Source organism: Cricetulus griseus, chromosome 8, assembly GCF_003668045.3.
Source record: "Cricetulus griseus strain 17A/GY chromosome 8, alternate assembly CriGri-PICRH-1.0, whole genome shotgun sequence".
Lineage (NCBI taxonomy): Eukaryota > Metazoa > Chordata > Mammalia > Rodentia > Cricetidae > Cricetulus > Cricetulus griseus.
In genome coordinates this window covers 58,139,774-58,264,420 of record NC_048601.1, presented here as the reverse complement: position 1 = coordinate 58,264,420, position 124,647 = coordinate 58,139,774, and the positions used below count along the sequence as shown (strand labels likewise).

General features: G+C 43.5%; 3 protein-coding genes, 1 long non-coding RNA gene and 1 other non-coding gene across 22 annotated transcripts; 2 read left to right on the top strand and 3 right to left on the bottom strand.

Moving 5' to 3' along the window:
* Positions 1–28,431: 28,431 nt before the first annotated feature.
* Positions 28,432–64,811, bottom strand: C8H2orf42 (chromosome 8 C2orf42 homolog). Of its 9 annotated transcripts, XM_027428601.2 has the most exons (12): positions 64,667–64,796; positions 59,991–60,170; positions 57,935–58,189; positions 56,614–56,737; positions 55,885–56,502; positions 54,874–54,984; positions 52,243–52,347; positions 47,135–47,239; positions 42,434–42,541; positions 37,420–37,520; positions 33,289–33,451; positions 28,432–29,088 (listed from the first exon to the last, which is right to left on the bottom strand). In XM_027428601.2, the coding sequence occupies exons 4-12, from the start codon at positions 56,705–56,707 to the stop codon at positions 28,880–28,882; spliced, it is 1,614 nt and encodes a 537-aa protein (XP_027284402.1). In that variant the 5' UTR covers positions 56,708–56,737; positions 57,935–58,189; positions 59,991–60,170; positions 64,667–64,796; the 3' UTR covers positions 28,432–28,879. The 9 variants fall into 9 exon arrangements, with proteins under 9 accessions (XP_027284402.1, XP_027284396.1, XP_027284399.1 ...); XM_027428595.2 differs by having other exon boundaries at positions 55,885–56,737; positions 64,678–64,811; XM_027428598.2 differs by having other exon boundaries at positions 55,885–56,737; positions 57,941–58,189.
* Positions 64,812–64,856: 45 nt separating this feature from the next.
* Positions 64,857–68,109, top strand: LOC118239259. The gene is made up of 2 exons (XR_004771053.1): positions 64,857–64,946; positions 67,872–68,109. It is a non-coding gene; the product is annotated as an uncharacterized LOC118239259 (long non-coding RNA).
* A 4,069-nt stretch (positions 68,110–72,178) lies between these two features.
* On the bottom strand, positions 72,179–104,606 carry Tia1 (TIA1 cytotoxic granule associated RNA binding protein). 9 transcript variants are annotated; one of them, XM_027428586.2, is made up of 14 exons: positions 104,331–104,600; positions 91,852–91,954; positions 89,799–89,897; positions 87,630–87,684; positions 87,429–87,461; positions 86,125–86,212; positions 82,076–82,151; positions 81,272–81,380; positions 80,803–80,898; positions 80,601–80,685; positions 79,267–79,390; positions 78,248–78,396; positions 74,567–74,739; positions 72,179–73,919 (listed from the first exon to the last, which is right to left on the bottom strand). In XM_027428586.2, exons 1-13 carry the CDS (start codon positions 104,354–104,356, stop codon positions 74,613–74,615), a joined length of 1,170 nt encoding a protein of 389 aa, XP_027284387.1. In that variant the 5' UTR covers positions 104,357–104,600; the 3' UTR covers positions 72,179–73,919; positions 74,567–74,612. The 9 variants fall into 9 exon arrangements, 7 of the variants coding, with proteins under 7 accessions (XP_027284387.1, XP_027284389.1, XP_027284386.1 ...); XM_027428588.2 differs by having other exon boundaries at positions 72,179–73,141; XM_027428585.2 differs by having other exon boundaries at positions 72,179–74,739.
* A 260-nt stretch (positions 104,607–104,866) lies between these two features.
* Trnag-ccc lies at positions 104,867–104,937 on the bottom strand. Its single transcript has one exon. It is a non-coding gene; the product is annotated as a tRNA-Gly (tRNA).
* A 7,347-nt stretch (positions 104,938–112,284) lies between these two features.
* On the top strand, positions 112,285–122,670 carry Pcyox1 (prenylcysteine oxidase 1). Of its 2 annotated transcripts, none has more exons than XM_027428583.2 (6): positions 112,285–112,445; positions 113,274–113,480; positions 114,844–115,018; positions 117,092–117,303; positions 117,777–117,929; positions 119,711–122,670. In XM_027428583.2, the coding sequence occupies exons 1-6, from the start codon at positions 112,334–112,336 to the stop codon at positions 120,367–120,369; spliced, it is 1,518 nt and encodes a 505-aa protein (XP_027284384.1). In that variant the 5' UTR covers positions 112,285–112,333; the 3' UTR covers positions 120,370–122,670. The 2 variants fall into 2 exon arrangements, with proteins under 2 accessions (XP_027284384.1, XP_027284385.1); XM_027428584.2 differs by lacking the exon at positions 112,285–112,445 and adding an exon at positions 112,824–113,095.
* Positions 122,671–124,647: the final 1,977 nt, after the last annotated feature.

Here is a 124,647-nt window from a genome sequence, read left to right as displayed (position 1 = left end):
GAGCTTCTGGGGGATCCTATCTCTGCTTCCTTCTCAAGTAGGAGTGCTAGGGTAACAGAGGTCTAGAACCACAACTGACATTTTATATAGGTACCAGAGATTTGGACTCAGGTCCTCAGGCTTTCGTGACTAGTACCTTCACCTGACTACCTATCTTACCTGCCTCTGGTTTTTGTTGTTGTATTTTGTTGAGGGAGGGTCTCTGGTGGCCCAAGCTAGCCTCCAATTTGCCATGTCTCTAAGCGTGGGCTTGAACTCCTAACCCTCCTGCTTGATCCTCCCAAGTGCTAAGATAACAGGCATAGGCTGAGCTACCATTAACTCTGGGTCACACTGTCCCAACCTCCTGAGTGTAGGGATTACAGATATGAAACTCCATGTCTGGCTGTTTTTTGAAAAGGTCTCCCTCAGTAGCACTGGCTGGCCTGGAACTCGTCATGTAGCTCAAACTGGACATGAACTCTCAGCAGTCCTCCTGCCTCTGCCTCCCAAATGCTGAGATTACAGGTTAGTGCCATCAAGACCTTGAGCGTGGTAGAAGTCGCTGAATGGAAGGATCCTTTGAAAGGTCCTAAAAGGGCTGTAGTCCATCAATAACTGTAAGTTTGTGGTTAGCAAGAACATCCTGTTATACTGTCAACTTCTTTCTTTTTTTAAGACCATCTCTCCTCTAAAGAAATAGGTCATAAGGGTTAGCCTCTCTGTAACAAAGCCTCAACCTCTTAGGTTCCCGAATCCCTTGCTGAAATTTTGAGTGTAAGCTGGTTTCACCCCAGTTTACACAGAGAGACCGTGTCCAGCTGGGCTCTGCTTTGTTGGCCAAAGCCAGGAGACTCATTCAGTGAGCCAAGTCTCCAGCCTTCTGGTGAGGGGTGAGACCACTTCACACTCCCATCACACACTAACACCAAACACCACTTTTGTCTCCTTGTTCAGAATGAGCTCCTGGTTTCTCCCCAAGGACATGAGAGGACTCACCAAAAGTTATCTGTGTAATCCAGGTGTGGAGGGACAGATCTGTAAACCCAGCATTCAGGAGGCAGAGGCAGGAGGATGGCAGAAAAGTCAAGGTAACACACAATGGCCAGCACAATGAGTTGCAGGCTGTTGGAACTACTGAATGAGATCCTGTTTCATAAAACAATCATACACCCACAGAAGTCATCTTCAAAGATGGGTGTGGTGCGGTGCAGGCCTGTAATCCCAGTGCTCAGAGATGGAGGCTGCAAGGCAAGACCCTGCTTCAGAAAAACAACAACAACAACAACAAAAATAACAACAACAAAATCTCCTGAAGCTAGGCATGTTAGTGCACATTTTGAGCCCAGCACTCTGGTTAAGAAGGATAAAATCCTGTTTTTGTTGTTGTTGTTTTAGATTTAATTTATGTGTGTGAGTATTCTGTCTGCATGTATACCTGTATTCCAGAAAGAGGCATCAGACTCCATTATAGATAGTCGTGAGCCACCAGGAGGTTGCTGGGAATTGAACTCAGATCCTCTGGAAGAGCAGTCAGTGCTCTTAAACGCTGAGTCATCTCTCCAGCCCTAGGCTATCCTAAGAAACCTCATAGGATCTTGCTCAAGGGAAAATACAAAGGACCATGAAACCTCAATGGCAGGGCACATGCTGGACATGTGGAAGGCCCTGGGTTCAATCCCCAGTCATTTTCATTACAACTCAAAGGTGATTTCACTTTTAATTATGGAGTAGCCAAAGAAGCCCTGGCGCTGTCAGCCATGCCTATAATCCCAGCACTCAGGGACAGAGAGAGGATGTCCTCAGCTACATAGCAAGTCAGAGGCCAGCTTGGCTTTCAGATATCCTGTGTCCAAAGTGAATAAATAAATGTTCCAAGTGCCTTTAATCCCAGCACTTGGGAGACAGATCTCTGTGAGTTCCAGGTCAACCTGGTCTACATAGAGAGACCCTGTCTCAAAACAAACAACAAAAAGTTGGACAAAGAAGCAAACAAACACAGGGTGGGCACCCTACTTTGTGGTGCCACACTAACACCTAACACCTTGAGGCCCCAGCACCAACTACCTACAGAAAAGATAAAAATCAGAAAAAAAGAAACAGCCCAAACAATGCAAAGGAGGCCCAGTGTGTGGTAAGGGATTTTAATCCTAGCTCTTGGGAGGCAGAAGCAGGAGGATCTTTCTAAGTTTTAGGCAAGCTTTTTTAAATTTTGAAACAGGGCTTGCTAAATCGTCCAGTTCAGTCTTGAACTCGTGGTGTGGGTCAAAAACATGAGACAAGGCCAGTCCAGGGATGGTGGTCTTGGGCTGTGGACCTAGCAGGTGTATCTTCCCAGCATCAGGGAAGACATCAACCTTTCCAGAAAACTGGTGGTGTCACCTCCCTCAGTTCATCACAATCCTCTCCCCTCCCCTAAACGCCTGTCAGGTTTTCCTAGGAGGGAGGAGCAGGTGAAAGGTCAGTGGTCATTGAGAAGGACTTGTGCTTGGTAAAGGGAGTTAAAAAACCCATGATTCAAAAAACAAAAACAAACAAACAAAAGAAACCCCATGATTCAGGCAGGAGTGTGTAACCCTCTCTCCCAGAGGACCTGAGTTTGGGGTGATAGCTCACAGCCACCTGTAATTCCACCTCTAGGGCCTCCAACAGCTTCTCCATTAAGGAGGGTTTACCTCAGCCTCCTGACAGCTGGAATTGCAAGCATGTCCTACCATGCCAGCCTTGTCATGGGCTCCTTATTGATGTTTGCTGTTGTAGAGGAGAGACATCTCACTATGTAGCCCTGGCTGGCCAGGAACTCAGGGAGACCTGGCTGGTTCTCCCTCCTTCAATGGAGATTAAAGACATGTGCCACCATGCCCAGCTCTTTCTTTTCTTTTTAACTTTATTTTTTAAATTTGTATGTGTGAGCTGGGTGGTAGAACCCCTTTAATCCCAGTAATCCCAGTACTTGGGAGGCAGAGGCAGCTAGATCTTTGTGAGTTTGGGCCAACCTTGTCTACAGAGTGAGTTCAAGGACTGCCAGGGTTGTTATACAGAGAAACCCTGTCTCAAATAAGAAAAAGGAAAAAGAAAAAAAAAAATTGTATGTGTGGAGTGATTGCCTGGTGTGTATATGCACCATGTGAATACCTGGTATCTAAGGAGGCCGGTGGAGGGCATGGGATTACCTGGAAGTGGAATTAAAGATAGCTGTGAATGGCCCGGCCGTGGTTGTACATGCCTTTAGTCCCAGCACTCAGGAGGCAGAGGCAGGTGGATCTCTGTGAGTTCAAGACCAGCCTGGTCTACAAGAGCTAGTTCCAGGACAACCTCCAAATTCACAGAGAAACCCTGTCTCAAAACACACACACACACACACACACACACACACACACACACACACACACACACACACACACAAGATAGCTGTGAATGCTATGCACATGCTGGGAGCCAAACCCAACTCCTCTGCAAGAACAAGTGTTCTTAATTGCTGAAATATCTCTCCAGCCCCATGGGCTATTTCTTTTCTTTGCCTTTCTTTCTTCCTTCTTTCATTTCCTTCCTTCCTTCTTTCTTTTTCTTTTGAGACAGGGTTTCTCTGTGTAGCTTTGGCTGTTCTGGAACTCACTCTGTAGACCAGGCTGGCCTTGAACTCACAGAGATCCTGCCTCTGCCTCTGCTTCCTGAGTGCATGACCATGCCCGACTCCTATGGGGTATTTCTAACTTGGTGCCTTTTCAAAAATACAAGTACTTGAGGAGCATTCAGTCCCACTTTCCTGTTCCCTTGAAGTGTTCTTGTTTATAAACACACACACACACACACACACACACACACACACACACACACACACCCTCTCAGTGAAAGAGCAAGAGACTGTGGATAGCACAGTCTCTAGACTTGGTCTCCCTTTCACACAACAGAGCTCCGACCTCAGGAGATTCTTGCAGTTTGGGCACTACAGGATTTGGATGGAATTGATGCAGGAACTGACCCTGCAGGAGAGAAGGATGAGCTTCTTTGTCAATGCAGAGCATTGGCTGCTAGCTGGGATGAAGACCTAAGCCTGGGGGTGGGGGGCAGAACTTTCCATCCTCTCCTCTCAGTGGATCATCCGATCTCCTTCCCCCTTCCTCTCCTCACACAAGCCAGCCTAGGCAATCAGATCTTGAGGAACTTTGATCTCTTTATCTGGAAGGCAGGAAGATAAGGCCTGTGAAGCTCTGGAGGGGTGTGAATTCATGCTCAGGAATACTTCACATTTTTCTAGCAGTTTCATTCCTGCCATGTTTTCTCAGTGGGACCTTCCCCACATGAAGGCTGCAGGGGAAACTGCAAGAGCATGAACAGGAGGAGGGAGGAGTCTTTGGAAGGGACTAGAAGACAGTTTGGAAACATCCACTCTAGAAAAGGGCTGGAATGGACCAGGCACTTACCCCTTACTGTGTGAGTGAAAAAGGACCCCTAGGGCTGCGAATACAGCTAATTAGAAGCCTGGGTTCATCCTCAGACTTGCAATCCCAGCACTGAGGAGCTAGAGGCAGGAGGATCAGAAACTCAAGGTCACTCTTGATTACAGAGTTCATGGATAGCTGGAGATATATGAGACTAACAAAAACCAAACTTTTTGTTTGTTTGTTTTTTGAAGCAGGGTTTCTCTGTGTAACAGCCTGGCTGTCCTGGAACTCACTCTGGAGAGCAGGCTGGGCTTGAACTCACAGAGATCTGCCTGCCTCTGCCTCCCCAATGCTGGGGCTAAAGGCATGCGCCACCACTGCCTGGTCCAAATTTTTTTCAGTGTGTATGGGTGTTTTGTTGTCATATATGTGTGCTCCCAGAAGAGCTATAGAACTGGAGTTATAAACTGCTGTGAACAGCCATGTGGGTGCCGAGAATTGAACCAAAGTTTTCTAGAAAAGCAATAAATGTCTCTCTCTCTCTCTCTCTCTCTCTCTCTCTCTCTCTCTCTCTCTCTCTCTCTCTCCTTGTTTTTTTGAGACAGGGTTTCTCTGTGTAGCCCTGGTTGTCCTGGAACTCCTCTGTAGACCAGGCTGGCCTCGAACTTAGAGTTCCACTGACTCATGCCAGAACTAAAGGTGTGTACCACCCTGTAGTCCTGCAACAAGTGTTCTTAAACACTTATTGAGGCCTCTCCAGCCCTCAATAAATCTCTGATGGGGCCTGAGGGTACGCTCAATGGGAGAGTATTTGTCTAGCAATAAGGCCATGGGTTCTGCCCCTAGCACTGAATTCATACATGCTTTAATTAATTAATTAAGTAATTAATCAGGGATGGTGGTGTAGGCCTTTAATCCCTGCACTCAGGAGGCAGAGGCAGGAGGTATCTATGAATTTGAGGCCAGTCTGGTCTACAAAGTAAGACCCCCCCCAAAAAAAAAAACTAAACAAAACAAACAAAAAAGGAAAAAGCTAAGAAGCCCAGCATGGTGGCTCATGCTCGTTATCCCAACATGCTAGAGGCCGAGGCAGGAGGATTGGCATGTGTTTCAGGCCAGCCTGGGCTACATAGTGAGTTGTAGCCTAGAATACAGTGAAACCTGGAGTAACATTGGCAATATCTTAAGTTCCATCCCTAGCACAGCCAAAAATTAAACCAAAACCAAATAAAAAATCACCAAAAGAGCCGAGCGTTGGTGGCACACGACTTTAATCCCAGCACTCGGGAGGCAGAGGCAGGCGGATCTCTGTGAGTTTGAGGCCAGTCTGGTCTCCAGAGCGAGTGTCAGGATAGGCTCCAAAGCTACACAGAGAAACCCTGTCTCTAAAAACCAAAAAAAAAAAAAAAAACCACCAAAAGACAAGGAACACAAATCAACTTCATAGTGGGTCATGCCTATGTTAAAGTTGAGGAAATTAAGACTTCATGGTGGAGTTTTTCTAAACTTATACAGTTAGCTAGCAGTTGAAAACAATGATTTAAAACTTCTTTGATTCCTGCCATGAAGGTGCACCCTGGTAACCCCAGCACAGCATCCAGGAGTTGAGTTCAAGGCCAGCCTCAGCCTCATAGGGAGTTCTTAGCTTGGCCTACATGAGACCCTGTATTTAAAAAATAAATAAAATATGCTATGTGGTGGTAATTTTCAGTACTCTGGAGGCAGATATCTGTGAGTTCACAGACAGCATGGTCTACAGAGTGAGTGCCAGGACAGCCAACGTCTCGAGACAGGGTTTCGAGAAACCAAAAAACAAACCAAAACAAAAAAACCCAAGGGGCCACGCCTGGAATCCCAGTCTGTGGGAGGTGGAAGCAGGGGGGCCAGGAATCAAAGTCGTCTTTGGCTACATAGTTCAGACCCAGCCTGGGCTACATGAGTCCCTGTCAGAAAGAGAGAGAGAGGGGAGAGTGAGTGCCCTCCGGAGAGGGGATGCTGCCTGAAAGATCTGCACTCACGACCCCGGGGCCAGCCTGGGGTACAAAGCCAGACTCTGAGTCAAAAAACAAAACTAAAATCAAGCCATGGAAAGCACTGCTTTGGGTATGAGAAGAGTTAAAACAAAACCAGAAGCCCGAAGTTCCTTCTTCCTCCACGCCACGCCTCCCAGGCGCATTCGGAGTGGTTTCACCTGGTTAGCTTTGTTTGGGGCTTGGTGTTTTGTTTAATTTTCAGGGTTGGGGAGCGATTCTGCCCACCAAGAGCAAGTGCAACGTATTGGAAGGACATTGGGGTGGCACAGAGGACGGAAGGAAGAGCTAGTGCGGCAGACAGGCAGGATCCAGGGCAGCCCAGACCTTTACAAAACACCATGGCTCCGACGCTGCTGCTGCGCTGGCCGCCAGGCCCAGTCAGGTTTCAAAGTCCCAAGAGAATCTGAGTTGTCCGCCTGGATCAAGTGTCTGCAACCCTGTCTCTCCAGTTCCCCCTCCCCCCTCCCTCCCTCCCTCCCTCCCCCTCCCTCCTCTCCTCTCTCTCTCTCTCTCTCTCTCTCTCTCTCTCTCTCTCTCTCTCTCTCTCTCTCTCTCTCTCTCTCTCTCCTTCCCTCTCCCCTCTCCCTTTCTCTCTCTCTTCCTCCCTCCCTCCCTCTTGCCATTCTAACTTACGAACTTGCGATCCTCCTACGGCTACCTGCCTGGAGCTGAGGTGGCAGACATGCCCCACTAAGCACAGTTTCTGTGTAACTAAGCAAGCCAGGCCGGCCGGGCAAGCACTGTACCACTGAGCTGCACCCCCAGCCCAGATCTCTGTTCCCCTGAGACTTTGAAGGGAAGTCCTTTGTGGGCAAGACAGTCCCCCAGTACGATAGATATTTTCCGGCGGAAGGAAGGAAGGAAAAGTCATCAGGAGTGCCCTGTCACTCAGGAGCATGGAAGTGCCATAGCTATAAATTCAGCCTGGCATTCAGGATGTTCCATCACAGTCAGCAGTTACAAACCGCAGGCCAATCTGCAGTGCCTATCACAGAGTGTCCCTACTGGTCCAGTGGCAAGGCTAGCTTCAGGGTTGCGCTGCACCACTTGTGTGCTCGGAACGCCCAGGGAATCAATGAGATAGCTTAGGGAGTAAAGGTGCTTGCCAAAAACCTGAGGGGCCTCAGAGGCATCCCTGGGACTCAGGCGTGGACTAGAACCAACTCTTGTAATTTAGTCCTCTGCTCTACCCTCCATTTCCCATACACACAAATTAATGAATGCAATTCAAAACAAAAAAACCATTTGTCAAAACAGCAAAAACCATCGCATTGTAATGTATGGGGACAGTCCTAATGAGCGAAAAGCAGAGGTGCTGGCAGATGCTCAGAAACCTATTTTTATTCTGTTTTATTTTACTTTTGGTTTTGGTTTTTTCAAGACGGGGTTTCTCTGGAGCCTGTCCTGGAACTCACTTTGTAGCCCAGGCTGGCTTCGCCTGCCTCTGCCTTCCAAAAGCTAAGGCTAAAGTCATGCACCACCACTGCCTGGCCTTTTTTTTTTTTTTGGAAGCTCCTTTAAGACTCTTAGATTTTTTGGGGGGTGGTGAGGAGGATAAGGGGATTTTTGTTTTGTTTTGTCTTGAAGCAGGGTCTCATGTATCCCAAGGTGGCCTTGAACTTGCTATGTAGCAGAAGATGACAGGTTTATGTGGTGCTGAGGATGTAAGCACTCTGCCAACTGAGTGACAGTCCCCCCACCCAATTCAGATAGACCCCAATCCTAGCCTCATGGGTCTTATAAGCTCTGTGTAATGTGCTTGTTTGTTGGGAGAGTTTGCTGTTGTTTTTATTCTTGACACCAGGTTTTATATAACCCAGTCTGACCTTGGGCTTGACAGACAGACCAGGTAGGTAGCCAAGGTGACTCCTGCTTGTGAGTTCTGGGACTACAAGTGTTTGCCTCCACACCTGTTTTATTCCTCATCTCTTTTTATTTTATTTTAAATTATTTGCATGTATGTATGTATGTATGTATGTATGTATGTATGTATGTATGTATATGAACATGAGTCAAGTTGCCCTCAGATGCCAGAGGAGTGGAGTGTTTCTTCTGGAGCTGGAGTTACAGAGGGTTGTGAGCTACCTGACAGGGGTGCTGAATTCGGGTTCTCTGGTAGAGCAATAAACAAACATTCCTAACCCCTCAGTGCTCTCTCCAGCCCCAGTCATCATTTCTTGACTTCCTTTGTCATTATGTTCAGTTAGGGAAGAAAGTCACCTGAGGAGACTCCAGTCTCAGGCTGCAGCCACCTCCACCCAGCCTGAATGTAGCTCCAAGGAATGTATCAGATTAGTTTCTCTGGTCAGGGAAATAATGTCCCCTTTGATTGAGCTCAGATTGCAAGAATAGCCAAGCTGGCCCATAAGGAGTAGTGCACTTTTTTTTTTTTTTTGTCATTTAATTGTTCAGCATTCTATTTGTTTTTTTTCCCATTCATTTATTTAGTTCATAAATAAAGTCAGAAGAGCCATCAACTAGTAAGGCTTTCAGTAGTGCACTTCTTTAATCTCAACACTCAGGAAGCAGAAGCAGGCAGATCTCTGTGAGTTTGAAGCCAAAAAGAAAAAAAAAAAAAAAAAAGAATAGCCAAGCTGGCTGGAATCATTTCTGGTAAAGGTCTGTGGTCAAGTCCCAGCTAACCTAGGTCTGGGAGCAAGGACCCCCTACCTCTGTCCCTGCTCCTTGCATGGAATCTCAGGATTGAAACCATAGTTTGGGCTCTGGTCTGCTAGCTGTCAGTCAAAGTTTAGTTCAGCCAGAGTGTCCGTGTTCCTCTACAAATCTGAGCTCTTCCAACCTCTCCATTATCTTTTTACCTTGGGAAAGTCCTGGAAAAAAAAAGAATATAGGAAGCAGGAAGATTTCAAGAGAAGAATCCACTCTTTTTTTCTTTCTTTTTTTTTTTTTTTTTTTTTTTTCCCTCTGAGGTAGGGTTTCTCTATAGCTTTGGAGCCTGTCCTGGAACTCTCTCTGTAGTCTGACCAGGCTGGCCTCGAACTCACAGAGATCTCCCTGCCTCTGCCTCCCACAATCCTTTAAGTGCTGGGATTAAAGGATTCAGCGGAATCTGCCTCTTTACAGAGCTGGTGTATGTGTGCCCTTGTGTAGTGTGTGTATGTGTGTGCAGACTCTGGCTCTAAGCCAAAGTTTTTTTATATGGATTGTTAAATCTGTTGTTGACTGGGTCAAGACCCACACTTGGTTTGGGTTTTGCTTGTATGTTTTGTATCTTAGTTTGGTTTCTGCTGTTGCGATAACCACCATGACCAAGGAAAGCTCACTCACCACCTGTTCTTTCAGAGGACCCTGGTTTGATTCCCAGAACCCATGTGGTGGCTCACAACTGTCTGTAACTCCAGTTCCAAAGAATCTGATGCCCCCTTCTGGCTTCTGTGGGCACTGCATACACATGATACACAGACATACAAGCAAAACACCCACACACATTATATATATGGTTTTGATTTTTGAGACAGGGTCTCACTGTGTAGTCTAACTGTCCTGAAATTCTGTGAACCAAGCTGGCCTCAGATTCTGAGATCTGTCTACCTCTTCCTCCCAAGTGCTGAGATTAAAATCATGTGACATTACTACCTGACAGAATTTTTGTTGTTGTTTGTTACGATAAATCTTTCTGCCACCCGCTTGAGTTCTATTTGATGTGTTAGGGCCCTGAATAATAGACAAAGACTTCTATTAGGTACAAATGCTGCTTGGCCAATAACTAGGATTTCTCATCTGCTAGCTCAGTCTTAATTATCATTAAATATCATCTATATATTTTATAAGACTTATCTTATCGGACGCCTTCCGATGGCGTCCTCATCCCCGGGACCACATGATGGCTCAGAGCAGAGAGCAGGAAGAAGAGTGAAGGGGAAAGGAACCACTTCCTGCTTGTCCTTGCTTAAATGTGTCTCTCCCTGCTATGACACTTCCTGCCTGGATCACCACTTCTTTATTACATTTCCTAGAATCCTCCTTGACTCCTACTCCCATCTAACTTGTTTCCTCATTGGCCAAACAGTACTTTATTCAACGATCAATAAAATGAACATACACAGAAGTACATTCCCCATCAGTTGTAAATTTGTTTTTTTGTTTGTTTGTTTGTTTGTTTTCGAGACAGGTTTCTCTGGCTTTGGAGGCTGTCCTAGAACTAGCTCTTGTAGACCAGGCTTGTCTCAGGCTCACAGAGATCCACCTGCCTCTACCTCCCAAGTGCTAGGACTAAAGGTATGTGCCACCAATGCCAGGCTCAGAATTTTTTATTTAAATAAATAAATAATAGAAGATCTGGGCCATGGTGGCACATACCTTTAATCCCAGCACTCGGGAGACAGGGGCGGGCAAATCTTTGTGAGTTGGAGGCCAGCCTGGTCTACAGAGCAAATTCCAGGATAGCCAAAGGTACAGAGAAACTGTCTTGAAAAACCAAAATAGATAGATAGATAGATAGATAGATAGATAGATAGATGAGAGATAGATGATAGTAGATAGATGGATAGATAGATGATAGATAGATAAAGAGACATACCTGTAAGAAAAGCATCACAGGACACAGAATATGGGAATGAGCCTAGGAGAAGTCTGCAGGGTTACTGAGGGTTGCTGAGGAAGGCCCCTCTATGCAATCCAAATTATACAGAGACCTGAAGGAAAGAAGAGAAGAAATCTAAAATCTGGCAAGGGGCAAGATTACTGCTCATGCCTGTAGTCCCTGCACTCTGGCAGGAGGATTGCTCCAAGTTGGAGGACAGCTTGGGCTATATAGTGTGTTCCAAATCATCTGAGACATCAGAATGAGACCCTATCTCAGAAAACCAAGGGGTGGGGGAGGGAACAGGAAGAGAACTAGAAGGGAAGGGGAAGGAGAAAAGAGAAGGAGCAGGGAGGAAGAAGGAAAAAGGAAGGGGTGGGACGGGCCGAAGAGTCACAGAGTGGGGAGGGAATCGAGGATGAAGGACCAGCAGATGCAAAGGTCCTGAAGCAGTGACATGCATTGGCGAACCCAGCTCTCCAGTGCTGAGGTACAGATTTGCCATCATTCCTGGTGTATGCTAGGCTGAGGGTGACTCCAGGGTTTCTTGCTCTCTCTGTACCCACTGAGTTCCAGCCCCAGTCCCCATTCACCACCTTTCTTGGAGTTTCCACAGGATATCCTGATGTGTAGCCAGGCTGCAGATGGGGAGGCCAAAGGACACCCTCATCCTGTTGATCTTTTGCTTTGTTTTGAGACAGGGTTTCTGTATGTTCTCTTCCAGAACTCACTCTGCAGGCTGGCCTTGAACTCACAGAGATCTTCCTGCCTCTGCCGCCCGAGTGCTGGGATTAAAGGCGTCTGTCACCGCCTGACTCCAAAGCCTCTTCTTACCAAAAGTTGATTTCCTTTCCTGTTTCTCACCACCTCCTCTGCCCGGTTTTCCTCTGGGTAGAGCTGCTGAATGGAGCATTCTGGGATTTCTGGAAAGGCTTTTTCTCTGAACTCCAGTGTCAGCCCTGGAATGCTAGAATTGAAGGTATGGACCACCACAACCAACTCCTCGGTTTTCTTTTTCACACTCCATCCAGGAGGGGTTTTGTTTTGCCTCAGTGCTGGTGATCAAAATCAGGGCTACTTTGTCACTGGACTACACGCTGTGCCTAGCCCTGAGTAGAAGTTTTAATAAGGGAACGCAGAGGAAGCAGAGCTGCCTCACAGGTTAAGAGTACAGAGGATCCAAATTCAGTTGCCAGCACCCAGGCCAAACAACCCTGACTGCCTAGGCTCCTGCTCCAGAGAATCCAATGCCTGTGGCCTCTCTGGACACTGAACTCATGCACACATACCCACACATCCACATAGCTAAAAATAATAAAAATTAAAATAAAGCGGGGCAGTGGTGGAGTAGACGTTTAATCCCAGCGCTTGGGAGGCAGAGGCAGGCAGATCTCTGTGAGTTCCAGGCCAGCCTGGTCTACAGAGCAAGTTCCAGGATAGGCTCCAAAGCTACAGAGAAACCTTGTCTCAAGAAACAAATAAGCAAAACAAACAAAAAAATTAAAATAAAAATAGTAAGCTTGACTTTAAAAGAAATTGCAAGGAAAGGCAGGGCTGCAGACGCAGCTTTCTGGGGAAAACCCTGACCTAGGGTGTCTGAAGCCCTGTATAAACTGGATGTGGTGGCCTGTGACTTAAATCCCAGCACTCAGGAGCTGGAAACTGGAAGATCAGAGTCACTCTTAGTGACTTAACGATTGGAACCAGCCTGGATCAAACAAGATCCTGTCAAAATAAAGTTGAGAAAGAAAGAAAAGGCCAGACATGCATCTTTAGTCCCCAGCTCTTAGGACAGAGGCAGGTGGATGGATCCCAGCTGAGCTCCAGGCCAGCAGGACCACACAGTGAGACCTTGCCTCCCCATAAGCAGTAGGACTTGGACTGTAGTTTAGTAGTAGACTGTGTGAGGCCCTGAGTTCAATACTTGGTATTGTGGAGAAAACCAGGAAAGTCTGTCTTGCTTTTCACCTTTCCCCCAACTTAAATAACAACAAAATCTGTCTAAAGAGCAGGATGTTTTCCCACAATTTAGTTCCAGCACTCAGGAGGCAGAGGCCAGCATGAACTGCATAGCTAGTTTTTTTTTTTAATTATTTATTTATTTTATGTATATGAGTATGTTGCCTACATGTATATCTGTGCATGCCTGGCATTCAATGAGGCCAGAAGAGATCATTGGATAACCCCAGAACTAGAGTTACAGATGGTTATAAGCTACCACGTGGGTGCTAGGAATCAAACCCAGGACCTCTGCAAGAATGGCCATTGCTCTGTCACTGCTGAGTTATCTCTCCAGTCCCAAGTAGTATATTTTGTTTGCTATTTTGCTTTTATGAGGTATCACTATGTAGCCCTGGACTAAAGGTGTTACTGGGGATGGACTTTAAGATTTCAAAAGTCCGGGGGGCTGGAGAGATGGCTCAGAGATTAAGAGCACTGACTGCTCTTCCAGAGGTCCTGAGTTCAATTCCCAGCAACCACATGGTGGCTCACAACCATCCGTTATGAGATCTGGTACCCTCTTCTGGTGTGCAGATATACATGGAAGCAAAATGTTGTATACATAATAAATAAATAAAATCTTTAAAAAAAAAAGATTTCAAAAGCCCAAGCCAGGTCTAGTCATTCTTTCTTCTTCTGCCTCCAACTTGCAGATAACATGTAAGCTCTCAGCTACACTGCTCCAAAGCCATGCCTGCCTGTCTGCTGCCATGATCCCCACATAATAGTCATGGACTCCCCTTTGAAACTATAAACAAGGCCACAATTTAATGCTTTCTTGTATAAGACTTTCATTGATCATGATGTCTCTTCACAGCAATAGAACAGTAAGACACAGAGAGTCGTAGGAACAAGGCATTCAGGTGGTGCTCATACACAGATGTAGCTATTTTCTATTTTGGTTTTTGCTAAAGGGTTTCTCTGTGTAACCTTGGCTGTCCTGGAACTCACTCTGTAAACTAGGCTGGTCTCGAACTCATAGAGATCCAAGTGCTGGGATTAGAAGTGTGAGCCACCATAGCCAAGCCAAATATTCAAGACTTTTTTTTTAAAAAAGTCTTGAATATTTTTTTTTAAGTCAAGGTTTCCTCTGTGTAGCTTTGGAGCCTATCCTGGCACTTGCTCTGGAGACCAGGCTGTCCTCGACTCACAGAGATCCACCTGCCTCTGCCTCCTGAGTGCTGGGATTAAAGGCGTGTGCCACCAACGCTAAATTAATTTTTTATTTAAATTAAAAACCAATCTTATTTTACATACCAATCCCAGTTCCCTCTCCCTCCCAGCCTTCCATTCGCCCACACCATCTCCCCAACCCACCCCTCATCCACTCCACCCAGAGGGTGAGGCCTCCCATGGGGAATCATCAAAGTCTGTCACAACATCTGGAGCAGGACTGAGGCCCTCCCCCCTGTATCTAGGCTGAGAGAGTGTCCCTCCATAGAGAATGGGCTCCAAAAGCTGGATCATGCACTAGGGATAAATACTGGTTCCACTGCCAGAGGGCCCAACAGACTGCCCAAGCCCCCCAACTGACACCCATGTTCAGGGGGCCTGGTTCGGTCTTTTGCAGGTTCCCCAGCTGTCAGACTGGGGTCAATGAGCTCCCACTTGCTCAGGTCAGCTGCTTCTGTGGGTTTCCCCAGCATGGTCATGACCCCTTTGCTCATCACTCCTCCCTCTCTACAGCTGGAGTCCAGGAGTTTGGCTCAGTGCTTAGCTGTGAATCTCTGCTTCCATCAGCTACTGGGTGAAGGCTCTAGGATGGCATTTAAGGTAGTCATCAATCTCATTATAGTGAAAGGGTATTTAAGGCAGCCTCTCCACTATTGCTTAGATTCATCCTAGGACCCCGACTAAGGGGAAAGGGACAAGATCTCCTGAGTAAATTGGGAGCATGGGAGAAGGGGGGAGGTAGGTAGGAGAAAAAGGAGGGGAGAAGGGGAAGGAGAAGGAGAACATGAGGGATCAGGAAGGTCGAGTTGGGGGAAGAACAGAGAAGGAGAGCAAGGAAGGAGACACCTTAATAGAGGGGGCCATTATGGACTTAATGAGAAACCTGGCACTAGGGAAACATCTTGAATCTTAAGAGAGAAAGAAGACAGGTGGTGGTGCTTTTAATGCCAGCACTCAGGAGGCAGAGGCAGAGGCAGAGGCAGGTGGATGTCTGTGAGTTGAGGCCAGCCTAGTCTACAGAGTAAGTTCAGGACAGCCAAGGCTACACGGAGAAACCCTGACTAGAAAAACAAAAGAACAAGTAAACAACAACAACAACAAACAACAAAACACAGAAGGATGGAAAAATGGAAACAAAACAAAATAGAAAACCCAGAAACAGCCGGGCGGTGCTGGCACATGTCTTTAGTCCCAGCACTGTGGATCTCTGTGAGTTTGAGACCAGCCTGGTCTACAAGAGCTAGTTCCAGGTCAGTCTCCAAAGCCACAGAGAAACCCTGTCTCAAAAAAAAAAAAACAAAAACAAAAACAAAAAACAAAACAAACAAACAAAAACTGTTTCGAGAAAAACCAGAAACAAACTGTGGGGCAAGGTCCAGATCTTGTCCCAGGGCTCCAGTCCCCTAGGTCAGAGTAATAGACCAAGTCCATCTTCTGGAATCCAGGGGCCCCTCCCTGGAATGCTGTTTGCTATTTGAAGACTAGCTCAAAAAACACTGGTGTGATAAGGGGTAGGTAGGATCTTGTGAGGGGCAGTCAGAATGCTGCTGTGACCTGACAAGTTAGCAAGTGAGCCTCAAAGGCAAGGTGGCTTGGTGGCAGAGCCTGCAGAGGACAGCCAGAGGGAGTAGGTGTCTCTAAGAAGCTGTAGTTACAGTCAAGCAAGCTGTAGCTCTTCTGCTGCTGTCCCTGGGGAGGGAAGCCGGTTGTTAGCAAACAGGACTCCTGGCTATCCCTTTATATGGGCACACAGTAACCAAGCAATTACAAAGGACTGTCAGACTGTGCAGCAGATGGAAGAGATGCCCAGGGAGCCTTCTCTCTTTACAGCGTCAGGGAAGCGTTCAGTTAATCAAGGTCCTGCAGGAACTGGGGTTAGAGCCCCAGCAGGTCAGCAAGTGGTCCAGGTTGGAGCTCAGGTAAGGAGAACGAGGCCAGAGCTTGCCAGGAAGCCTGTCTGGCCAAGCAGCACTACGGGGTACTGGCGGGTTGGAGGCAGGCATCTTGCAGACCTGTGATGCAAGACCAGGAAACAAAGGGATTGGGACACCAGGGGCCTCCTGTGCTCACCAGGGTTGCTTGGTAAGAGCTTAGAGCAGAAGGCAGGGGGCAGAGTGCCCGCCTGAGAGTGCAACTAAAGCATAACACCATGTGTTTGTGATGTGTGTGGTGCATGAGACTGGGTGGTGTGTTAGCTGTATGTGTGTGTTGTGTGGTTAGCGTCTGTACACGCTGTTTCTGTGTGTCTTCTGTCGTGTGGCCGCGTGGAGGTCGCGCAGACACTGCGTGTTTGCTGTGAGGCCCTTTGCGTGCTCACAGCGGGACGGTGGAGGCTGAGGAAGAGCCCGTGGGATCCTCAACGCTCCTGGAGTAAACTGGGTGGTACAGAGCCAGACCTGCAGGATGGGTGTAGCACGGGACGCAGAAACTCAGCCTGTGTGCACACAAAGACGCTTGCGCCTGCGCTGTGCCCTTCCGGTCCCGCCCGGAGCCCTGAGCCCCTCCTCTCCTCGGCAGCATTTGTTGCCCACTTCCTTGCTCTTGCGTTTACCATTAGGAATTTGCCCTGCCTACATAGCATGAGTGCATGGGAGCTTGCAATACTTGCTCTTGTTCAGGCTCATCTTACTTAGTCCAATGTTTCATCTATGTTTTTCGAGGTAGGGTTTCTCTGCGGTTTTGGAGGCTCGGGTTGTTGTAACATTTGACAAGACAATTCCTTAAAAAATATACTGTGGCGCTGGGCAATGGTGGCACACGCCTTTAAACCTAGCACTCGGGAGGCAGAGTCAGGCGGATCTCTGTGAGTTCGAGACCAGCCTTGTCTACAACGGTGCCAGGACAGCCAGGACTACACCGAGAAACCCTGTCTCGAAAAACAAACAAAAAAGAAAGGTGGCTTTGTCCAATTTAATGAAGCCTTTGTGGTTCTAGTACTGAGGTAAACTGTCAGCACATGCTTAGCCTCTCATGGTTTGAGCGGTCTTGGCAGGAGCGGGAACTCTGGCCAAAATTCTGTGGGTGACTTTTCCCCTATTTCTATTTCTCCCTCTTGTTTTTGATTTTTCAAGATAGGATTTCTCTGTGTAACAGGCTGGCTGTCCTGGAACTCACTCTGTAGACTAGGCTGGCATCAAACTCAGAGATCCATCTACCTCTGTGTCCCGAGTGCTGGGATTAAAGGCGTGTGCCACCACTGCCTTTGTGAGCACATGCTTTGATCACAGTACACAAGAGGCAGGCAGATGTCTGTGTGTTTGAGGCAAGCATGGTCTACACGGTAAGTTCCAGGACAGCCAGGGTTAAACAGTGAGACAATGACTCAAAACATCAACAAAAAAAAACCTTTCTTGACCAGGCTTTTAATCCCAGCACTTGGAAGGAAGGCATAAACAGGTGGATCTCTGTGAGTTCAAGGCCAGCCTGGTTTACAAAATGGAGAACCAGGACAGCCAGGGATGTTACACAGAGAAACTGTCTAAAAAAAAAAAAAAAAGAAAGAAAACAAAACAAGTCTTTCCCATAGCTGTTTTTGAAATAATACATTTGTTATCTGTGATCACATAACTTGCCCCTGCATACACAACTTTCCCTTGTACAATCACTCCCAAATTAAAGACTCCCAAATTCAAAGGGGAGGTATATACTAATTTGCTTGTTGTTTCATACAAACATTTGAAAGCAAAATTAGAGCAATCTTTTGTTTTGTTTAGACACACATCTTAGGGTGCCCTATGTCCCTTTTTATGCAGCCCTTGGTGGTTTCCAACTTCCTGCTGCTCTTAGCAGGACCGTTTCATTTCTGGACAGCCAGCACTTTTTCCCTGACTTGGGAAACCCCAGAGCAGTTGAGCTGGGAAGCCTTTCTGAAGTTGATGGTCAACAGTCCTCTGCTTGCCCTTTACTCTCCTTTTCCAGAAAAACCTGGAGAGCTCTATGTTTTCCTCTCTCCTCTGCTGGTGTCATCTTCCTGCAAGGCCATCCAACCTCTCTGCCACTCTGCTGCTGATCATTGTCTCTAAAAAAACCAAAACGACACAAAAATCTCCCACATTTTCACAGAATCTACAAACCTCATATTTGTCCAACTCCTGGCCTAGAGTAGAGTGTCCCCTGTGGACAATTAAGCAGGATAAATCAGTTTTAAGACACAGTTCTTTGGTTTCCTTTTGCCGACTCAATCAACTGGGAATGCCGATCCTCATAAAATATCTGGCACAGTGGAGAGTCCCCTGGGGCAGGTCAGTTTGTGTGAGAGTCTAGCCTCCTAGAGGGCCCCAGTAAATTTCCATTCAGTATTTCAGAGACTGGATCCACATGGGATATGCATTTACAGCTGTCTGAGGCCGGGAGTTGGGGACAGAAACTTGAGACTCAATTCCTGCTCTGAGAGCTCTGTGAGGATTGTTCTGATGCCTTCAGTTGACTATTATTTGTCTGGAGTACTTTGCTAAGAAAAATAAAATAAAAATCCATTTTCTTTTTCTTTTTTGGGGGGGTGGTTCGAGACATAGTTTCTCTGTGTAGCTTTGGAGACTGTCCTGGGACTTGCTCTGGAGACCAGGCTGGCCTCGAACTCACAGAGATCCAACTGCCTCTGCCTCCCGAGTGCTGGGATTAAAGGTGTGCGCCACCGCCACCACCACCAGGCTCCACTATTTCTTTCTAAGACCAGGTGTCACTATGTAGTCCCAGCTGTCTGGAACTCACTGTGTAGGTAGGGCTGTCCTAGAACTCACAGAAATCTGCCTACCTCTGCTTCTTTGCACCTCTTCTTAGTGTTTTGGGGGAAATAGCTTTCATACCGCAAAGATCACAGATAGCTGAAGTATAAACTCTAAGTCACACAATCTTTGGTAACTCATTAAACCTCTCCAGTGTTAATTTAGCCCTGACAGGCATAGCTTGTGGCTTTTAGTTTTCCTTAGCTACAATTCTTGTTAATAATGCATGTGACCTGAGACCTCTACCAGGTGTGCTCCATGTGGTCTGTCTGAAAACAAGTTGCTTTCACAGATGCTAAGTGTTGCCAGACCTCAGACATTTACAACAGCCCTTGGACTCCTGAGAGGATGTGCCCCAGTGCTTCCTTCCCTCGAGTGCTGTTAGAGTGCTGAGGACAAAGAGCAGAGGACCCTGGAGGCTCCCCAGCACATGTGCAGGGCCTAGCAAAGCCAAGGCACTTCCAAGGAAGTGACTTGCACTCACCCACACAAAACTCATGGACAGGAAGAAAGAACCTGGTGTTACTCAGGTTTCCTGTCAGGACATCCTGGCTTGAGACACTGAAAAAGTTAACTCAAAGATGTCAGAGGTGGCCTTGTGGAGACACACCGAATCTTTCAAGTTTACAAAATAGAGTTCAACAGCAGGTATTAACCCTTAGTCCCATCCCAGTCCCTTCTAGCTTGATATGGTGCCCAATGCTGGTAATTCTAGGACTGGGGAGGATGAGGCAGGAGGACCCTGAGTTCTGGGCCAGCCTGGGCTACACATTGAGACCCTATTTACAAGCCAACCAACCCAAAATCAATCAAATAAAAACTAAGCTAAACAAAGCCATCTGGTAAGGACTGTTTTTCTTTCATGATGGCATAATCTAGACTCAGGAGCCTGGTTGAAGGATGTGTGTGGATTTTGAGTTGATCTGACTGTGTTAGAGTCATGGACCACATTTGTCCTGAGGATGTGGAAAACCTGGGTCCAAGCCTCCCTGAACGTGTGGTGACTTTCCACACCTGTGGGGCCTGCATGCCACACATGGTAAAGAGCAGTGTTTGGTTGTTCACTATGCAGGATGAGTAAAGGGCCTGGGGTGCTGGGACCAAGGGTGATCGATCCACTTTGGGCTTGTCAGGCAAGTGCAGGCAAACAGACAGGGCTCACCTACTCATTTCCCCGGTCACAAATCACAACTTCAGCAAATATCACAAACACGCCTAGGCTTTGAGCACTGTGGGAATCACAAAGGTGAGTGAGCAAAGTTCACTGTCTTCTCTTTTTGGGGGGAGGGGGGACAGGGTTTCTCTGTGCAGCCTTGGCTGTCCTGGAACTCATTCTGTATGTAGATCAGGCTAGCCTTGAACTCACAGAGATCCTCCTGCCTCTGCCTGCTGAGTGCTGGGGATGAGATCCAGGGCTTCATGGATGCTAGGAAAGTAAATTGTGCCCCTGCTCCACTGAAGGGTGTAAGCAAGGGAACAGCATGAACTTGAAACAAGGATCTCAGTGGAATGTTTGTCTTAAAGACAAGGCCATGGGTTCAAATCCTAACACCCCAAATTTACAAAACAGACAGTTATGGTAAGGGAGGAGTGGATACAGGAAGACCAGCTAAGCAACAGTCCAGAGAAAGGATGCAGCTGCTGAATTAAAGCAGTGCTAGTAGGAAGAAGTGGCTTACAGTAGTCATCAGGTCAGCAGTGTGTTATCGAGAGACAGCTTCCACTTTAGGCAAGTATGGCTGCTTTGGTGGTCTCTCCGAGTGCTACCCAGACATGTGTTTAAAGCACTCTGGTTACCCTGCACATGTGCTCTGGTCCTCAGGCTTCGTGTTTCTGTGGTGTGGGAAACCACAGAAACAGGTTCCTACACATGTTCTTGGGTGATTTTCAGGCAGTTCTCTGTGCAGTGGAAGCAAGCAGGGACAATCCTGTTTATGTAAGGGTACCATTAACTAACTTACTAAAGTGGTCAGCAAGATGGGAAGGGAAGGGCCCAGCAGCATCTCTTTACACAATGTCTCAGCCTGAAGGACCAAGAGAGATGAGTCTAAGCCTTATGCGCAGAGGAAACCAGAACTTCATGGCAGAAGAGCTAGAAAAAGGCAGAGGGAGAGCTCAGTTGAGTCGGCTAGGATCCCATCTTCCAGCTCCCCTTCTGATAGGAGGCCAGGATATTTCTTCCAATCTTCAGCTAGGTAAGTTACTAGGTAGAGCTCAGCAGACAGTCCTCCACATGCTGTGCAGACTCATGCTCATTCCCTAACCACTCGGCTTCAAAGAGAGCATCTGGGACCACAGTTCAGCAGTCCTACAGGTTAGTGTAGATAACCTGATGCTGGGCTGGGCACCTCTTGGCTTTGTAGCAGGATCTGTTGACACTAGGATTTACATTATCCCATATTTGATCTTTTGTGCTTTGTCCACAAACCTTTACTTCCTTGACTGTGTAAAGGTGATAAAATGTCTGTGGAATGGCACCGGTGTTCATATTGGAATGACAGACATTACAGTTTGGAAGACAGCATCAGAAGAGGCAGGTAAGGTGAGATGGCCTTCCTGGCACAGGCTGCCGAGAACCTGTCAAGGAAGTACATGGGTTCCCTGGGCCCCACAGCCACACTGTCTCAGTGCTGACCTCCTCCCTCCATGTTCCCAGCCCCATACCCTGGGCAGGAACATGCTTCCTCAGCTCTTGTCCTGCTCACCCCTGCCACAGCCCACAAGGTGACACTCATTCTCACAGAACTTGTGTTCACACAGAGTGAAATTTCCTTTTCCTGTCACTATACCTAGCTTTCAGGGAATGTGCTCCAGTTGGAGATCTTGACTTATTTTTTCCTCAGTGAGTCATCCTTATAAATTTATCTCTAGAGATAACATGGTCAGCTCCCCACCCATCTCATAAAGGCCATGGGGCTTCTTTATTTCTATATTTATTCACACAAAATTCATGTAAAATTTGAAATAAAACCACAGGAGCCAAGTGTGTGCTCAGCATCCTCTGTCCTGCGCACAGCCTGCAGCTGTGGGGCTGCCTAAGGTATATGGGAGCTGGTCTGCCCCAGTGGATGCTCATGCCTCTGACTTCCTGAGGCTGCAGTCAGGTGTGCAGAGTACCTTTGAAAATCTGCAAGAAATTGTGACCTGGTCATCATGCCCACCCATACTGAGTTGCAGAACCAGGAGCTTGGAGCTGTGGTTGTGTGGTGTATGTACAAGCTCCCTATCCTGGGCTGAGTGTGGAGCATGAACAGAGCATGCACAAGGCCCTGGGTTCATTCTCTAGCATTGCAGAGAGAGGCAGAGGTTCCCAGCTGGCTAGAAGGTCCCTATTTCAAAGGAACAGGGTTACAAGCACTGATGAATGTGCTTTGAGCTAGCCTTGAGCTAATTACACTGTTGATGTCCTTGCACTTCTGATCCTTCTGGTTCTACCTTCTCAGCATGGGGATCACAGGTGTGTGCCACTGGGTACAGTTTACGGGGTGCTGAGAGTCTAACCCAGGGCTTTGTGCATGCTAAGCAAACACTCTTACCAATCCTGGGCTACAATCCTTTGTCCTCTACCTTGTTGCCTAGGCTGATCTCAAACTTAGTGGTTGTGCCCCAGCCTCCAGAGCACTGAGATCAGTCAAGAGCTGTCATACCCAGCTTACTTTGAAATCACGGTGGCTGAGAAGTGGGTAATCAAACATATCTCCGATCACAGCTACCTGGACAAGAAAGAGACTGAGGGCTTCCCCATGCTGCCTTTTGTGTCCTGCCCACCAATAAGGCCCACATCCTGCTTTAAAAACAACAGAGAGGGAACCGACTCTATACTTCCTCCTGCTCCCTACATTGTTTGACTTTCTCAAGAACATTGTCCCTGTCTGACACATGAATCTCATTCTCATATTCAATCCTCAAAGGACAGAAACATTTTGGGAACAGAGCTTTCTAACCAAAGCCCAGCCCAGTGCCTGCCAGTTAATAATGGCTGCACAAATGGCTCGATGAGGACCATGTCTCCTCTCGCTCTGGAACTGGCACTTCCCTTTCCCGCTACAGCCATGTCTTTCCATGCACTTAGCAGCTGAGAGCTCAGATGACCACAGGTCTGTATCAGTTCCAGTGGCAGCTTTCCCAGTGTGGCCGTAACAGTTCCTTTCCACCTCCGGATACTGTGTCCATCTGCATCTCCTCCCCCAGCCAGCTCCCCTCCCTGACCCAGAGGAGCCAGCCTGTGCCTTCATCTAGAATTTCCTACTCTGCCTTGTACTGATATCACTTTCCTTAAAGTGTCTGCAAGAGGCAGACAGTAGACACTGTTTAGCTTGCCCTGGGAGGCTTCCTGCTTCCCTTCTCTGCCCTTTCCCTCATCTCCCCAGCCACTGCTGATTTGAAGGGCTCAGATGTGGCCCTGATCCTTTCATGCTGGTCCAAGGTAAGAAAGCAAGTTCACAGAATGGAGGGTGTGTAAACTAAACACTGGCTGCTGCTGACTACTGAGGACAGTGGGTTGGAGCTCCTCTTTCTTGCCACAGGAGCCACCAGGCCAAGAAAATTATTTCATTCAAGTTCCTGTGGTAGAGACCTGGCTAGGTAACGTCAGCACGGGCCCTGGCAGCACTTCCTGCTATTCTTCTTAGGAATCCCCCCCCCTTAGTTCTTCATGGTTCCTTTTTCCTTGAAAAGAGTATTTTATGTGTACGAGTGTTTTGCTTGTATTTATATCTGTGCACCACATGTGTGCCTAGAGCCCATGAAGGTCAGGAGAGGGAGTCAGGCTCCTGGAACTGAGATGCAGATGGTTGAGTCATCATATGGACTCTGGGAACTGCATTCAAGTCCTCTGCAAGAGCAGCCAGTGTTCTTAACTGCCCAGTCATCTCTCCTGCCCTTTTTATTTTTCTGTAGCAGGGTTACCTATAGCCCAAACTGGCTCTGAAATGTCTAAATAGCTGGGGCAGACCTTCAAGAGTCTAATCCTCCTGCCTCGATCTCCTGAATGTTGGGATTACAAGCATGGGCACCACACTAAGGGGCCAGTTGAGCTACATCCCCAGCTCTCCAGTTTCTGACACAAACGAATACTCAGGTACATACTGCTGCTCAAACCCTAGCTAGTCTGTTGCTGAGGGCCTGTGCCTGTAGGTCTCATGATGGCCAATTCAGGAAAGGAATTGCTGCTTTCCCAGCAAAGGCAAAAGATAGAACCCATCTACACAGGTTCTATCAACCAGGCTCAGAAAGCCTCTGGACATGACAAGGAGCCACTGCTTTTAAAGCTTGGGACCACTACAAAGAACCACTACAAAACACATACCCCATTCACTGTCAGCCTTATCCTTGGGTGTTCTCTGCCACACTTCTACCAAGTTCTCCATGAGGGGGAAGTCAGGAAACTGCATACCTGCAACCCCAGCACTAGGAAGGCTCAGACAGGACCCTGAGGCTGAGGCTAGCTTGGACTATATAGTGAGACCCTGCCTCAAAAACCAGACATTGGGGGGGGAATTTGAGTGTGTGAACCTAACATTCTGCCTGTAGTTTTCTTTTATCTCCAGCAAGACCTATGTACAGGCTGCTGTTCTCAGAGCATGGAGCAGAGTCCCTCTCACAGGCACTGTGGGTTTCTAAGAGTAGCAGGTGCAAAAAGGGTGACTCCTGCTAGATCCCGATAAAAAAGGACTCTGACAGTGGGCTCTTCCATTCCCCGCTGAAGGCCACAAGCAGTGGGGGTTGCTTCCCCTCTTTTTTTTTAACCTCAAAAGCTGTCTTTCATCGGAAACCCAAAGTACTAACAAACATGACAAAAGTGGTCAAAAGAGAACACGAGGTGAAGGTCACAGCTAACTCACACCCCCAGGAGGTCCTGGGAGAAGTCCCCAAGACCACAGCTCAATTATGTTCCTGCTGAGAGGAAGGAATTCACTTTTCCAAGCTAAGAGGATGGTCACCAGACCTCAGCGTCTCACTTTCTGACTTTCTAAAGTCAGGGAATGTGGGGAAAGTTGCCTTATAACACCTTCCAAGAGACAATCCTGTGTGACCCTGTCTGCTGGACCTTGCTCAAGCTACCTAGGTCTGGCTTGTCCTTGGGGGACAGGACATTCTCTCACGAATGCCTTGGCACTGTCATAGAAGGTGGGCACTCTGGGAGGGCAGGAAGGGTGTCTCAAGACCACTTGTGTGTGCTGTGGTCCCCAGGGACAAGGAATTAGGCTGGTGTTAGAGTAAACTCTGCTACCCACTTTGAGTTCTGAGCAGGTTCCACGTTGTAACTTCTTTGCCACCGGGACTTGGGGCTTACAGGAATGGGAGAAGGTTCTGCTAACAGCCATAGTTAGCACAGAACACAAAGCTTCGAAGGAAGCTTCGTTTGGTTGGGGCTGGGGAATGACAGAAAACACTGGACTACCAAGTCTGTGGGGTACCCATGCAAAGGAAAGCCAGGTCTCAGGTGCCCATTGTCCTGCTCAAGGCCACTAACACCTGATGGCCAGAACCTAAACCATGCCTTGGTCCTGAGATGGTCCTCCGGAGCCCAGAAGTGGCTGCGCTGTCTTAAAGTCCACTGCAAGAAGAGGCCACTGACCCACCTTGGAGGCCTCAGGACTGAGCCTGTGGAGTAAGAGGTGGGTACAGGACTTGTCTCCCATTCTCGTTCTCAGAGCCTCCACTTGCACCCCGCCCCTTCTCCTCGCCCCTTCATCACCCTCCTCCTCTTAGCCTTTTATCCCCTCCCCCAACTCTTCCGTCCTCCCTCCCCCTCACTTCCACGCTTCCTTCCTTCCCCCACTCCCTCCTATCCCTCCCCCTGTCTCGAGCCCCTCTCCTCACCCCCCTCCCCTCTGTCTGACCACTTACAGGCTCCCCTTTCCCCCACGGACCTTCCCACTCCCTTACGCCCGTCTTCCTTACCCATCCCCCCCTCCTCACTTGTCTCCTCCCCTCAGCTCCGAGATCGCGGGCGCCACGTCCCCAGCCCCGCCCGCACGAGCTTCGCGGGGGAACCCCGGTGACGTCACCGCCCGCAGCGCCTTCCTTCCCGCGCTCTCCAGAAAGGACGCGAAGGTGGTGACGTGTCCGGAGCGCCGGCGCGGCTGCGCACAAGGAGGCGAGTGATAAACTTGCGGCGCCGCCTGGCGGGAGGACAGCGGCGGCCGGGCTGGAGGCGACGCGTGTCGGCAGCGCCGTGGCGTCATCTCGCGGGGCCGCGGGACCGCGTGCTGCGCCGGCCTCCCTGCGTCAGTGCGGGCGGAAGCGTGGCTTCATGGCGGTTCCCTTGGTCTTCTGAGACTGCTTGGCCGCTTCGCGCTGCGAGTCATGGGGAGTTCCGAGGACCAGGACACATGAAGACAGGGCTGTGTTGTCATGCTCAGCCGTTGTCATCCCCTGAAATCCGGTCTCAGGAAGGAACAGAAAGTACCGTCTCTGGCAATACGAGCGGTTTCCTCTGTGATGCTGTTTCTTTATGCAGACCAGTAATTGGGACTCAGAGCGTTGGTTTCTCACTAGTCCATTTGTAGAGTTGTTGATAGGAACACAGGCCAGGCTGCAGCCATAGCTGCTTGACCCCACCTCCAAGTCGGAGCAGGGAAGGCAGGAGAGAGGTCTTACATCCACCCCGTCAGGAACCGACCTTGTCTTTTGAAATGTAGTCTTCCGCACAATACTTCATGCAATGTCTGGGTGCCTCCTAGAAATGCGGGTCTTGGACCTTTCCCCTGGAGCTTAGAATTCAGACATACTTTCGCTTTTTAAGGCAGGGTCTCACCTCAGCTGGCCTGGTACTTACCATGTAGACTAAGCTGCCCCCCTCCCCCAAGGTGTCAGAATATGCGTTTCAGCTAAGATCCCTGAGTGAGTCCTATAAACACTGACGTTTGATAGTCTATTGTGCAGCAAGTTGTAATGCTAGAACCACTGGTCTGCCTGCCCCAAGTTAAGGTTAAATACAGACAGCCTGACAAACCTGGCTTTGGCCACATCCCACAGTCAAAAGGTGTATTGTGCAGCCTATCTCCATATAAACAGTTGCTTTTTTTTTTTTTTTTTTTCCTAAGCAGGTTGGAGCTGGGTTTCTGTTATTTATATTTGGAAGAGAGCTACATTTGGTTTCCAGCTGTTCAAAGACATGAACTGTAATGCATTCATTATCAAGGGGCTGGATTCCACAGTTAAGAATATTGGCTACTCTAGCCGGGCGTTGGTAGCGCACGCCTTTAATCCCAGCACTCAGGTGGCAGAGGCAGGCAGATAGATCTCTGTGAGTTTGAGGCCAGCCTGGTCTTACAGATCGAGTGCCAGGATAGGCTCCAAAACTACACAGAGAAACCCTGTCTCGAAAAACCGAAAGAAACAAACAAAACAACAACAACAAAAAGAATATTGGCTACTCTTCAGAGGATCAGGGTTTTCAGAACCTACACGATGGCTCACAACTTTGGCTATTCCACTTGCAGGTGCTTCAACAACCTCTTTTGATTAACCAGGGCACCCATACACACATGTAGGCAAAATATGAGAAAAAAAAAAAAACCTTCATAACCAATGACCTTTCAAGTAGGAAGTATACATAGAAGTAAACAGGGACTGGAGATATGGCTCAGTGGACAAGAGCACTGGCTTCTTCCAAAGGACTCAGGTTCAATTCCAGGCACCTACATGGCAGCTCACAACTGTCTATAACTCCAAGATCTGACACTCTCACAGAGATAGATATACATGCAAGAAAAGTGCCAATATACATAAAGCAAAAATAAATAAATTAAAAAAGAAGTAAACTAAACATAATTTTAGTAGTGTGTAGAGCCTGATCTATAGCTTCAGTGAGGCTGTTTAGCTTTGCAGGAAGGAGTAATGCCTATACTCCAGGGAAAAATGAAGACTCAAAGAGAATGACTGGAGTATCAGAAGTGTAAAAGTCATGGCAGCTGTGTAGGAAATATTTCCTCCTCTCCTCCTAGAAAGGAAGTCCCCACTTCATCCACCATCTGCATTCTGTGATGAGTGAACCCAGAACTAGCTTTTGAATTTTTATTAGATGCTCTTTTTTGTTTGTATTTTCGAAACAGGGTTTCTCTCTAGCCTGTCCTGGAACTCACTCTGTAGACCAGGCTGGCCTCCAATTCACAGAGATCTGTCTGTCTCTGCCTCCTGAGTGCTGGGATTAAGGGCGTTTGTCACAACCTGGCTGGCTCTTGTTTTTTTTCAAATAGGTTCTCACTATGTAGCTCTGGCTGTACTGGGACTCATGATGTAGACCAGATTGGCCTACCTCTGCCTCTTGAGTGCTCAGCTGCTCAAGATTTTGAAGGAAAAAAAGTGAATTACGTATTGCTGATCTCTTAGCACTAGCTGCTTTCCCCTGTGTGACTACAAAGTAAATTCACCCAACCGTTTCTTTTTTGGGGGGAGGGTTTTTGAGACAGGGTTTCTCTGTGGGGCTTTGGAGGTTGTCCTGGAACTAGCTCTTGTAGATCAGGTTGGTCTCAAACTCACAGAGATCCGCCTGCCTCTGCCTCCCGAGTGCTGGGATTAAAGGCATGAGCCACCACTGCTCGGCTACCCAAAGGTTTCTAATTGTAAAATAACAACTGCAATGGTAGTATTTGGAAAAACTAGGGACACTGTACTTTATTTACCCTCAGGATAGAGTACTGGAGCTGTCAGGCAGATCCTTTGCATTCTGCTCTGCCCAGGGCACCATTAACTTTTTCACACTGTTGGCTAAAGTCCAATGCTGCTGACTTCTTAGAGAGTTACAGAAAAATGAGCTGCAGGTGAGTGAATCCAGGAGAACACTGATGACCCAGACTGTTGTTTAAAACTCTGGTCAGAAATAAGTGCTCCGTTTATAATGAAGACTGTACACAGCAGTGCCAACAGGGTATGCACAAGAGTATCTTCTGCAGAACCCACATGGATGGGTTCTCAGCAGCTGCATCTTAGCTAAGTGCAGTTCATTAGCAGGGGCCCAATTAAGTGCTACTAGATTTACAGTGGTCAGGGGTGGGGATGTGCAAACTCCGCAAAAAAAACTCTTGATTTGCCTCAAGGGAAAGTGATAGTGGTCAGAGGGGCCAGCTCCAAAGGCTGGTCCAGAGGTGGTCTCGGGTCTTGGTAGTCAGCCACATGTCCATTCCGGTGGTGGCCATACTCAAACTTGATTCGAAGCTCACCAATCTTGGATTGCGGAAGGATGTCAGGGATCCACTCAATGATAAAGGGTGTTGGCTCCTTTTGATCAGGGGATGTGTTACCTACAGAGGGGAAAAAAGGAAGTTAATTTCATAAGACTTTCATAAAGACTATTCCTTTGTTTTTTGGTTTATTTTTGAGACAGGGTCTTACTGGAGCCCAGGATGTCCTCATACTGTGCAGTATATAATAATTCTTAGGTCTAGACTGGCTGACTATAGTATATAACAACTCTTGGGTCTAGACTGTCGAGATGCTTCAGTGTAAAGGCACTTGGGGCACAGGCCTGGAAACCTGAATTCAATCCCCTGAACCTACACAAAGTTGAATGGAAAGAACCAGCTCAACAAAGCTGTCCTCTGAGCACTATATACAAGCTTTGGCACACACAAAACTTCTCCGCTGTCATGACATACAGAGAGACACACTGTAACAAGAAAATTAAGACTATTTAGGTTTTATTGGTGTTGAAGGCTAGACTGACAGCGGGATATGAGATGAAATGACTTCCTTTTGTCAGATAAAGATGGAGAGTTTAGCTGGGCACTGCATATGCCAGCAACCCCAGTTCTTGTGAGGCTGAGGCATGTGGATTCCAATTCAAGTCCACTATGCAGAAGGCAAACAAAACAGGAAGTCTCTCAGGAGAAAAAGTAGAAAGTTGTTAAAAAAAAAAAAACAAAACAAAACTTTAAATAGGGGCAGGAGAGGTGGTTCTGTGATTAGCAATGCTTGCTGCGTTTGCATAGGACCTGTTTCCAAGTAGCCACAGTGGTTGGCTCTCAATCACCTTATAACTTCACCTCCAAGGGAACTTCTGATGGCAAATGAACACATAAACAAACAAACCTTTAAACATTTGTAAATGTAAAAAGAGAAAGACAAAAGACCCTAGCAGTAATGCACATAGGTATACTTTTTTCTCTCAGCATTCTGCCCCCATAAGCTAACATTTTATGGACTTCACTCTTCATTTTATCCCAATATAGTTAGCCTTTCTGAGCCCAATCCCTTCACTGGGTCGGCTATCTCTTCTCACAATGGCCAGGAAAGAGCCACTCCCATGAGGATTCTGAGGCTTGTGACATGGGGTTGCAAAGCTCTATGCCTCAGGTACCATCTGCTATGACTTCACTTAAATGCCAGTTAAGTAGAAATGCTGAAAGTTTGCCAGGAAGACTACAAGTTGACTGGTAGCATCTGGGGGTTAGTATATAACAGGTGGCATTGAATGGTAGGTGGAGGACACCCCACTGGGCTCTGTTATCAACACTCTTATTCACTAATGGTGGCTGTGTGGGAAGGCAGGAAGAAACCCTATCCCTCCCATTTGTGTCCAGGTGGAACTTGTGCCAACCAGAGAATAAGCAGCCCCAATCTCTGCCCTTTTTAAAGTCACATACACACCTGTACCCACCCATGTACCGACTGGAAAACCATGGTTAAAGCTGACTAGCAATGGCAAAACATTCAGGAAAGGGCAGTCTGCATGAGGAAAGCAATATGGACGCAGTAAAAATAAGAACCTGGGAATCCATGTGCTGGGAGTCTGAGTTTTGTTACACCTTTTTTTTTTTTTTTTTTTTTTCTTCAAGACAGGGGTTCTCTATAGCTTTAGAGTCTGTCCTGGCACTCTCGCTCTGTAGACCAGGCTGGCCTTGAGCTCAGAGATCCTCCAGCCTCTACCTCCTGAGTGCTGGGATTAAAGGTGTGTGCCACTACTGCCCCCAGTGATGTTTTCAAACTTCTACTGCAGAAGTAGTTTATTCTATTCAGCTTTAAATAAGAAACTGGACTGGCCGGGCAATTTGAGGCAGCTTGGTCTACAAGATATAGTTCCAGGGTTCCAGGATAGTTAGGGCTGTTAACAGAAAAACCCTGTCTTGAAAAACAAAAAACAAAAGACAAAAAAAAAAAAAAAAAAAAAAAAAAAAAAAAAAAAAAAAAAAAAAAAAAGGAACTGACTGGGTTTAGTGGCCCACAACTTTAATCCCAGCATTCTCTGGAGGGAGAGACAGATGATGGATCTCTGTGAGCAAGAGGATAACCTGGCCTACATAAGCAAGTTACAGGTTACATAGTGAGACCCTGTCACAAGCAGTACTGCAAAAGAAACAGCACAGGGCCAACAAGGTGCCTTAGTGATTAAGGGCACTTTTCAGGAAGCCTGATGACCTGAGTTCAATCACCCAGGACCCACATGGTGGAAGGAGGGATCTAACTCTTGCAAGTTTTATGTTCAGTAGTGCTCTCTACTCCAGCCTCAATATATTAAATGTAAAGAAAGTAACACAAAACAAAGACAAACAAATGAAAAAACCCCACAGGGCTAAAGAAAAAGGAAGAGAGAAAAAGAGCTAGAGGAATCAAAGGAAGAGAGACCAGTGCTACTGTAACTACTCAAAAACTCTCAAGGGCCAGTGAGGTAGCCAGAGGGTAAAGATGCTTCCCAACAAGCCTGATGACCTGAGTTCAAGTTCTGGCACCCTCATAATGGAAGGAGAGAATCAACTCCCACAGTTTGTCTTCTGACCTCTCTGTTTATGCTCACTGTGAGATGCACACTCCTCTCCCCAATAAGTAAATAACCCTGTAGCACACGGATGGTGCCCACCCCCCCAGGTACACAAAAGAAATTTAAAAAATCGACTGCAGGCTTTATGACATAAAGCAGTGACAGCAGAGCCAGACTGAGAAGAGAAACCAGCAAGAGAGGGCCAAGTTCAAAGACACAATTAAGGCTGTATCGGTTCACCACATAGTCTAAACTGCCACCATGCCGAAGACTGTAGTATTGCATAAGTGTCTACAGAAACCAAGGGCATTTTCCATCAGTAACAAAAACACAAGGAAGTATGTTTTATTTTTGAGACAGGGTCTGTGTAACCTTGGCTGGCCTGGAACTCACAGATCTGCCTCCTCTGCCATCTGAATGCCAGGATTAAAAGCAAGCACCATCACACCTGGCTTAGTCAAAGTTTCCTTCTTTTTTTGGGGGGTGGGATGAGTGGGTGGGTGGTTTTGAGACAGGATTTCCCTGTGTAGCCCTTGCTGTCCTTCTGGATCTGGAGACCAGGTTGGCCTTGAACTCATAGAGATCCATCTGCCCCTGCCTCTTGAGTGCTGGGATTAAAGGCGTGTGCCACCACTGCATGGAGTAAAAGTTTCTTATATTAAATATTGGCCATCAATATTTAATATATTACAAAACATTTTTTTGGAAGGGCCATCAAGATGACTCAGCAGGTAAAGGTACTTTCCACTAAGCCAGATGCCTCGGAGTTCAATGCTCAGAACCTACTGGAGTAAACTGATTCTTCTAGTCTCCACATGCATGTGCACACATGTACATAAACACACACATAAAGAAAAAACTGAAAACTAATATTGAATGTATATTTGGAGAGTGGTGTAGGATCAAGGGGAAAAGCAGTTAAGGTCCATGTTTCAGAAACTTCTGATGTAAAGAATAGTCTAGTCAGACATGGTACGACACACCTTTAATCTGAGAACTGGGAGGCAGAGTCAGGCAGTGTGTTCTGAGTTCAAAGCCAACCTGGTCTATATTAGGTCTCAAACATGGGAAAAATGGCTGAGGTGCCTATTTAACATATCAAATAGGACCTGGCTTTCAGGTTCTCCCAGCATCTCTCAGTTGCTACCTATTACAGGGTATGACTGGCATACCCACCCCCCTACCCTAAACTTCTCCAGCCTAGGGGCTAGACTGCTCTTCCCTCAGTTGCCCTTCCCTATATAATCCAGCCATTTTAATTACCCAGCCCTTTCTCTACCCTTTACTCTCCTGGCTCCCCAGACATCGCCTAGCTTAGGGCCATGTTCACTCTGGACTCTGTCCCTGCCTCTGGCTATGCTCTCCCTTTTATCTATAATAAACCTTCTCCACCATACATAGGGACAATCATGTCCTTCCCTTTTTCTTCGTTTCATTCAGTCTACATGCTGAGTTTCAGACCAGCGAGGATTACACAGTGAGACCCTGGGGGGGAGATTACTGAAAAAACTGATGCTGCCTCAGGGAGGGAGGGCTGCAGGGAGTTTACTGCTTCTTTCATGATCTGTCCATGGTTCGAGTGCTCCAGCTGCTGTTCAGAAAGCACCAGCTCAAAAGAGACGAAAGCCTTTTCTCAGGTTCTTACAAAATGAGCGCATGTGCTTTGATTAAGGAGGAGATCCAGAACTTCTGAGAGCACCGAGAACAGGTGACCCTCAAGGGAGAGATGATTCTGAGAGTCACTTACCAACTTTGAGGAAGGTTTTCAGCTCCAAAGGTCTCAGCACTGGCTGCTTCTCTATTCGACCGTAGGTTTCTGCTATGCTCTCTACTTCCACTTTAGGGCATTTAAACAGCTCGTAAGTCCCATCCCGGTTCTGGATAAAGCTACGAGTGATTTCCAGGGGCATCTGGACATAGAGACAGATAAGAAAGGAGGAAATAGAAAACTTGACATATGTGCTTCTTGGGTGCCACTAGGTCTCATGATTTTTTTATGTTAAAAATATCAATGTTGGGCTGGAGAGATGGCTCAGAGGTTAAGAGCACCAACTGCTCTTCCAGAGGTCCTGAGTTCAATTCCCAGCAACCACATGGTGGTTCACAACCATCTGTTATAAGATCTGGTGCCCTCTTCTGGTGTGCAGATATACATGGAAGCAGAATGTTGTATACATAATAAATAAATAAAATCTTTAAAAAAATATCAATGTTATTATTTCTGTGGTATATATGTGTGAATGAAAATGAGGACATGACTTGGGTATGGCTGAGAAGGGCTTTATTGTACATATGAGGGAGAGAACAGCCAGAAATATCTGTAAGAGTCCAGACTGAACCAGGCCATGGAAAGAGGAGTTGGGGAACAAGATAAGAGAAGAGGGGAGTGGGGTGAAAGAATACCAAAAGAACACATGGTAATTAAGAGAACCAAGAGCAGAACCAAGATAGTGTGTAGCCAAAAATGGCTGAGTTATATAGGAAAGAGAAGCTGGGAGACGGGAGCCCAGCCCCTGGGCTGGAGTTTACCATAGGGGGTGGGGTGAGAAGTGGTAGGAGGAGCCACTGGTACTGAGTTAGACTTGTCCCAGGTTTGATTGAGATCTGACAGTATGTATGTATGCTTCCCATGTGTGTGGGTACCCGAAGAAGCCAGAAGAAAGATTGTTGGATTGATCGTCTGGAGCTGGAGTTAGTTATAGTTACATGGCGGTTGTTAGTGGCCATGTGGGTGCTGAGAGCTGAATCTGGGTCTTCTGGAAGCACAGCCAGTGCTTTTAACATCTGAGCCATCTCTCCAACCCATGATACTCTTTTTAAGTGCAGGCAAATCAATAAACTTTCATTTGTACATTCTTTTACAAATCTTATTTTGTATTCCATGTATGCATGTGTTGAACATGTGAGTATGTGTACAGATACATGGTGCCTATATGTGCACACATAGAGTGACCAAAGGAAGAAGGGTTCTATTCTATCACTCTGTACCTCAAGACAGTCTCTCACTGAACCTGAAGCTGGGCTGGAGGCCATCATACCCCCAAAAATCTGTCTCTACGTCCCACAATGCTGGGGTTATAGGCCTGTGTGACCATTCCCAGATTTTCTTTCTTTCTCTCCTTCCTTCCTTCCTCTCTCTCTCTCTCTTTCCTTTTTTGGTTTTTCAAAATAGAGTTTCTCTGTGGCTTTGGAGGCTGTCTTGGAACTAGCTCTTGTAGACCAGGCTGGTCTCAAACTCACAGAAATCCGCCTGCCTCTGCCTCCCCAGTGTTAGGATTAAAGGCTTGTGCCACCACCGCCCAGCACTTTTCTTTTTTTTTAAACATGGGTGCTGAGGATTTGAACTTGGGTCCTTGTGCCTGCAGAGTTAGTGATCTCATGTACTGAACCACCATACCCTCTCCTCTTTGGTATTTAGGTTAGTCCTGCCAGTACACCTGTGTCTTTCCTCACATCAACTGCAGTTTTCTCTCATTTGAATCCCAGGCAAACCCATCATATCCACGCTCAGTGACTGCTGGCACAGGCCCTCTATTCCCCTCACAGGAAGCACTCTACTCACAATACTCTGTGGGCACCTGCAATTCATCTCATCCTGGTACTTCACTATCTTTGGGATTCAGCCACCCAACTAAAGAATGACCCTCAGCAAATCAGTAACTTCTTTGGGGAAAAAAACACAGTAAATATCAGTGTCATGTGGATGGAGGATGGGCCAGACAGCAAAGGACACTCAGAAACAGGTTCCCAGGCAGCAGAGCTCTTGCCCTTCAGGTGGCCTCAGGGTCTTTGGTGCCTCCCTAATGCCACTGCCAAATGTCTTCAGTGATATTCACACATAAACTGTGCAGCCATCAAAACCTTACTTCTGAACACAATGATGCTTTGTTGTTAATCTAATCTTTTTGTGTTTGGTTTTTCAGACAGTCTCACTATGTAGCCCTAGAACTATAGATTTCTGCTCTTGCCTCCCAAGTACTGGAATTGTAAGTATGAGCTACTAAGCCTGGCTAAATTAACCTTCATCTTTCATAGTCACACAATGTTGAATTTTCAGATCTGCTTCAACAAACTACTTTAAAATGTACAGTGTAAGCTGGACAGTGATGGTGCACGCCTTTATTCCCAGCATTTGGGGGGCAGAGGCAGATGGATCTCTGTGAGTTCGAGACCAGCCTGGCCTACAAGAGCTAGTTCCAGGACAGCCTCCAAAGCCACAGAGAAACCCTGTCTCGAAAAACAAAAACAAAAAAAAGAAGGTACAGTATAGGGGCTGTGCAATGGCTGAGTTGGTAATGGTGCCTCGTAAGGCTGACAACCCGAATTCAACCCTCAGAACCCACCAAGGAGAAGGAGGGGAGTGACTCCTACAAACTGTTACCTCTACATGTACATACACACTCTAAACAAACAAATAAATTAATCAGCAAGTAAGTGTAGTAAAATATTCTAGTGTGTCCCTAGGTAGAGGTCAAATTACAGTTTGGGGAGGAGAGCTTAATTACACTGGACACAGTGAGTTTACAAATAGAGTGTCACCTAATATTATTGATATCTGTTCCAGTGCCAACCAGTGAAGTCTAGGGTCTTAATAGATATCAAGATATCATGAATTAGGCCGGGCATTGGTGGCACACGCCTTTAATCCCAGCACTCGGGAGGCAGAGGCAGGCAGATCTCTGCGAGCTCCAGGCCAGCCTGGTTTCCAGAGCAAGTGCCAGGATAGGCTCCAAAGCTACACAGAGAAACCCTGTCTCGAAAAACAAAAACAAACAAACAAAAAGATATCATGAATTAATTCATAAGGAAAATCCTGCCCCTCCTCTTTCTTTTTTTGAGGCAGGGTCTTACTTGGTAGCTTGGGCTGGTCTAGAACTTATCATGTAGACCAGGCTTGCCTCTGACTCCTGAGTACTACTTGGATTAAAGGCATACACCACCAAATCCTGCTTTCTGACCCCAAAGCTGGTAGTGTTCTTTTTCATATGGTCTCATATAGCTGAGGCTGGCCTCTAACTTGATATGCAGCTGAGGATGCCTTTGAATTTTTGACTTTCCTGCTTCCAATCTTAGTGCTGGGACTGAAAGTGTTACCACCATCCCATTTTATATGGTGTTGGGGATCATAGTTGAAGGTCAAACTCACTGGTCCTTTAAGTTACTTTCTAAAGCATGAATACCTACCAAATTGGACTCAGAACTATACAGACAATGTCTAAATAATCCCTTAAAATGAAAAAAGGAACTTTAAGAGCTGGGAAGATGCTCAGTCAGTGAAGCATTTGGCATGCAAGCAGAAGGATCTGAGTTTTGAGTCTGTCTATAGAAAGCCAGGTGTGGTGGGACTTGTTGTAATTTCAGTGCTGGAAACATAGAGACACATGGAACCTGGGAGCTCAAAGGCCAGCCAGCCTAACCTACTTGGCGAGTTCAAGGCCAAAGAGACTTAAATTCAAACTCCAGATGGGGCAGGAGACAGGTGAATCCTTGGGGCTTGCTGGACAGTTTGTCTGACTGCATTGGTTGAGCTTCAAGGCAATGAAAGACCATGTCTCTTGCCAGGTGGTAGTGGCGCACAACTTTAATCCCAGCACAGGGAAACCCAATCTTGAAAAACCAATAAAAAAAAAAAAAAAAAAAAGGAAGAAAAAGAAAAGAAAGAAAAGAAAAGACACCTAACGTCCCAGGACAGCCAGGGCTACACAAGAAACCCTGTCTTGGGGGTGGGGGAGAAAGACACCTAACATGAACCTTTAGCCTCCACATCCACAAATGTGCATGTGAACCTACACACACACACACACACACACACACACACACACACACACACACACACACACACACACACGCACGCGGCTCCTGAGGAAAAAACTCTTACCTCTGGGGTGTCTAAAATTTGTTTAACTTGCAGAATATTAGTGATATGCCAGGTGTACTTGGAAAAGGTTCCCAGTGGCAAGGCATCTTTGCGAACAAAAGCTGAAGTGAAAAGGAAGGGACAAACTTCAATACCAGACAGTAACATCCTCTCAGTGTACTTACTACTCAGTGTCTCTCCTCCTCACAGATCTGAAATTCTACTTGTTCTGCAAGTGTGTAACAGTTTGGCAGATACTGACCAACCAATGATAAGGACCTCTACTACAGAAGTCTCTGAGGCTTCTTCAACAGCTCACTTTTAGACCTCAGAAACTGGTTTACAGCCAGGTGGTAGTAGCGCAAGCCCTTAATCCCAGCACTCGGGAGGTAGAGGCAGGCGCAGGCGGATCTCTGTGAGTTTGAGACCAGCCTGGTCTACAAGAGCTAGTTCCAGGACAGCCTCCAAAGCCACAGAGAAACCCTGTCTCTGGAGGAAGTGAGGAGGAAGAAACTGGTTTACTCATTTCTTTTCTGTACAGCTAGGATGAACCCAGGCCGTTGCACTACTGCTCCTGTATCTAGTACAGCTATGTGTATGGGACTCTATTCTGAAAATCTCTTACAGATATAATGGGTCAAATCACAGTCCTTTAAAGAATCACACATGACTGCCTACCCACCACCTGCATGCGGGATTAAAGCAGCTCCATCAGAGGGCCCACAGCACAGCTGAGGGATTAACACGCCTGGATGTGAGTCCTCTAGTTTGAGGACATTAAAGTCAGACAGATAAGCTATGAAGATGAAGGTCTTTGGGCCTCAACATATCATGAATTCACAGTTTGCACTATTCAAAATGGACTCACTGAATAACAACTTGCTTTCTAATTGTAATCACTTTTGGCTATTGGCACCTGGTGGTTCTCTCTCCCCCATGTTTTCTTTTATTTTTAAAAAGTTACTCTAAAAATAAAATAACCCTTTTTCAAAGCTTAGGAGTGTTTTTTAAAAACCTGGCCTCGAACTCACAGAGATCCACCTGCTTCTGCCTCCCGACTGCTGGGATTATTAAAGCTGTGTGCCACCACCACATGGCTTGTTGGTGATTTTTGGGATGTGGTTTCCCTATGTACTCTTGACTAGCCGGGAACTCATTATGTAGATCAGGCTGGCCTCACACTCCAGGAGATCTACCTGCCTCTGTCACCTAAGTGCTGAGATTAAAAGCACGTGACATCATATCTGGCATATGGTTAATTTTGATGGCCAACTTCTTTGGATTTAGAATCAACACAACCCACATCTCCAGGCAGGTATATAAGGCAGTTTCTAGATTATGCTGAGGGGGGAGGATCCACCCTAACTGTGGGTGGCATCACTCCAAGGGTTCCAGCATGAGGTAATTTGAATGTAACTGACCCTCCATAAGCTCAGGGAATTGCACTATTTTTTTTTTTAAGATTTATTTATTATGTATACAGTATTCTGCTTGCATGTATCTCTGCAGGCCAGAAGAGGGTACCAGATCTCCAGCCCGAGAATGGCACTGTTGGGAGGTGCGGCCCTGTTGGAGAAAGTGTGTCACTGTAGCTGCAGGCTTGGAGGTCTCCTATGCTCAAGCTACAGGCAGTGTGGACACAGACTCCTTCCTTCTTCCACCTGTGGTTCAAGAAGTAGAACTCTCAGCTAGGGCTGGAGAGATGGCTCAGAGGTTAAGAGTACTGACTGCTCTTCTAAAGGTCCTGAGTTCAACCCCAGCAACCACCTGGAGGCTCACAACCATCTATAATGAGATCTGGTCCCCTCCTCTGGTGTGCAGAGATACATGGATTCAGAATGTTGAATACATAATAAAGTAAAAAAAAAAAAAATAGAACTCTCAGCTCCTTCTTTAACACCATGTCTGCCTGCACACCATGTCCCACCATGATGACAACGCACTAAATTTCTGAAACTATTAGCAAGCCCCCAATTAAACTTTTTTGTTTTTTTTTATAAGAGTGGCTGGGGTCCTGGTGTCTCCTCACATCAAGAGAAACTCTAATTAAGCAAGGTCCCAAACTGAATGAAAAGGAGAATGAAAGCTAAGCACCAGCATTAATCTATTTCCTAGCTGTAGACAGTGTGATCTGCTATCTCATTTTCCTGGTGCCATGCCTTCTCCACCAAACTGACTGGAGCCCCTCAAATGGTGAGCCAAAACAAACCCTTTCTTCCTGTTTGTTTGTTTGTTTCTTTCTTTCTTTCTTTCTTTTTTTCAAGACAGGGTTTTAGAATAGGCTGGCCTCAAACTCAGAAATCTGCCTGCCTCTGCCTCTGCCTCCCAGTGCTGGGATTAAAGGCATGCATCACCATTGCTCTACCCCAAACTTTCCTTTCTTAAGTTAACACCTGTCCTGGTATCACATCACAGCAAGTAACTGATACAGAAATAGTAAGAATCAGGGCTGGGGCTGGAGATATGGCTCAGCAGTTAAGAGCACTGACTGCTCTGCCAGAGGTCCTGAGTTCAATTCCTGGAACCACATGGTGGCTCACAACCACCTTGAATGAGATCTGGTGTCCTCTGCTGGCCTGCAGACAGAAGACTGTATACATAAAAAAAAAAAAAAAAAGGCAGTAGTGGCACAGGACTTTAATCCCACCACATTGGGGAGGCAGAAGCAGGCAGATCTCTGTGAGTTCGAGGCCAGCCTGGCCTACAGAGCAAGTTCCAGGACAAGCTCCAAAGCTAAAGAGAAACCTTGTCTCAAAAAAAAAAAAAAAAAAAAAAAAAAAAAAAGATTCTGATAAACCTGTGAGGTTCATGGCCCTCTGGAATTGGTTTATTGGAGGAATCTGGAAGAGTTTGGCTCTGTGGGCTACAGAAGCCCTAGACTGTTGTAGTAATGGGCCTTTCTGGTGAGGAGTGTGGGAGACCAGAGTGCTAAGATAGGCCTGGCTCATGTGTTTTCAGAGAGGAATGAGGACTGTCAGGAACTAAGTCAGTTAGGCATTCATGTTATATTCAAGGAAAGAAACTGGCTACATTTTGCCTGTGTCCCAAGAACTTGAGTGAGGCTGGATTAAAAATGAATGGATTACTAGTTATTGTAAGACAGGATGGCATTCAGACTATATATAATGGCTCACTGTTTACTCAGGTCCCCAGAGAGAAAGAACAAAAAAGGAGCAGAGAATATATGAAAAATGTGCAGTTTGTCAAGAAAAAAGAGCATGAGCAAGTTTAATATTAGAGACAATGCAGGACTGAAAGCAGCTATAACTTAGGTTATAGCCATTAAAAAGAAACATGGCACTCTGCATTGGGACAACTGGAGAGGGGTCTTGAGGGCAAGAGCCCACATGTCAAAGCCTCCATCTTGTGAAACTGCAAATCCATTAGAAAGAATAGTCTAAGTTGAGGATGCAATGGAAAGGGTTCCCTCTCAAAAAAACTGCCTAGGAAGTGTTCCTCCAGAGTCAGCACACAATAGCCACTGCAACTGTGGTTGAAGAAGGCCAGGCCCATTGTAAGTTGGCAGCATTGTCCACAAGATATTGGTTTTGCAGGTATTAAAGATGAAAGATGGAAGAGGTCATGGAGTCTTGAGCCATGGTTCCAGAGAGCCACTGAAGGCAAAGTTGGCATGGTTGGTGTTCCTGAGAGGTTACTGAGTAAAGGTGTAAAGATAAAGCCCAATTGGAATGGAGAACCCAGGATGCTGAAGACAGCAGGATCTTGCAACATTTGTGGCAGAAAGCTGACATGGAGTGGAGCTGGCTCAGGAGAGTGGCAATAAAGCTAGAGAGGTGGGGCTCTCTCTCCAGAACCTTTGGAGCTCCAGATGTCCAAGATGGAACTATAGGACATGGGGTTGCCCTGATGAGTTTTCGTCTTGCTTTGATCCAATTATTCCTTGCTATGCCTCAATTCCATAGGGATGCTTATTCCATGCTATTGTACATTACACGGTTCCCATTAAGTCACAATTAAGACTGACCAGTCTTAGATGAGAAATGTTAGAGCCTATGTGAACTTACGATGTTGAATTGAATATATTTTGTATTATGAGATGGCCATGTACCCATGGGAACTAGAGATGAATGCCAAGGTTTATAGTGATGTGCTTTGGTGTCAAATTACTAAGAGGTGGTCTTGTTAATACTGTCACCTTGATGGTATTTAAAATCATCATGGAAACAAGCCTCTGAGTATGCTTTTCAGGGAGTTACAGTTACTAGCTGAGGTGGGAAGGCAACATCTGAATATGGATGGTACCATTCTGTGGGTTAGCCCTCGACAGAATGAAAAGGGGAGAGCAAGAGAGTATCAGTGTTCATTTTTCCCTCTTTCTGGTGGGTGCCATGTGACCAGCTATCTCCTCCTGCTGCATGAATTCCTCATCATGATTGAGACAAAGTAAGACTTTCTCTTTGTCTTTTTGTTTTTGGTTTTTTGAGACAGGGTTTCTTTGTAGCTTTAGAGCCTGTCCTGGAACTCATTCTGTAGACCAGGCTGGCCTTGAACTAACAGAGATCTACGTGCCTTTACCTGGAGTCTTGGGATTAAAGGTGTGTGCCACCACCACCCAGCAGAATACTACTGGAAATGTTCCTCCAGACCAAAGTTTTTGGAAAGCTGCCCTCTGGACTTCTGTTAGTTTGACATAAATGCTCTCAAAGATGCTGGGAAGCAATCATGTCTGAGAGAGTGGAATCCCAGTTCCACTAACATACTATACTGATGACATATTTATGACTGTCCCTTTAGCTTTTGGCCATGGGGCTTCAGATGCTTTTGTGGAAACTGTTCCACACCTAGAAGTATCAAACAGTCTTTGCTAATCATTTATGAATGAATTTCCATTCATCCTCACTGGGAAAAGTACCGATTTTTGGAGGGTTGGCCACTGTTCTAAGAGTGAATTCACAAAATTCATGCTCCAGTAATGTACCCAGACTTGCTAACCCTGAAAGTCCCATGTAGATTTTTCCACACATAGTTCTCTAAGGTCTCAATTGCTACTGCTCTTCCCAGGGAGACTCCGCACCTGTGGTGGAGTTGGGGAGCCGCTTTTTTGCACTTCCTATGGATATTCTCTGTTGCAAGGCATCAAAAAAGGACTGAGGAATGTGGAACACCAAGGGTTCTGGTTTGCCTGCAGAAAAAAGAAGGATGTCATTTAAAGAAACCTGGTTGTTTTCTTGATGTTCAAGGAGAGGGAAAAGGAAAGGAATGGTGTGGCAGTAATCAAAAGCACCTGATTTGGGCTGGGGAGACAGGTCAGTGAGTAAGGGCATCTGCCACCAAGCCTGATAACCTGAGTTCAATTCATGGAACCCACGTGGTGGAGAGAGAGAGAACCAACTCCTGCAAGTTGTCTTCTGACCGACATGGCCATGAATGAATGTGCCTCTCTCCCCACCAAATAAGATGTACTACTACTACTACTACTACTAATACACCTGGGGTTTCTTTATTCAAAGGCAAAGACTGATGGGATTTCATGAGCCAAGGGCTGCATCAGCCTTGTCCTTCATTCCTTGCTCATAGCACATCTATCCTCCACCAACGATGACCATATCGCCACTAGTGTAACTACCACCAGAGTCCACTTCTCCCATTGAAGGGCATATGAAATGAGAACCCTGAAGTAGAGGGAGGAGCCTCTTATTGGCTTGTCCTCCTGTCTAAGCAAAGCAGGAGGCTGCATGGTCAGGACCATGAGTGCTGAAGATTACAGGGTTTGAGTGCTGCAGGTCCAGTCAGTTATCAGTCTGTGACTCCTGGGCACATTAAATGTAGGAAAATATCCCAATCTCTTAAAAGTAATTTGGGTGAAGAAAAAGTCAACAGAGTTCTGTAGAGGGGTCATGAGCTCAGAGTTTTTCTTATTCCTAGCAGAAGGAAACAACTAGAGCTCCATGGATAAGCACAGAGCTGTGGCTCACCTGAATTTACCTGAAAGACTCTTTTGTTTTGTTTTGAGACAGGGTTTCTCTGCATAGCACTGGCTATCCTGGAATTTGTTTTGTAGACCAGGCTGGCCTCAAACTCTGAGATGCACCTGCCTCTGCCTCTGCCTCTGTTTCCAGCATGCTGGGATTAAAAGCACATGTCACCACACCTGGCTAAGAAAGCCCCTTTTTAGATATGGTATTACTCTATAGTACAGGAACAGTTTGAATTTAACTCACTATGTAGATCAGGCTGACCTCAAACCTATAGCGATCCTCCTTCCTCTGTCCCATGAGTGCTAGAATCACAGGGTGTGCCACCATGCCTGATTCTGAGAGAAAGACTCCAGTTGACTTGAATAGTTAGTTCAATAGTTAAGAGCACTTGTTGCTCTTGCAGAAGATCCAGGTTTGGTTCCCAGAACTCACCCGGTGGCTCACAATCATCCTTAACTCCAGTTTCAGGGGATCTGACTACCTCTTCTGACCTTCACAGAAACCAGGGCATGCATGTGGTGCACACACATACATGTGGGCAAACTACCCATTCAAATAAATCTAATTTTTTTAATGTTAAAAAATATATATTAAAGTGAGTTAGGCAAGGTGGGACACTATAATCCCAGCATTTTTAGAGACTGAGGCAGGATTGTGACAAAAAACAAAAACATAAAGAAGGGAGCTAGAGAAATGGCTCAGCACTTGCTGCTCTTCCACAGGATCGGAGCTTGGTTCCTAACACCAATGTCAGGCAGCTCACACCATCTGTAACTCCAGACAGTGAGCCTGACACTCACTGTCTTCTGGCCTCTGTGGCCAACTGCACTAATGTGGGGTACACACACACACACACACACACACACACACACACACACACACACACACACACACACACACACACACAAAGAACAAGACACAGAAGCCCCAAACAAGTAAATAAAAATGAAGGATGAATTAGAATAGAAATACTTTGAACTCACTTTTGCCTTTTTTTTTTTCTTTTTGGTTTTTCAAGGCAAAGTTACTCTGTGTAGCCCTGGCTGCCCTGGAACTCACAGAGATCCATCAGCCTCTGCCTCCAAGTGCTGGATTAAATGTATATGTCACCATCACCTGGCTTGCCTACGTTTATTGACTGTAGAATGCAATGTCAAAACTCAGAGCTTGGTGCGTACAGATGTATGTGTGTGTTCATGTGTGTAGGTACATGTCAGATGTGTGTGTGCTTCATGTATGCAAGTGCATGTGTACTTGTATGCAGGTGTGTGGCGGCAAGAGGTGAATTTCAAGTTTATTTAGGACTATGTTCCTGTCTCTGTTGTCTGTGTGTTTTTTGTTTATTAACATTTTTTTACATCTATTTATTTTACATTATTAAAACTTCTTCTTCTTCTTCTTCTTCTTCTTTTTTTTTTTTTGGTTTTTTGAGACAGGGTTTCTCTGTGGCTTTGGAGGCTGTCCTGGAACAAGCTCTTGTAGGCCAGGCTGGTCTCGAACTCACAGAGATCCACCTGCTTCTGCCTCCCAGTGCTGAGATTAAAGGCGTGCAGCATTACCATCCGGCCTCATTATTAAAACATTTTTAAAGATTTATTTTATGTATATGAGTGTTTGCCTGCATATTTATATATGCTTTCTGTAGGTATAGTCAGAAGAAGTTGGAATTGGGGATCTGGAGCTAACACATGGGTGCTGGGCAGTGAACTCAGATCCTTTGTAAGACCAGTAAGTGCTCTGAACCATTAAGCCATCACTTTAGTCCTGATTTTTTTTTAATTTAGAGAAAGAGAGTGTGATGTTGGGTGTTGGTGGCCTTTAATACAGTACTCGGGAGGCAGAGGCAGGCAGATCTCTGTGAGTTTGAGGCCAGCCTGGTCTACAAAGCAAATGCCAGGATGGGTTCCAAAGCTACACAGAGAAACCCTGTCTCAAAATAACCAACAGAAAAAACAACAACAAAAAAAAAAAAAAAAAAAAAAAAAAAGAGTGTGTATGTGTACATGCAGGCTATGGCACACATGTGTGGGGGAAGTGTCCAAGATAACCTGCAACATTCAGTTCTCTCTGTCTACCATTAAATCCCAGAGGTTAAACTTAGTTCATCAGGCTTACTGGTAGGTGAGCCTCTCACTGTCCCTGTCCCTCGCCTGCATAACTGGATTTTTTTTTCTTTTTTCTTTTGGTTTTTCGAGACAGGGTTTCTCTGTGGCTTTGGAGGCTGTCCTGGAACTAGCTCTTGTAGACCAGACTGGTCTCAAACTCAGAGATCCTCTCCCTCTGCCTCCCAAGTGCTGGGATTAAAGGCGTGCGCCCTCAACGCCCAGCTCATAACTGGATTTTTTGAGACAGGATTTCTCATTAAGACTGAGAGTTGAGACTTGTCAATTAGGCTAGAGTGGCTCACCTCAAACTCAGATAATTTAATACCTCTGCCTCCCAAGTGCTGGGATTAGCAGTTCACACCATCTAACCCAGTGATTTACGTGGATTCTGGGGATCAATTAGTTCAAATGCCTCAAGAAGCATGGAGCTCTTTATCACCTCACTAATCTAGGAACCCTGCATTAGGAACCCTGCTGGAACAAACACCAATGAAAGCAGCTTAAGGAAGAAAGGGCTTGTTTGGCCTCAAAATATAAGGGTACGGGTTCACCATAGTGGGGAAGTCCTGGTGGCAAGAGAGATTCTAGCTATGGATAGCAGGAGTGTGAGATGGCTGTTCCCATCACAACCAAAGTCAGAGAGCAGGAAGATGAATGCTGGGACTGTACTTCTTGTTCATCCCAACTCAAGGGATGGTATCACCCATTCAGTTAAAAATCTCTCTATCATCTTCCTCATACATACTCAGTGGTGTGTTTCTGGATGAATCCAAACCTTATCAAGCTGACAATGAAGAACTGCCATACTACCCACCCCCCTAGAATGTGCTCAAGGTAATAGGCAAACACTAATGACTGGATTCTGCTCTGACTTCACTGGGGTTCAGCATCACACTCTAATCCAGCCCATGTACCCCAGCCTTCTTTAGCCTATGCACTTGATACATCTATGTTACTTTTCACCGGGTTGGGTTCTTTGAGCCTTCCCCTCCCTGCTTTGATTTACAATACATCTAAAACTCTGGCATCTGCCCCACAAGACACAAAGACAAAGACAAAGACAAAGACCCAGGCAGATCAGTTTTTATCTGGTATTCTGTTGTTTCTATACTCCAATAATGATAATTATTTAATGATGATTCTTTAGTTCTTTCAACTTTGATGTCTACCTTCTTCTTCTTTTGCTTGTTTGTTGTTTTTGCATACATTTATTTATTTATGGGGAAGGGAGGACATGTTGCCACAGTGCAAAAGTAGAGGTCAGAGAACAACTTGTGGGAGTTGGTTCTCTCCTTCTACCCCATGGGTCCTGGGGATCAAACTCAGATTGTCAGGCTTGGCAGCAAATGCCTTTACCACTGAGCCATCTGGCTAGCTCGGTTTTTTTTTTGTTTTTGCTTTTGTTTTGTTTTTCTCTTAGTACTGGGGACTGAACCCAGAGACGTGTGTATGCACAACATATGCTCTGACATTAAGCTATACCTGTATTCTACTCTTCTTTAAAACAATAAAACAAGTCTCACTTTGTAACTCAGGGCAACCCCCAGCCTCAGTACTGCCCCCACCGGCCCCCCTTTTACTTTCTCTTGATTCTGTGTTCTTGGATCTCAAGTTCACTCACTGCTCTACGAACCAGAATGGAAGTGCCGCACGCCACTTTGATGCTCCCACCTTCCAGCAAGCAGTACTCACCGTCAAACTGATAGTGCATGGTCTGATGGATGCGCTCTGTGACACTGGCCAGCCAATCCTGGAAGGACAACGTCACTTGTGCCTCATCTAACAGCTGACCACAGACTAGAAAAAGAAAAAAAAATTTTTTTTTCGTTAACTTTACTTTTCTTTTAAAATAAGTAATTAACTGAAGCTTGAAATAGTCAAGTAGTTTATACAGGGGGAAAAAAACAAAAATTAAATACAGAGAAAATAAACTAAGTGAAATAGGTTCCAGGACTGTTTCTTTTTACTTATATCAAAACTATACCTTTTTATGATGACCACTGTGATAACAGACTTCTTTTTTTAAAGATTTATTCTATGTATATGAGTATTCTATTGACTTTATGCCAGAAGAAGGCATCAGACCCCACTATAAGATGGTTGGGAGCCACCATGTGGTTGCTGGAAACTGAACTCAGGACCTCTGGAAGAGCAGCCAGTGAGTGCTCTTAACCTCTGAGCCATCTCTCCAGCCCCTAGATTTTTTTTTTCCGGGCCTTGAACTACTGAGATCCGCCTGCCTCTGCCTCCCTGTTAGGATTAAAGGCGTGTGCCACCAGCACCTAGCCCTAGCCCCCAGACTTTTTAAAAAAATATTTATTTTTACTTATGTGTATATAAGGGTACCTACAAATATGTATATGTACCTTGTGCAAGCAGTGCCTTCTGAGGCCAGCAAGACCATTGAATATCCTGAAGCTGGAGTTACAGGTGCTTGTGAGCTACTCAGTGTGAATTCTGTGAACCGAACTTGGGTCCTCTGTAAGGGTAGCAAGTGATCTTAACTGCTGGGCCATCTCTCCAGCCCCATAAAAAAAATCTTAAAAAAAAATCCATTTACACTGGGCATAGTGGTATATCCCTCTAATCTCGAACTTGTGAGATAGAGGCAGGAGAATGTTAAGTTCCAGGCACACCTGGGCTACATAGCAAGTTTGAGGCCAGGCTATGTTACAAGAGACCCTGTCTCAGAAGAACAAAAGTAAATTCATTTGCAAAAATGAATGAAACCCAGCACTTGAGAGGCAGAGGCAGGTGAATCTCTGTGAGTCAAGGCTAGTCTGGTCTACAGAGTGAGTGCCAGGATAGGCTCTAAATCTATACAGAGAAAGCCTGTCTCGAAAAACAAACAAAAACAAAACAAACAAACAAAAAGAATGAAACCCCAAAAGACTAACACATTTAAGACATTAACCAGGGCTGGAGAGATAGCGCAGAGGTTAAGAGCATTGGCTACAGGCTGGAGAGATGGTTCAGAGGTTAAGAGCACTGACTGTTCTTCCAGAGGTCCTGAGTTCAATTCCCAGTAACCCATATGGTGGCTCACAACCATTTCTAATGAGATCTGGTGCTCTCTTCTGGCTTGTATGCACACATGCCTGCAGAACACTGTATACATGCAAAATAAATAAAATCTTAAAAAAAAAAAAAAAAGAAAGAAAACCACAAGCTAGAAAGATGCCTGAGCAGTTAAGAACACCTGCTGACCCCAGCATCCACATCAGGTGGCTCACAACCACTGTACCCTCTTATAGAAATTACTACCATCTCTGAGTATGCATTATGCATTTGCATAACACAAATTCTCTCAGTAATGAAGTTATTTGTCTTCTACTAAGACTGGTACAGATGCCAGAAGTGGTGATAATATGACAGCATTTGGGAAGTAGAGGCAGGACAAGCAAGAGTTCAGGGCCATCTGTGGCTACACAACTAATTGTGGTGGCACACACCTTTGATCCTAGCATTCAGAAAGCAGAAGCAGGTGGATCTCTGTGAGTTCAAGGCCAACCTGGTCTACATACCAAGTTCTAGGATTACACAGTAAGGCTTTTGTCTCAAAACCAAATCAAGCCATTTGGCTCAGAGGTTAAGAACATTGGCTACTCTTGAAGATCTAGGTTTGACTCCCAGAACCCACATGACAGTTTACAATTGTCTACAATTCCAGTTCCATGGGGATCATATACCCCTTCTGGCCTTTACAGGCATTAGGCATGCATTTCCTCCCCCCACCCAGACAGGGTTTCTCTGTGTAGCTTTGTAGACCAGGCCTGCCACTGCCTCTTGAGTGCTGGGACTAAACGCATGCACCACTCACTACTACCCGGCAGGCATGCATATATTACACAGACATACAAACAGGCAAAACACCTGTTCACATTGAATAAAAATAGTAATAAAAAATAATAAAACAAAAAGTTGAACACACAACTTAGGTCATTCACTCTAGTTGCTATGGTATCTTTACACTTAACTGTAAATGTCTGTATTCAAAAGTGAAAAAGACTTATCATTAAATAAAAGGGAAATGATAAAATCTTGAAGCTTTGGAGAAAACACCTGAAACACACAGTAACAAGGGATGGGAGTTAATGGGGCCAGAATAAAGAGCTGGGAGTATTCGGGGCTCAGTTTGAGTATACATGCCTAGCATGCCTGAGGCCCTGGTTCAATCCCTTACATATCACACACACACACACACACACACACACACACACACACACACACAGATGTAACTTAGAGCTTTAAAAATTCTGTTTTCCATGGGTGGTGGTGACATACGCCTTTAATCCCAGCACGTGGGAGGCAAAGGCAGGTGGATCTCTGTGAGTTCCAGAAACCCTATCTTGAAAAAAAACAAACAAACCAAAAAACCAAACCAAAACAAAATTTTGTTTTCACAGGTAGTGGTGGCACAAGCCTTTAATCCCAGCACTTGGGAGGCAGAGGTATTAAATTATCTGAGTTTGAGGTCAGCCTAATGTGGGATATTTGTACTCTGTGTGAAGATGTATTGCTGTGACTGGTGTAATAAAAAGCTGAATGGCCAATAGCTAGGCAGGAGGTATAGGTGGGACTTTTGGGCAGAGAGAGGACTCTGGGAAGAAGAAAGGCGGAGTTGCCAGTCAGGCAGGAAGAGGAAACAGGAAGTACAACGTGGAAGAGAGGTAATGCCACATGACAGAATATAGATTAATATAAATGGGTTAATTTAAGTGATAAGAGCTAGTTGAAATAAGCCTAAGCTGAAGACCTTGCTTTCATAATTAATAAGAAGTTTCTGTGTCATTATTTGTGAGATGGCAGCCAACAAAAAAAGCTTGCTGCAGCCTGATCTACAGAGTAAATTCCGGAACAGCCAGGGCTACACAGGGCAACTCTGTCTCGAAAAACAAGTGTTTTCAGTAATTTTAAAGTTTTTTCTTTAAATGAATATGTACAATTTTTTTGATATAAGTGTTTATTCTTACAGTTGTAGGGAATACAAAGCTTCCCTGGGTGTGACAGTGTGCATCTATAACCCAGGTACTCAGGAGGCTAAGGCAGTAATATCTGCAGTTTGAAGGCATACTGAGCTACATAGTGAGACCCAGTCTCAAAAACTTAAAACAACACAACTCTTAACATCTTGTATACCCTTCACCTAGATTCCCAGAGTAACAGTTTTTGTTTTTTCGAGACAGGCTTTCTCTGTGGCATTGGAGCCTGTCCTGGAACTGTCTCTGTAGACCAGGCTGACCTTGAACTCACAGAGATCCTCCTGCCTCTGCCTCCCCAGTGCTGGGATTAAAGGCGTGCTCCAGAGTAACATTTAAAATATACAGAATGAATACTCACTAAAGAAAATGACATGGACACAACCTAATGGCCTCATTTGCTCTTCACCAGCTTACCATACACTTGTGAGGTGAGTGTGAACAGCTCTGCATTCTACCATATGTTCAGCCACAGTCAAGACAAAAAACACTTGCATGGCAGAACACCTTTCTACTAATTATGGAAGCACTAATTCATTCTGTCTCTATGATTATAGGCTTATTGTTGTTGTTGCTAGTATTATTATTATTATTATATTATTTCATCTTGGCTCTTTAAAGTAAGGTCTTGCACATAGCCCTGCCTGGCCTGGAACTCAGTGTGCAAACCAGGTTGGCTCTGAACTGTGATGATACTTCTTCCTCTATTTCCTGAGTACTGGGATTGCAGAAACGCACACTACATCTCTTTTTCTTTTCTCTTTCTTTCTTTCTTCCTTCCTTCCTTCCTTCCTTCCTTCCTTCCTTCCTTCCTTCCTTCCTTCCTTCCTTTCTTTCTTTCCTTCTTCATTATTTTAAATTTTTATTTTAGGAGCTGAAGAAATGGCTCAGCACTGGCTGCTCTTCCAAAGGAGCTGGGTTCAATTCCCAGCACCCACACTATAGCTCACAACTGTCTGTAACTTCAGTCTCGAGGGATCCAATAGCCTCTTTGGCCTGAGGGCATTGAATGCAGGTACACAGACATACATGTAGGCAAAATAACAGGTGTATATAAAACAAATAAATAATAAAATAAATTTAGAGGGTTTTTTGGGAGGGTAAGGGGCTTGGTCCCCAATCTTTTCTTTTTTCTTTCCTTTTTTTTTTTTAATTTAGCAATAATCATTTTACATATCAGTCCCCACCCCACCCCATTCCCTCTCCCTCCCATGCCCCATGCCAACGCCCCCAACCCACACCCCACCTTAGAGATTTATTTTTTACATGGTATGTATATGCACCATATGCCTGCTCAGTGCTCTTGGAGGCCAGAGAGGGTGCTGAATCCCCTGGAGCTGGAGTTACTTTTGGAATTGAATCACAAATTCAGAACCAGCTTGGACTACATACTGAGTTACAGTTGTGAGCTGCTTGAAGTAGGTGCTAGGAATTGAACCCAGTTACTCTGAAAGAGCTTTAAACCATTGAGCCATCACTTTAGCTCTGAGATTGTTTTATTTTTGTGTGTATGTGATTATCCAAGACCAAAAGACATAACCCTTGGAGGGGGAGTTACAGGTATTTGTAAACTGCTGAAGAGAGTGCTGCGATCCAAACTCATGACAGGGCAGCAAATCTCTAACTGCTGGACCATCTTCCCATCCTAGCATAGTTGTGAGCATGATTTGAACCTCAGTTGCTATGACTCTATCCACTGCTGTTGTTTATATTAGTGATACAACATAGGAGACGACATAGAACATTTCTTTTGATTATTCCTTCAGATCACCTCTGGATGATTTCCCACCCGTTAAGCCCCTTCTGAGAAGGGAAACTTACCCTGCCTTTTTAGTGAGGAGGCCACCACAGGCTTTTTCAGGGCACTCTTCCTTACAATGCTGTTTACTGTGTCTTGTGGCATCAGTGAGCTGTTCACCTGAGCACCTAGATCACAAATAGGTTAACGATACTTAACACATGCCTAGGGGATGGGATGCAACTCAGCTGGTGAAATACATGTCTAAAATGCACCAAACCCTGGATGAGCCTCTGTGCCCCATAAACTGAGGGTGGTGGCATAAGCCTGTAATCCCAGAAATCAGGAAGTGCAGGCAGGAGAATAAAGTCAAGGTCATTCTCCATGGCAAGGCTGGCCTGGGATTTGGGAGATCTTGTCTCAAAAAACTAAATAAAGTCAAGCAGCAGTGGCTCACGCCTTTAATCCCAGTACTCGGGAGGCAGAGGCAGGCAGAGCTCTGAGGGTTCAAGGCCAGCCTGGTCTACAGAGCTAGTTTCAGGACAGCCAGGGCTACACAGAAACCCTGTCTAAAAAGACCAAACTGAAAACCAAAAACCAAAGTAAACCAAAACATGACATCATTTCTATAGCCAGGTATGTAATCTTAGCACTTGGGAGGCAGAGGCAGGAGGATCACAAGTTAAAGGTCATCTCAGTTACACAGTAGGTTCAAAGTTAGACTCAGCTGTGTGAGAAAGACCCTGTCTCAAAGATGTCAGTCCAGCCTACCACTTTCCAAGATGGCTCAAAGGAGAAAGGTACATGTTGTCAAGCCTAAATCTGAGTTCAATTCCTGGAACCTACACAGTGGAAGGAGAGAACCAACCCAAGAAAACACACACACACACACACACACACACACACACACACACACACACACACACACAAAGAAAAAGTAATTTTATTGTTACATATTTTACTGATTTATTTTTATTTTATGTGCATTAATGTTTTTAACCTACATGTATAACTGTGTGAGGATGCCAGATCCCTTGGAACTGGAGTTACAGACAGTTGTGAGCTGCCATGTGGGTGCTGGGAATCGACCCTGGGTCCTCTTCCAGAGCCTTCAGTGCTCTTAACTGCTGAGCCATCAATCCAGCCCTCAACACTTTTTTTTTTTTAAATCTTTTTTTTTTTTTTTAATTTTATTTATTTATTATGTATACAACATTCTGCTTCCATGTATATCTGCACACCAGAAGAGGGCACCAGATTTCCTAACAGATGGTTGTGAACCACCATGTGGTTGCTGGGAATTGAACTAAGAACCTCTGGAAGAGCAGTCAGTGCTCTTAATCTCTCCAGCCCGCCCTCAACACTTTTATCTATTTTTGTTTGTGTGTATATGGGTGTGCCACATGTCACATGTGGAGGTCAGAGGATAATTTTGGGGAAGTTAATTGTCCCTTTCCATCATGTGAGTCCCAGGGATTGACTCAATTACTCAGCCAGGCTTGATAGCAAGAGGATTTACCCACTGAGCTACCTGTCCAGCCCAGACCAAATAATCTTAAAACAAGTCTGCAAACCTGGGGCTAGAGCAATGGCTCATCAGTTAAGAGGACTGGCTGCTCTTGCAGAGGGGCTGGGTTTAGTTCCCAGCACCTGGATGGTGGCTCATACTTCTTGATTCCAGTTCCAGGGGACTCACATTCTCTGGCCTCAAGTACCAGATACATACACGGGTGCAAAAACATACATGAACATACATACACGTATGTGTATACACATGGGCAAGATATACATAAAACTTTTTAAATTCTGTAAAATTATAAAAATTGATTTGATAATTTCTAAAGCATCTAAAACATAAACAGTCTTTGCTAATATCTAGGATAGCTTTATAGTTTCTAGAAGGAACCAGTATTAACATTTAACCAGAAAATCTTAACTTTTTCAGATTTTTTTTTTTGTTTGTTTGTTTTTGTTTTTTTTTTCGAGACAGGGTTTCTCTGTGGCTTTGGAGGCTGTCCTGGAACTAGCTCTTGTAGACCAGGCTGGTCTCGAACTCACAGAGATACACCTGCCTCTGTCTCCCGAGTGCTGGGATTAAAGGCGTGTGCCACCAACACCTAACTACTTTTTCAGATCTTTATGAGAGATAGGGACTGAAAACAGAAGTAGGATGAAGGAATTTACACACTGTTTTTACCTTTCTCATTACCAACATACTTTCTGTTGAGTTCTCCATTTTCTTCTCTATGAATAGTTTTTTGATATTTATTTATTTGATTTATATAGTGAAACCCTCCTGTTCTTTGTTTTGGTTGGCTTGGAACATTTTAGGTAGATCAGGCTGTCTTCAAACTAAAGAGATCTATCTGGTTCTGCTTCTGGAATGCAGCACCAGGCCTGGCCTGTACTTTAAAAAAAATAAATTGTTCTGAACAAGAGTCCAACCAGGGCATCAGTGGCATACACCTTTAATCCCAGCATGGAAGGCAGAGGCAGGTGGATTTCTATGTTTAAGGGCAGCCTGGTCTACAAAGCGAGTTCCAGGACAGTCAGGGCTACACAGAAATACCTCATCTTGAAAAACAAAAATAAAAACAAAACCTAAAAAACAAAACAAAATAAAAGAACAAGAGTCTTTCTCACAATTCCTTGGAGTCAATGAAAGAAAAAAAGACAATTTCCAAACATCAAAGAAACAAGTGAAACTCTCTCACCAGACATTTCATCCTTCTTCCTCTTCCGTGGCTTAGAGGCAGCAGATTCACAAGCCGAGACAGATGACTCTGAGTGGCAGCCTAACTGGGGCACCATTACCTCTTTAAGACCTTTAAAAAAAAGTTTCTTAATTACTACTATTATCCAAGAGAAAGCATGGGCCCCTAACTAAATAAAAAACAAGTCTATAAAAATTTGACTCCAGAAAAACAAGGACAGACCAGTTGCTTAATGTAAATAAGTTAAAAGTTAAAGAACTCTCCCAAATACTGTGCTCTATTTAGGAATGGGGAAGTGGCTCAGGCACAGAGCACTTGCTTAGAATGTATAAGGCTCTGAGTTCTATCTCCAGCACATACTTTTGTACACACACACACACACACACACACACACACACACACACACACACACACACTCTTTGCGAAATCTATTGTCTCAATAAAAATGTTCATCTCTCCTTATCATCAATGTCAACTATCTAACCAAACTTATGTGCTATGCTGGCTGGAATTCAAAGAAGGAATGTTAGCCATGAGTGTTGGCTCTGGCCTATTATCCCAGCATGTAGGAGAGGCAAGAGGTTTAAATTTGAGGGCAGCTGGATTACTTTAGCAAAACATCATGTTTTATTTATTTATTTTTTTGAGGGGGTGTTTTCAAGACAAGATTTCTCTGTGTAGTGCTGGCTGACCTGGAACTTGCTGGCCAGACCAGGCTGGCCTCGAACTCACAGAGATCCACCTGCGTCTGCCTCCCAAGTGCTGGGATTAAAGGCGTGTGCCATCACTGCTTGTCTAACATTAAGGTTTTGTTGACACATATCACATATCTCACACACACACACACACACACACACACACACACACACACACACTAAAAAAAAGGAGTGCTTTTCTTCTATAATATGTAGCACCTGATGAAGGGATATTAGGACAAGTTCCAAAGGCATCAGTGGAACACCTTCACTGCCATTTTAGAACAACCAAGTAACTATCAATCTTTCCACCTACCGCTGGCATCAAAATTTAGGAAGTCCGAGAATTCCTGAGCCAGTGTTTCGTCACTGGCAAAGGCACAGAGGCAAGCAAAGAAATGGATGCACTTTGGGGCTGCCTCAGCCTTGGGGATGTTGGACTTGTGTGACTTCAGAGACTGGCAGGAGCAGAAGAAGCGTCGCTCTGGCAAGCTTCTGGAGCCGATCTTCTGCATGAAGGACGTGTGCAAATAGCCCAAGCTGTGCTTCTGGCTGGCCTTGCATTTCACTACCATGATGCTTTTAGTGACTCTCTGTACCAGAGGACCTGTAGGTTCTGTGGCCAACTGCCAGATGGTCTGTTTGGTTTCTGGGGAAGCCTGCATAGCATTCAGGACTGAACTCTTTAGGGTCAGAGGGGTGGCCTCTGCCTGGCAGTTAACTGCTAGCTTGATGTGCTGACACTGGTTTTCCACGATGCCTTGAGTGGCAGCTTTCAAACAAGATGGGACATAACACCGGCCAGAGCTCAGCTGAGTGATGATTGTCCCATCCACTGTCTGGATTGTCGTCTCTGAAACACCTAGCTCCACAAAGCATCGATAGTCAGGGCCCCGGTCTCTTTGTCGAACGGAGTAGACCTGTAGATCAGAGCCTGTGATAATTTTGACAGCTTCAATACTAGGCTGCTTCCGGGCACCATAGCGAAATATGGTTCCGCATGTCTTGTTCTTACAGCTCAACCCACGGGTTCCATTGTACGTACCACATCGGGGACATTTCCTGATTCCCCTCAATGTGGCCTTCCCCAAGTCAGATAAGAAAGCTGGGACTTTAGTCCTCTGAGAGTTTGGTTCCATTGTTCCCTAGGTTCTAGGGTTCCACAGCCCCTAGAAAGACAAGACTATCAGCAGAACACATTCACACAAAGTTAACATTGAGAGAGAGAAAAAAGGAGAGGCAGGGATTTCTATTTATTTTTGACATTGGGTCTCACTTTGTAGCTCAGACTGGTTTATAAATATGTAGCTGTGCTGGGTAATTTCCAGCTGATACAAGCTAGAGTTACCCAAAAGGAGAGAACCTTAATAGAGAAAATGCCTTTATAACACCTGGCTGTAAGGCATTTTCTTAATTAGTGATTGATGGGAGAGGGTCTGGCCCACTGTGGGTGATGCCATCCCTGGACTGGTGGTCCTGGGATCCATAAGAAAACTGGCTGGGGACTGGAGAGATGGCTCAGAGGTTAAGAGCACTGGCTGCTCTTCCAGAGGTCTTGAGTTCAATTCCCAGAAACCACATGGTGGCTCACAACCATCTATAAGATCTGGCGCCCTCTTCTGGCATGTAGGTGTACATACTGGCAGAATACTGTAGACATAATAAATATTTTAAAAAAAGAAAAGAAAACAGACTGATGATAGGCACGGTGGCGCACACCTTTAATCCCAGCACTCAGGAGACAGAGGCAGGCAGATCTCTGTGAGTTCAAGGCCAGTCTAGTCTACAAAGTGAGTTCCAGGACAGCCAAGGCTGTTACACAGAGAAACGCAAAAAATATGTCTCCACAAACCAAAAACAAGAATAAAGAAAGCAGGCTGAACAAGCAGAGCAAGCTAGTAAACAGCACTCTTCCATGGCCTCTGCATCAGCTCCTGACTCCTTCCTGCCCTGTCTGAGTTTCTGTCCTGACTTCCTTTAATGATAAACAGTGATATGGAAGTGCATGATAAATAAACCCCTTTCTCCCTCAACTTGCTTTTTGGCTATCATGTTTTGTTGCAGAAACAGTAATCCTAACTAAGACAGTAGCAGAGGCTAGTCTCAAATTCTCATAGATCCTCCTGCCTTAGCCTCCCAATGTTGGCACTAGAATGCAGCTTCAGCACTGCATAAACTGCAGATGTTGGTGCATGCCTGTAATGCCAGCATTCAAGAGGAACATGAATGTCATCCTCAGTTACAAAGGACTTCAAGGCAAACCTGGGCTACATGAGAACCTGTCTCAATAAGAAAGGATCAGGAAAGATGGCTTACTTTCCTTCTACTGGTCCCCAGAAGACCCACCAAATCCTTCCCAGTCCTACCTGTACCTGCTGCCGGGGCACCTGGAGAACAGTGGAGCCTGTATCCATAAGACCTAAAGTAAGTTTCATTAGTCTGTGCTGATCAGACTGCACAGAGACAGGCATGCTCATTTGCTGTGAGATATGCCACTTGGCCTAAGGCTTCTGAAGGCTGATCTTTGATGTAACAATGCAGACATTCTGTTTCTCCCTGGCAAAGCTCTTGCTTAGGGTTCCAGTCAGATTCCAGTTCCCCTAGGTAGAGATCTTGGCAGCCTAAAGCAAAACAAGAGAAGACAGCTGTCATATAACAAAGATGGGTCTTTCCACTTAGAAGTAGGCAGAACATAGCCAGGCAGTGGTGGCGCATGCCTTTAATCCCAAAACTCGGGAGGCAGAGACAGGTGGATATGTGTGAGTTGAGGCCAGCCCTGTCTACAAGAGCTAGTTCCAGCACAGCCTTCAAAGCCACAGAGAAACCCTGTCTCAAAAAATCGGGGGGGGGAGGGGGGGGAGAAAAAACAAATAGGCAACAGGGGCTGGGAGAGATCAGCAGCACAGCACGTGCCCAGACTACATGAAGTCCTGGGGCCAGTCCTCAGTGCTAGAACAACACCACACAGAGATCTGCCAGCCTCTGCCTCCCAAGTGCCGGGATTAAAGGCGTGCACCACCACTGCAACATTTTATACTTCTAAAAAGAAAGTAATATAGCAATAGTAATGCCATATTCCAAGGCTGACAGGAGCACCAGTCACAGCACAAAACTGTTCACACTCATCTTCCCTAGTGGTAATCATAGTGAGTGCCTTATGTTTTTATTTTTCATTGAAAGTTGTAAAGATTCATTTTCATGTGTATTGTTTGTTTGACCTGTATATATAGTTATGCACCAATTGCATTCCTGGTAGTTATGGAAGTCAGGGCACCAAATCCCCCAGAACTGGAGTTATGGATAGTTGTGAGCCACAATGTAGGTGCTGAGAACGAAACCTGGGTCCTCTGGAAGGGCAGTGAGAGCTCTGAACAGTTGTGCCATCTCTCTGCACCTCCCCCTTGACATTATAAGGAGCCTCGCATGACCCTGAACTTCTCATCTTCCAGCACCTAACTCTTGAGTGCTAGGATCATAGGCGTGTGCCACCCTCTCCCCACCCTCACTCCCTGTGAGGCCAATGACGACTCTGAAACTCTGGTCCTCCAGCAACAACTTCCAAATACTGGGATTACCGGTATGTGTCATAGTGCCCAGTTTATGCAGTGCTGAGGAATCAAATCAGGGCTTTGTGGATGCTAGGCAAGTAGTTCACTCACTGACTTTCTTCCTCAGCTTCTTAAGCTCAATGTTTATAACACTATTTTTTACTTTTTTGAAAAGGCTCTTGCTCCATCACCCTGCCCGGCCTGGAACACAGGCATGCACTTCTACACAGTCCCAGCTGTCCTGCAGAGTAGGCTGACCTTGAGCTACAGACATCCACAAGCGCCACACACACTACCACTTCCAGACTACACCTGACTAACATGCCTGTGTACGTGCAAATGTATGTGTGGTCCCGACTCCCGCGGCCAGAGAGTGACAATGGGTGTCCTTCCTTCTCGATCGCTTCACTCTTTCTCTTTCCCTCTCACCTTTCCTTTCTGGTTTTGAAACAGGGTCTCTATATGCAGCCCTGGCTATCCTGGAGCTCAATATGTAAACCAGGCTGGTCTGAACTCCCAGAGACTTGCTTGCTTTTGTCTCCCGGGTGCTGGGATTAAAGGCCAGCATACCTGGTCCACTGTATTTTTTTTTTCTAAGATCTATGTGTATGAAAAAAAAAAAAAAAGATTGATGTGCATGAATGTTTTGCCTGCATGTATGTATATGTACCACAGGCATGCCTAGTGTCTGTGAAGTTCAGAAGAGTGCATCAGATCCCCTGGAGTTACAGATGATTGTGAGCTACCATGTGGGTTCTGGGAACTGAACCCTGGTCCTCTGCAAGAACAACAAATACTCTTTACCACTGAGCTATTTCTCTAGCCTTACATCTTAATTTTTGAGACAGGGTCTTTCACTGAACCTGGAACTCACCATTTTGTCTAGACTGGTTGACAGACAAACCCCAGCGATCCTCTTGGCTCTGCCTCCCAGGCACTGGGATTACAAGTATGCACCTCTGTGCCTGGCTCTGTAAGTGGGTTCTTCGGATCAGAACTTAGGTCCTCATATTGTAAGACAGGAACTTCTCCATAAGAACCATCTTCTCTGCCCCTTAATGTTTTTTCATTAAAAGGAAAAAAAGATAATCAGCTTGTGATTCTCTAAAAAAATATTTAGTTGCAAATCAGAGTGTATAATATACTGCCAATTATGCATAAAACAATGGAGAAACAAATTCACACACACACACACACACACACACACACACACACACATATATATATATGCATATTGTATTAGGTTGTAAATAAAACAGTCTTTTTGTTTTTTTTCTGGGAGAGAGTTTCACCATGTAGCCCTGGCTTGTCTGAAACTCACTAGTAGATCAAACTGGCCTGGAACTGATGAGATTCACCTCCCTCTGCCTCCTGGGTGCTAGGACTAACCTAATCATTAAAGGCATGAACTACCACACCCAACTACTTAAGACATTTTCAGAGGTTTATTTTTGTGTATCTGTCTGTATGAGTTATCTACACATGTGAATACAGATGCCTGTGGAGGCCAGAAGAGGGTATAGGATCCTCAGGAGCTGCAGTTACATGTAGTTAAAAGGCTGCTTGATGCGGGTGCTGGGAACTGAACTCTGGTCCTCTGAAAAGCTGCAAGCACTTCTAACTGCTGAGCTATTATTCTAATCCCTGTAAAATCTTTTTTTTTTTAATGCAGTATTTCAGTGGATCAGTAAGTCATGTTTATTTACTTATCAGTCAACAGACACTTGGCTTATTCCCAAGTTTTTGGCTACAATATATAGTGCTGAGATCAGTGAGACAAGTATTTGTGTAGCCAAATGTTTTCACATGAACTTATCCTGGGCTGGAGCTAGTACACCTGAGGGTTAGCGCACTGGCTCATCGTGTAAGACCCTCATGTATGTATTTATTGGGTACCACATTCTATTTCTTTTATTTTTTTAAGATGGGGCTTTACTTTGTGACCTGGAATTTATTATGAAGCCCAGGCAGGTCTCAAACTCTTGATAATCCTCCTGCCTCAGCCTCCTAAGTGATAGGACTATATATTTCATATATGTAAACATGGCTATCTCCTCTGAACAGTTAATATTTTCAGAACCTGTTTTCCAAAGGGGCTGTACCCATTACATTCCCACAGGCAACACAGGATTTCTACTTCTGCATCGTCTTCATTATAGCCATCTGATTGTAGTGGGCATCATACTGTATCTCACTGAAGCTTTATTTGCAAATCTCTACTAAATACTTATGTTGAGCAAGATTTTTCAAGACTATTTGAAATAGTATGCCATGTGAAAGGAGCTAAATTACAGAAGCCCATACATTGAATGAATGAAACATCCAGGACAGGAAAAAAAGGAAAGGCAGAAGGAGGCCATCGGTGCAGGCCTGGGAGGAGGAGGGATTTAGTAGCGATGGTTATGAGGTTCTTTTCTTTTCTCTTCTTTTCTTTTTGTTTTTCCGAGACAGGGTTTCTCTGTGTAACAGTCCTGGCTGTCCTTGAACTTGATTTGTAGACCAGGCTGGCCTTGAACTCATTGAAATCTGTCTGCCTCTGACTCTCAAGTGCTGGGATAAAATGTGTGTGCCACCAGTGCCTGGCTATCACAAGGTTTCTTTTGGAATGATGAAAGATATTATGAAACTCTGCTCTGTGAAATGTTTTTCAGTTCTGTAAATTTACAAAATCTCTTGAATTCTAATATTTGTAAAAGGTTGATTATATGCATATAGCATATTAATAAAACTATTACTACCTTAAAAAAGAGAGGGAGGCCGAGGACAGTCTCCAAACCTACAGAGAAACCCTGTAGATGGCTCACTTGTTGCTCCTGCAGAGATCCTGGGTTCAATTCCCAGCACCCACATGGCTACTCAAAACTAGCTATAACTTCAGCTCTTGAGGTCTAATTATTTCTTCTGGTCTCTAAAGTGATGAATAGCATACATACATACACACATTCAGGCACATAAAATAAAAAATAAATCTTTTAAGAAAGACAGGGTGGGGAGGCTGGAGAGATGGTTCAGAAGTCAATAGTACTTATTTTTCTTACAGAGGGCCTGAAATCAGTTACCAGGACCCACATGGTTGCTCATAACCATTTCTAATCCCAGTTCCAAGGATTCCAATGCCCTCTTCTCACTTCTGAGAGTACCAGGAATCTGGGTGGTGGTATACAGATGCAGGTAAAACACTCATGCACACCGGGCGGTGGTGGCGCATGCCTTTAATCCCAGCACTTGGGAAGCAGAGGCAGGTGGATCTCTGTGAGTTCGAGGCCATTCTGGTTTACAGAGTTCCAGGACAGGCTCCAAAGGTACAGAGAAACGCTATCTTGAAACCTCGCCCCGCAAAAAAGAATTTGAATTTGTTTTGGCTTGATCACTTAAGCCCTAGCTAAAGTGCATTCCCTAGATAACAATGAAACCTGAGAGAGAAACATCTTTAGCATATACTCACGTACATAAATAAATCTTAAAAAAAATTTTAAAGAGAGTGTTGAGAAGCTGGGCGTTGGTGGCGCACGCCTTTAATCCCAGCGCTCAGGAGACAGAGGCAGGTGGATCTCTGTGAGTTTGAGGCCAGCCTGTTCTCCAGAGGGAGTGCCAGGATAGCCTCCAAAGCTACACAGAGAAATCCTGTCTTGAAAAACAAAACACAAAAAAAGAGGGTTGAGATATAGTTTAGTTGTAGAGTCCTTACCTAATGAGGAGGCATCTAGTTTCAATCCCTAGTACCAATTAAACAACAACAACAACAAAAAAAGCCATCAAAAAAGAGCAGAAAGGATTTTATATCTCACCACTCTATTGGAAAGGCTATAAATAAAATTATGTATTAAAAACTTCGCTTTGGTGATTTTACTTCTAATATATCATAATTTATTTGTATATATTTTCATTTTTACTTTTTTTGTTATTTTGGGACAGGGTTTCTCTGTATTTCTTTGGAGTCTGTCCTGGAACTGGCTCAGTAGACTAGGCTGGCCAGACATGGGTGCTGGGAACTGAACCCAGACTCCCTGCAAGAGCAGTATGCACTCTTAAATTTACCAGCACCCCCTCCATTTGAGTTGGGTCTAACTATGTAGACCTGGGCTGGTCTTTAACTCAATATGTGGAGTAGGCTCGCCTCGAAATCACAGCAATTTCTCTGTGAGAATAATTGCAGAACAGGAAGAGGACTTTCAGGAAAGAGCTAAGTACAGTGTACCCAGGTAATATGCTACTGTAAAGGCACTAAAAACAAGTGAGATCTGTGTACCGAGCACGTATCAACACGTGTTGCGGAATGTAAAAAGTGTAGTGCTTTGTGTATGCTATTTTTTGTTTTAATGAGGGTGGGTAGGTTCAGTGGTTAAGAGCATGAACTGCTCTTCTAGAGGACCCAAGTTAGGTTGCCAGAATCCACACTGGGGGCACACAACTTCTTATAATTCTAATTCCAGGGAATCCAACCCCTTTGACACAATGGGAACACACACACACACACACACACACACACACACACACACACACAAAAAAAAAAAAAAAAAAAAACCTAAGAAAGAAAGAAATTAAGAAATAAATAGATGTCTATTGCCTCAGCAGTGATTTGAGACCTGGGAAATGGAGATTTACATTTCATTTTTTTACTATTTGAATTTTAAAACATGTACTATTATGACTCATTACAGAGTTTTCTTCTTTTTCCTTTTTTTTTTTTTTCTTTCCAAGAGAGAGTTACCTAGACCAGGCTAGCCTCAAACTCAGAACCGCCGCTTGTCTCAGAGTGCTGGAAGTAAAAGCGTGCTCTACCACGCCCATCTAATTCTTTTTTTTTATTGGGGGGGGGGCAACGAGGACGGGGTCTGCTACCTAGCCTAGGTGTCCTCGAACTCGAGATCCTCTTGCCTCTGCCTCCCGAGTGCCGGGATGACAGGCAGCGCCACCGAGCCCGGCTTGAAGATTCTGCTTAAAAGGATACACAAGGAAAGCGACTTGTGAAGGAGCTGAGATGGAAACCTGAAGGGTCTCTGGATGGTCGTCTCTCCTTAGCAAGAGGATGAACAGGGAACCCAGAACGAGGTGGGTTTCACCCTGGTGCCAGCCAGCCGCGGAGCTGGTCGGTGTGGGGGACGCTGTTTGGGGGCGTGTTTAGCGCTCCTCAGGTGAGCAGAACTGCAGGAGCACGCGCATTCACTGAATGCATCTGTGGAAGCGCTGTTTACCCATTTTAGGGATGGGACTGCGGGACTGGACTGAAGCGGCAAGCCCGCAGCTCTTTACTGAGAGTGGGGAAATGAGGCCAGTCGCTGTCAGATCAGAGTCTGGGCCTCAGTCCTACTGTGTTGTTTAGGAGCGCGCGCCTAAGCGCAGCTTCCGGGACCATCCGGCTGCAAAACGCACTTCCCATGCGACCTCCATCCCGGCATCCTCCGCACAACGCTCACTTCCGGTGCCAAGTGAAGACCCCAGCAAAAATGTAACCATAACGACACGCAGTTCTCAGAACACATTTTCCACCATGACCGCCACCCTCAGCCGTGCCCGGCCACTGCCCGGCCGCGCACTCAGGACCCTTACCCGCCTCGCACCTCCAGGGACTTCCCGCCGGCGACCACTCTCGCCGCGTCTCTCTTTGGCTGCTGCGGCCTTTTACAAACGCGGCCAAACCGTTCGCTGTAACGACAGTCGTTATTGGTCAGGGTCGCCCACGTGCACTAAGGGTCCGCCCACCTCCGCTTGAGGGGCACGATGGGATTTGTAGTGTTCTCAGCTCTGCCTTTCGGACATGATCTAGTGACGAAATCAGCAGAGAAGATCCGCGCTGCCACTTTGGTGGTCTTCCTGGATTGACCTAGAGGTACAGAAAACACCTATGGTGCTTCTCGATGGCCCCAACTACTTCGAGCGGAAACAACTCTACTGAAAACAGTACTACTGACGCTCTTACTAGAAGAAACAGCAGCAATTTTCGAGTTTGCGTCGCTCTCCTACTCTTTCACTTGTATGGTTTTCTTTCCCTTGGCACTTGCGCATTACTTTCCTCTTGGACCCTAAATAGCCTTTCTGTACATTCGTCTTCAGAATCATACAGAATAAATCTATGTTCATCAGCATAGATTTAAAAGCAGTACTGTTTTTTTGTTTTTATTTTTGTTTTTATTTTTTTAGGTGAGGCTTGCGTCTTGGAAAATTCTGTACCTTGGTCATTTACTGCTGGTGGCGCTGTGGGCAAACAGCCTTATTCTGACCAAATTTTACTCTTATCTGTTGTAGAAATGATCTTTTCTGGGATCAAATTTTTCTAATATTGTTTTTAGAAACTGGAGGATCCCTCCTGTTAAAGAAGAGATGTTCCCCATCTTCACACTTTTCATCTGTTGTTACATTTTAAAACATTCATATATATACTTGGATTATCTGGATGATTTCCTTCTAAACAAGAACATGGCTTTTCAATAGCTAGTACCTAGCAACTGGCTCAAGTCCCAAACCCGATTTTCTTTTTCCAAAAAAGATTTTATGTATATGTGCTCTATTTGCATTTATGTCTGCATGACAGGAGGCATCAGATTCCATTAGTGATGTTTGTGAGCCACCATGTGGTGACTGGGAATTGAACTCAGGACCTCTGGAAGAGCAGCCATCTCTCTAGCCTGAAAATCCCCATTTCTCCTTTGCCCTACTCTTCAATGTCAGGCTGTTAAAGACACAGACATGCAGGCACTTCCTTTCTGGGTCCTGTTTCTCTTTCTCATTCATTGAAGAGTGGTTCATGAAAGACCCCTTGATGCTCAGAAACAGCTACATCCTCAATACCATGCTCTCCCCTCTCAAGATCTCTTGGAACCCCTGGCTGTGCCAGCCTGCAGCTCTTTCTAACGGACATAAAATACAGGGCATCTAGTTAAGCAATTGTGTTGTGTGTCCCCTGTGGTATCTGGCAACCCCAGCTGTCTTCCCTACTTGGAATGTTTCTCTACTTCTGTTAGACCTGCATTTCCTGTTCCTGTGGTAAATGGACTCCTTGGAAGGGTAAGGAGCTCAGCTGTGGCTGCAAAGTGTTCTCCTTACTCTATTTTTCCTTCCCTGCTTTGCCTACAAGTAATAGTTGCTTTCTGTACATCTACTATTTAACTATTGTCTGCCTACTTGTCATGACAATGTTTACTTTATTCCAACCTTTTAACAAATCTTTGATTATTTTGCTTAAAATTAAAACAACTTTTAAAAATGTACATGGGTGTTTTGCCTGACTGTACACACCTGGTGCTGGTGAGGGCAGAGAGGGCATCATATCCTCTGGAATTATAATTACAGATGGCTGTGAACCATCACTTAGGTGCTTGGAGGCAAGTGCTCTTAACAGCTGAGCCATCATTTCTCTTTGATCTTTGTCTCCTACCTGATAATAAACTGTTCATTCAAAAACATGTGGCACTGAAGGGTTAATTTGAGAATGGAGATGAGATTCTGTGGTGTTGGGTAAAAGCTAAACTGTAACAGTTATTGAGAGGCATGCTGTAGTTTCAATTACCTTCTATGTGCCATTTGATACAATGTGAGGGCTGGAAGAGATAGTGGTGTGAAGTCAGTCCCAGGGGTCCAGACACATTAGGAAGCAAATTTCAAAACAGGAGATACCTTTGCATGGCAGATAAGGGAGCCAAGGGAGCTCAGACTAGCACAGAACTCTTTCTAAGCAGGTCAAACCCTAAGAGAACCCAGGGCTAAACTCTACCCCATTGCTAAGGACTGAACTCAGGTACCAAGCAGGTTGAAGGTTGAACAGGGTCTACTACCCTTGAGCTTTAGCCTCCAGTCTCTGTGGCTGCTGCTTTTGTTTTAGGATTATCTATCTATCTATCTATCTATCTATCTATCTATCTATCTATCTATCTATCTATCTATCTATCTAATCATGTTTATCGAGAGCCAGGGTTTCTCTGTGTAAGAGCTCTGGCTGTCCTGGAATTCGATGGCCTCAAAACCAGAGAGATTTCTCCTGCCTCTGCCTCCTGAGTGCTGGGATTAAAGGCATGATCCACCACACCCGGCATTAATTTTTTAATTTTATGTAAATATTTTGCCTGCATATACTAGTACTCCTGCTTGCAGGGCCCACAGAGGCCACTGGATCCACTGGAACAGGAGTGAATAGACTGCTTATTCTACCATGTAGATGCTTGGGAACTGAATCCAAGTCCTTGTCAAGCAAGAATTGGCAAGTGCTCCTAACTGCTGAGCCACCTGTCTATCTCCCACCTTCTTTAAGAATCTCTTACTAGGGGGCTGGAGAGATGGCTCAGAGGTTAAGAGCACTGACTGCTCTTCCAGAGATCCTGAGTTCAATTCCCAGCAACCACATGGTGGCTCACAACCATCCGTTATGAGATCTGGTGCCCTCTTCTGGTGTGCAGATATACATGGAAGCAGAATGTTGTATACATAATAAGATCTTTAAAAGAAAAAAGTTTCTGTTACTAGAGCTAGTTCCAGGACAGGCTCTAAAGCTACACAGAGAAACCCTGTCTCGAAAAGCCAAAAAAGAAGGAAAGAAAGAATCTGTTACTGTGATTATAAAGTGTGTACCACAAAGCTACAGAGGCACTCTGGGGGGAAAAAAATTCATTACCCAAAAGGGAGGGAGCTGTGAAACCTGGGGAAGGTCCCTCTAGGGAGGGAATAGAGGAAGCCCTATGTGTGTGAGCTGTTGACATGCTGTCATGGGTCCTAGCCATAGACCCACAGGAAAATGGCAAAGACGTTTGTTTCTTCAATCCAGGTGAAGCTCAAGAGGATGGATGCCAAAGCCTTCCTCGGGGACCTGAGTACAGATGTTGACAGTATGCATAGAAAATGTACATACCACAGCTGTTCCCCATGAATTCACAGCTTGAAGACTGCTCCCCTCAAAAGACTGTTCTTACCAAGATTAGTTAAACATGCCTCCTTGATCCCCCTGTATACCATAAACTCTGCCTTTCTGTTGGAGTGCATGTAATAAACACCCTGAGCTTGTTTGTTTGTTTTTTGAGACAGGATTTTTCTGTAGCTTTGGAGCCTGTCCTGGAACTCAATCAGTAGCCCAACCAGGCTGGTCTCTGCCTCCCGAGTGCTGGGAGTAAAGTCACGTACCACCACTGCCTGGCCACCCTGAGCTTCTGGAGTACTGAGGTTTCTTCATTACTCCAGTCCTCCAGACAACCAGCTTTTTTTTGTGTATCTGTGTGTCTGTTTTCATTTCATTCTCTTGACACCCCAGTCAAGTTCAATCCCTGGAGCTATGGCAGCACGTCCTTTTCATACTTCTGTTAGTACTAGGACCAGTTAAGTCAACTTTCAAACACAAGTAAACAGAAGGTAATAAAGACACACTAATAAAAGTATGGCAGCAGAGCAACACCTACCCAGAGGGTCCCTGTAGAAATGCACACCCAGCAAGCACATGCCACAAGGGCTGGGATGCAGCTCCTTGTTTAGCATTCACAGGGTGCCTTTGCTCTTCAGGACTTCGAAAGACAGGGTACAGTGGCACATACCTCTAATCCCAAAAAATGGGGTGAAGAGGCAGGAGGATCAGAAAATACTGTCTACAAAGCAAGTTTGAGACCAGCCTGGGATACATGAGGCTGTCTCAAACAAAACCAATCTCTACCAAATCCAAACAGAGTCCAGAAGACTCCAGTTAGGGACATCTAAGTCTAGAACACTACCTAAATGCAGATTTGGGTTTATCCTGTAACTGAACTCTGCTTCACACAATTCACCCATCTGCATGTGAAAGCTTTGATTCAAAGACTTTATTTATGCTGTGGATTTCAGAAAGGTGCAAACTACTTGTTTGAAGTTCATTTTTTAAATTATTTTTAAAATTTTGTGCACATATGTATACCAGTGTGGTTCCCAACCTTCCTCATGATTCAACCCTTTAATACAGTTCCTCCTTTGGTGACCCCCAACCATAAAATTATGGTTGTCACTTCATAACCATAGTTTTGATACTGTTATGAATCATAATGTAAACATCTGATATGTAGGATATCTGATATGCAACCCGCAAGGGGGGGGGTTCAAGGACTACTGGTATGTGCACCCGAATGAAGTGCCTGTGGAGGCCAGAAGAGGCCCAGATCCTCTAGCTAGACTTAGAGGCAGTTGTGAACTGCCTGAAGTGGGTGCTGAGAACCAAACATGGTCCTCTCAAGAGCAGCAAGTGCTCTTAACCACTGAGTCTCCTCTCCAGGGGTTAATACCACCGATCCAGAATAAGACTACTGCAGTTTAAAGCCAAATTTGAAGCAAGCTTTATGGCTAGGTAGATGGGCTCTGGCCAGGTCCATACCCAGGTCCCCAGGAAATAGCCCAGAACCAAATATGGCAAGGACGTAAGAAGGAAAACCCATAACATACTGCATTTCCCATCAGGTCCAATTAGGGATAAGCATACATCTTGATGTACCTCCAGACTACATCCAATCATGGGCCAGCATATATCCTGATGAACCTCCCACCCATATGTGATCAAGCACATCCTGGTGCAGATAGGTCAAATTTGTTTATGGAAAGTGAAAACATGTGGCTTGTTAGCTCCCATAAATAGTAGCCTCCTGTATTTCAGGGACTATCTGCTCTTGGATAAGGGGCTTGCAGGTAAGATGTAATTTTTGTTTCATGGATCTTTTAGGCATAGTAATTAAAACTTAAAATGTAATTGGCTCTCACATAGCACAAGTACCTTCTTTTTGGTTGTGAGCCTAGCCTTTAACAGCTGAGCCATCTCTCCAGCCCCAAGTCTCTTCTTTTTAAACTCTTGCATTAAAGGTAGCACACACCTTTAATCCAGGCAGAGGCAGGCCAATCTCTGAGTTCCAGGACAGCCAAGGCTACACAGACTACATAGAAAAACCTTGTCTTAAAAACAAAAACAAAAGCAAAAACAGGACTGGAGAGATGGCTCAGAGGTTAAGAGCACAGGCTGCTCTTCCAGAGGTCCTGAGTTCAATTCCCAGCAACCACACGGTGGCTCAAAAACCATCTGTAATGAGATCTGTACCCTCTTCTGGCCCAAAGGCATACATGCAGGCAGATCATTGTATACATAATAAATAAACAAATCTTTAAAAATAAAATTAAAAAACAAACAAACAAAATGAGGACATTGGAGTCTTTGAAACTGGAGTTACAGATGGTTGAAAGCCACCTTTAGGAATTGAACCAAGGCCCCCTGGAAGAGCAGCCAGTGTTCTTAACCACTGGGACATCTCTAGTCCCTAACACACATTTCTTTTTTAAAAGAAATGCACGCCCCCTACATGTACTCACATAATTTAAAAATAACAAAAATAAAGCTTAACAAAAAAGGAATAACACTTTAATTATGTGTATGTCTATGTGGCTACACATACATATGTACAGATGCCATGGAGGCCAGATCTAGAACTCATGGCCATTCTCCTGACTCAAATTCCTAAATGCTGGGATTACAGGCATCTATTACCATGCCTTACTAAAAAGAATACCGATTTTATCACATAGTCACATGACTAAGGTCTTAAAGTATTTTCTTTTCTTTGTTCTTTTGGTTTTTCGAGACAGGGTTTCTCTGTAGCTTTGGAGACTGTCCTGGAACTAGCTCTGGCCTTGAACTCACAGAGATCCACCTGCCTCTGCCTCCCAAGTGCGGGCTCTAAAGGCGTACACCACCACCGCCCAGCCTAAGGTCTCAAAATAAAGGGAGAGAGAAAATTCTGCTCAGCTGCAATACCTTCATTTCATTAAGACTGAAAACTCAAGGTTTTGGAGGATGCTGGCCAAACCTTAAATTTACCAGTCAGATTACAGATAACTGGAATAAAATGAAATAGCTCTCCATGGCAGTTTCAATGGGAATGCCCTCCACAGGCTTACATATTAGACTGTTTGATTCAGTTGGTGGACTGCTTAGGAAGAATTAGGTGTGGCCTTGTTGAAGGTATGAATCTGGGAGTGGGCTTTTAGGTTCAAAAGCCCATGTCAGTTCCTGTCTTCCTTCCCCTTTCAGCTATTGCTCAGCACCATGCCTGCCTATCACCACACTCTTTGCCATGATGATAACAAACTTAATTCTCTGTAAGCAAGCCCAATGAAATATTTTCTATTATAAGTTGCTCTGGTCATGGTGTTTCCTCACAGCAATAAAACAGTAACTAAGACAGGCCTTTAATCCCAGCACTCAGAAGTAGTGAAACTGTCTCAAAACAAAATGAACAAGCAAAAAACGGAAAAGAGGGGCTGGAAAGAAGGCTCAGTGGTTAAGGGCATGTACTGTTCTTTCATAGTTCAGTTCCTAGCACCAATGTCAGGCAGCTCACAACTACCTATAAGGGCCTGCTCCAGGATTCAACATCCTCTCTTCTGGCATCCACGGGCCCCTGCACTCACAAGCACAGATGTACACATATGATGCATATTAAAAAGAAAAGCCAACAGGTTTAATATTTATTTATATTTGTGGTCATGGGGGTGGGGGGTACACACATGTGGAGGTAAGAGGACAACTTGTTGAGAGTTAGTTCTCTACTTCCACTAAGTGTGTTCCAAGGATCAAACTCGTGTCATCAGGCTTGGTGACAGGCACCTTTACCTGCTGAGCCAGGTCATCAGACCAGTAAGTAATAGTTTTTTAGATTTTTAGAAATCATCACTCATTTGAAAGATTTGCTTTTTAAAACTTTCTAGGCACACATTCTGTTTTTACTAACTAAACTACAATCTCAGTAGCACCTAAAGTTCTTATTAAGTCTAATTGTGAATGCAATCCAATCCTCTGAAAATGGAAGGGAACTCTAGCACGAATCTACAAGGAAGGTGAGCATAGAGGTAAAACAAGAGAAGGGAAACCTGGACTGTAAGCCTCATTTTCAACAGGGAGACCAGACTCTGTCTTCAGTTAGCTAAGCCCACAGAGTACAGAGCCTCTGGGGAACCCATTCAGACCATGGCTTCTGGGATATGGTGAAAGAACTCTTATGAAACACCCAATAATGTTAACAATGACGTGCACAAGGAAAAATCTCACACACAAGAATCACTGCAAGAATATCCCACAGGTCATAGAAAACATAAAGGAATTTTAATATTCAAACAGTCAGGATAAAGAATACTGGCTCCATGACCCACTGAGAGTCACTCAGGTTCTTTACAGTACCAGAGAGTAAAATCTGAATGCATATTGCAAAGAACTTCACTTTAAAAACCTTAATCTCCTTACCTGATACTTATACCAAGATGAAGTTTTTTAGGTTGAAAACGATTTAAATGATTGAACATTGAAATTTAAACCAATGCCATCCATGTTCCTGAAATGTCAGTCTTTCAACAGGAACAAAAAGTCACTACCACAACATGAATTTTAAGATCTGTGCAGTAAGAACATGCTGCTAATAAAAGTCTCAGTACTGAGTCAAAAGAAGAAACTACACTTTTGCACAAAATAAATTACTTGTGCCTAAATGATCCTGCAATATGAGTTGCAAAAGAAGTAAAATTCTTTAATAGAGAAAAATATTGAGGGTGCTAAAATAAAAACAAAAGTCAGGAGAAATAAGATAGCTAAAAAAAAGAATTAGCCAAATAGCTTCCTGATGTGTGATTTTTTTTTTTTTTTGTATTTCATTTAAGCTACTTTTATTGCCTGTCCTGATCTGTAGAAGTTTACAAAGAAATAAAATTTCCAAGTATTTAAAAAATTTATTCATCTTCCATAAAGCAAATTTCAATGTATTAGTACTTAAAAATACACAGTGACTTAATGAAACATCAGCACAACTGCATAGAACTGAGCTCCAGAGAAGCACACATTTCAAGCTATCTTCCTGGGCTCTGTTTTTTACAAGAGGACTGGCTTAGAAAACAGGTTAGAGTCATGTGCTCCTACCTGGAAGATACAGGCCAGGAAATGCTTCCAATTCCACAGGCCTAAGTAAAATGCTGGGAGCTCTCTGCAGGTCTCAAAACCCACAATTCACAGGGGCTCCTTTCTCTCTGATGTCAAGGAGGAGGTTGTGGCCATCACTGAAACCAAACCAAACCAAGAGACTCTGAAATGTATTACAAATCCCAAGGCAAGAACAATGCCATCAAAGAGCAAACCTCAAAAATAATAATGTGGACGCTCCAAGAGATCAGGTGCCAAAGAACCAAAGTCATGCCTATGTTGAGGAGCCTCTTCCTTGACGGCTATTTAAGGAGGTAGAATTTTAAGGGTTTTTTGTTTGTTTGTTCATATTTTGGCCACTGAAGATTTAAAAAATGTTTTTCCCAGCTGGTCCTTCAGGCTAATTTTGGTGTTCTTAATGAATCTCAAGCCTGACAGAGGAATATTCTACAGTTTCACAGCTATCATTTGTACATAATGAAGTGGATTTACTCTTTCAAGTAAATCTAACTAGAAAACATCAAATTAATATATTCCTTTACATACAACTCTGTGTCTCAAAATTCTTGAAAACAAGAACAGATGAGTTTGTATCAAAGACTACCAAAGTATGTATGTGATATTCACGTGCAAACGTAAATCCTGTCTCATGTCAACTCTTCATGACACCTTTTTAGGAAAGGAATGACATACAAAGTTTGCTAACTGCAAAATATTACTTGTGGAAGTATCTTAGCAAACAACAGATGTAAATGTAGATGCTGGCACATGAAGCTGATGTGGATGAGGACTGAGCACACTTCAGAGGCTCCTTAGTCACAAGCTGTTGTTTTTAAAGTTCTTGGTAGACGGCAAAGTTTATCACAGAAGATAAAAATCCCTTTAAACAAATCCAACAGGGAATCCTTGAGGCACCTTCTCATATAAAAACAAGATGAATGCAATTATCAGTCCATCTGAGAAAAGTTTTCAGTCTAAGTGAACATCATTTTTTTCATTTAACAATATTTTACAGAATTTTTATAAGGCAGGACGAGTTTGTGAAAAATGTAGATACAAAATGATATAAACTAATAATTTACATTTAAAAATTCAAAAGGGGTAACAGTGGAGATGGCATAGGTCACATAATGCCTACTCTTTAAAACTAAAACAGAACTGTGCATATGCTGAAAGTTATAAAGAACTTCTAGACTTTGCACAAGTTTGGCTTTTCTTTTTACATCTATATTACATATTTTAAATCATATCAGGAATGCAAACTAAACTGCATGACACTTTAGTGGAAAAAAGTTCAACATTGTGCAATTTTCTGCCTCTTAATTTTTTAAAAGTGGCAGCAATCCCTGCATTTGTGTTTGAAACAAGGATCTGAGAAACTTTATCAAAAAGATAATGAAGGCAAAAATTGGCAGACATCCACCATTTTGTTCCTTTTTAAAACAAAGTGGATGAAAAGTAATTTCATGATTAAAAAATGAATCTTTTAAATAAATACATTGTTATCTGGCATTTGTACTGACGGATTTGATAAATCTTTAAGTAAACAACAGTTTTCCTACCCTCCCTGTAGCGTCAAGCCACTGGCTGCCATTCTGTAGTCTGTTTTCACTGGGTTTCATACCCTGCCACTCGATATCCAGCAGGCTGACTCGGAAGCATGCTGCCATTCTGCCCTTGAGGTGGTGGCACACTGTAATTGGGTCCCATCCAGGGTGCAGAAGACTGGGCCTGACTGTTAGAGAAAGTGAGAGAAGCAGAGGGGAGGGAAATCCATTGTTAAATAATGTCAAGCCAGGAGTGAGTAACACACACACACACACACACACACACACACACACACACACACACATTAATCCAAATTTGAGAAAAACTGTTAAGCCAGGAAAAACAAACACAAAGGTATATTTTCTGAAAATTAACCACCACCATCTGAATGGTGGTGGCATATGTCTTTGATCCCAGCACTCAGGAGGCAGAGACAGGCGGATCTCTGTGAGTTCCAGGGCAGCCTGGTCTACAAAGCAAGTTCCAGGATAGACTCCAAAGCTACAGAGAAACCCTGTCTTGAAAACCAAAAAATAAAATAAAACAAACCCAACAAAAATAATAATCCCATACATATACACATATTTGGGTAATTTAATTTTTTTTTTTTGAAATTACAGCTATGAAAACAGTTTTTAGCTGGGTGTTTAATCCCAGCTCTGGAGAAGCAGAGGCGGGCAGATCTCTATGAGTTTGAGGACACTGTCTCAAAGCAAAAAGACATACACGCACACACCTTGATTACCAAGCATATGGAGAACAAACATCTATAATACTCAAGGAAAACTATAAAGTAGCTTAGGTTTTATTTTTAATGTTTTTTTAAATAATTAATTAATTTATTTGTTTGTTTATTTATTATGTATACAACATTCTGCTTCCCAGAACACCAGAAGAGGGCACCAGATCTCATAACGGATGGTTGTGAGCCACCATGTGGTTGCTGGGAATTGAACTCAGGATCTCTGGAAGAGCAGTCAGTGCTCTTAACCTCTGAGGCATCTCTCCAGCCAGTTTTTTGGTTTTTAAGACTTATTTTTATGTGTTTCAGTTTTTGCCTGCTTGTATGCATGTGCACAGCATGCCTAGGACCCACTAAGGCCAAAAAAGGGTGCTGGATCTCCTGGACTATAATTATAGATGGCTGTGCTGTCATGCAGCTGCTGAGAACCCAGTCATTTGTGGAAACAACAGTGATCTTAACTGCTCAGTCATCTTCCCAGCTCCACTACAGAATATTGCCAATCTGACAATTTCAGAAACACACAGTATATCTTTTTTCTTTTTCTTTGAAAAAAGTACTGTTGCCTGAGCTAGCATGACACTTGCTATGTGGATCAGGCTAGCCTCCAAATTACAGAGATCCACCAGCTTCTGCCTCCTGAGTACTGGGATTAAAGGTGTATACCACCTCACCTGCCTTACAGTATATCTTGATATAATGTACTTACAATCCTAGTTTGTTCTTTAGAAATGTAATATGAAATGGAATCATTTGGGGTGTGACATAACAGTGTATGAACAAACTTTTCACACAAACACACACATACACACACACACACACACAAAAAAAAAAACAACCCCACAATGCATGTCAAAGTACTTGTACTGCTCCATCACTTTATCTGCTCATAGGGAAGACCAGGGCCTGCACAAAGTCCAGAGCCATGTGGGAATGGCCAGGGCTGCATGGGCAAACAACAGAAATACCAGAGGCTGAGCTAATGCCAGAGTTCTACATCATCACAGGATCAACTTTGACAAATGTCATCTGTGCGACATCGGTTACCTTGGGAATGAGGAACCAAACCTGTTTTTCAAATGTCCTTGATAAACTGTGGAACCTGGTTAGTGGGCAGACACAAGTAAAACTAGCAAAGAGACTGAGGCTAATAGCTTATGTGGTGCAACTGAGGGACACAGTTTGGGGAAAGGAAAGTTCCTAGAGCAGCCTTTCATCTCAGAGGCCAAATTCTTTGGAGCAGACACACAGAGAGAATGGGGGCTTTTGACAGCTTGAACCCACATAAAGGGAAGAGGCCTTTTTTCCATGGGGGAACAATCTATATCCAGGCAATGCAAGAGTTGGCTCAGGAGTTAAGAACAATTGTTGCTCTTGTAGAAGACCCAAGTTCAATTCCCAGCACCCACATGGTGGCTCACAACCATCCATACTCCAACTCCAAGTGATTCTATGCCCTCTTCTGCAGGCACTGCAGGCACCAGAGTGATACACAAATATATATGCAGGCAAGAGACTCACAGACATAAAGTACATCTTTAAAACATGTATTGAAGAATAGGTAAGAGCTGGGAGTTGGTGATGCTCTCCTTTAATCCCAGCACTTGGGAGGCAGATGCAAGAACTCTATGAGTTCTAGACTCTGGTCTAGAGTGAGAGTTCCAGGACAGGCTCCAAAGCTACACAGAGAAACCCTGTCTCAAAAGACAAAACAGGGCTGGAGAGATGGCTCAGAGGTTAAGAGCACTGAATGCTCTTTCAGAGGTCCTGAGTTCAATTCTCAGCAACCACATCGTGGCTCACAACCATCCGTAATGAGATCTGGTGCCCTCTTCTGCTGTGCAGATATACATGGAAGCAGAATGTTGAATACATAATAAATAAAATCTTAAAAAAAAAAAGACAAAACAAAAACAAAACAAAAAAAAGGATAGGGAAGGAGGCTGCAGAGATGGCTTAGTGGTTAACAGTACTGGCTGCTCTTCCAGAGGTACTGGGTTCAATTCCCAGCACCTACATAGCCACCTCAGTTCCAGGGGATTAAATACACTCACACAGACACACATGCAGGCAAAACACCAATGTACATGAAATAAAAATAAATAAATTTGAAAAAAAAATAGGTAAGCAGCTACAGTCATGTAGTTACCAAGTACGTTTCACTAGAAAGTTGATTTAATTTGGGTGTATTGTTGAAACACTGTAACTGGAAGATAGAAGCATGAGGAGTAAGAGTTCAAGGTCACCCTCAGTTTTATATCAAGTTCAAGGCCAGTGTGGGCTTCAAAAGATCTTGCTTCGGGGCTGGAGAGATGGCTCAGTGGTTAAGAGCACTGACTGTTCTTCCAGAGGACCCAGGTTCATTCCCAGCACCCACATGGCAGCTTACAACTGTCTGTTACTCTAGTTCCAGAGGATCTGATATCTTTACCTCAATGCACGTAAAATAAAGGTTAAATAAATTATTTAAAAAAAAATCTTGCTTCATAAAACAAAACAAAGGAACTGGTAAGATGGGTCAAGGTGCTTGCCACTAAGTTGGAACCTGAGCTTGAACACCACAACTCATGTGGTAGAAGGAAAGAACTAGCACAAGTTTGCTCCTGGCCACCATGAATACAGAAGGGTATGTGTGTCACACAAATAAATAACACATAATAATAAAAAGCTAATTCATTACTACACATTACCAAAATTTGCATTGTTGTGATTACATTTCAAGGCAAACTATTTCTAAGCAAAAATGTATCTTATTTTATTTGCATGTGTGTACAGACGGAGAAAGAGAGTGGGAGAGCAGATGTGGAGAAGGTGGAGGCCAGATGTGAACCTTAGGTAAAGTTCTTTAAATGTATCATTATGCTTGATACTGGATCCACATGATTTACTCAATACTTCAGTTTCTTTCTGATGTTTTCCAAGGTTAAGAAAGGCAAAGAGCAAATGTGCTTACTTGAATCCCTGCTGGCTCCACGGCTGGCCATACATTCCATAGGCAGGTACTTGCCAACCATTAGGCACATACTGGCCAATCTGTTGTGCGTTTCCATACCACTGGCCCCACTGGCCATATGCTGGTGGATATCCAATTTGATTTTGTTGCTATCAAGTAAAATTACAACAGATAATTTAGTATTACTTGCAGTTCTTTCTATATAGAATCTTAGTACACCACACAGCCAAAGCACAGTGCAATTACTACAACTGAAATAACAGGATAGGCCTGGGCGAATGTAGCTCAGGGATAGAATGAGTACTTTCTGAATCTATGTGAGGCCTGGATTCAACCCCAGCATCACACACACACACACACACACACACACACACACACACACACACACTGAAAATAGTGCCATTACACTACTGAAACTATTTGGTGCTCTAAATAGCAGTCTTTGGAAGGCTCAGGCAAAGGACTAATGATTAAGATTGAACTTGATGTTCATAACTATACATGATTGTTTCTTCTGGATTGAGAACAGAAGAACTCTATACAATTTAGGGTTTTTCTGATACCTCTATGCTCCATTTAAAATTCTCTCATAGAAATCTCTGTGGGGTTGAGTTTGGACCACTGAAGTTGCATAGAAAAAGAAAAAGCAGCAATACTAAAGCCTACATATACTTATAGCTTTATTTTTTGTTCAGTTGGGTCAAGCATGCTTGTGAGTTCTCCAAATCATTGTGACTAAATTGACCAAGTATTAAGAAAAGTTTTAATACCCTGTTAGGTTTGGCGGAGCATTTTAAAATCCACTGTGTGAGCATGAGTCAACTGAGGCGGTTATACTCATCATGTCACGACTGCAATCCATGACACACCACTCCGGAACTATAATACATGTAGGAAGAGCCCTTATATACTATGAAGTGAGCTAGAAACTCGTTAACAAGGATTATCAACAAGCTTCATTTTAAAGCAACCTCATCACTAGCCCAGCAAGTCCATCCCGAAGTCAAGGACCCTCTCACCTGTTGCACGGGATTTATCATATCAAGAGTCTCTTTGCCCCAATAGCATTTCACCACATGTCCTTCAATGGTAGTACCATTAACAGAAACAATCGCATGTGCTGCACTTTCATGGGAATTGAACCTATTGGAAACAATATTAAGAATCACCAATATAACTTCTTTAAGTATTTATGAACACAAACTATTTTTTAAAATCATGAACAATAAATTTGACTACCATTTGGGGGGAAAAAGCAAAACAAGCATAAAAAAAGAGGATTCTGAAATGATCCCCACCTACCTACCAAAAAAGCAAAATATTTCCTATGCTATGTTTTTTTTTTTTTTAAAGATCTTAAAGCTGGTGGCTGGGCACCTTTAATCCCAGCACTCGGGAGGTAGAGACAGAAGTATCTCTGTGAGTTTGAGGCCAGCCTGGTCTACAGAGCGAGTGCCAGGACAGGCTCCAAAGCGATGCAAAGAAACCCTGTCAAGGAAAAAAAAATGGGTCTTAAAGCTGTAGAGATCAGCCGGGCGTTGGTGGCGCACGCCTTTAATCCCAGCACTCGGGAGGCAGAGGCAGGAGGATCTCTGTGAGTTCGAGGCCAGCCTGGTCTACAAGGGCTAGTTCCAGGATAGGCTCCAAAGCTACACAGAGAAACACTGTCTCAAAAAACCAAAAAAAAAAGCTGTGGAGATCTTCTACCTCTCAAGTGCTATGACTATAGATATGTACCACCACCACGCCTGGCATAGGGAGTTTGTTTTAATGGAGGGCATGTTTTATTGGCCTTGTATTGTACAGAGGGAGTTATAAAATATATCATTTATCAAAAACCAAAACATATACATAATACATACATACATACATACATATATAAGTAGCCTTTAATCCCAGCACTTGGAAGGCAGCGGCAGATGGAGCTCTGAGTTTGAGGCCAGCCAGAGCAATACAGTGAGACCTTGTCAATGAAAAAAAAAAAAAAAAAAAAAGAGAATAAAAAAAATAAGCACACACAAGCTATATGCTAAAGATGTTTCTCTCTCAGGTTTCAGTGTTATCCAGGGAATGCACTTGAGCGAGGGCTTAAGCAATCAAGGCAAGACAAATTCTTTTTTTTCCCCCCTTTGGTTTTTCTCTGTAGCTTTGGAGCCTGTCCTGGAACTCCCTCTGTAAACCAGGCTGGCCTCGAACTCACAGAGATCCTCCTGCCTCTGTCTCCCACGTGCTAGGATTAAAGGCATGCGCCACCACCATCCTGCAAAGCCAAGACAAATTCTTAAGAAAATCACAATATTAAATGCTCAAAATTATTTCTGAAGAAAAAAACTTTGAAAGAAACTACCCCTACCGAATAAATGAATATCCTTTATCTGGGAAGACTCGAATTTCCAATATTTGTCCAAATGGAGAAAAAGTCTGACGCATTAGTTGTTCTGTTAGAAAACAAACAAACAACAAAAAAAGAGTTTACACTATTAAAAACATACAAATATGAAGCTTTACAAAGTTTAAGCTAGTTTCAAAGAGCCACACAGGCAAACTCCCCATACCTGTCAGTCCCGACGTCACACCTCCACAGTACACAGTGCAGTTGCTGGGGCTAGACTGACTTACAACCTCATCATATGACAGTTGTTTGGTGTTCACTGGGAAGAGAGAACATTTTATATCTTCAAATCATTACACAGATATGGAAGGATTAACTCATTAACTACCTTACTATAATGGCAGTTTCCCTCAATCAAAATGTCTATAACACAAATTACATTTTAGTTTAGAATTAAGCCTCCCCCAAGAATGCATAAATATTATTCCATATGCTCTATTTAGCAGGAGACTTGACATTAGAGGTAATTATTTAAAATCACAAAAATGAAAACTAAGTACATTTTGAACAGTAGTCTTGATCTGCTTCTCATCTATTTCTGCAATAAGTCTCCGGGAACAGCTCTAACATTTAAAATCTAGTGTATTTTCTCTCCACAATTCCACATTGCTTCTCTTCTCCAATGCACCTACACTCATATGTACTCTTTGGAGCTGGAGGCTTTCGGGTTGCCCAGTTAGTTCTGATTTGTCTTCCACCAAGCCACTGGCCACCCATCTGCTGAATGGCATTTTCCGCATCCTGTTCCGCACATTAGAGACAATAAAGAAGCTGCAATTAGTTGATATTACAAATAACCTATAGCAATAAAGAAAATGTGGTGCTTTTTGCAGATTTTAAAAAATGAAATGAGCCGGGCAGTGGTGGTGCACACCTTTAATCCCAGCACTTGGGAGGCAGAGGCAGGTGGATCTCAGTGAGTTTGAGACCAGTCAGTCTACAAAGAGAGTTCTAGGACAGCCAGTACTGTTACATAGAGAAACCCTGTCCTGAAAAACCATAAGAATCAATAAATAAAGTGCTTTATTGAACACAATAAACAAAAGCTTTCCAAAATTGCGACATCATCTTTAAATTCCCCTTCCTGGATAATTAGTTTGAAGAATGCTAAACATGGGTAAGGATACATAGGCACAGTGGTAAACATCTCTCAGTCTTTGGGATAACAGAGCAATTACAAATCATCAAAAGTACCTTGACAAAACATTTGGGGCTTGTTTTTTGGTTGTAAGCATATTTAGTTTGCATTGTTTGAAGCACAGTATCAGTATTTTGCATGTGTCAGGTGCTAAATAACCAAACAAAATAAAAGAGACTGTTTTCTAGTAAAGGTGCTAATTATCAGTGAAGTAGATACAGTAGACAAAAGGATTAAAACAACCTGAGTGTTTTCGGCCTTCTCTATAGCCTGTGCATGCACTTCTAATTGCGCTCACCCATTTGTTGAAAAAGGAGACAAAGCCATATCCCTTAGACTTCCCCGTAGCCATGTCTTTTACCACACGGGCATCTCTGAAACAGAAGCCACCAGAAATTCAGTTTTGTAAACTGCCCTCTGGGCATAAAATGAGAGCCATATACAATTCATTTTTACATTTCACCTTCACTAACAGTAAACCGTTACTATAAATTCACCTTTTACTCTCTAAAACTTATTTATTGGCTAATGAGGGTTAATTTTATAGACATGCAAATCAATAATGTCTTAAATATAAATCTCTATTATAAAGTTTCCCACTTCAGAATGTTTTATGAACATCTAAATATTAAGCATGGTGAAAACAGATATTCCCATTAATCACTTAGTAATTACAAGATTCTCAGGTATGATACATTGTCTTTCTTTAACCATGCAATTTGTAATTTGCTATTTGGTACCATATTTGACCTAATCATTCAAAATATTAAAATACAAAACTGAAAACTAAAATATGAAATATGTATATCCCTTAAGCTAATTACTTCATTTTCTCAGATGAATATATACCCCCATTTTGGGCTAGGGTAAATTTTGAGAACTTGACATTTTCAGAAATGCTAAATCATTGAAGAATAAGAATACTACAAACATATTTTACTTTTAAACTATTTAAGAAAGATTTGGTACTGAATTTCATAATAGCATTCATATTAAGATTGATTGGAAACTACAAGATATGAAACAAAGTTTTAAAAAGTCAGAAAGTAAAAAAGCACGCCAACATTTATCCACTGTGAACCGTAGCTTGTAGTTAGCCAGGGCAATTCTGTCCATTCTTCAGAGACACTCTGCAAAATAACCAGAGCCCTATTATTTGAGATTGAGTAAAAACCCAGCCATGATAGCTAAAACTCCATACCTCAAAAAACTGGACTCAAATTGTGCTTCACAGGCAATCTATTTTAAATTAGCCAGGTATGTCACAATGCTTGTTCTCTCAAGACACATGAACAAAACAGGCATGTTTACAACAAGAACTCAAGTCAGAAAGCCATGCAATGTAATTGTAAGTATACACAAGCATATTTTAGATCAGTTTAGAAGTGTCTTATTAAGTGCAATCAAAATGACAGAGATTCTGATGATTAGGGAAAACTAATGTAAGCCCCTTGTCCGTAACTATTATCTACAAGGCACACATGCATTTAATTTGGTAGCTGATTTATTTCTATATCAAAATTTGCTATATGACCCTAAACTCAAGTAACAGGAGGGGTTTAAGCTATATAAATTAGGGAAAGAATTATTTTCAAATTAAATATTTAACAGACCATCATGTACCCCACACCTTCTATAAATCAAGCATGGTATAAACTGCCTATAGAGACATCTACTGTAGAAACCCTTCAATATTCTTATCAGCCTGTTGCCTTAAGACAAGAAACACAAACAAAAACAGAAATGTGTATTTTCAATTGTCAAATAGTTTTTAATAAATTTAGGAAAGCTAACTTTTTGTATAAGCTAACATTTAAACGCACATTACCTCAACAGAAAGGCCTTACCAAGAAAAAAAATTAATATACTAACAATTGTGAGCCCATAAGAAAATCCAAATACTGGGGCTGGGGAAATAGCTCAGCAGATCAGCAGATAACGTACTATCATGCAAATGAAAGGACCTGAGTTCAGATCTCCAGCACATACATGTCAGGTCAATGTGGCAGCCCACCTTCAATTCCAGTACTTGGGGGGCAGACACAAGGAATACTCAGGGTAAGCTGATAGACTAGTAGAATTGTTGAGCTCTAGATTTTAGCGAGAAATTCTGCCTCAATGTATGAAGTGGAGAGTGATGGAGGATGACACTTGTTATCAACCTTTGGCCTGTATACACATGCACACCCATATGCACCCACACACGTGAAAACAAATACACAAATAAAAACCCAGACTAAAAATATGATGGAGTCATATTTAACAAATAGACTAGTTTATAATATCAAAGTCACAAAACTTCAAAGCTTGAAGGCCATTTAACTGTACATTAAAAAAAAAAAATTTAGAGTGTGTGTGTGGGGGAGGTGTGTGTGTGTGTGTGTGTGTGGGTATGTGTGTGTGTGTGTGTGTGTGTGTGTGTATGTGTGTGTATGTGTGTGTATGTGTGTGTGGGGGGGGTGTATGTGTGTGTATGTATGTGTGTGTGTATGTGTGTATGTGTGTGTGTGGGTGTGTATGTGTGTGTATGTATGTATGTGTGTGTGTGTGTGTGAGTGTGCGTATGTGTATGTGTGTATGTGTGTGTGTGTGGGGGTGTATGTGTGTGTATGTATGTGTGTGTGTGTGTGTGTATGTGTGTGTGTGGGTGTGTATGTGTGTGTATGTATGTATGTATGTATGTGTGTGTGTGTGAGTGTGCGTATGTGTATGTGTGTATGTGTGTGTGTGTATATGTGTATGTGTGTGTGTGTGTGTGTGTGTGTGTGCATGTGTGTGTGTGCATGTGTGTGTGTGTGTGAGTGTGTGTATGTGTGTGTGTGTATGTGTGTGGGGGGGGTGCGTGCACATATGTTTATGAATGTATGGAAGTCAGAGGACAACTTTCAGGATTCAGCTTTCTCCCTCCACCATGTGGAGCTCTGGAATTGAACTCAGGTTACCAGGCTTGGTAGCAAGCAACCTTATCTGCTGAACCATTTTATCAGCCCTTCAATAATTATTAAACAATCTTTGTCTAAATTTCTGACTAAAATTCTCATCAGAAAAGATAATTCATCCAAAATTAAAAATCCACCAAAATAGCTATTCAACTTGTTCACCATGTTAGGAAGGGTTTTTCTTGTTAGAAAGGGTTTTTCTTCTTTCTAGTGTCTCAAAAGTATAAGCTCCTGAAATATACTTGACTCTTACTTCCTTCTAAAATGACCTGCACAGAAAGCAGCACAGACCAGAATGGAGAACTCTTAAGCCTTTTGTCATCCTGTAACTACTCTGAGGATAGGATGAAACTTACCAAGATTCTCTACACCAAATTGAAAATGTACAAGATTTTCAGAGAAGGACTTTTAGAGCTTGACAGAAAAAGTTAAAGTAAGACCTGCCTAGTCTAGATACTTGAAAGCAAACCAACCACTACTGAAATCCTAGCACAGCTTATAAAAAACAACCAAGAATTTAGAACCTTATTATTTTCCTACCCAGTTCTCACAAAGGAAAATGTCATGTAACAGAAAAGTCCATTTATAAGCTCCAATCTTGTTTTACCCTCAAGGTGACTCTCTCAACCAACTGCAACTCTCAATTGAAAATTCATCACAATGATATGGGCATCTACTTTCCAATCTCCTCACCTTTATCTGCCGTTTTGTTCAAACCAGCCATAGCTAGAACTCCCTTTTTATTTTTGTTCTAGTGACACAGTAACAAAGAAATCGGAAACCCTACAATACTTTCCCTAAACTCAACAACTGCTTCTGAATAAACATTGAAACTGCTTATTACTCTTACTGTAATATGGCATGCTTTTCAGACTTCTAAAGTTCTTTTATGATGGATGCTACCCTGAATAAATACTGACAAAGCTCCTAAAATACATGGCTACTATCAAATGTAGTTTCCCCAAATAATACAAAGCACTATTGCTAAGTTTTAAAGTGTGTGTGTGTGGGGGGGGAGGGATTAAATGCCAAGGAAGTAATATTTAACAACTGCTTTTTCAATCAAAACTGTTGAGGTTTTATTTTATTAAATTAACATAAAATGCATGTAATCATACAAGTGCCTGAATAACTCCTTCAGCACAACACTTTCAGGAGTTTAAAAATGTCTATGGTAGCAGTGTGAGAAAGTGCTGCTAACTGAGCAAGGGTCTAAGATGACCAAAGATCAATTAGTTACACACTAGTGGGAAAACAGCCTGCTATTAAGACTCTTGAATGATCTCTAAACAATGGAATGTACTATATTTAAAGTGTTAAAATTAAGGTTCACAGTCACAACAAAGTTATAGTTATTACATAAAATCACTTCTAATTAAAAGTGCTTTATTTATCTATTGCTACTTACGAAATTCTCCCAAATGGTGCAAAAGCTGCTTTGATGTCTTCAGTTGTGATTTCTGGACTGAGGTCACCAACAAACACATGGAAATGATCTTACAAAGGAAGGAGGGGAGTGAAAAGAAAAATACGACTTCAGAACTTAAATACTACAAGTGATGCAATAAAGAATTCTTAAAATAATGTATAGACTACATAATCAGGTATAAAATACTGTCCTCGCTATAAAATCCTAATCAGTCTTAAACATAATAACTCAGAGTTAACAACACAGGAGTCTTCTAAAGAAACTGACAGATCCCAGAAGCTGACAGTCACTGTCTATTTATAGTCAGTCCTTACAAGGATCTAGGAAACAAACTAATAACATACAAAAACTTTCAGTTCTGCAAAAAAAAGTAAGACTTAGTTATCATTCTAATAGTAATTATTTACTGTTTCTCATTTTATTACTATATCTATGCTTTATAAATTACAATTAAGTGGTAGTAATGTGAGTTATGAAGACTAGATTTACCTTATTTAAGGCAATTTACTGAAGCTAGCTACATGAAATAATTGGTTTAGGCACTATTTTGTGAAGAACAATCAAAGAAATACCTTGCAATGCAACAGTTTGATGTTAAAGTATTTGACAGTTTTCTCAAAAGCCAACAGTTCTGGTTGCCCAGACATTACACCATTCAGTTTATGTGAATCCATGTGCAAGTGAACTAAGACTGAAGGCAACAGAATGAGAACAGTAATCCCTTCACTTTGTATCAGCACCATTAAAAAAGCATTGGTGAGAAATAACTATCCCATATGTGAAACTTTGTTTTTTAAAGACAATTCTCAAAAGAAACATTTGAAAAGCCAAACTTGCTGAAGAACACTTTAAAATGGACACATATATCAACTTTGACAAAGTAGATTCGGAAAGAAAAGTTACCCCTATTTGCAGGCCTTAAGCAACACACTGGGTTGCTCTTCCGGAAACACTGTTTCAGGAGCAACTTGAGCACTTGGAAGATCTGGGTATGAAGCCCAGGTGACCTCAGGGAAGTAGGGTATCTTGCCCTTTACGTGGTGAAAGTATTTCTAAGGCATCAGCTGCTACCAAGGGGGATAGAGAGCTTGAACTAGCAACAAAGTCGTGGACAAGCCACACTTGGTCAACAATGGAAAGAAGGGAAAAAATATTGCCAGAAACATAAAAATACTGTATCCTTCCACCCCACTCCCCCCAACCAATATCAAATAAAAAACTTGAGGTGGTTAGTGAATACCCTTTCAAGAGAGTTCATTTTATGTTTAAGAAGATACAATTACCTTGTGAACGCTGTGTGCTGACAACGGTACTACCTGATGACAAAGATTAGATTTGTTCTTAAATTTATTAACACAAACACATTAAATCATATCAGGATAACGATCAAAATATTACTGCAAACATGTATGATGTTATATGCTTTACATTAGAACTATGGGGTACAATACAACAAATGCCCACACGGCATCAAATGTACTTACTGCTTGTATCTTTCTTTTGACTGCTGGGGGTTGTTGCCCAATTCACTTTAACTTCCTAAAAAAAAACACACACACATATTTATATTCCATAAAGTTAAAGCTCAAACTGGGCAGGGGTGGCACACATCTTTAATTCCAGCACTCAGGAGGCAAGGGCAGGCAGATCTCTGAGCTCCAAGCCAGCCTGGTCTACAAAGCAAGTTCCAGAACAGCTAGTGCTGTTAAAGGCATGCACCACCAATGCCCGGCTCCTTTCTGTTCTTTTTAAAATTTTATTTTATTTATGTATATAGGTGCTTTGCCTTCATCTATGTCTGTGTATATCTGTGTCTAATACCAGAGATAGACACCTGTAAAGAAGCAAAAGAGGGCAATGAATCCCCTGGACCCAGAGTTACAGAAGGCTGTGAGCTATCACGTGGGTACTGGAATCAAATCCAGATCCTCTGGAAGAGTGAACCACTGAGTGCTCTCTACAACCTCAACACGGTTTTTCATCTTTTTTCTTTTTTTGATGGTTCTGGGTATTGAATCTAGAGTCTCACAAATGATGCACAAACGAACAATCTACCATTGAGCTACATCTTTGGCTCTGTCCCTCTCTATATTTTACTCTGAGATGAGTCACTAAGTCTGCCAGGCTGAGCTTGAATTCACTCTACAGCCTTGTACTAGCAAGTCTAAGTCTCTTGTTTTAGCATCCAGGTCCAGCTAATATAGATAGGTTTGGCAAATCCTAATCGTTTCAAATAACTTATTTTCAAACTTTTGGTTCTGTTTTATCTTTCTTTCTTTCTTTCTTTTTTTTTTTTGGAGACAGGGTCTCATTATGTAGCTCTGGCTATCCTGGAAATCAGTATGTAGACAATAAGGCGGGCCTCCAACTCAAGAAAAAACCACCTGCCTCTGCCTTTGCAATGCTGAGATTAAAGAAATGCATCACTATGTCTGGCTTTTACTACTTTTTATTATTTTTAGTTTTTTTGAGATAGGTTTCTCTATATAGTCCTGGTTGTCCTGGAACTTGCTCTGTAGAACAGGCTAGCCAGGAACTCAAGAGTTCTACCTGCTTCTGCCTCCAGAATATTAGGATTAATGGCATATTCCACCACCACATGGCCACATTTCTCTTTAAAATCAAAGTTACTCATACATGCCTTTTTATTAGTATTTCATGTTATTATTATGTTTCATCCAAATCTGAGTAGTTCCATAACTATCTAGGGTTCATGTACACAGCACCATAGAGAAACGGAGCTAACACAGGCCTCTGGTCTCTAGAGGCTTTAGCTTGTCAATTCACTCATTCACTCACTGAATATTATTATAGCCTTGGCTGACCTGGAACCTGCTGTGCAGACCAGGCTGGACTTGAACTCATAGAGATTCACTCACCTCTGCCTCCTGAGTGTTGGGATTGAAAGTACGTGATACTATGGCCAGCTCCTTTTTTTTTTTTCTCTTCTTTTTTTAAATGATTTACGCACTTATACAGTGTTCTGCCTGCAATATACGTCTGCAGACCAGAAGAGGGCACTAGAGTTCACTACAGATTGTTGTGAACCATGTGGTTGCTGGAAATTGAACTCAAGACCTCTGGAAGAGCAACCAGTGCTTTTGACCTCTGAGCCCTCTCTCCAGCCCAAGCTCCTTTTTTTTTTTTTTTTAATTTTTATTTTTTTATTCACATATGGATGTTTGGCCTGAATATATATCTGTGCATCATGTGTGTGCAGTATTTTCAGAGGAAAGAAGAAAACAAACATCACATCTCCTAGGACTGGAGTTACAGATAATTGTGAGCCACCATGTAGGTTAACCCAGGACCTGGAAGAATAGCCAGTTCTCTTAATACTGGGCCATTTCTACATCCTAATCCTACCGTTTTTTTAATACAAATGCAAATAGCTGAAACTTTGCCATAAAGAGAATATAATGGTTCTACAGCAGAAAAAAAGTTAAAATCTAACTTAAAACTTTCTATTCTAAGAGCTGGGATGCAGCTCTGTTGTAGAGTACTGTTCGAAGCCCTGGCTCCACCCCAAACATTGCATAAAATTGGGTGTGATGGCATACACTTCTGGTCTCACTTGTGAGGTGGAGGCAGGAGGACGACAGAGAAAAATGTTTTTTCAGTGCAAGTCACCTTCTGTAATGATGACAGCTTACCTTACCCATTATCTTCCGCCCATTCATAGCAGCCAGTGCTGCAGCTGCATGACGATGCTCATGAAACTCCACAAAACAGTATGGGTCATTTCCTGCCGTCTGTTGGAGAAGAAATACAGAAGTCAATTTTAAGCTTACTCTTCCATTAAAAAATAAAATAATCTTCTCCACCCTGTTCTTAAACTAGGTATGAACACTAAGTAGGCTCTGATAATACTGACAATGGGTTTTAGAGTGTGGATTTCTGAAACAAGTTCTTTGCGTGTTGCAAAGCATTTAAAAAATTTCTTCCCTTGGAAGCTGAAGAGTTGGCTCAGAGGTTAAGAGCACTGTTGCTCTTGCAGAGGACCCATGTTTGTTTCCCAGAACTCACATGGTGGCTCACAACCGTTCATAAACTCCAATTTCAGGGGATCTGACACATTTTCTGACCTCCATGGGCATCAGGCATGCAAAACACTCATTATATGAAATAAAAATTTTAAATCTGAGAAAAAGTATCTGTTCAGGGATGCTGAGGACATCCTGGGTGAGTCTAAAGACTTTCAAAAGACAAAAACAAAATGACTGTTCTTTTCTGCTGTTAACTGGGATACAATAAATAAAACCTGCATTTTTTTCTGGCCCAAAGCAAGATGCTGTTTGTTTATTTACTGGCAGTTTTTCTATGGAGCCCTGGCTGGTCTGGAACTTACTATGTAGATTAGAGTGGCCCTCAAACTGCAGTGCTCTCCCTACCTCTGTCTGCTGAGTTCTGAGATTTATAGGCATGCACTAGCACACCTAGCTTCAAGATAGTTTATGATAAATTAAAGCAGAAAATAAATCTAATAGTCTGAACTTACCAGTGCAGGATATTAAATGACTTTATAATCAGTTCAATTCTTTCTGAGGCTTTCTAGGAATTACTAAAGGAAACTAATCCAAAATTTGACAGCATAAAGATAAACATAAAATTAAAGTAAAAACACTCATTCTACAATAATTGAGATTCTGGGGAGACTGGTAGCACATATCTGTCACTCTATCACTCAAGAGGCTGAGACAGAACATTTCAAGTTTTAGGCCAGTCTGAATTACATCAACCCTGCCTCAAAAACAGATAAGCAAACAAGCAAAACAATTAATTGCCAGGCTATGGAGACATGTTGTAATATCAGCACCTGAGAAGCTAAGGCAGGAAGACTGCAGCCATCCTAGCTTACATAGCAAGTTCTATGCCATCTTGGATTACACTTTAAGACCTATCTACTGTTTATGCATGAAGAACCACCAATGTTGACATCTGGCCTCTACACACATGTGCACATAAATGTGTGTTTACCTGTACACATAAGCAATGAACTTTGCTTTAAAAAGTAGATATTATTCATAGTTAACACCAACCATATGAATAAGTTTGATGTGTTTGCTATACATTAAAGTCTGACAGACACGCAAAGAAAACTTTTAAAAGTAAAGCTAAACATTATTTCTCTCTCTCTCTCTCTCTCTATATATATATATATATATATATATATATTTTTTTTTCATTATATTAAGTCTACCCCCAGCCAGGAAGAGGTGGTACATGCCTTTAATCCCAGCACTCGGGAGGCAGAGGCAGGCTGATCTCTGTGAGTTCAAGACAAGCCTGGTCTACAAGAGCTAGTTCCAGGATAGGCTCCAAAGCCACAGAGAAACCCTGTCTCGAAAAACCAAAAATATAAATAAATAAAAATAAAAAAAATAAAAAGTCTACCCCAATTACCAATCTAATAAGTGAACTTATGGATTATTCAACTGATTGACACTACATGTAAAACAATTTTGATGCCTCAATACATCTTATAAGAAAAGAACATACACACACATACACACTATTCTTTCTAAAAATGATTAGTTCAACTTTCTTCCTTTAATTAGCAAAAGAATTAAATTTGACTGCCTACTAGACAGGTTAATTACAAATTCACTAAGATCCTTATGAATTAGACATGAATGAAGAAGTTCTGAAGTAATGAAGGCCTTCATGTTTTAAAAAAAAAGAAAGAACATTGACTGAGTGAAATACCCTTACATCCATAATCATTTTGCAGTTTTTACAAGGTCCAATCTGGCTAAAGAGCTGGAGGATGAGAGCTTCTGTCACATCTCGGGAAAGGTTACCGACGTATCTGGAACACAGAGGGAAACAATTTACCATTTTAGATTTATTTGTTTTGACAAGCATGGTGGGCTCATACTTGTAATCTCAACCTGCACAGGTTCAGGGCCAGCCTAGTCTACATGCTTAGTCTAGGCCAACTAGGGTTGCAGAGTGGGCTCCTGTCTTGGGAGGAAGGTTATTTTTTATATCTCTAAAGCTGCTTGTTGAAAACAAATTTTGGGGGGCTGGAGAGATGTCTCAGTAGCTAAGAGCACTGACTGTTCTTCCAGAGGATCTGGGTTCAATTCCCAGCACTCACGTGTCAGTTCACAACTGTCTATATCTCCAAGATTTGACACTGAGCTACATCCCAAGCCCAAAGCCACTCTCTATAAAAAGACATTTTAGTGGGCTGGAGAGATGGTTCAGTGGTTAAGAGAACTGATTACTCTTCCAGAGGTCCCTGGTTCAATTTCCAGCATCCACATGGCAGTTCACAACTATGTGTAACTTCAGTTCCAGGGGACCCAACACCCTCACACAGACATACACACACAGGCCAATGCACATAAAATAAAAATAAACAAATTACTTTATATAAAAAAAAGACATTTTGATTAAAAGATGCTGGAGCTAGAGAGATGGCCCAGTGGTTAAGAACACTGGCTGCTCTTGCAAGGACCCAGGTTTGGTTCCCAACTCCCACATGGAAGCTCACAACTGTTTGCAATTCCAGTTTCCAGGCATCCATTGCCCACTTCCAGCCTCTGTTAACATGTGGTGCCCAGATACACACAGGTAGAACATTCAAGCACATAAAAGTAAAATCTTTTTTAAAAAAAGGCTTAAAATTAAAACTGGATAATAGAATAAGAAATCCTTCCCTGGATCCTAGATTGGTGAAAACAGCTTGTCCTTGATATACACTAATTAACAAACAGAGGAGAAAAGAAATAAAAAAACACGATCTTAGTAATTACTACAGGCAAGATGCACCCACAGAAGCTAAAATTAGTTGGTAAAATGTAAAGAAGAAACAGATACTGGCATAGTCTCATGATTATACCACAGCCTTCTGATCTAAAAGTGTACCTTAACTCTAGGAGCTCTAATCTACACAACAAACCATAACAAATACTCCCTCAAAAATATCATGCAAGACAATCCTCCTAGACTGGATACAATGACCACTGGATATACTATGGACAGTGACCATTAGATATAATATGGTATCTTGCATTGGATCCTGGAAGACAGAGTTCTCCCTGAGGGAATGAGAAGATGGTTGAAGTCTGAAGTTAACAGTATTTTACCTGTTTTGATTTATTTTGGTAACTGTACTATGGTTATGTATGATGCTACTATTAGGGAAAGCTGGGTTAACACTGAAAATTCCATAGCATCTCAGCAAATTTTGTGCCTACATGAAATTCCAGGGCTGGAAATGGCACTGCCTGCCTGTTATCCCAGCACTTGGGAAGCAAAACAGGAAGACCACAAATTTGAGGCTAGTCCAGGCTACGTGGTAAAATCCATCTCAAAACCAATCAATAAATAAACATGATAATATAAACCAAGCAAAAGGAAATTCCTAGGATTGCAAATCAGTATAAATTAAATACTGCTCTTTTTGAAATTTAATTCTAGTTATCTACTTTATTGAAGCCAGAGTAAAGTGACAGGACAGTACTTAGAGTACAGTATCTTATTCTAGCATTTCTACTTTGCAAAATGATACAAGATTTTCTGATGTTTGTTATACATACATTCATTAGCATTTTGTAGAGATAGTGGAGATGGTTGTTATTTTGACCAGTTCTCACTCTGTTGTCTAGACTAAGCTGCTTCAAACTCACAATCCTCTCCGATCTTGGCTTCCCAAGTAGCTGCCAACTACAAGTTTGTATTACCATGGTCCTGAGAAATCTTCTGAAATATATTAACTTAGTTTGTAGACAGTAATATAAAGCAGTACGAAGGGCTCAGAGGTTAAGAGCACTGGCCACTCTTCCAGAGGATTAGGGTTTAGGGCCTAGTACACACACACGGTAGCTTACAACTATCTGTAACTCTAGCCCCAGTGAATCTGATGCCCTCTTCTGGCCTCCCTGACATGCACACAAAAAATGCACAGACATTCTTGGAGGCAACTCCCACCCACCCACATCTACACAAACAGAATGAACATACTTACGAGATATTGCCCTGCCAAATATGGAAGCTCATGCCTGTAAACATGGCATTCAGGAAGCTCAAATAGGAGGATTGTTGTGAGTTCAAAGCCAGTCTAGGCTACAGAGCAAAATCTTGTCTCAAAATAAATTTGAAATGAGAGATATTATTTGTCCTGCCTTTATATTTATTTGTGTGCAGTGGCTTCTCATGTCTCTGACCTCTAGAGGCCTCTATCAATTAGCCCCCACACAGGTGTTTACAGTCATGTTCTCAACCTTCAGCACAATTACAAAGAACATATATAACTTTTTCATATCAAGGAAATTAAGTCAGGGGGTGGGGATGAAGCTCAGTTGGTAGAATGCTTGCCTAATATGCACAAAATCCTGGATCCAATCCCTAGTGAACCATAAACCAGTCATGTACCAATACATTTGTATTCACAGCATTTGGAACACAGGGGCAGAAAGATCAGAAATCCCTCATCCATACAATTTTTTTTTCTTTCCGAGACAGGGTTTCTCTGTAGCTTTGGAGGCTCTCTCACAACTCACTCTGTAGACCAGACTGGACTGGAACTTGCAGAGATCCACCTGACTCTGCCAGACAAGAAATTCCTTGTTTATACAACTTGAGGTCTGTTTGGTATATACAAGATCTTCAGAGGAGGAAGAGAGGAAGAGAAAGAGAGAAGGGAGAAGGGAGAAGAGCCAGAGAGCCAGATGTTTTGGTGTAATTTCAGCCCTTCTGAGGCTGAGGTGTTTGAAGCAAGTCTGAGACAAATAGGGAAATACTGACTCAAATGTGGGGACAGGAAGAACAATGAAATCAAAGGGCAAATCTTCCTTATGTAAATAACATAAGGAGTGAATCTATTATCTCAGTAATTTAGACTAATGCTGCCCTCAAGTTTTTATGCAGTGCTGTTTTAAGTCTAATAGCTAAATAAATACCAGCTCAAGACAGAAAGTGCAGACTAGTGTGCAATCTGTAGATCCTTCCCATGCTGTAGTGAAAAAGTAGTCAGTTCTTTGTACTTTGCAAAAGGTTTGGCTTTTGTTATTTTTTTCCTTTTTTAAAGATAGGGTGATATGCTGGGCATTGGTGGCTCACACCTTTAATCCCAGCACTGGGAAGGCAGAGGCAGGTAGATATCTGTGAGTTCGAGGCCAGCGTGGTCTACAGAGTGAGTGCCAAGGCAAGCTCCAAAGCAATTCAGAGAAACCCTGTCTGAAAAAGACAAACAAACAAAAAGATAAGGTAATGAATGATATGTGGACCATGGTTTCCTCAAGCTCTATATCCTTCTGCCTCAGCCTTCTGTGTGCTAGTTTATAGGCAAGCCCTATCATACCTGGACTTTAATAAAAGGATTTGTAGTTTATGTCCACTCTCGTTGGTACTTGCAAATATTTCTTTAGGCCAGGTGTGACAGCACAGATCTGCAATTCTAACAACTAAGGAGGCTGAGGCAAGAGAACAAACAGAGAGAAAAGCCAACCTGGAATACATAGGGTGTTTCAGGCCTGGCTGGGCTACCTAATGAGACTCTAAAACAACAAAGCCTGAAGGAAATGTATTTGGTGGCAAGTAACAATCTGACCCCAGTGGAAGATGTGTTGGGAGTGCCCTTCCAGGCATGGGATGGGACAGACTATGACTGGATTCTGAATGGGGACTAAACGTTGTCTCTCTTTCCAAATTATTTTCTAAGTTAAGTTCCACACTCTTCCTGCAGAAAGCTATAATACATGTTTATATATTATACATTTTTGGTACATACACACACAGAGAAAAGAGAGAGAGAGAGGGGGGGGGTCTATGTAGACCAAGCTGGCCTCAAACTCAGAGATCCATCTGCCTCTACTTTCCAAATGCTGGGATTTAAAGTTTGTGCCATTTTACTCGATTTCAATGTATTTTAAATAAATTCCTCACGTGCTTACACTACCCAGGTTTTTTTTTTTCCCCTTGTGACTTGTATTTACTATACAGATACAAAACTTTGAACTGGAGCAGTTACATACCAAAGTTCTACTGAACCAAAACTACAGAACCTAGGACCTTTGCCATCCCCATCCCTTTAAAACTGTTTTCATAACTGTGAGATGAAAGGCTTGTTAAATTGCCCAGGCAGGCCTTGAACTTGTAATCCTCCTGACTCACTTTCCCGAGTAGCCGGGATCACAGGCCTGGCTCCAAATACTCTAAACACCACTTTTTCATTTACTGTAACCGTTTTGGGATAATGTACCATAATGTACCAGTCTTGTATAGAATTATAAAGTCAAGTCAGGTGTAGAAAAAGTTAACCAGTAAAGTTAGTGAGATGAAAATTGCCATCTCAGTCTTTTGTGTTACTATAACAAAATATGTGAGGCTGGATAACACCCAAAGGTTGGTTTGGCTTATGATTCTGATGGCTGGAAGTCCAAACAACCCAGCACTGGCATTTTTGAGACTCCCTGGCTATATAACATAAAGAAGAAAGGCCACATTCAGAATTTCCTCAGCACCTGAGTTGATTTTTGCTAGTAACAACTCAGTCTTGTAAGAACTACATTAACCCTTTCCCAAATCAGTGTCCTTATGACTTTATAGCCTTTGCTAGAACTCACTTCTTTTGAAACAGGATTTTGCTGAATAGTCCAGACTAGTCTGGAACTCCTAATCTTCCTTCTTCCACCTCTAAAATGCTGGGGTTACACACACATATATAGTACATACCCCTCAAAGGGTCTACCACCTCCTAAGATGATCATATAAGGGTCCAAGATTCCAGGACATGAACTTTTTGGGAGAATAACCTACACCCATATAGCCTGTCTTCTTTGGCAGTTGTAAATAAACAACTTTTTTTTTTTTTTTTTTTTTTTTTAGTTTATTTATTTTTGGTTTGAGACAGGATTTCTCTGTGGCTTTGAAGGCTGTCCTGGAACTAGCTCTTGTAGAACAGGCTGGTCTCGAACTCACAGAGATCCTCTGCCGCTGCCTCTGCCTCCTGAGTGCTGGGATTAAAGGCGTGTGCACCACCAACACCCAGCAATAAACAACTTATTAATCACATCGTACCTGGAGCTGAGGATGTATCTAAGCTAGGAAAGTAGGCACTACTGGGGCACCTGGTTTTGAGTGTCACACATGAACACTCACTCCCACTTCAGTGTATGACTGTTAACCTCAAGGTGAAAGCATATTATGGTTACCTAAAAGAATGCCCTTGTTCTTATACATTTGAGACTTAAAAAACACCAACTTGAACCAACACACTAGGAAGGAAGGAAGGAAGGAAAGAAGGAAGGAAGGAAGGAAGGACAGACAAAAGAAAAACATGGTTGGCTGAGTGTGGTAGCACATGCCAGTTATTCTAGAACTTCAAAGCCAGTCTGAGTTACACAAAGATCTGGAAAAATCAAACCAAAGAGTTAGCAAGATGGCTCAGTGCCATCAATTCTGACCACCTGAGTTTGATCCCTCAGACCACATGATGAATATACCTAGCAGTGTGCTTTGACAACCCCCTACACATACCAAGCCACACGCACGCACGCACAGCTGGTTAAATGGTAATTAACTGGTAACTCCAAAGAAAAGTTAGTCTTCAGTGTACCGTTTTTAGTTACTTTTCTGTAGCTTTTCAAAATGACTATCACTTAACAAGTGAGATTTGATTGAAAGGACATCAATACTACTAGTGACAACATAACAGCTACTGTCAGGACAGTTTCATTCAATTCAATTTACCAGGATTGAAGCTAGGATGTACTAACCAAGCAATTTTAACACTGAGCTATATCCCTCAAGGAATATGGATCTTTGAAGTGAATAACTAAGTTTTCCAATAGATCTAAAAGCCAGGTATAGTGACTGGGCGGTGGTGGTACATGCCTTTAAGTCCCAGCACTTGGGAGGCAGAGGCAGGCTGATCTCTGTAAATTCGAGGCTAGCCTGGTCTATAATAGCTAGTTCCAGGACAGCCTCCAAAGCCACAGAGAAACCTTGTCTCAAAAAACCCCCCCAAAACAGGTACAGTGTAGGAATTCTCCTGTAATCCCAGCATTTGGGAGGCAGAGGTAGAAAGGGGAGGGGCAAAAAAAAAAAAAAAAAAAAACAAGAAAAAAACAGCTATAGGAGATCCTGTCTCAACATTCCCCACTCCTACCTAAATCAAATTGTTATATAAATGGAATCCAAAACCTCTTGAAATATTCATCTTTATTAATACAGTTCTAAACAGTTAATTTACAAAAGAATTTATAAAACAGAACATTAGATTGGGTTTGTTTTTAGCCACATCATATTAAAATGTGTGACTTTATAATGGAAAAACTGAAAATTTGAGGAAAAAGCATAGGTAGACTTTAAAATAATGATAAATCCTTTACAAGTAGAGATTAAAATAAAAAGTATTAGTTAACTACTGTCTAGAAGAACCCTGCCTGTACATGTGAAACAAGCTTGTTCCCCAATTTGAATAAAAAAAAAAAAAGAACCCTGCCTGGAATATTTCAAGTGTTCTATAAATGCCCTGAGAGGCTGGGGAGATGGCTCAGAAGTTTAGAACAAGTACTGCTCTTGCAGAGGACATTGGTTCAATTCTCAGCACCCACATAATGACTTACAACTATCTATAGTTCCAGATATATAGGGAATCCAGGCCCCCTTGTGATACACATACATGCACACAGGCAAAACATTCATACATATAAATAAATCAAAAAATGTATTAAAGAGATCAATGATTCCCTGAGACTTGTTTAAATTTTATTATTAATTTTTAAAATTTTATTTATTATGTATACAACATTCTGCTTCCATGTATATCTGCACACCAGAAGAGGGCACCAGATCTCATAACGGATGGTTGTGAGCCACCATGTGGTTGCTGGGACTTGAACTCAAGACCTCTGGAAGAGCAGTCAGTGCTCTTAATCTCTGAGCCATCTCTCCAGCCCTAAATTTTATTATTTCATAGAACTTTTTTTGTTTTTTGAGACAAAGCGTCATGTAGCCAAGGCTGGTCTTGAACACTTGACCTTCCCAATCTACATCTGAGTAAGCCACCGTATCTGGTTATTTATTCAGTGCTGAGGAAGGAAACCAAGGTCTTATACCTCTAATCCTCAGAATGATGCTTGAATGATGTTTGCAATTTGCCAGAGAATTATATTTTGTTTTAATTACTAAAAATTTTAGTTGTCTTTTCTTAATAAGAAACTGGAATGGCACAGAGGCAGACAGATTTATGTCTCTTTCCCTTTCCTTCCACCAATAAAACTTCCTTCCCATGGAAGGAAGGAAGGAAGGAAGGAAGGAAGGAAGGAAGGAAGGAAGGAAGGAAGGAAAAAAGAAACACAGACAAACTAGCTGGAGTGACACACCTTTTTAATCCCAGTACTTGGGACGCAGAGACAGGATCTCAGTGAGTTCCAGGCCAGCCAAGCCTACAGGGTAAGACCCTGCCTCAAAACAAACTAAAAAACTAAGAACAAAAAAACCAAACCCTAGAAACTGGGGTCAAGGCTGGCAAGATGGCTCAGCAGACAAGGATACTTGCTACCAAGCCTGACATCTGAGTCCAATCACTGGAATTCATGTAAAAAAGAGAGAACCTGCTCCACCTACTCCTAAATAAAATGTCTTTAATCCCAACACCTGGGAGGCTAGGCAGGAAGATAACAAGATTGAGGCAGCCTTCCCTACAAAAGTAAGACTTTCTCTCAAAACAATAGAGACTGGAAAATACTATCAACTTGAATGTAAGGTTTTTTGTTGGTTTGGTTTTTCTTTTTTAAGATTTATTTATTCTATATACAGTGTTCTGCCTGCATATAGCCCTGCAAGCCAGAAGAGGGAACCAGATCTCACTACGGATGATTGTGAACCATCATGTGGTTGCTGGGAATTGAACTCAGGACCTCTGGAAAAACAGCCAATGATCTTAACCTCTGAGCCATCACTCCAGCCCTTGGTTTGGTTTTTCTGTTTATAACTGGCTGTCCTCTAACAGGCTGTCCTTGAACTGAGAGATCAATGCTCTCTGCATTCCTTGTGCTAAGGTATGAGCCACCATATCTAGTAAAAATCTAATCTAATCCTTAATTAAGAATAAATAATCACAGCACTTGGGAGGCAGAAGCAGGCGGATCTCTGTGAGTTAGAGACCAGCCTAGACTACAAGAGCTAGTTCCAGGACAGCCTCCAAAGCCACAGAGAAACCCTGTCTGGAACGCCCCCCCAAAATAAACAAACAAACAAGCACAAAGTCAGGCCAGGCTACATAGTAAGCCATACTAGAAAAGAAAAGAAAGAAAGAAAAGGAAATAGAGAAAGACAAGCACAAATACAACTCAACCCAAAAGAGAAAAGAGATGCTAGTTCATACAAATTATAAGGTCAAACTGTCTGGAGAGAAGTGTAGTGAACAACAATTACAAATACACAAGGGTGAGGGAAAGAGAAAGTCTATATTAGCATTCAGTAATTATTTGGCTGCAAGACTATTAATGATGCCGTAAAATTTATAGACCTACAATCTTAACAGCCATAAAGGCCACACAATAATCATACAGCTCACTATCTCAAAAGAGTACCCATTTGCCTTTGACAATAAATCACATAAAAGATGTTAGGATGATTCTGAGGAAATCCCATCAGCTAGCACTATGCCTTTTTACTTCAGTGCAGTCTTTAATTCACAAATTCAAAGTTTTAAGTGACCAAAGCCAATTCAGATTTTATATATATATCTCAAATTCTTATACATGAGAAGTATAAATGTCTAAACTTAGGTATACCTTGAACATTCCTCAAATTTATCTTGCTGTATAAACTTTTTATTTTTTCAAATTGTTGCTGATTTACAGGGTGTCAGGGGTGAACACCTTTAATCCTAGCACTTGGGAGGCAGAGACAGGCAGATCTCTGTGAGTTCAAGGATAGCCTGGTCTACAAAAAGAATTTCATGACAGCCAGGGTTGACACAGAGAAACCCTGTCTCAAAAAACAAAAACAAAAACAAAAAACCCAAAAACCCAAACAAACAAACAAACAAACAAACAAAAAACCAAGAAAATTGACTCCTGACAATCTCTAACTTAACAAAGTGATGCTGAAAACAAAACGAATGAAGATGCTTCCTCTGAGCCAATTAGGAACACAGGTAAAGTAAAATCTTGATTGACTTCTTGAACTATAGCAGATTTTTAAACAAGCATGATTACTTACCATAGACCAGAATGTGGCTAAGAATATATATTTAAAAAAAAACAAAAAACCATCCAGACTTCCAGAGTCACTAAGGTGGACAATTAAAACGTAAAAACATGTTGGAAAATGTTTAGGGGTTAGTACCTACCAATATTTAATCAAGATTGGCTGAGTGGAGGAATGGAAGTTTTGACTGAGGAAGGTAATACCATCAGGGTAAAAAATAACAGGAAAATTTAAATCATGGACTACTTTTGGGAGAAAACTGAATGGGATGTTCTACTGAAGGATACAAACCAATGTTAGTCACTGCTACAACAGCTAATACAATTGTAGGGATTTTGTGGTTTATTTTGTCTTTTGCTTTTCTTTTTCTGAGACAGGGTCTCACTATGTACTTCTGGACATCCTGGAAAGTACTCTGTAGACCAGACTGGCCTTGAACTCACAGAAATCTACCTGCCTCTTCCTCCCAAGTGCTGGGATTAAAAGTGTACATAACTATGCCCATTAAGGATTTTTTTTCTTAAAGTGTATGATTTTGAGTAAGCTGCTGAAACATTAAGCTTAACTTTCCTTTGGTTCTAAAATGAAGTTTCCCTAGAATTCTAATGAAGACTAAATGAGCGGGTAAAGCATTTGACACAAATTAAGGATTCAACAAACTGTGAATGAATAAACTCCAATACTTTTCTGGTCCAAATATAATACTATTTAAATCCATGCTTTTGTACACTGCTTTGGAAATTCATTATTTGAAATTTCTATGTACTGAGAAGGTTGTTACCAGATATTTCTGGCAATTTTTGAAGAAAAAAAAAAAGCCAAAATAAGAATTTCATAAAGAATGGCTGGAAATGGCTCCGGAGTTAACAGCATTTGTTCTTGCAGAGGATCTTGGTTTGGTTCCCAGCACCCACCCACATGGTGGCTAAAACTATTCTTGACTCCAGGTCCAATGGCTTCTGACTTCCAAAGGTTCCAAATCACAAATGGAGGAAAAATACTCATACAAATGAAACAATGCACCGGGCATTGGTGGCGCAAGCCTTTAATCCCAGCACTAGGGAGGCAGAGGCAGGAGGATCTCTGTGAGTTCCAGGCCAGCCTGGTCTACAAGAGCTAGTTCCAGGACAGCCTCCAAAGCCACAGAGAAACCCTGTCTCGAAAAAACAAACAAAAAAAAGAAACAATGCTTTAAAAAGTCTTACAAGGATGCCAAAAAGCACAGCAGCATGAATCCCAACATGATAGATGAAAAAGGAAGAGGTTCCCACAAACAGTGTCTAATAGATTTCAGGAAGTACTCACCTACAGATACAATCTTTCCAAAAACAAGGGTCATGCCCTAAGTATTGCACCCTTACTAAAAAGCTACTTTAAGGTCCCATAAACTAGCAAAATATTTAATGTATCAGGAACAGTGTGAACCTGGTGAGGTGGTACATGCCTGGACTTGGGGAGCAGAATCGGGAGATCTTCACAACTTTGGAAACTAGCCTGGTCTACAAAGAGAGTTCCAGGCCAACCTGCATGGGAGGCAGGAAGAAAAAAAAAATGTAAACTGGGCATGGTACTTGGGATTGAGGCAGAATATCCAGTTCTAAGCCAGTGTAGTATGTAGTAAGTTCAAACACAACCTCCCCTACATATAAAGAGGCCTTGTTTAAAAAAAGCTGGACGTTGGTGGGTGGTGGACTCACACACCTTTAATCCAAGCTCTGGGGAGAGGGAGGTAGGTGGAGCTCTGTGAGTTCGAGGTCAGCCTGGTCTACAATAGTGACTTTCTGGACAGCCACAGCTACATAATGAACAACAAATAAATAAAATGAAACAAACAACAAAAGAAATTGAAAACTGGGGAGGGGATTAAATAACAATTTATCTGTACTTCAGAACAATTTTAATATCTAGAAAACCTCAAAAAGAACCCTAAATGTACATAGCTCTAAAAGTATCAGGATTCTAAAACTTAAAACAAAAAAGCTATGTCAGGAACTAGGTGCAAAGTTAAACTCTGTGAGATGATACATGATAAATCTACTTTGTTTACATGAACTGATCATCTATATGTACGGTGTAACCAACATCAAGTCGAAATATTCAAACATGCAAAAAAACAAACAAACAAAACAAAAACAAAAACCAATCCATAATTGCTTGAACTTTTCCTTTTTGCCCTGTGAAATCCAACAAAAGGCAGGATCTCATCATCCAGTGCGCTGGAAAACAAAGACTGCAAAGGAGAAGTTACAACGACAAAGAAAGTATCCACAGCGCGGGTTACTCAATACTCACTAAAGATGCTTAGACTGACTGACTACAGTTGCTTCATCGGTAACAAAGTCAATCACTATTAGCCAGTGGTGGCAAACATGTTTTAATTAAATCCACTTTCCCTCAGCAGATGCATTCCTCCTCCCAGTGAGATTTCCATTTTTTTTTAAAGAACGGTTTCAACATCCTTGGGTGTCCACTTAGGCTTTTTGGTCGAGTCAGGGAAGTGCTACAGAGGGAAAGCCAAAGACTTTCAAGAAAGAGGTCTGGCTTTTATTTATTTATTTATTATTTCATTTCAACTACAAGAATAAAGTTCTACCTCAGCCTTCAAGAATTAAAAAAAAGAAACAAGTCCTACCAGAAGAAAGTGAAAGGAAGTTCCAAGAGGGAATCAAGAAGAGATTCATCAAAAAGAGGGGGCGGAGGAGGGGAAAGGGGAAGCAAGCATGGGACTACAGGAGGGTGTGCCGAGTCCTGAGGAGAGCTTTGAATGAAAAGTCCTTCCTCCGGGTCTGGGGGCCGCGGGCGCAGCCAGCCGAGGGGCTGACAGGGCCGAGCCCCTCTCCCGCCATCGTCCTCTCAGCCCGTCTCGGCTCTAAGCATCCTGGCGTGCGCACGGGAGGGAGGAACCACCACAGCGCGGCGTCCACGGAGAACAATAGGCTGCGAGAGGCTCGGGGCCGCGGCCTCCCTCCGGGGCGACCACCATCCCTCCTCCCTCATCGCTGCTCCAGACTCACAGAGTCTTGGGCATCTCGTCCTCCATGGCTGCTGCGGTCGCGGCGGCACCTCAGGGTCCAGCTCCCTGCCCTTCGCTACCTCCTAAACCTCCGGGGCGGCTATGGCTGCGGAAGAGCGGGCCTCCTCGCTCGACTGGAGGATACTTCGCCTGCTCCTTCGGCTGCAATTACACAAAAATGCCCGGCCCACCGCGAACAATGAAGCCCCGATTCAAGATGGCGGCGAGCCGGGCGCACAGCAGCCGCCAGCCGAGTGACCCGCGCCGCGCATGCGCACAGCCAGCCAGCGCGCTCACCCTGCGAGGAGCCGCCGGGCCCGGCTTCTAGCCTTAGAGTCACTTGTTGCGCAGGCGCAATGCCAATAGCTCGGGGTTTGTGTAGTTCCAGAACGTCGTGTTTCGTTAGAGTGAATTAAATGGTGAAGTAAAAAAAGAAAAATCTTCGGGGAGGTTAAAACATCAAATGGCAGGTACGTTCACAGCAGGAACGATTTCTCTTTTTCAAGCTGTCTTGTTTTAAGAAAGAAAAGAGGCGCGTGCGCCGCCCGGGAATCGAACCCGGGTCGCAAGAATGGGAATCTTGCATGATACCACTACACCAGCGGCGCTGTTGATGCAACAGCCCTCCAGAAACTCATAGGAGACACTTAGCACATTCATTGGTTCCTAGATTCTTCATGTATCTGGAAATAAAAACGTATTGATACTTGTATCTTTTCCCTTGCCTTTTGAAACTATTCATCTTTTCTCATCCCAATGCTGTTAAGTGGGAGGGTTTCTTGGTACTTTTATAAAAACCTAGGTTTAAATTTTTTTTATTATTATTCAGAAGAGTAACAGTAAAAAAGCAATGTCTTCTTGACAGTTTTATTTTTAGCGAAAACCGTATTTTCACGTGTCAATGTCTAGATTTCTTTAGTATACTCGATGTAATCGAAAAGCTTATAAGAAACGATTACTATTGCAAATTGTTGAGAAGAATCTCAAAAGTCCATCCTTGCTTAGGGCTCAGAGTTAGGGCTCTGGAATGTGGTTCATGTACTCCTTATCCTTTCTTATTGCCCTTTACACATGTGAAGCATTTCCTAAAGATATGAAAGCCCGTGTATCCAATGTCGTTCATTTACACCAGTGGTTCTCAACCTTCCTAATGCTGCGACCCTAAAGGTCCTCATGTGGTGGTGACCCCCAACCCTAAAATTATTTTCCTTGCTACTTCATAACTGTAATTTTGCTTCTGCAATGAATCATACTGTAAATATTTTTGGAGAAAGGTTTTCCAAAGGAGTCGCTACCCACAGGTTGAGATCCATTGGTTTACACTAATACATTTGGGATTTTCATTTCTATAATTTTCGTTAGAGCCTGTCATATTTTCAGATAATATAGAGCTATAGTATAGACAAATACCTAATATTGCCCTAGTGCCCACATTTCAGATCGTAGAAGTAAGCAAAGAGGTTCAGGAATTCAAAGTCAGCCAGTGCTACTTAGGAACAACCCTTCCCATCCCCGTTCTCAAAATAATAATAATAATAGCAATAAATAAATAGTAATTTTAAGGAAAGAGTATAACATATGTTTAAAGTGCATAGTATTTTTGAACACCTTTGGGGGAAATCGATTTAAAGGGACTTTTAGTTTATCAACAGAGGTATTCAACTACAATAAACTGTGAGTCTCATCTTATTACCAGCCTAGTGATCTTTCTTTATTTTGTTCGTTTTGTTTTGTTTGTTTTTCCTAGAGAGTCTCACTATGTAGCCCTCGCCATCCTGGAACTCACTATGTAGCACAGGCTGATCTTGAACTCACAGAGATAACCTTCCTATACTTTCCTTTGCTGGGATTAAAAGTGTGTTCCACCCACCAGTTTCCTTTTTTTTTTTTTAAACAACTAATATCAAAATTGAAGTACAAATATCCTTATACATTGACATGTATTTTTTGAGACAGTACCTTGATATGTAGACCAGGCTTGCCTCACAGTCCAATTCTCCTGCCTCAGCCTCCCAAATTTTGAGATTACAGGTGTGAACTATCACACCTGACCAAAGCTAGTTCCTTTCCTTTTCTTTCTTTGTTTCTTTTTCTTCTTTTTTAAAACTTTATTTCTATAGGATAGATTCCTAAACATAAAATTACTGAATTAAATACTTGTATAAAAATCACAGTAGCTGGGCATTGGTGGCGCTCGCCTTTAGTCCCAGCACTCGGGAGGCAGAGGCAGAGGCAGAGGCAGACTGATCTCTGTGAGTTCGAGGCCAGCCTGATCTCCAGAGCGAGTGCCAGGATAGGCTCCAAAGCCACACAGAGAAACCCTGTCTCGAAAAACAAAAACAAAAAAATCTCAGTATGCAAAAATTTTGTCCTGTGTGGGGACTCACACTTGTAATTCCAGCATTCCAAGGACCGAGACAACAAAGACAAACATTGTAGCCATCATTCACAAACAGTGCACTGAGAGTGTTTTAAGGTCAGGCCGGCTCCAAGCTGCTCTCCTCTATTTCCTTCATTTTTTCTTATACTGAGATGCTATTAAATTTATTAGTTTTAGCTAATATAAGCATGGAAATGGTATATCTGTCTCTGACTCTCTCACATGCACTCTTTGAAAAAAGGGTCTTATTATGTGGCTTTGGCTAACTAGGAGCTTGTTACACAGATCCACTTTTCTCTGTCTTTTTTTTACGATTTTTTAAAAGGGTAAACACAGTCTAAAGTGTCTTAATTTTAACTGTTTCACCCCAGCAAAATTCAAAATTTTGATGAAAATGGTGAGTGTCAAATATTCCATAGTAGCGTGCTCCGTGTTAAGGGGCTCTAGGAAGGTTGCTACTCATTGCCAGAGGCCCTTGAAGATGAAGTTGCTCTAGCAACAAGCAACCACCAGGTGGCGTTCAATCTACACTATAGCGAACTATACCACAAAGGCCCCAGGTCTTTAGATGTGAGGAAGATACGGAGAGCCACCAGGCTTTGATAGTTCTAAACTTCCAGGGCTTTCTCAGCCTCATATTCCCATTTCTGTTCTGGTCTGGAGGCCACGGACCTTCTCCCACAGACTCAGCTTAATGACATATACGTCTTTCTGAGAAAGATCTTAAGAGAAAATGCACAAAGAAAATAGTTCAGTCACGTGCTGCAGAACCTTCTAAGAGTGAAGCTCCTGAGGACCCAGCCTTTCAAAATCTCAGGTGGACTTCTGTTTTTCAGAAAGATACATTTTCTACAAGGCTTGTTTCTTCAAGGCACCTATACGGTGTTGCTGGAGTGGCCACAGCCAGATTGGATATTTAGTTGCAAACATTTGGATAATTTGCAAAAGCTGAGAGATGAAACAACCTACGGCTTCCTATCAATTGATAGAGTTCTTTGAGTCTTTTACAAAATTAACAACACTCCCAATTATTGTTCTATTAGAAGAAAATACTTATTTGTGCATAGTTATTAATTTTTCCCGTTTTAAAATTCTACTTTTGGCAGCACATATTTTTAATCACAGCATTCCAGAGGCAGAGGCAGAATTTTGTGAGCAGTGGCAGAATTTTGGGTCTCTGTGTTCTCAAAGACAAGCATGAAAGTGCACAAACTAATAGAGACAGATTTTAATCAGTAAGATATTGCAATAGGGAAATTCCTACAACTGAAATTCAATTTGTATAGAGGTGACTGAATATTTTAGGGCAAGAATGAGGTAACAGGGAAGGAGCTGAAACAGGGGATCAGTAGAGCAAGGGTATTCAAAACTATAGAAAACAGGAAGTCAGTCCCTGTGCAACCTATCTTTTGTTAATGACCCTTTGTGGGGTTGGTTAACTGCCCTGAAGTGACCCTCTTAACCTCCTACAGGGGAGCCTGAGCTCAAATCAACAGTAAGTTCTTCTTAAAGAAATTACTTTTTTATTATTTTATTTTCTGTGTGTCTAGTCTCTGAGGAGGCCAGAAGACCATATTAGATCCTCTGGAACATAGAATTGCTATGTGGGTACTGGGAATCAAACCCAGTCCTCTGGAAAAGCAAAATGTAGTAGCCACTGAGCCATCTCTCCAGAGAATTCTTGGTGGTCCTAAATTTCTGAAAGAGACTGGTTTTTCAGATAACATAGGCTGGGAGTGCTGGTGTGCAAGTAACCCCAGCACTCTCTGAGCTGAGACAAGAGGATTAAAAGTTTGAGTAATGGAGCAATGGCTCAGTGATTAAGAGTCCTAGTTGCCCAGGGCATTGGTGGTGCACGCCTTTAATCCCAGCACTCGGGAGGCAGAGGCAGGCAGATCTCTGTGAGTTCGAGGCCAGCCTGGTCTCAGTCCTAGTTGCTCTTACAGAGGACCTAGTTTCAATTTCCAGCATCCACATGGCAGCTAACAACTATTTGAACTATTTGTGACTTCAGTCCCAAAGGATCCTAGAGGATCTGACACCCTCAAACTGACATACATGCAGGGAAAGCACTAATGTACATGAAACTAAAAAACAAAAGTTGGAGACCCTGTCCCCCAAACAAACAAAAATTATACTTTAGCAGACACTTTCTAATTCCAGAACTTAGGAGGCAGAGGCAGTCAGATCTCTGATTTCAAGGCCAGCCTGCTCTACAGAGCTAGTTCCAGGACATCCAGAACTGTTACACAGAGAAACTCTGTCTCGAAAAACAAAAAAGAAAAAAAATTACACTTTATATGGTAACATTTTGTCTGTTATTTTGATTGTTACTGTGTTTTGTTCTGCTGTTATTTTTGAAACAGGCTGGCCTGAACTATTGGTCTTCCTGCTCCCATCCCCAAGTATGAATGATTACAGATGTGTGCTGCATCGCCTGGTGCCTCTCTCTCTCTCTCTCTCTCTCTCTCTCTCTCTCTCTCTCTCTCTCTCTCTCTCTCTCTCTCTCTCTCTCTCTCTCCAGAATGAAAATGCTGTGGCTCGCCTCCCACTGATCTTCCTGCATATTCCTTCACACGGCTTCAGTATTAGAAGTCAGTTTCCAAATACGACACTAGGCTCAAGGTCACTAACAGAACCAATTCTAATCAAACAACAAATATTTACCACTGGTCTGTTGCTTCTAATGCACCAAACTCCTGTGTGTGGTACAACATATTTTGAGAAACAAAAGTAAAAGCTACAGCTTAGCTCTGTTTCCTTTGCTGTGTGTGGATGTACTGGATCTGCATTCTGGGCTCCCAAGGGCAGTTCTTTCATTTTGGTCCCCAACCTCCACCCTTGCATTCTGGAACTGACCCGTCGACCTCTCAAACATGTCAAGCGCTCTCTTTGCTCTCTCCACTGCTACTTACATGGCCCTACACCCTCATTTCTTATCTGCTTCTGCCCAAATACCACAGGCTCAGTGAGACCTGTCCTGATGCAGGCCACAGTGTGTACGCGGCAGTCAGGGGACAACTTTAAGGTGGTTCTCTCTAACCTTCATGTGGGTTCAAGGGATAGAACTTTGGTCACCAGGCTTGGACCATGAACACCTTTACTGGCTGAGTCATCTTGCTAGCCCCATGTTTTACCTTTCTTCGTATCCGATTCAGTTTCCTTTCATTAGTACTGTTCTTTATGCTCTTATACTGCTTCTTTTGTGTTTGTTTTTGGGGGACAAGAGAAAAGGGGTCAAGTCAGAGCCAATAGCTTTTCTCCCAGAAGTTAACGCTGAGCATCTTCCTCTAATGCATCCTTGACTTATTTATTTATTCTTGGGTTTTTGAGACAGGGTTTCTCTATGTAGCCCTAGCTGTTCTGTAACTCACTCTGTAGACCAATGGAGCTGATATGTGAGATGGACTAAAGTCTCATTCAATAGTCACTTTTTTTTTTTTTTTCTGAGACAGGGTTTCTCTGTGTAGACTTGGCTGTCCTGGAAATCACTCTGTAGACCAGGCTGACCTTGAACTCACAGAGACCCACCTGCCTCTGCCTCCCAATTACTGGGATTAAAGGGGTGCACCACCACTGCCCGGTCTTGCAATCGTTGATTTTCTTCAGAGCATCAGACAATTTATACCGAGGGCTATGAAAAATCACATGAGTAAAGTTCTCATGAGTTCAAGTTGTATACGGTCACAAGGAGAGGTCACATGTGGCAAAAACATGTTTCTCCATAACATCTAAAGCATAGTTTAAATATGTAATTGAATAACAACTGCTAAGCAATGAATAATTTGAAGTAAACCCACTCCTATCTGATACATCTAGGAAGAGGAGGAAACCACATTCCAAGAATGATTCTTAGTTTTGAAGAGGATGAAGATTTTTTTTTTTTTTGAGTATTCTCACAAGTGCTCAGAATTCTCCTCACAAGACTCCAGTCCTGATTCCCACAGACCAGGTCAGCTTCAAACTCAGAGATCTGCCTGTGCCTCTTGAGTATAGGGACTAAGAGTGTGTGTCACCACTGATACAACTGACCAGATTTCTCCTTATTTTTTGAAAGAGGCCATCTCACTGAATTTGGAGCTTGCCAATTAGGTTAGGTCGCCTGGCCAGCAAGCCCTAGGGACCATCCTGTCTTCCAGCATTCTGATTACAGGCACATGCTTCCAAATCCAGATTTTCACATGGGCTCTGGGGTCTGAACTCAGGTTCTCATGTGTGCAAGCCCAGCACTTTACAGACTGAACCGTCCATCCTCTTAGCACCCAAAGGTTCTTTTCACTGTATGGGTGTGTTTATAGTTTTATATCAGTTTAGGCGAAAGGAAAAAAAAAGAATATTTTTCCTTTGCTTTTATGAGTTCTTGTTTAAGACAGACCCCAAAACAAAACCACATTAGCAAGAGAAAAATATCCCTTTCATCTCAGCACTCAGGAGGCAGAGGTAGGCAGATCTTTTTGAGTTCAAGCCCAGCCAAAGCTACACATGGTGAGACTATGTCTTAATAAATAAGAGAAAACCAAACAGAAGTTTGGAAGATGCCCAAGGGAAACGAGTGACTTTCCAGAAGCCAGCTTGGAATAGAAAGTGTCTTCAAAGAATAGTCATTTTTTTTAGAGAAATGACAAAGCAAAAGACAAGGAAGAAGAGTTCAAGTTTCTATGGCTGGACAACTAAGAGAAGGCAAATAAATAGCAAGAGAAAGACCGTGGGGTCAAGTTTGTTATGTGAGCTTCTTTCTGGCCCATGAAAGCCTGCCAAATCCCAGCACAAAAGAGGAGGAGAGGCAGGAGGGTGAGGAGTTCAAGGCAAGCCTTGTCTGCATAGTAGTTTGAGATCACTAGGGCTATTTGAGATTCTGTCAAGAAAAACAAAACAAAGTGTGTGTGTGTGGGAAACACTACAAGAATGTGTGTTGTTAGAATTGGGAAGCACCTTATTTTAGAAAGTAGCACTCTTCTTCCCCATGTCTCGGGGAGAAGCCTAGGTCTCTAGGCTGACAAGGGCAGAGGAAAGTAGAAGCAGAGAACGAGGAGCAGATAGATGGGTTTCAAGTTAACTTTCCTTGGGAAGGCTGAAGCAGAGGGTGCTAGCTGAGCCGTTGGCTGTTGTACCACTATCTCATTTTTTCTATGAAGGTCAACCAAAAAACTAATTTCGCGTTGGTAGCATGCAACTTCACAGTACTCCATCTCCCTTCTTCTCATCAGGCAGCTAAGGAGTCCCTGGAACAAAGCGCTCGCTTCGGAAAAGTGAGCGCAGGTTTGCCTGTTTTTTGACTGAGATTGGCTCTGTGCAAGCACGCGATTTGGGGGACCGCAGAGGGCATTAGCGAAGAAGTGGGGACTCTCTCTACAGGAGAGGCGAGAAGGAAGGAGTAAAGCTGAGGTGGGCTTCAAACTGCGCCTTGGATGTGTGCTTCCAGGGACAGAGTAGACTTTGGGGACACGGTGGCCTTGGGTCAGAAACACAAGGCAGGGTGAGACTCCGGAGCAAAGGACTCCGGTGGGACGGGTAGGCGGGGTAATGCGCACTGGGGCGGGGCATGGGCGGGGCGAGCGCGCGCAGACTCATAGAGCTCCGGGTCTGCTGGCCGACCCACTGTCAGTCTGCAGCTGCTGGAGGCCATGGGGCGCGACTTCGTGGGGATGGTGGGCTTGCTGGTCGGGCTGGGGCTGCTGCTGTGTGAACTGGGCAGCCTGGCGAGCGCCGAGCCCCGGGCCCCGCCGGACAGGATCGGTAGGTGGCGGGGGATGCGGAGGCGAGGCAATGCTGAGGTCCGTCTTCCCGCGCGCGGCAGGGTGGAGATCGGGGTCCGGAGGAGCCGGCCGTGCGCTCCGGAGCGTGGAACGGTGCCACTGGAGGCGTGGGCAGGTTCGGGACCTGGTATCCCTGCAGCCTCAGCTTGGGAGGCCCACAGCTCTAGGAGCTAGACGCCCTCGGGAGCCCGCCTCTGTCGCTGGAGCCGAGTCGATATCTATCTGGCAGACGGAGGCGCGCAGACAGCGCACAGGGACCAGTCTGTCCCCCGCCCCAGCCCTCCCCTGAAAAAAGCTGGACCGCCTCTCCGCACCTGCGCTCTGCCTGCGAGGCCGCCGCCGCTGCAGCTAACCAGAGGGCCGGTTATCTTCTTGGCTTTGTTTGCCTCGGGTTTTCACTTCCGGGCGCTCTGTCCCCTTCTGAAGCTGTGTCTTTCGGGATCGTTCATGGTGTTGGGGCCTCAGAAAGACAAAGAACAAAGCTGGGCGAAGATGGCGGCCACTTTATTTAAAATGCGTGCAGGAGTGGCCCATTCCTGACTCCCCGGGAAGTGGGTACAGGACGGTCCGTGGATCCGGTGGTCTTTCCACAAAGATCTGTGAAGATGTCTGGGCATCTTTTGACTTAGTGTTAGTTTATTTCATTTGCAGCGCGTGTCCAAATTCAGAGAGAACCCTGCCCCCAGGCTCCCCCAAGTTGTTGGTTATAATCTTGAGTAATGTGTATTATTGCTTAATAGCCTTTAAAAATCAGAAGCCACACTGCTAAGAGGGGAAACAAACGGTTCCTCTTTTTCCCTCCTTACAGCAATCGTTGGCGCTGGAATTGGTGGTACTTCCTCAGCCTATTACCTTCGGAAGAAATTTGGGAAGGATGTGAAGATTGACGTATTTGAAAGAGAAGAGGTCGGGGGCCGTCTGGCCACTTTGAAGGTGCAAGGTCATGACTACGAGTCAGGGGGTTCTGTCATCCACCCTCTAAATTTGCACATGAAGCGTTTTGTCAAAGAGCTGGGTATGTGATTTTGGTCTTAGGGCTAAGCAGATTTGTGTGACTGGCTCTAGGTGTTTTCATCACACAGAGAACTGAGTTGTTTCTGCTTTGTTTGTCTTCTACAGAGAAGTTGGTGAAACTGTTTCTCTTGTGGGGTTTAGCAGTTGGTACCAGTTTAGTTTTGAGCCACTCTCCTGTAATGAGACTCTAGTTATCTGTGTGTCATCAGTTCTCTGAAATTACAACCACAGGGTGGAGTGAGGATGGCTGTTGTTATTGATTCTTTAAAAAATTATTTAAAAATTATATTTTAGCTATTTATTTTTTGTGACAGTGGTGGTGGGGTTTAGGTCTGAGCTAGCTAGAGTGTGTGTGTATGGAGGGCAACTGATCAAGTCAGTTCTTTCACTCTACCATGTGGGTCCCAGGAATTGATCTCAGGTCATTAGGCTTGGCAGCAGATGCGTTTAGGGACTGAGCCTTGAGGGACTTGAGACAGCTCCACACCCCTCTCCACCCCGGTGAGTTCTTAAACCCCTAGGTTTGGGTTGAAGAATCAGGGTGTTTTGAGCTAGCAGAAACTTCAGCTCATTTTTCTGATGGGAAAAATGAGACCCACAGGCTTCAAACACCTGGCATGAAGTCATTCAAATAGGGTACAGAGACATGTGCTCACAGGGACGCATGACATACACTGCCAGCAGAGGAGCAGGGCATGTTGTGAGGAAGTCTGGCAGGCCTCTGCAAGCCCTTTTAGGGAATATTGTGTAACTTTGGCCTTTTTCCATTTACCTGGAATTCCTAGGATTGCAAAGTAAGATCATCGTAGGAATGGAGTACATACATCTTACTCCCCAGGTGTCTTTTTCACCCCTGGCCGATGCTTCGTTCTCCGTTACTAAAAATAGTGGGGTTAATTTGGTACGTGTACATGATCTTCTGACCTGTCTCCTAGTGTGACAGTTTGTGGATTGAGCAATCAGTGTCCACCCTGTTTTAAACATAGAACTCTAATGTGTCTCCTGAGACCTGGAGACAGCCCCTAAGTCACTCACTCAGAATGTCCCTGGCAGGTCCCCCAAATTCCCTTTTCATTGGGATGATGTAGAAGCCATTGGTGTACCTTTCCTCTGGGTTTTTGTGCTTTGTTTTAAGACTTTTAAAGATTATGTGTCTGTTTGTGTGTGTGTCTATGTGTATCTCTGTGGGGTATGTGTGTGTATAAATGTAGGTGCCCACACAGGCCAGAAGAAGGCATCAGATCCCCTGGAACTAGAGTTACAGGTACTGCCTGTGCCAGGAACTGAACCCAGGTCCTCTGTAAGAGCAGTAAGGGCTCTTAACTACTGAGTCATCTCCCAAGTCCCTTCCTCTGTTTTGGCAGGTCTTTCCAGTGTTCCAGCTTCAGGTGGCCTGATGGGGGTGTACGATGGGAAGTCTCTGGTGTTTGAGGAGAGCAGCTGGTTTATAATCAACATGATCAAGCTGGTGTGGCGCTATGGATTTCAATCTCTGAGAATGCACATGTGGGTAGAAGACTTGCTGGACAAGTTCATGAGGTGACTATCCTGCTTCTGCTGAATTTAAGACCTTCCGTTCTGATGAGCGCTAAAACGTCAGTTCCCTGAACTAGTTCACCACCTAGTTACCGCCTTGTTAGGCAAAATGGTTCACAGAAAACATGCAGATCATCACTCCTTTTGGGAGCTGATCACGTTGGCCGTTTTGTTTCTAAATTGTGCTTTGCAAGGGCTGAGATATGGCTCAATGGTTGAACGCTTGCCTGGTATGCCTGACCATCCCATTTAAGGAGATGACTTTTGTACAGCATCTAAGTGTGTCTGGCAACACTAAAGAAACGTTTGCAAAGCACAATTCAGAAGCTGGGGTTGAGAAAAAAACAAAACAAAACAAAAAAACATCGATTCTCATGGCAGCTGGCCCGGGAGCCACTGCTATTGGCTGTTTTTTTGCAGATGTGGAGGATGGAGGATGTCCAGGTTTTAAGTGTGGAAGGCCACTCACCCACTCACCTAGCAAGTGGTAAAGCTGGGGTTCCCACTCAGGCCAACTCAGTCTGGAGAGTTCCTCTTAATGCTGCATTGTGCTGGAGCATAGGTGAATGAGATTCTGAGCATAGGAACTTAACAGTAAATGTAAAACTGAAATGAGATTTGGTTTTTGATGGGTTGGTTGGTTGTTTGTTTTTTGGTCTTTTGAGATAGGCTTTCTCTGTAGCTTTGGAGCCTGTCCTGGAATTCACTCTGTAGACCATACTTGCCTCGAACTCACAGAGATCTACCTGTCTCTGCCCAAGTGCTGAGATCAAAGGTATGTGCCACCACCGCCCAGCTGGCTTTGGTGGGGTTTATTTTTGTTGGTTTTTTTGTTTGTTTGTTTTTTGAGACAGGGTTTCTCTGTGGCTTTGGAGGCTGTCCTGGAACTAACTCTTGTAGACCAGGCTGGTCTCAAACTCATAGAAATACACCTGCCTCTGCCTCCCGAGTTTGGGGATTAAAGGCGTGAACTACCACCTCCTGGCTCCCAGCTGGTTTTGTTTTTTTAAAATTTTATTATCATTGTGTGTTGTATGTGATGGGAATGTGGATGCACAGAGGACAGCTTTTGTGAGTCAGGTCTCTTTCCAATATGGGCTTTGGGCATTAAACTCAGGTCATCCGGCTTGTGAGGCAAAATGCTTTTATCTGTTGGGCCATCTTGTCATCCCTCTTTCTTTCTTTCTTTCTTTCTTTCTTTCTTTCTTTCTTTCTTTTCTTTTTTACTGTCAGATTATGTATTCTAGACTTTAAGTGAGATCTAAAGATGTCTTGGGATGAAAGGCAGAGGGGAGGAACAGAGGTCTGTGAAAGATGAGATTGAGCAGTACCTTACCTGACTGGTAGGAGGAACTAACTCACCAAGCAGAGACATGGAAGTCAATTCATTATTAAACAAAAAACAAAAACAAAACTGTATGTGTGTTTAGTCTGCATGTATGTCTGTGATCCTGTGCATGTCTGTGATCCTGTGCATCAGAACTCTTAGAAAAAGAGTTGCGGTGATTATGAGCTGCCTTGTGGGTGCTGGGAACAGAACTCTGGTCCTCTGCAAGAGCAGCAGTATCCATCGTGTTTTGGTTTTATTTTTTGTTTGTTTGTTTGGTTTGGTTTGGTTTTTCAAGATAGGGTTTCTCTGTGCAACAGCTCTGGCTGTCCTGGAACTTACTTTGTAGATCAGGTTGGCCTTGAACTCACAGAGATCTACCTGCCTCTGCCTCCTGGGTGCTGTGATTAAAAGTGTATACCACCAGCACAAGGTGAATTTTTTTTTTTTTTTAAGATAGAATTTCACAAACTGGTGTTGGTTCATGCCTTTAATCCCACCACTTGGGAGGCAGAGGCAGGCTGATCTCTGAGTTTGAAGTCAGCATGGTCTACAGAGCTAGTTTCAAAACAGCCAGGCCTACAAAGAAACCCTGTCTTGAAAAACAAACAAAAAGGATAGAATTTTACTGTGTATCCAGGGCTGGTCTGCGATTGCCTCCCAAGTCTAGTATCTCTTTCATCCTTCTGAGGCTGTTTATAGTCCCCTGTTCTGCATGGGATTTAGTGGTCATTTCTCTTTCTTTCAAGGATTTATCGTTATCAGTCCCATGACTATGCCTTCAGCAGTGTAGAAAAGTTAATGTTCGCTATTGGAGGGGATGACTACGTCCGACTGCTTAACCAAACTCTCCGTGAAAACCTGCAGAAAGCAGGTTTCTCTGAGACATTCCTCAACGAGATGATCGCTCCTATCATGAGGGTCAATTTTGGTCAAAGCACTGACCTCAACGCCTTTGTGGGTAAGAGACTATTGGAGGAAATCAGGATGGCCTTAGCTAAGGAAGTTAGCCACTGACGGAGGGAGCTCTGGCATCAGGCTGGGGATGGGGGATGGAGGAAGCTGCCTTTCTTAGTGTCTCAAGCTTTTTTTTTTTTTTTTTTTTTTTGGTTTTTTGAGACAGGGTTTCTTCTCTGTGTAGCTTTGGAGCCTATCCTGGCACTCGCTCTAGAGATCAGGCTGGCCTCGAACTCACAGAGATCCGCCTGCCTCTGCCTCCCAAGTGTGTCTCAAGCATTTTTACCAACATAGTTTATTTTTATCTGTGAGTTGTTAGGGGTAGAGGGTCCTGTGCTTCTGTTAGTTCCAGTGTCTGTTGCCTGAAGGTCACCTGGCAGTGTCTGGAGGCATTGGAGCAGAACATCTAAGTGGATGGGAGAGGGCAACATACCAACCAAGACAGAACTAAAACGTGTTTTTGCTCCCTCCTGACAGGGGCAGTGTCAATGACAGCTGCTGATTCCAACCTTTGGGCAGTGGAAGGTGGTAATAAAGTTGTTTGCTCAGGGCTCCTTCAGGCCTCCAGCAGCAACCTTATAACTGGCTCCGTAGTGTCCATAGAGGAGAAGACAAGGACCAAGCAGACAGGTGAGGCTGAACTTTGATTGTTTGTTCCTGGTTATTCTTGCAAAAATGACAGCTCAGGAAGAAAATGTCACACACACACACACACATACACACACACACTCACACACTTTTTTAAGGATAGCCAGGTGTTGGTGGCATACGCCTTTAATCACAGCACTTGGGAGGCAGAGGCAGGTGGATCTCTGTGAGTTCCAGGCCAGCCTGGTCTACAGATCGAGTTCCAGGATAGCCTCCAAAGCAAAACAGAGAAACCCTGTCTTGAAAAACCTAAATAAATAAATAAATAAATAAATATAAATAGAGTTTTTGTATCTAAAACTCTAGCTCTCCTGGAACTCACTATGTGTACTATGTTGGCCTCAGACTCACAGAGACCCACCTGCCTCTGCCTTCTAAATTCTGGGATTAAAGCTGTATGCCACTAAGCCTGAAGGTCACCTGGCGGTGTCTGAAGGCATTGGAGCAGAACATCTAAGTGGATGGGAGAGGGCCACTTACCAACCAAGACAGAATTCTTCACTAAATTGGAGGATATAGGCAGAAATAATGTTACCGTTTGCTGCTAGTTCTAGTTCAGTGAGAGACCCTGTTTCAAGAAAATAAGGCAAAGAGCTGTATAACATGATACCCCATGTCCTTCTAGCCTTTGTGTGCATGTCCAGATGCAGACACATCTATGCATAGGTGTGTGTACATAACCTGTATTCATAGCACACATACACACTTTCTAGGCTGGGTGTGCATCTTGGTTGGTAGAGTCCTTGCCTCGTATGCATGAAGCCATGGGTTTGATCTCCAGCACTACAAAAACTAGGTGATGGCACATACCTTATTTTTATTTTATGTTTATTGGTGTTTTACCTACATGCATGTCTGTGTAAGGTTGCCAGATCCCCTGGAACTGGAGTTACAGACAGGCGTGAGCCACCATGTGCGTGCTGGGAAAGGAACCCCGGTCCTCTGGAATAGCAGCCTGTGCTCTTAACTGCTGAGCCATCTCTCCAGCCTCTGGCACATAAGCTTATAATTCCAATCTTCCAGAAAGAAGTGGAAGCAGGAGGATCAGAAGTTCAAGGTTATCTTTGGCAGCATAGTGAGTTTGAAAGTAGCCTAAGCTTCACGAGACACTGTCTCAAAAATAAAAGCAGGGCTGGGAAGATGAGAGCCTTTTCAGTACAGTGCTTGCCACATAAGCTTGGGAACTCCAGTTTGATCCCAGGACCCACATATAGAGCTGAGCTTTTTGGCAAGTGCTTGCAATTGTGCTGGAGACAGTAGAGATGGGGAAATCCTTGGGGCTCACTGGTAGCCAACATATGGTAGTTGGTGAGCTACAGTGAGAGAAAAGTAAGGTGGGAGGCTAGAGAGATGACTCAGTGGTTAGGAGCATTTGCTGCTTTTGCAAAGAACCTAAGTTCAATTCCCAACACACGCTTGGCAGCTCATAGTTGCCTGTGACTCCAGTTCCAGGGGATCTAACGCCCTCTTCTGGCCTCCACAGGCACCAGGCATGCACTTAGTACACAAACATACATGTGGGCAAACATTTCAATACATAAAATAATAAAAAATAAATCCTAAAAAAAAAAAAAAGACAAAAAACCAACATGGAAGCTCCTGGGGATGGGGTGGGGTGACACTTGAGATTCACCACTGGCCTCCACACACATACATGAACACAAACAAGGCAAAAAAAAAAATGTTACAGAATAACTTTGAGAAGGCCTGAAATTGAGTGTGTTAGAAGCACTAAGAAATCCATGCTTCCCTGTGCTCTCTAGGAAATCCCACGAAGATGTATGAAGTGGTATATAAAACAGGATCTGAGACCCATTCTGAGTTCTATGACATTGTCCTTGTGGCTGCTCCATTGAACCGCAAGATGTCTGGCATAACTTTCCTCAATTTTGACCCTCCCATTGAGGAATTCAATGACCCATATCAACACCTGGTGACAACTTTCATTAAAGGAGAACTCAATTCCACTCTCTTCAGCTCCAGACCCAAGGACCAGTTTGGCCTCTCCACAATTCTTATCACTGATGACTCAGATATGTTTATTAACAGCCTGTCCATTGTGGCCTCTGTAAAAGAGAAGGAGGGTCCTGCACGGGCGGTGGATGGCATGCAAGTGTGGAAGACCTTCTCTAGGGACATTCTCACCAAAGAGCAGATTTCAAAACTCTTCCTGTCCTATGACTATGCTGCTCGGAAGCCATGGCTGTCCTATCCTTACTATGAGCCCCCTCAGAAGTGTCCCTCCATCATCCTCCATGACCGACTCTATTACCTCAACGGCATTGAGTTTGCTGCCAGCTGCATGGAGATGAGTGCCATTGCTGGCTACAATGCAGCTCTCCTTGCCTACCATCGCTGGAATGGCAATGAGGACATGATTGACCAGGACGACTTGTATGAAAAACTTAAAACGGAGCTGTAACTGAGCACTGCCCCTCCCCAGAGCACCCTTCTCTTGAAGGACTAAATCAGCAGAGATGATTTTGAATCTTTACCAGCACCCTTCATGTGGGTCATGAGAAAACACAGTGTTCCTGTTCACTGGAGAACTTGATCTTCGGCGAGAATGTCTTCACTCTTCCATTTTGCAGGGAGGGATAGGAGGATTGAACCTAAGGCCCTGTGCATGCTAGGCAAACACTCTACTACTGAGCTGAGATACATCCAACCTTCTTTGTGGATTTTCTTTTGAGACTGGGTCTCAGTAAGTTGTCCAAGAGGAGTCCTCCTGCCTCAGCCTCTCGAGTACCCCCAGGCTCTTACCATTACGCCTGGTTTTTAACTGTGTGTGGGACACTGACAGAGTTTCCCAGGGCTTTGGTTGTCTTTTTTTGTCTGTTTGTTTGTTTGTTTTTAATCTTTTTTTCTGTTTGTTTGTTTTGTTTTTTTGAGACAGGGTTTCTCTGTGTAACAGCCCTGGCTGTGGCTGTCCTGGAACTAGCTGTGTAGACCCAGCTGGTCTCGAACTCATAGATCTGCCTGCCTCTGCCTCCCAAGTGCAAGGATTAAAGGAGTGTGCCACCATCGGCCAGAGTTTAAAGAGTCACCTGGAATTTGATAAACCCCTGGATCTGAATTCAGTGGGCCATATGTGGGTGACCTGAATTTGCTTTAAATCGTAGAGCAATCTTTTTTTTTTTCTTCTCTCTCTATTTTTTCTCCTTTGGGGGAGGGTGTTTAAACTGTCTTACTCTGCACCTCAGGCTGGAAGTCATTATGTAGTCTAGGCTGGTCTTTAAATCACAGCAATCCTCCTGTCTCAGCCTCCCATGTGCTGGGATACAAGCATGAGGTCCAAGTCCTGGCAGTTTATACTTTTTTATATAAATGTGCTCAAGCTTGAAGTCATGACTTTAAGAATGTGATTTTTTGATTGCCCTTGTCTTGGTTTTTATCATGGATAGATTCAGAGATAGGAAGAGAGATATCCTGTGAAGTGGAAACAGGATATAGGCTATTAAATCAAGAAATGGACACTATAATACAAGGTCTCATGTAAGGAGGTTTGTGTTTTTTTTACTTATGCTAGGAATTGAACCCAAGACCATGAGGATCCCAGGCAAGGACAAGTGCTCTTCTACTGAGCTACATTCCCAGCCCCAAGAGCTTCAGGGCCCCACATCCAGAGAATGGGATTTCCTGCGCTGAGGATGGGGTCTTGGCCCTGTAGCTTTGTCAAGTTCAAGTTCCTAGCCTATAGCCAAAGGTGAGCAAGTCCTGGATGTGGGGGCTAAACCTTAGATAGAGAGCTTTGAGTGCCTTAAAAGTGCTAAGGAACACAAACCATGACCTCAGCAGACCTGTACCAGAGGTGACTGCTCAGTAGACCCTCAGCAGTCTCCATGGAAACTAGCACTGCTGCAGAGGCAGCTTGGGTAAGCCCAGAGCGGCTAGCCTTAGAAAGGGGTCTTCATGGTGACTTGAGTTCAGAGGGAATCTCTCAGATGCTGGGCATTTGGGGTGAGAGGCCTGAAATCTTAAAGACAGTGACGGGCTCTCAGCTGTGGTTGCCTGTGGAGTCCAGGCTTCCTGTGTAGTCAAGCTCAAGAAATCTAGCTTTTTGTCCACTGCTCAAAGTCACCAGTGACTAGTATTAAGCGATAAAAGTAATTTTGCCTGCCTTGGTGGTACATGCCTATAATCTCAGTACTTTTATGGCAAAAGTACGAGGATCAAAAGTTCAAAGCCAGCCTGGGCTGTAACAACACCCTGTTTCAAGGAACAAAAACCAACTCTTCACCAGATTATAGCGCTGCATCAGCAAAGTGTTCTAAGAAAATACTGATTTTTAAAAATTATTTTTCTCTTGTACAGCTGTGGGTATTAATACTGTCTGGAGAAAGCAGCCATGATATATTTGGTGTAGTGACAGGAATTAAACTCATAGTTTATCAAAAGGTTGGTATTTTTTTCTGATGTGTTCAGAACATTTATATTTTTTCCTGTTGTGGTTTTAACAAACATGGTTTGTCAAGAATATGAGATCACTGTTGTGAATTTGGGACAGTGCCTCCTCATCTGAGGGATGTTTCATGACCCCCAGTGGGCAGTCAGAGCTGGGAAGCAGTGAGCCCCATATGTTCTATTTTCCACATGTACAATATACCTGTGATAAAGTTTTAATTTATAAATTTGGCATAGTAAGAGATTAACAACATTAATTGTAAAATAGAAAAATTTTAACAATTTGCCATAATGGAAATCAATTAAAACTTACAACTTATTTCTGGTATTTTCTTTCTTTTTTCTAGAGAGGGTCTAGATAGTGTAGCCTTGACTGACTTCAGAGTCATAGAGACAGCTTTCTTCTCTCCCTCTTCCCCTCCACCATGTGCTGGGTTTAAAGGTGTATGCCACCACACCACTATCTGGTATTTTCTTTCCTTCTTTCTTTCTTCTTCCTTTTTTTTTTTTTTTTTTTTTTTTTTGGTTTTTCCAGACAGGGTTTCTTTGTGTTGCTCTGGTTGTCCTGGAACTAGTTCTGTAGACCAGGCTGGCCTTGAACACACAGATATCCTCCTGCCCCTACCCTGCATCTGCCACCATTGCCCAGCTTATTTCTGGTATTTTCCATTGAGTATTTTTAGACCATTAACTGCAGACAAATCAGCAAAAGCTGCACCACCTATGGGAGGGCTGCTGCAAACACAAGGAAATATGAGATAATTAAGTTTGTGGACTTTGATGTGTAATGGGATATATTTGGGCTTGTAATTTAAATTATTTCTAGTGGGTTGGAGAGTTGGCTCTGTGGTTTAGAGCATTGGCTATTCTTCCAGAGGACCTCAGTTCATTTCCTAGCACCTACATGGCAGCTCACAAGTGTCTATAAATGTGGTTTCAGGGTTCTAGGCACACTCTTTCTTGGTGCACAGACATACATGCAGACAAAATGCATATGCACATAAGAAAATTTTAAAAATCTTTAGCCTGGTGTGGTGGCACATGCCTTTAATCCCAGCACTTGGGAGGCAGAAGCAAGTGGATCTGTGAGCTCTGTGCTAGTTTGGTCTACAGAGTGAGTTCCGGGCCAGCCAGGGCAACACACTGAGAACTTGTCTAAAATAATAATAGTAGTAATAATAATAAATAAAACTGTTTTTTGGTTTTTGTTTTTTTTTTTTTCTTTTGAGACGGTTTCTCTGTGTAGCTTTGGAGCCTATCCTGGAATTCCCTCTGGAGACCAGGCTGGCCTCCAACTCACAGAGATCCACCTGCCTCTGCCTCCCAAATGCTGGGATTAAAGGTGTGCGCCACTGACGCCTGGCAAATCAAACTGTTTAAATGAGCCCCTGTTGAAAAGAAAAAGTTTATTAAATCAAGTTTAATGTGAAAATGTATATGGTCCCATCTTTAGGTACTAGAAAGATAGGTCATTTGGAGAAGGGATAATACATTTCTCTGCAGAGCAGCCATTATATAAACTTAGCTTAAGGCTTCTGAGATGAGTATACAGTGCCCCAAGGGAGTTCAAAGCCAAGGCACAATCAGCACACAAACTGTGCTATCCCTAGAGATGATAACTATCTTACATTTTCACACAGTGGATGCTTTGGGGGGAACGGAGGATACATTTCCGAGCATACTCAATTTAAGATGTAACCTACTGAGCTGGGTGTGGAGGCACACACCTTTAATCCCAGTACAGGGAGGCAGAGGCAGGTGGATCTCTGTGAGTTTGAGGTCAGCCTGGTCTATGTAGTGAGTTCCATTCCAGGATAGTCAGAGCAATATAGAGAGATCCTGGAGAGAGAGAGAGAGAGAGAGAGAGAGAGAGAGAGAGAGAGAGAGAGAAAAGATGTACCTACTGAGTATGTTCACTAAGGATGATAGTTCAACAAGGAAAGATGGTGAAGATTGACAACCTGCTCCCTTCCAATAAGTACAGCTTGTATTGTAAATATGAGCCAGAAAATTCCCCAGGAGGCCTCAACAGATCTGGGCTGTTACAAGCCAGCTTCTTGCCCTCAGGCTCCCCCTTCCTCCCCACCACCCAGAGTTACAGCAACTTGGCAATTGGAGCTGCGGAAGGCACCAGAGCTGGTGAGCTTGTGTGTTGGGTCCAGCTTGTTCACTTACAATATTCTACTTGGAGCTAAAGGACAAGTCAAGTATAGCAGTAAAAGCACTGACTAGACCAGATGCAGGGAGGCATTATTAAGGTATGCTTCCAGAAGAGGCAGAGATACAGAGGGTAGAT

Excerpts from the sequence above, each read along its gene's own strand:
- C8H2orf42 (XM_027428595.2), bottom strand. The coding sequence starts at position 56,707 with ATGGAACCAAACTCTCAGAGGACTAAAGTCCCAGCTTTCTTATCTGAC. Across the intron at positions 52,348-54,873 it reads GAAGAAGGATGAAATGTCTG|GTGCTCAGGTGAACAGCTCA; the intron begins GTGAGAGAGTTT and ends TTTGTGATCTAG. Across the intron at positions 29,089-33,288 it reads GAAAACCTTCCTCAAAGTTG|GTAACACATCCCCTGATCAA; the intron begins GTAAGTGACTCT and ends TCCCCTCTGTAG.
- Tia1 (XM_027428585.2), bottom strand. The coding sequence starts at position 104,356 with ATGGAGGACGAGATGCCCAAGACTCT. Across the intron at positions 82,152-86,124 it reads GCACCATTTGGGAGAATTTC|AGATGCCCGTGTGGTAAAAG; the intron begins GTAAGTAGCAAT and ends CTTCTGTTTCAG. Across the intron at positions 74,740-78,247 it reads TGGAGCCAGCAGGGATTCAA|TCAGGCCCAGTCTTCTGCAC; the intron begins GTAAGCACATTT and ends TTTCTCTAACAG.
- Pcyox1 (XM_027428583.2), top strand. The coding sequence starts at position 112,334 with ATGGGGCGCGACTTCGTGGGGATGGTGGGCTTGCTGGTCGGGCTGGGG. Across the intron at positions 112,446-113,273 it reads GGCCCCGCCGGACAGGATCG|CAATCGTTGGCGCTGGAATT; the intron begins GTAGGTGGCGGG and ends CCCTCCTTACAG. Across the intron at positions 117,930-119,710 it reads GACAAGGACCAAGCAGACAG|GAAATCCCACGAAGATGTAT; the intron begins GTGAGGCTGAAC and ends TGTGCTCTCTAG.